At 37.0% G+C, this 142,380-nt stretch overlaps 2 protein-coding genes and 1 long non-coding RNA gene across 4 annotated transcripts; 1 reads left to right on the top strand and 2 right to left on the bottom strand.

Moving 5' to 3' along the window:
- Nucleotides 1–58,013: 58,013 nt before the first annotated feature.
- On the bottom strand, nucleotides 58,014–59,484 carry LOC131072530 (uncharacterized). The gene is made up of 5 exons (XR_009112699.2): nucleotides 59,204–59,484; nucleotides 58,679–59,101; nucleotides 58,514–58,582; nucleotides 58,357–58,422; nucleotides 58,014–58,250 (listed from the first exon to the last, which is right to left on the bottom strand). It is a non-coding gene; the product is annotated as an uncharacterized LOC131072530 (long non-coding RNA).
- A 3,572-nt stretch (nucleotides 59,485–63,056) lies between these two features.
- On the bottom strand, nucleotides 63,057–101,093 carry LOC131072556 (nucleoid-associated protein At2g24020, chloroplastic). 2 transcript variants are annotated; one of them, XM_058008735.2, is made up of 7 exons: nucleotides 100,906–101,093; nucleotides 98,958–99,112; nucleotides 86,677–86,777; nucleotides 86,523–86,562; nucleotides 70,317–70,388; nucleotides 63,595–63,651; nucleotides 63,057–63,440 (listed from the first exon to the last, which is right to left on the bottom strand). In XM_058008735.2, the coding sequence occupies exons 1-7, from the start codon at nucleotides 100,979–100,981 to the stop codon at nucleotides 63,360–63,362; spliced, it is 582 nt and encodes a 193-aa protein (XP_057864718.1). In that variant the 5' UTR covers nucleotides 100,982–101,093; the 3' UTR covers nucleotides 63,057–63,359. The 2 variants fall into 2 exon arrangements, with proteins under 2 accessions (XP_057864718.1, XP_057864719.1); XM_058008736.2 differs by having other exon boundaries at nucleotides 63,057–63,490; nucleotides 100,906–101,070.
- A 3,327-nt stretch (nucleotides 101,094–104,420) lies between these two features.
- Nucleotides 104,421–108,455, top strand: LOC131858789 (uncharacterized). Its single transcript, XM_059212239.1, has 10 exons — nucleotides 104,421–104,701; nucleotides 104,799–105,423; nucleotides 105,540–105,739; nucleotides 105,850–105,921; nucleotides 106,001–106,185; nucleotides 106,276–106,755; nucleotides 106,852–106,929; nucleotides 107,012–107,077; nucleotides 107,165–107,392; nucleotides 108,406–108,455. The coding sequence occupies exons 1-10, from the start codon at nucleotides 104,421–104,423 to the stop codon at nucleotides 108,453–108,455; spliced, it is 2,265 nt and encodes a 754-aa protein (XP_059068222.1).
- The last annotated feature ends 33,925 nt before the right edge of the window (nucleotides 108,456–142,380 follow it).

Here is a 142,380-nt window from a genome sequence, read left to right as displayed (position 1 = left end):
AACAAATATTCCATTCCTCATCATGACTCTATGCCAAGTGGTCCATATACACAACATCATTATAGACCTCCTCCATATGAGCATTTGTATGATCAATATCATCCATATATGCAGTATGCTCCTCCACCACTCGGTGCCTCAGGCATGGGATATGGTCCAAGAAGTCGGTCTCCACCTAAGAACAACTTGGAACAGCAAATTAAGGACCTACAAAAGAAAATGGAGGACATAAATACACCAAAGCCAAATTACACAATGAGAGACATATGTCCCTATCCATTTGACAAAAGCATTCTGATAACTTAATGATGAATGAATAGTACCAAACCAGTACTGAGAGGGGGAGGTGAATTAGTACAGGCAAAAACCCAACCTTAAACTGGTTTGTCAACTAACACTTATGCACTGACAGACAAACAGCAACACTAGTCCTTCAACAAAGTTCAACCGGCAAAACCCAATATAACTGAGACAAGCAAAGACCGGTTGACACTTATCTTCTCATATAATCTAACTCTTCATTCCCATTTCACCCTAATGCATGAATAGGCAATCTACCATCAAAGATGTACATATTACAGCAAGATCAACATGCATCACCACTTAATCAGAAAACAATCATAACATCACATGAAGAAAGCATCACACGTGACACACACATTTTTCACGTGGAAACCCAACTGGGAAAAACCACGGTGGGGATGAATACCCACAAGCTATTTTTGAACTCTTTAGAAGTTCGCTCTGTTAGAAGCCTTGTCCGGTTAAAGACAAATACAATAAGTTCTGTTAGGAACCGATCCTGTTAGGGATCACCCGGTTAAGGGATGGCTACAATACCCCGTTAAGGGTTAAACCCTGTTAAGGGTACCTTGTTAGAGGATTTCAAGAACTCAATAGCTAAAGGATATCAATGACTCAGTAGCTTCGAGTTACCCTGTTAAAGGATTTTCAACAAGCCGGTTAAGGCTACCCTGTTAGGCGATTTCACAATTGTTGAAGTGGTTAAAGATCAACAGGTATATCAATGACATGATAATAGCACTCAATGCCAATGCAAATCCACTTAAGCTCCTCTTCACCTTCTGCACTTACACTCTACAGATATGACTTCTCTCCTCTGGTCTGGCAAGAATCACATATCTCTTCTCTTAGATACACACACACAACTTTTGCCAACAACCTATGAAAGAATCACAACATCAACCTTATAGGACAACAGACAGGTCGGTAGCATAAACCCTAAACCCTAGACTTGTTAGATTCAAGAATTCAAACGGTTCAATCCTGACCGTTGATCATACTGTATTGAATGCAACAGTCTTGATCCAATCTCAAGACATTCTCCATCATTCGTTTTCCACCAATTTCATGGTGGCTAATAACCCATCACACATTATCACCGTTTATAGACTTCACACATTCCTAAGGTAGATAGGAACACTCTTCTTTATGCAAGATCCTTCACGCGCACAAGGCTTACATGGAAACACTATCTGTTCTTCGTTATCATGCTAACTTCATCACATAAAGATCATCGATTGAGTCACATAGGCTTGAGGTACTCCAACCGAAAATCCTGAAGTGGAAACTACCTACCAACCGGTAGTCATACAATGCTTCCATGTGCCAGTTCCCATGACTACATGTCGGTTCACCTTGACATGTCGGTTCACCTTGAACAAATATACCGCTTTACTTTGGCATATATACCAGTTCTCACATATGCCGGTCCTCTCTTCATATCACATATTGACATCAATGACAACATACAATATCATTATGTCCTCACACCGGTCCACATAATGCCAACAATCTCCCCCTTTGGCATTGATGGCAATATACAAAGATATCTCTCTACTAACTCATCTTCTCCCCAATTTCTGTAGATATCTTCTCCGCTACACTTCTTCTCCCCCTTTGACAACAATGCCAAAGTGGAGGCACAAACATCCCTGTTCCATTATGTTGCTCCCCCTGAGGAGTAGCATCCTTCAACACATTAATAAATAAAATTGACTACGCAATACTTGACTGATGTGGAACAAATACTTTTAATTTACCTCTTGAAGGGGCAGTACCCCCAATTCACCTCTTAAATACACAAATGTAGTCTTTGGGAGAGGCTTGGTGAATATGTTTGCTAACTGCTCCTTACTGGAAACATGTTCCAGTGCAATCTCTTTATTCTAAGCCTTTTCCCTCAAGAAATGATACTTAAGCTCAAAATGCTTGGTTCTAGAATGTAAAACCGGATTCTTTGAAATATTGATAGCACCTGTGTTATCACAGAATATACTTACCGGTTCAGATACAGGGATTTTGAAGCCATCTAATGCATGCTTCATCCAGATTGTCTAAGTGCAGTTCATGAAAGCTGCAACATACTCCGCTTCTGTTGTAGACTGAGAGATACAACTCTGCTTCTTACTCATCCATGAGACCAGTCTACCACCGAGAAAGAATGCACTACCGGTTGTGCTTTTCTGATCATCCACATTACCTGCCCAATCAGCATATGTGAATACTTTCAGGTTGAAATCATTGTTGTATGGGTACCACAATCCATAGTCAACTGTTCCCTCCAGATACCTAAGAATCCACTTGACTGCAACCAAGTGGGATTCTCTTAGAATTTTTTGGAACCTTGCAGTAATGCCAACTACATGTGCAATATCTGGTCTGCTATGCACCACATAATGCAACTTACCAATCATTTATCAGTATTCCTTCTCATTAACCAATGCGGAATCATCCTCTTTTGATAATTTGCAACCGGTCACCATCGGTGTACCAACCGATTTGCTATCTTCCATGCCAAAGGTCTTCAACACCTCTTTGACATATTTGGACTGACTGATAAAGATTCTATTTTTCATCTGTTGGATCTGCAGTCCAATGAAGAACTTAATCTCCCCTATGAGTGACATCTCAAACTCTTCCTTCATCTCATCAGCAAACTCATGACTCATCTTGTCATCTCCACCAAAGATAATGTCATCAACAAAAACCTCACAGATCAGGATCTGATCTCCTTCAGATTTCAAGTAGATATTGCTATCTTCACTTGTTCTGTCAAATCCAATCTTCACAAGATGGGAATGTAGACGTTCATAGCATGCTTTAGGTGCCTGCTTTGGACCATATAAGGCTTTATGTAGCCTGCACACCATATCACTGTCTTCAGATAGGGAAAACCCATTTGGTTGCTCTATATACACCTCCTCTTCAAGTACACCATTTAGGAATGCAGATTTTACATCCATTTGATATACCTTGAATCCTTTAAAAGCTACATATGCAAGAAGCATACGAACTCCTTCCAATCTGGCTACAGGAGCAAAGGTTTCTCCATAGTCTTCTCCTTCTTCTTGAGCATATCCTTTGCACACCAATCTAGCTTTGTTCCTAATCATTGTGCCATCCTCATTCAGCTTGTTTCTGAACACCCATTTGGTGTTGATGCCCTCCTAAATGGCACAAGGTTAGCAAATGATAAACAACACCAAAGACACGAAACCGTTAGTGTTAGTCAATCAAAAACTAATCTAAAAAGGCATACCAAGAGAGACACTAAAAACATGCTAATGTATCTAACAAACGAAATAAATATTATGAGGCATCTCCAACTGCCTCTTAGCATGGCCTTAGCTCCTTCTCCCTTGTTCCTCTCCTCTCCAAGTTCCAAAATAGTGTAGCTCTCAGCAGCTTTTTGCACTATGGATGCTTATGGAGGATTGAGATTGTAATATAGCTCCAAATATGAAATGAAAAGCTAATGCTATGCTATTGATGCTAAAATGATATATTTTAACCAAAATAACAAGATATTAGATTGCTTATGCTAAAATGCTCTCTTAAAATGTCTATAGCTTAAATGCATGCAAGTTTTCAGGATCTGGATTATGAAGAAATGGGCTCTATTTATAGGGAAAATGGAGCAATGGATGGTTAAGATTGAGCAATCTCAACAAGGATCAGGATTGAATGATTTCAAATCCATGTGAGGGCTTTCAACCCAATCCCAGGATGACAAGTGTCAATGTGAGATAGGTTGAGAGGGGAGGGAATAAGCATTAAATGCTTGATATGACTTTGGGAGTTAAAGTCAAGGTTGGTTGAATGAATAAACTCTTTATTCAAAGAATAAAGCTTTTATCCAATGGATAAACTCTTGTGCAAATGTGAAATGGATGAATATGGTCAAAACAATAAATGTTTGGGGGGACAAGTTTGAAATAACCATAAATGGTTATGTAAGAGCCATAAATGGTTATGTAAGAGCCATTAGTGGTCTTAGAAGACTTTGGGGGTTAATTTGTTGAACACACAAAGCATTAAATGCTTTTCAAAGACTTTTGGAGTCTTTGAGAAGTGACTCCATTTTGCTTAGGAATGTGACAATAATTAGGGGATGGATTAGGCTAATTAGGAAGGGGTTAGAAGAATCTAGAAGGGGATTAGATTTTGCAAGTGGATTTGGTGGGTGAGGGAAAATAGGATTTTATTAAAATAAAAATTCATTTATTCCAATAAATGTGTGCAAGTTGCATTTGTAGGAAAATGCAAGTGGGGTGGGGATAATGATTTAAATAAATGTTTTATTTAATTTATTTAAAAGAGGAAAAGGGGATTTAATTAAATAAATAGATTTTATTTATTTAATTGATTTGTATTTGGTTTAATGAATTAATTAAAATTAATTGAATAATTTATTTAATTAATAGAAGAATGTTTGAAGATGAATTAATTAAATATTTATTTAATTAACTGATGGCTAGTGGATTTTTAATCAAATAAATAGCGAATATTTATTTAATTAAGCTAGACAGATTTGTGTGACTGCATTTGCCCCTCTTTGAGATGGTGCGGTTTATCGCGTTGTTTCAAAGAAAGAAAAACTGGTGTGAAGAAAATGCCCCATAAAATGTTAATTTAATGGGTGGTATGCCCCCTCGAGAGATGGGCCGAAAAATTTAAAAAAATCGGGCGATCTCTCGAAAAAGAATGAGAAGTGGAGGGGAGGTAGAATAGAAGAAATTAGCAACAACGGTGAAAGAATGGAAGAAAAATAGAGGGAATACGGAGAAACAACAAGCCAATGAGTACCCTGAGGTCATGCAAGAGATACATAGTAGATGTAGTGTGGGGTTTGGATTGATGCTATACAATTGATCAAAATTGGTTGGACAATCTGGTGCAATCGGTTTAATTGCCCCGGTCAAGTCAAAGCATGACAGTTGATGTCAATTGGTCGCTTGGACATGATAAAGTCTGAGTAAGTAAATCAAAGTGACCTGATGTGACTTAGACAATTGATGTAATTGCCCGATGAAGTCAAGGTATATGAAGCAAAATACTCGTTGAGACGTAGACAATTGATGTAATTGTCCGATGTGATTGTGTTTGATTGGTTGATCAATTGATAGTGTGTGCGTGTGATGGATAGTTGTGGGGAATCATGGCAGCCCCGTTGAGACTAGGTCATTATGATAAATGCCTGATGTAGTCTAGGATTACCATAATCGATTACCTATTGAGACCCAAAGATACTTGATCAGAGTATCTGTTGATAGTCTAGGTGTGTGTGAGTCGAGGTACCTGTGCAGAGAGAGTAACTTGCTTGGCTTATTGGATGACTTAGCATAGGAAACACAATCCCTCCTATTTAGAGATGGATGGTGATGAACGTGGCTTGATTGGGTTGATTGAGAAATGATGTAGGGTATGTGATGTTGATTATCGAGATGGGGAGGGTGAGGGGGGGGGGGGGTTCGATGTTAGATAGAAGAAATGGAGAACCTATGACTCATTCCTATGGAAGAAGAGGAAAATAGAGTATGCATTATTATGACTATGTATGCATGATATGTAGCTATTATGAATGTATGGATGGGTGGAATGCAATGAAATGCAATATATATAGATGAGATGAGATGACGATCCATAGTGCTCTATTTTCATCATTGAGCTTTAAAATGTTGGAAGAGAATACAAGCATCTTGACATAATGATTCAAGATGACCTGAGTATTCCTTTCATGGATTTTAATATAGCAAGTTAATACAAACGACTTGATATAAGGGTCAAGTCGACCGGAGTATTGCTTGCAGAACAGACAAGAATTAGCATCTATTCATGCATGACTTGGATCGTCCTCCTTGATCTTAGGCTGATCATATCTTGAGACAAGTGCATACCGTACTAAGAGATAAAAACCTTTATCCAATTTGGATGAGGAGGAACTGAAGAATGAGCATTGTACCTGCAAACAAAAAGTATATACATAAAGAATAAAGAATAAGGATCCTTGGTAATGGTTCATGCTCATATGGTCGAGGTATACGCTGTAGTCAGCAAGCCGTAGTGATCTATAACTGCATTTTGCATAAGATCACGTAGCTTGGTGAACTTCCCACGTAGACACCATTAGTACATGCCCCAGAACTTCATCGAAAATAATGCACAAACGATACAAAACAATGCTGAAAGATCCCGATATAGATAAACGAATGATTGTACTCACAAATCAACCAAGTATTTGATAGCTTAACATAATTTTCTTGTCAAAGAAAACGTCACTTTTTGTCTTTGTTTTGGTAAGGAAGGATGCATCCTTGTTGAAGACAGTTTTTTGAGTGTTGATGTGGATTGTGTGGTTGATTGGTAAATGGTCATCGTGTGAGTATTTTGTCAATGCTTGTTTTGGTTCCTGCATGGATGAGTATGAACAAAGTGTTGCCATGTTTTTGTTGGATTTTCCGATGTTTTATCGATGTTTTTGGATTTTGAATTGTTTTGAATGTTTTTGGTATTTTCGCGAGTCATTTTTGGATGTTTTTGGTATTTTGATGATTGCTTGAATGAAGAACTTAATGAAGCACAAGACAATATAGAATCCACTTCCATCAATAGGTTTAAAGGCATTGCCCCCAGTTTTAGACATGACTATGAAAAAGCGGGATGCAAGATGTATGCAGTACTTTCACAATTGCAGATAAATAACAAGCCATGGTTGTGGATGGATGGATGTATGTATGAAGTAGATGTGATCGCAACAAGTCTGAAAGATAATGAAGCCATAGCCTTTACGAGTGGCACCTGTTTGCCAGGTTTTCACCATCGCACTTATCCAAGGTGCAACTGGAGTGGTTGTTCACCGTTTGGATGCATGATTTTTCTTTACTTTTTTTGAATGTTTTTGTATTTTCTTCAGGACATTTTTCTGCATGTTTTTGGTATTTTCTAGTATGCAGGGGAGCCTGATGCTCTGTATAGCTTAGGTATAAAACCGTTTTAGGTGCATGTTGTTGATTGGATCTACAAGCGGTTCTCCTTCTGATGTAGCCAACTGATATGCCCTGGACCCGAATACAGCAGTGACAACATATGGGCCCAGCCAGTTTGATTCAAACTTGCCCTGATGTTCTCTATTTGGTTGGTTGTGAGGATTCTCTCGGAGAAAAAGATCACCTACCTCAAATGTACGAGGTCTAACTCGGTGATTGTAGCTTCTGCTCATGCGCTGCTGATATGCTTTGAGATGATTGTATGCAACTTGTCGCTTCTCATCAAGTAACTCTAAGTCCTGAAGACGGGATACTCTGTAAGCGTCATCCTCTATCAGATTATGCAAGGAAACCCGTAATGATGGTATCTCGACCTCAATAGGCAAGATAGCTTCTGCACCATAGACCAATGAATAAGGAGTTGCACCTGTAGGGGTTCGAATGCTAGTTCGATATGCCCATAGTACGGGATTCAATTGAACGTGCCAACCATGACTGGCATCATTGACTGTCTTCTTGAGGATCCTTAATATGTTCTTATTTGATGCTTCGGCCTGACCATTGCCTTGTAGGTAATAGGGAGTGGAAAAGCGGTGTTGGATATGAAATTTCTCACAGAGTTCACGGACATCCTGGTTTTTGAAAGGAAGAACGTTATCTGTGACGATGGACATGGGTACACCATACCGGCAGATGATGTAGTTGAGGATGAATGAGGTGATCTGCTTGCCGGTGACTTGGGTAAGTGGAACAGCTTCGATCCACTTTGTGAAATATTCGGTGGCGGTAATAATGAATTTATGACCATTGGATGAAGATGGATGGATTTTACCCACAAGGTCAAGGCCCCATTGACAAAAAGGCCATGGTGTCGTGATTGGTTGTAGTTCCTGGGCTGGTGCATGTATCAGGTCACCATGAACTTGGCATTTCTTGCACTTCCTGACAAAGTAGTAGGAATCTTTTTCCATAGATGGCCAATAGTATCCATTGCGCAGGAGTTTCTTAGCTAGTGAGTCCCACAAATTCCTTCATGTACCTCTTCCAAAGCCTTTGTTATCTCATCTTGTTCCAGACATCGAAGGAGAGTACCATCAAGACCGCGTCGGTATAGGGTTTCGGCAATAATGGTATATCGAGCAATTTGGCGAATGAAGGTTTTACGTTGGTTATTTGATTGGTTGGGAGGAAGGGTGTGATCGCGGAGATAGGTGTAGAACTCACCGTACCATGGGGATTCGGAACCGACAAGATGACATATCATCTCGGTTTCAGGGATATCATAAGCGGGGATCCAAAGCTGTTCTACCAAGAACTCGTAGCGTGTTGAATTTTGTGGAAGATCTAAGAGAGATGCGATGGTAGCCATAGCGTCAGCAGCTCGATTCTGATCTCTTGGTATCTGCTCAAAGGTGATAGTAGTAAATGATGTCTTTAGAGTGTCCACCATTTGCTTATATGGCATGAGTTTATCATCCTTGGTCTGATATTCATCACTTGCTTGTCGAATGACCAGTTGTGAGTTGCCATATACTTGTAGTTCTTGTAATTTCCATTGTATGGCTAACCTGAGTCCTGTGATCAAGGCCTCATACTCTGCTATGTTGTTGGTGCATGGAAATGTGAGCCTATAAGACTTCAGGATGCTATCACCTTGGGGTGTGATAAACAGAATGCCTGCCCCCAAGCCATGCCTAGTGTACGAACCATCAAAGTAGAGTTTCCATGGTTGTGCTGTTGTGATCATGAATATCTCTTCATCTGGAAAATTGGAAATGAGAGGATGATCGCCCATGAGAGGTGCATCGGCCAACTGATCTGCAATAACTTGACCTTTGATAGCTTTACGGTCCACATACTCGATGTCAAATTCACTTAGAATCATCACCCATTTGGCCAAGCGACCTGTCAAAGCTACTTTGCTGAGTAAATACTTGAGTGGATCAATCTTTGCGATGAGTTGTACCTTGTGTGTCAACAGATAGTGCCTCAATTTTGTAGCTACTAAGATTACGGCTAGGCAAGCTCGCTCAATAGGGGTGTAATTGAGTTCATAGCCAACTAGTGTGCGAGAGATGTAGTATACAGCACACTCTTTGCCTTCTGCATTATGTTGTGCCAGTAGTACACTTAATGTTGTACTTGTTGCCGAGATATAGAGTAATAATGGTCTACCTGGATCTGGTGGCATCAGCAATGGTGGATTCATGAGATAGTCTTTAAGCGTCTGAAATGCTTGCTGGCATCGGGCATCCCACTGAAAGCGGATGTTCTTGTGTAGCAGATGTGTAAATGGGTGACACTTTGTGTGGGAGAAAAAGTGACACTAAGCAAGCATGCCCTAATCCCACTTTCAACCACACACTTGTGGAATACGAAAGAGCCTAGAGGTATCACACAATTGGCTACTTCTTTTTGTGGAAGAGAGAGCCACGGGCTACCTATTAGGATTTCTATTCCTTTGTTGTAATTGAAAGATGAAATGATGCAAGTTCAATCCCTAACCCCAAAGTGTAAGTATGAACTAATAACAAGATTACAGAATTGAACTTAAATGATGGAAAGCTATAAACACAAGGATAAGACAAGAATGAAAATGCATACCCGGAGTTAAAATCTGACTGAAAATGTTTGGGACAGGGGCGCGGGCGCCACTGTCCTGATTCTGCCCCTGAAACTGCTCCGGAAACTGTTGTTTTGCACTTTGGAAAAAGCTGTCAAAAATGTTGAAAATGTTGTCTGTCAGGAGGACCAGGGTGCCCAGCGCCCCTGTCCCAAGGACCAGGGCGCCCAGCGCCCCTGTCCTGGCAGGACCAGGGCGCCCCACGCCCCTGTCTTGGTCTTTTGCTCTGAAATTTGGTGGGAAGGTCGGTCTCAGTCTGCTTCTCCTGGATCTGCAACCTGCGGCGTCGTCCGAGTCCCGAAACCTGCACTTATATCTGAAAAGGTGTTTGGGCGGCTATATAGGGTTTTGCCTTAGTCAAACGCCCGCTTCGGTGATTTCCACCTCCATGAATAGCCAAGTTGTATTGTAAAATGTATTGTGTGTGCAGACCTAGTGTGTGTGCAAGGTCCTTAAATGCAAGAAAGCAAACTAGAGCAACCTAGAAAGTAAACCCTAATTGCTTGTAAATGATAATGTAAATGCTCTAAATCAAGATGCAAAGTAATCTAAAGCATGAATAAAGGATATATTGAAGCTTATGCAAAGACATGAAAACAACATGAAATCATACCCAACCCTCAAGGGAGGAGTACAAGCCAATCTTCAGTTGGTAATCTCCTATTGTTCTTCAATGTCTTCCAAGCCCTAAATGGATGAATGAAATTGATAAATGCTTGATAGAAGGATGTTGAATGTTATTGAAGTCTTCAAAGATCTACTCTTTCACTGCATAGAAGGTCCTCGAAAGCCAAAATTCTGATCCTTTCAAATGAAGAAAGAGAGCTCTTATATATGAAACCCTAGGTCTTAATTTCAACTTTTGGCCGACCTAGAGATTGAATCTCCCACCAATTTCTTGGGGTTAAGCTTTATTTTATGATTGGATCGCGCTCCTAAAATTTCGAGAAAAATGTCCAGGACCATGTTGCACTCCGGGCGCCATGGTCCTGACAACTTTTCACCAAATTTTCAGGGACGTCGGATATGATGATTTTAGAGAGAATCCCGAAGTTACAGGTGATTTCGAGATGTTTTGACCCCCGAAATCAAGCCCCCAAGTTCAAAATAGGACCTAATTAGGGTTTTTGATTAAATGATGTATTGGAAGAATAAAATGAAAGGGGCACACTTTAATGAAAAGGGCCCAATTTTATGATATAGGAGATGGTAAAATAGAACCTTAGACCTAATTAATTTAATTAATTAAGTGCTAAAGGGGAAATGTAATGCAAAATGTAAAATGCGCCAAGGCGGGTGCTAAACTAGGTGTGAAATTGTACCACCCTAGCAAGTGCGTACAATTTACGACGCTACACACTTATCAGCCAATTGTGCAATGAATCTTCGGATGGATTGAAGCCACCCTTGTAATGTCCTTAGCTGACTAATATTCTTTGGTGGTGGCATGTCCATGATTGCCTTAACCTTTGCTGGATCGACCTCAATACCTTTGCTTGAGACAATGTATCCTAGAAGTTTCCCGGAGGTTACTCCAAAGACACATTTCTTTGGGTTGAGGTGAACACGGTATTGTTCCAGTCTATCAAAGATTTTATCTAAGATGTGGAGATGCCCTTCTCTGGTGAGTGATTTTTCTAGTAAGTCATCCACATAATCTTCCATCATAGTATGCATCATGTCATGGAAGATGGTGGTCATTGCTCGTTGATAGGTCGCTCCTGCATTCTTTAGACCAAAAGGCATTACATTCCAGCAATATGTGCCCCATGGACATGTGAAGGTTGTCTTATGTTGATCTTCTAGTGCGATCTTTATCTGATTGTATCCTGAAAAGCCATCCATGAGTGAAAGCATGGCATGTCCTGCTGTCAGATCTACTATGATGTCAATATTTGGTAGGGGGAAGTCATCCTTAGGACAGGCTTTATTTAGATCCCTGAAGTCAGTACAAATATGGATGCCCCCTTTTGGTTTGCCGACAGGCACAATATTGGAGATCCATTCTGCATAATCAATTGGTCTAATGAAACCAACATCTAAGAGTTTCTTGAGTTCTGTTTTGACTAGCATTGCAATCTAAGGATGCATCTTACGAAGTTTTTGCTTGACAGGTTTTGCTCCTTCTACCATGGTAAGGTGATGCATGACTAAATCAGGATCAAGCCCAGGCATGTCCGCATATGACCATGCGAAGTTGATCTGACGCTTTTGGAAGAACTCTATAAACTTAGGTTGTTCCTTTTGAGTGAGAAGGGATGCCAGATGTATGATATGTGGATTTTCAGGAGACCCCACATTGTACTCTTTGGTTTCCTCTATGAGAATCGTTGATCGTTCTTGTTGTGTACTATTAGGGAGAATGTCAAACCCTTCATCCTCAGGCGCCTCAGAGAGGTTTTCACCATTGGATACGCTCTTTCTTTTTACTTTTGTTGGATCAAACAGTGTCACAGTGTGGTTTTCACTGAAAGATCCATGTTTTATTGTTATATTTTTGCAGCTGAAAGGTTTGGCATCCGCCCCGAAGTATGCTGCGCTATTAAGTTCGATGGCGAATCCAGCTTTGTGATCCCCGCTTGGTAGATTATCCCTTAATTCCAAAAAGTCAATGATAGCCTCATCGTTTTGGAAGAAGTCAAGACATGGGGGATTTGGTTGGTTCCATTTGATGAGTTCAAGGTGGATAATGGGCATTACTTCATCAATTAGGTTAAATGCATTAGATGTATCAGTGAGGGTTAAGACGTTATGGTGAAGGTCGTTAATGGTACTCTCCTTGTCAGAATCAGGCATAGGATGAGACGTAGGGTCTGTGGAAGATGTTTCCAGCTCAGGAACCCAAGTGGTCTTTATCTATGCTTTTCCATAAACAGGGATGTCTTTGTGTGGCGGAGGTGGTGATGGGTCTTCCTCATCGGAAGTATTAAGCTGTACTGAATCAAATTCCCATTCATGTGAGTCGGTCGCTAAATCACTTTCCAGCATCCGGTTACTATACCATACTGGGATGTCCTTTGAGTTAACTACTGCAGGTGTGATTGGTTGATGTACCTTTGTAATGATTGGTGTTGCAGGGCGGTTGATGGGGATCAAGGAATCTGGTATAGGGAGTATTGGTAACATTAACTCAGTGGCTTCTACGAGAACTACTGGTGTCATAGATGCTGCTGCGGGTTTCGATACAATTGCTACTGCTAATGGTGTTGCTAATGGGATTACTGGTTCGTTTGGTGGGATGAGTGGCATTGGTGATGGTAGTGTTGGGGTTTGGAGCCTCAGTGGGGCAGTTGGGATGGTGCTTGAGGGTGCTTTGATTATGAAAGGTGTCCACTTTGCAGTAGGTGGACAAAATGGTTTGCTGGGTTTTCCTTTGAACTTGAGTTTAGGAAAGATCTCTTTTTCAAAGCCTAGGCCTGTATTACCTTTGGGCTTGAATTCTGGTAGTAGAGGTTCATGTCGTCCTTGTTTGCAATATCCTAAAGCACTCTGACCATCATACCCCATTCTTTGCATAATGAGGAGACCTTTGCCATACTGGTCCGTAGGAAGTGTAACTCGCGATATATCAGTGGTGATGGGATCTTTATAGATCCATTCCGCCAGGTCCTCATCTTGTGTTTCTTCCTCTTGACTCTTTCCAAGAATGAAAGGCGTCAAAGCACATGCTGGTATATTTAGTGGTTGCAGGAGTACCTGCTGTGGTTTACCATGTGTTCTAGGAGAAGTGGGCATTTGTCCCACACAAAAGAGTTGACTCAAGTTGTATTCCCCAGGACCCTCCTCTGCTATCTTCATCTTAAGCTTTTCTTGCTTGGGTATAGTGGTGTTTGAATGGGCAAGAGAGGCGGGACTTATATATGATGTGGAAGAAATGGCTTCTCTATTATTAGGAACGGTAATCTCTGGTTGATGGCTGATATTATGGCAATATGCAAACGGATTTGCATCACCCAGAATTGTGATCTCTATGTCGTTATGTGGGAACTTGATACATTGGTGGTAGGTAGATGGAACAGCTTGCATGGCATGTATCCAAGGTCTTCCTAACAATAGATTATATGGCAGAGGAAGGTCCAGAACCTGACAGATGATGTGCTTTACCACAGGGCCCACTCAAATTGGTAGTACCACAGCTCCTTTGGATGAACACTCTGCATCGTCATAGGCTTTGATTGTTATCTTCTGACGAGGATCCACTGATTCTACCACATATCCCAATGCTGTGACCAACTGTAGTGTACAAATATTTAGGCCTGCTCCATTATCGATCAAGACCCGCTTGATCTTGTGTTGGTTGATAAAGCCTTCAATGTGTAGCGAAGCGTTATGAGGTTGTTGGAAGGAAGAGTTGTCACTTTCAGAAAAAGTGAGACAAGGTGATGACTTGAGACTTCCAACCATGGCTTGAAATTGGTCTGTATTTAGATTTGCAGGGACTGACGCCTCTTGGAGTGCTTGATCCAAGATAGTTTTATGAGAGGGTGATAGGCGTAAAAGCTCTAGAATGGATATAAGTGTAGGGGTTTTGTCTAATTGTTCCACAAGGTTATACTGCTTTGGGATGGAGGTGGTGCCTTGTGGAGCTGCCTTTATGGTGCCTTGTGGAGCTGCCTTTATGGTAACCTTGCCGCGACGTGTAACAACATTGCAATTTGAGATGGGATTTTTGAAGGTTATGGTTGCAACTTGTTCACTGGCATCATACAGATGATTTACAGTGTAATTATACGCAGCCTGCGTATAATCTGTGGTATCAGGGCCTCATCTGGAAGTGGAAGGACCCCTTTGATCTTGTGATGGAAGTGGATTTTTGAACATCAGATGATCATTATTGGTTGTTTTTGGGTCATGTCCTTCAATTTCAATTTCTCCTCGATCAATAAGATCCTGAATGAGATCTTTCAATCGGTGACAATTACTTGTCTTGTGCCCTCTTCCTTGATGAAATTCACAGTGTTCAGTATCTCTCCACCATGCCGGTTTGACCTGAGGCTCATAGTTTGATAGTTTAGGTAGAGTGACCAAATTTTGAGAGATGAGTTGTCGCAACACTGTTTCAATGGGTTCCCCTAAGGGAGTGTATGTTCGTTTTTGTTTTTGCTGACGAGGTCTTGGTTCATCATGAGATGTGATGCGACCTTGATTGGAAGGAATGCTTGTGTTATTCTGAGGTGGAGGATTTTGTCCTGCAAACCGAACCACAGGTTGTGCGTTTTGGATAGTCCGGGCATCCACAACCCCATCATTGACGATATTCTTGTTTTTATTCCAGAAGTTTGGTTTATCGCTATTGAAGCGTGGACGAGGACCATCTTTTGGTTCATTAAAGATTTTGATGAGTCCTTTCTTGATGAGTGCCCTTTAACTTTTCAAACCCTTGGTGATCATATCATTAAAAGAGTCTGTGTCTTTGACATCCAGGTGAAATTCCATTTCTTCGTTTAAGTTGGAAATGAATATTTCCACTAGTTCTCGTTCAGGTAACTGAAGAGAACGTCTGCTAGACATTTGATGCCATCGTTGCAGGAATATTGAGAATTGTTCACCTGGTTTTTGTTTGGTGTTGCACAGATCAGCCATAGTGATGTCGAGTTCAATGTTATGAGAGTAATGAGCTAGGAACTTCTGGATGAGTTCCTCAAATGTTCTAATGCCACCTGGTAGTCGAGAAAACCATGATGTGGTTGTTCCCCCCAAACTTTGAGGAAAAAGGCGCATTAGGTATGTGTCTTCATATGCCACTTCAAGACAAGCGGAATGAAATTCGTGGACATGATCGCAGGGATCCCCCTTTCCTCTATATTTTTCAAATTTGGGTGTTTCGAATCCTCGGGGAAAGGGTGGCATATAAAGATTCCTATCAAAAGGATAGGGACAGATGTCATTGAGGGAGAATTGGTTTGTCTTGACACCACTATGAAGCTATTGGGCGAGAGTCTCGACTTGTTGCCGCAACATCTCCATTTCATTTGGAGGAGGAGGTGGTGGGTTACCTCGAGGAATGTTATATCTGATGGGATCTCTACCTCTTTCCTCTTCATGGCGACTTTGTCTTTCTAGTGCTTGTCTTAATTGGGCAAGATCAAAGTCTGAGGGGAGTTTGGCTCCTTCTTGAGCGAGTTTTAAGAAGTGAGCATCCGCATTGCTCCTGAGTATTTTGTCAAACAATCTATTAAAGAGAGGGTTATGCTGAGCCCTTTCTATTGTTGCAGGAGTAGGAGTACTTGGGTTTTCGTCGTTCGCATTTCCTCCAAGTGCCTCTTGGAATTCATTGAGATTTTCCTCTTCTTCTTCTTCTATTTCTATTTCTCGTTGCCATGACTGTGATCGGGTTTGAGCCATTTTGTTTATGAGTTTTTGTTGAAATTGCATGAAAATGATGATGAGTTTTTGATGAAATGAGAGATTTGATGATTGGTGAATTGTGTTGCACATGGATCTCTAGCACTTTTAAGGTGGATGTAACCGAAATTCCTTCTTTGAATCACTTGCTTGTTTTGATAAGATTTGATGTGATAAGGTGTAGAGAAATCTGAGATGTGTTTACAGATTGGACTACCTAGCAATGAGAGGATTCACTCATGAACTAGTTTTAACCTGCGTAGATGTGTTTCTTAGGATGAGCTTATCCTAGATGTAGAAACAATCTAAAAAGTGATGTGATGTGTTTGATTTCAAGCAATATCTAAAAGAGAACTTGGAACAATAACCTCGTAATGTTTTGAGAGTTGGGACGGACTGATGATGAAATGATGATGTATGAGCGAGATGATGGATGAAAATGTTTTCAACTTCAATAAAAACTTTGTGTTACAAATGGGACAAATTCTACCTCTTCCCTTTCAGGTGTTGGAGGTATTTCTCGAGCTGTGTTGTAGGTGATGCAGATGTTTGGGAAGAAGTTGGGATTAATCTTTCTGTAGCGTCGTAAATTGTACGCACTTGCTAGGGTGGTACAATTTCACACCTAGTTTAGCACCCACCTTGGCGCATTTTGCATTTTGCATTGCATTTCCTCTTTAGCACTTAATTAATCAAATTAATTAGTTCTAAGGTCCTATTTCATCATCTTCCACATTATAAAGTTGGGCCCTTTCATTAAAGTGTGCCCCTTTCATTTTATTCTTCCAATACATCATTTAATCAAAAACCCTAATTAGGTCCTATTTTGAACTTGGGGGCTTGATTTCAGGGGTCAAAACATCTCGAAATCAGCTCTAACTTCGGGATTCTCTCTAAAATCATCATATCCGACGACCCTAAAAATTTGGTGAAAATTTGTCCGGACCATGGCGCCCGGAGAGGACCATGGCGACCGGAGTGCACATGGTCCCGGACATTTTTCCCAAAATTTTAGGAGCGCAATCCAATCATAAAATAAAGCTTAACCCTAAGAAATTGGTGGGAGATTCAATCTCTAGGTCGGCCAAAAGACGAAATTATGACCTAGGGTTTCATATATAAGAGCTCTCTTTCTTCATTTGAAAGGATCCGAATTTTGGGTTTGAAGGGCCTTCTACACAGTGAAAGAGCAGATCTTTGAAGACCTCAACAACATTCAACATCCATCCATCAAGCATTCATTAATTTCATTCATTCATTTAGGGCTTTGAAGACATTGAAGAGCAATAGGGGATTACCGACTGAAGATTGGCTTGTACCCCTCCCTTGGGGTTGGGTATGATTTCATGTTGTTTTCATGTCTTTGCATAAGCCTCAGTATATCACTTGTATTCATGCTTTAGATCTCTTTACATCTTGATTTGGAGCATTTACATTATCATTTACAAGCAATTAGGGTTTACTTTCTAGGTTGCTCTAGCTTGCTTACTTGCATTTTAGGATCTTGCACACACACAAGGTCTGCACACACATTACTTTTACAATACAACTTGGCTATTCATGGAGGTGGAAATCACCAAAGCGGGGGTTTGACTAAGGCAAAACCCTATATAGCCGCCCACCACACCTTTTCAGATATAAGTGTAGGTTTCAAAATTCGGACGACGCCGCAAGTTGCAGATCCGGAAGAAGCAGACCGAGACAGAACTTCACACCAAGTTTCAGAGAAAAAGACCAAGACAGGGGCGTGGGGCGCCCTGGTCCTGCCAGGACAGGGGCGCTGGGCGCCCTGGTCCCTGGTCCCTGGGAAAGGGGCGCTGGGCGCCCTAGTCCCTCTGTCAGACAGCAACTTTCAGCAACTTTCTAACAGCTTTTCAGGTTGCAAAACAGCAGTTTCAGGGGCAGAATCAGGACAGTGGCGCCCGTGCCCCCGTCTCGAACATTTTCACTCAGATTTTAATTTCGCATACACATTTACATTCTTGTCTTGTCTTTGTGTTTATAGGTTTCCATTATTTAAGTTCAATTCTGCAATCTTGTTATTAGTTCATACTTGCACTTTGGGGTTAGGGATTGAACTTGCATCATTCTATCTATCATTTGCAACAAAGGAATAGAAATCCTAATAGGTAGCCCGTGGCTCTCTCTCTTCCACAAAAAGAAGTAGCCAATTGTGTGATACCTCTAGGCTCTTTCGTATTCCACAAATGTGTGATTGAAAGTGAGATTAGGGTATGTTTGCTTAGTGTCACTTTTTCCCTCACACACTTTCCTCCTTGGTTTTTGTGATAACTCAGAGCTCTATATTGCATAAAAGCTCTGCGGTTCAATGATTCTGAATCAAATTCATCTATTTTGCCTTGAAGGTAGAGACGCATACGATGTAGAAAGACTCTATGTGAGACAAAGATTTGTCGATTGATATAGAAGAATTTCCTCCTTTTGATCAAAGCCTTTGAGCTCAATGGTCTTCTTTTCAAGTGGATATTCTGATGACACTTCTTCTTTCGCAAGATGTGAAGAATGGTCATAAAGTTTTCGACTCTTTGTTAGCACTTTGTTTTTGATGTTTGGGGTTGTTTTGACAAATGTTTGGTTGGATGAATACTTTGTTTTTGGGATTGATTTTTTGATTTGATGTTTCTTTTGACAAGAAAATAAAGCAACCACACAAACACAAGAATGTTGCCTCAAAGGCACAAATGAGTATGGGTCTAGATCAACCCAATCCTTGGACTTGTATATGACCCTTCATTTAGATGTATTTTAAGGTGTATTTTCAAAGCCTGAAGTCGGCTCAATTTGTACTAGGTCTTTAAAACGAACACACTTCAAACACTTTTATCCCTAAGGTCAAATGGCCAGTTGTGATAAATTTAGCCCACATCTTGATATTTCTTTGACTTTGGTACTACATACCTTATGAATCCCACCGTGGCAAGTAAGGATGTGATATACTAAGTCTTGCACGAGCATAACAAATAGATGATCCCTATGATGGGGGAGTCACCACTTTTATCAAGTCACAAGTGACTTTTCAAAAAGCTATGTTTCTACTCAAGGAAATATGTATGGTGAGTATCTTGGGAGCAAAACCATCTATGCTCTTGCACTAAATTATATCGCAAATATTCTCAATCAATAGAACAGGAGGGCTACTACTTAAAGGTGTTTAGTCATGTTCGATGTTTTTGGACATAAGTTCATTCTGCAGTGACTCACTTAAGAGCCTTGTAACTGGTGGTGGGGCCCATTTGTCCTTTCGGCCAGTTACACTGTAGGAACAGCTATACCCAAGGCTACAGCTTTCGCTCTCACCTGATTTCTATAGCGGCTCAAAGGATTTACCGCGCGAGGTCGTTCCCAAGAGTGATGTGTCTCTTGGCAAGCCTCTCTTAAAAAGATAAAATTTTGAGTGTTACTAACACTTTTCTCTTACACCTAGGACCACGAGAGCCAAGGGAGAGGATAGTGTGTGTTAGAGGTAGGACCACTCGACTGACTTTTGTGCACAAGCGTGCCAAACACGTAAAACACTTATTCTTTTTAATCCATCATTTGCAAATGTGATCTAACTATTTGGAGATGTTGCTCCAACAGCCATGGTGTTCTTTTTAACTTCAAAAACAATGTGTTTTGTAATCTAGAATTCGAAAATCCTGGTCAACTGAATGGAAAACACGTTTTTGCTTGAAGTAAAATTTGTTTGCAAAAATCTAAACAAGTGGATTGTTCTTTTTATTTGCCCAAAAGTGAAGTGTGGCTTGTGATTTTTAAGTTTGATGCAATAAAAGCAAATTTGTGTGTTGATTTTAAACACCAAAAGACGATTTATCCTAATCTAGAAAGCAATACAATTTTGTGTTTTTGTCAAGTTTTTAAGCACCAAAAGACAAGTTTGTGATTTTTAAGGTGTGTTTTTAACCTGCACAAAAAAAACGTGTTAGTAAAATCGATGTTCAAGGGGGGCTTCCACAAGCCTAAGAATTTCTATTTTATGTGGTTACAAGGTGATTTGGATGACACTCTGTTGCAATAGCACTAGTCTACGTTTAAACAGAAGCGCTGAAAGAAGGTGTGAGATAGAGAGGCAAAAGCGCTAGAAGTTTTCCAATAGCGTTAGAAGAACTACCAAAACGCTAAAACAGGTGCAAAAGCGCTGAAACTTTTACAATAGCGCTATTTCAAGAACAATAGCGCTAAAAGAAAAAGTGTCAATAGCGCCAGAATGTGTTCAATAGCGCTAAAGCGCAACCTGTGTGACACTTTCAACAATCAAACATGTTAGTTATAAAAAAAATGAGATGTTTTTGGTGTTTGATTCACGTTGGGTTCACCAAATGATGCCCTCCTAAATGGCACAAGGTTAGCAAATGATAAACAACACCAAAGACACGAAACCGTTAGTGTTAGTCAATCAAAAACTAATCTAAAAAGGCATACCAAGAGAGACACAAAAAACATGCTAATGTATCTAACAAACGAAACAAATATTATGAGGCATCTCCAACTGCCTCTTAGCATGGCCTTAGCTCCTTCTCCCTTGTTCCTCTCCTCTTCCTCTTAGCATGGCCTTAGCTCCTTCTCCCTTGTTCCTCTCCTCTCCAAGTTCCAAAATAGTGTAGCTCTCAGCAGCTTTTTGCACTATGGATGCTTATGGAGGATTGAGATTGTAATATAGCTCCAAATATGAAATGAAAAGCTAATGCTATGCTATTGATGCTAAAATGATATATTTTAACCAAAATAACAAGATATTAGATTGCTTATGCTAAAATGCTCTCTTAAAATGTCTATAGCTTAAATGCATGCAAGTTTTCAGGATCTGGATTATGAAGAAATGGGCTCTATTTATAGGGAAAATGGAGCAATGGATGGTTGAGATTGAGCAATCTCAACAAGGGTCACGATTGAATGATTTCAAATCCATGTGAGGGCTTTCAACCCAATCCCAAGATGACAAGTGTCAATGTGAGATAGGTTGAGAGGGGAGGGAATAAGCATTAAATGCTTGATATGACTTTGGGAGTTATAGTCAAGGTTGGTTGAATGAATAAACTCTTTATTCAAAGAATAAAGCTTTTATCCAATGGATAAACTCTTGTGCAAATATGAAATGGATGAATATGGTCAAAACAATAAATGTTTGGGGGGACAAGTTTGAAATAACCATAAATGGTTATGTAAGAGCCATAAATGGTTATGTAAGAGCCATTAGTGGTCTTAGAAGACTTTGGGGGTTAATTTGTTGAACACACAAAGCATTAAATGCTTTTCAAAGACTTTTGGAGTCTTTGAGAAGTGACTCCATTTTGCTTAGGAATGTGACAATAATTAGGGGATGGATTAGGCTAATTAGGAAGGGGTTAGAAGAATCTAGAAGGGGATTAGATTTTGCAAGTGGATTTGGTGGGTGAGGGAAAATAGGATTTTATTAAAATAAAAATTCATTTATTCCAATAAATGTGTGCAAGTTGCATTTGTAGGAAAATGCAAGTGGGGTGGGGATAATGATTTAAATAAATGTTTTATTTAATTTATTTAAAAGAGGAAAAGGGGATTTAATTAAATAAATAGATTTTATTTATTTAATTGATTTGTATTTGGTTTAATGAATTAATTAAAATTAATTGAATAATTTATTTAATTAATAGAAGAATGTTTGGAGATGAATTAATTAAATATTTATTTAATTAACTGATGGCTAGTGGATTTTTAATCAAATAAATAGCGAATATTTATTTAATTAAGCTAGACAGATTTGTGTGACTACAGGTGCCAATGACATTTTTATGCTCCGGTCTGGGTACCAAGGACCATGTACCATTTTTCTCTATCTGGTCAAGTTCCTGTTCCATTGCCTTGATGCAGTCTTCATCTTTATGAGCCTCTTTGAATGATTTAGGCTCAAATTCAAAGATCATACATGAGTTTTCTTCGATCTTTCTTCTTGTAAGGATTCTTGCATCCTTATCTCCTATGATCTGCTTAGGATCATGATTCAGCTTGACATACCGAGGAATAGTCTTGACTGGTTCTTCTTGCTTTTCCTCTTCATCCTCATCTTCATCAGTATCAACATTCACCGGTTCAGGAACACTATTACTGGTACTTGGTTGACTGACAACTGGTTCCCAGAAAGTTGCAGCTGGTTCATTTATAGCTTGCTCACTGCCAATTTCCTCCGGTTTCTTAGAGGTTTCATCAACTCTCACATTGATACTTTCCATAATTCTTTGAGTCCTATTGTTGAAACACTTGAGAGCTTTACTCTTGGTGGAATATCCTAGGAATATTCCCTCATCACATTTAGCTTCAAACTTGCCCTTATGTTCACTCCTCTTGATGTACCATTTGCTACCAAATACCCTAAAGTAGCTAACCACAGGTGTCTTACCGGTCCAATACTCATAAGGAGTTTTATCCTTAACTTTCTTGATGAGTACCCGGTTCATTGTGTAGACTGTAGTTCTTACCGCTTCTCTCCAAAAGGTGTGAGCTACCTTTCCTTGAATCAACATGGTTCTAGCTGCTTCAACCACAATCCAGTTATTCCTCTCTGCTAGGCCATTCTACTGTGGAGTCCGGGGGGCAGACAATTGCCTCTTGATGTCAAATTCTTCACAATACTTGTTGAATTCATCGAAAGTGAATTCCCCTCCTTGATTAGTTCTAAGGCACTTGATCCTTTTACCGCTTTCCTTCTCCACTAATGCTCTGAAATCTTTGAACTTCACAAAGGCTTCAAACTTGTCTTTCAAGAATGTGACCCACATCATTCTTGAGCAGTCATCAATGAGAATCATGAAGTACCTATCACCCTGCACACTTCTAGTTTTCATAGGACCACACAAATCAGTATGCACAAGATCAAGCAAGTTGTCAGCAATGAAAGATTTACCTTTAAAGGTTGAGGAAGACATTTTCCCCAATTGACACTCTCTGCACAAGGTATTATCCGATTTGCTTAGCATCGGCAACCCTCTAACTGCCTTGATCTTACTAGCCTTCACAATGTTATCAAAGTTTACATGGCAGAGCCTCCTATGCCATATCTAGCTATCATCAAATTTAGCCATAAGACACGTACTTAAATTTGCATTCAGCTGAAATAGGTTACCTTTTGTCTGCATACTGGTAGCCACAATTTCACCATTCTTTCCTTTGATTCTGCACACTCCGTTCTTGAATTCTAGAGTGAGACCACTGTCATTCAGCTGGGCAACACTCAGAAGATTGTGTCTGAGACCATCAACCCAATACACATTGTCAGCACTACTCTTTCCATTCAGAGAGATGGACCCTTTTCCTTTAACCATACATGGTGCATCATTGCCAAAACAAACCACACCACCATCATACTCTTCCAAGGATAGAAACTTGCTCAGGTCACCAGTCATATGGTGAGAGCAACCACTATCAATAATCCACTCATTGGAATTGTCAAAGTAGGAGACAAGAGCCTTCTTGTCTGACACATCTTCCTTTACAGCAACAAACACAATGTCTTCATTCTCTTCATCTTCTGATTCCTCATCTGTGACACCTTCATCAACTGCAACAAAATAGTTTCTCCGGTTTCCTCCTTTGAATTTCTTGAATCTTTCAGGTTTATCCTTGTTGTCAATATTAGGACAGTTCATAACAATATGTCCTATCTGGTTACACGAAAAACATTTCAAAGGGAGCTTACCTCTGTATTTACCAGTTCCTTTTGGAAGTTTCCTGGCAAGAAGAGCTTCAAATTCCATCAAAAACTCCTCATCATCCATTACTCTGCTCTGTCTTGGTTCACCACTAGTGCTTGCTTCTTTTCCTTTCCTAGATGGTACAGCAGAAGCTCTAAAAGTTGATTCAGTCTTTTGAACACTGCCATCAAAATTATTTAGCTCATAGGCTATCAACTTTGCTATGATGGAGTCCAAGGATACCTTAGTCTTGTCTATTGATCTCAGCTCCTGAATAGTAGCAACCCTTATTGAATAGACCGGCAATAGGGATCTCAGGACTTTGCTTACCACAATGGAATCTTCCATTTTACCACCTGCACTCTTGATATCTCCGACAACAATTTTGATTCTAATACCATACTGTTGAATGGTTTCACCTTCAACCATTCACATGTCTTCAAACTTTCCTCTAAGGCTTTCTTCCTTAGCTTGTTTTACATGCTCATCACCTCCATAGATATTTTCAAGAGCATCCCATACCTCTTTGGGATTTACCTTATCTTGGACATCGATGAACTCAATATCAGATAAACTACTGATTAGGGCTTCCATGACTTTCCCATTCTCCTGTATCTCTCTCTTTTGATCATCGGTGAGAGTACCGGTAGGGGCAACATAGGGATTCTCAACATAGCTCCAGTGTTGAGCACCCATGCTTCTGATTTATATCTTCATTCTGTCTTTCCATATACTGAAATTTTCTTTGTTAAACTTTGGACCTTCCCTCTTCATCATTACACAGGATCTTTCCCTCAAGCGGTTAAGCTTACAACACAGAGGACCTGGAGGAGGCTCTGATACCAATTGATAACTTAATGATGAACAAATAGTACCAAACCGGTACTGAGAGGAGGGGGGTGAATCAGTACAGGCAAAAACCCAACCTTAAACCAGTTTGTCAACTAACACTTATGCACTGATAGACAAACAGCAGCACCGGTCCTTCAACAGAGTTCAACCGGCAAAACCCAGTATAACTGAGACAAGCAAAGACTGGTTGACACTTATCTTCCCATATAATCTAACTCTTCATTCCCATTTCACCCTAATGCATGAACAGGCAATCTACCATCAAAGATGTACATATTACAGCAAGATCAACATGCATCACCACTTAATCAGAAAACAATCATAACATCACATGAAGAAAGCATCACACATGACACACACATTTTTCACGTGGAAACCCAACTGGGAAAAACCACGGTGGGGATGAATACCCACAAGCTATTTTTGAACTCTTTAGAAGTCCGCTCTGTTAGAAGCCTTGTCCGGTTAAAGACAGATACAATAGGTTCTATTAGGAACCGATCCTGTTAGGGATCACCCGGTTAAGGGATGGCTACAATACCCGGTTAAGGGTTAAACCCTGTTAAGGGTACCTTGTTAGAGGATTTCAAGAACTCAATAGCTAAAGGATATCAATGACTCAGTAGCTTTGAGTTACACTGTTAAAGGATTTTCAACAAGTCGGTTAAGGCTACCCTGTTAGGGGATTTCACAACTGTTGAAGTGGTTAAAGATCAATAGGTATATCAATGACCTGATAATAGCACTCAATGCCAATGCAGATCCGCTTAAGCTACTCTTCACCTTCTGCACTTACACTCTACAGTTATGACTTCTCTCCTCTGGTCTGGCAAGAATCACGTATCTCTTCTCTTAGATACACAAACACAACTTTTGCCAACAACCTCTGAAAGAATCACAACATCGACCTTATAGGACAACAGACAGGTCGGTAGCATAAACCCTAAACCCTAGACCTATTAGGTTAAGGAATTCAAATGGTTCAATCCTGACCATTGATCATACTGTATTGAATGCAACAGTCTTGATCCAATCTCAAGACATTCTCCATCATTCGTTTTCCACCGATTTCATGGCGGCTGATAACCCATCACACGCTATCACCGTTTACAGACTTCGCACATTGCTGAGGTAGATAGGAACACTCTTCTTTATGCAAGATCCTTCACGTGCACAAGGCTTACGTGGAAAAACTATTTGTTCTTCATTATCATACTAACTTCATCACATAAAGATCACCGATTGAGTCACACAGGCTTGAGGTACTCCAACTGGAAATCCTTAAGTGGAAACTACCTACCGACCGGTAGTCATACAATGCTTCCATGTGTCGGTTCCCATGACTACATGTCGGTTCACCTTGACATGTCGGTTCACCTTGAACAAATATACCGCTTTACTTTGGCATATATACCGGTTCTCACATATGTTGGTTCTCTCTTCATATCACATATTGACATCAATGACAACATACAATATCATTATGTCCTCATACCGGTTCACATAATGCCAACACATTCCAATGTCTCCATTTCCTACACACTTTGTGACACCTAGGTTTGATAAGTACAGAGGAAAAGGAGATCCTAAGGCACATATAAGACATTTTTTCACAACTTGCATTGAGGTAGCAGCAAAAGAGACATATTTGATGAGATTATTCCCACAGAGCTTAGGTGATCAAGCTATGGAATGGTTCTCTCAACTTCCACCTAGAATTAAGTCATGGGGTGATTTAGCAGAGGCTTTTATCCAACATTTCTCATACAACATAGAGACAGACATATCAGTCACCACTTTGTGCAACACCAAACAAAAGGATGGAGAATATTTTTCATCATTTTTACAAAGATGGAGAAATCTAGCCAGCAAATGCTCTTGTGAAATTCCACAAAAACAAATGGTAGAGAAGTTCACCCAGAATGTCCACAGAGAAGTTGGTTATGATCTAAGGAAAGCTTTCTTGTCCACCTTCAAGGGGACTTTAAAGGAAAAAACAAGCCAAAATTTTGGAATAAAAACAAGAACACAGTCAATGATGGTGTTGTTGATGCCAATACAGTACGACCCAAAATCATTTTTTTCTGGATCAAGCTCTACAAATAATCAAGTGAATACTCAAACAACTTCAAAACCATGAAGGAAATACACCCCATTGGGAGAACCACTTGAGTCAGCTTTCAAGAAGCTAGTGGCAAACAAAATAATAACAATTCCAGATATGCCTCCATATGAGCCAAAGGTCAAACCATATTGGTGGAATGACGATGAATACTGTGAATATCACAAGAGCAAGGGCCATAAAACAAGAAATTGTCATCGACTGGAGAACATCATACAAGATCTCATTGATAGAGGTGACATTGAGATCAAGGGACACTTATCTAACCAAGAACATGAAATGTTTAAAGAACCATTCCCAAAACATGACAAGGGAAAAGCCAAAGCCACAGATGAGCATACCAACTATACCAGAGCATCCTATAACTATGATTCGACTGTCAATCACATTTCGATGGACAATTATGTCTCTGCCATTATCATCAAGGACAAAACACCTAAAAATTCTACCCAAAGACCCAAGGTTGTCCTAAAAGGCATTGGATCTTCTTCCGAACCTACCTCTGAATGTAATGTTACAACTCATTGAGGTAAATTCACTTTACAAGGTGCTCCAACTAAAAACATCATTTCCTCATCAACCAAACCTGAGTATGACCTTGTAGAACAGTTAGGGAAGACATATGCGCTTATCTCCATCCTTAAACTTTTATGCATATCCCCCGCACATAAAGCCATTCTTGACAAAACTTTGAGAGACACCTTTGTACCCACTGATCTGAACGTGGACCAATTTCAAGCTATGGTGGGATACCTTTCCGTTCCACACTCCCTTACATCCACAGAAGTTGACGACACCTCTGTGAGCCAACCACATAATGCACCTTTACACATTGAAGCCTTCCTACACAGACATTGAATAAAATGAGTCCTGATAGATGGAGGAGTTGGTCTCAATATATGTACTTTAAACACAATAATATAATTGGGATATTATGAAAAAGTTGTGAATGCTACAAACAAAATTACCATCAAGGCATATGATGATGAAGAGTGTTCATCCAAGGGCACAATCACTTTACCTCTTAGAGTAGGGCCAGTTACAAAGGATGTGGTTTATCAAGTCCTAGACCTGGATCTCACATACAACATATTGCTAGGATGCCCATGGATTCATGAGATGAGCGCAGTCTCATCTACATACCATCAATACATTAAGTTTCCACACAATGGAGTTGAAGTGACTGTCAAAGCTGACCCAAATCCATTCATATATTGCAACAATCTGCGACCTAGATCAGAAATAACAATACCAGTCAATCGAGAAGTTATTCCTTCATCAGCATATGTGGATCCAGAATCATTGAAAGCTTCTACATCAAAACAAGCAAAGATCAAAGAAAAGTTCAAGATTAAAGACCTGGGATGTGGTGAGTATATCTTTCATGTTGATCAACTCCCACTATCTCCTAAGGTATTCAGTCGACAGGAACAATCTATAAATAATTTGCAAGGAATTGGGTGTGAATCACCTAGTGTTGTGGCTACTAAGTCTGAATACAAATCTCATCTAGTGGTGCAAGCATCTCTTGATATCAATAGTACTCCTAAGAGTGGTTCCAACAAAGAATCTATTGAGTGTATCACCAGCCCTTTTGAGAACTCACATACCCTTACCATTTCATCCACTCATTCTATTTCCATTCCTCTCCCAGACTTGGATCAACAAGAACTACAAAAGCCCTTACTCATTCGGGATCAAAAATCAAGCTTTGAAAAGAAAAATATAAAAGTCAAAAATAAAGAGAAGACCTTTAGTTCAAATCAAAATCAAAAGCTATTGGAATCCTATGAAAGAAAAAGAGAAAGAGATGATCTCCCCTAATATAAAAATAATTGGGGGCAAAAGTTCTAAAATTTCAAGTCAAAAGATATTCTTGTTGATCCTAAGTCTCCATCATGTCATGATACTTTCAATTCTTTTCGTAATCACAAGTCGTCGTCACTCATCCACTTGTTCTATACATCATTTCCCTTCTGGCGATACATCATGGACCTTTAATGAAGCTTCCTTGTGGGACTTTGTTGTCAGGGATGCCCAAACTTCTTTAGGTGACATGCGTATGGGCCTCTGTAGTCCACACGTTAGTAATTCTATCTCAGTTCCTTTATTAAGGAAGATAGTCACTTGAGCTACACATCATTCAATCAAGAAACAATGCAACTACAATCATAATGTTAAGCCTTGTCTATTTGAGGTGGGTGACTTAGTTCTCAAGGAAAATCATAAAAATCAGCAAGATAGACAGAAGAAGGGAAAGTTCAAACCAAATTGGCTTGGTCCTTACATCATCACAATAGTCTATGGATCTGGTGCCTATCGGCTCTCAACCACAGAGGGCGAACCTTTAGAGGATCCTATCAACAACATGAACCTTCACAGGTTTTACACATAGCTCTTCAAAGTATCCTACATTCAAAAACACAAAAAAAATAAAAAATAAAAAATACAAAATAATCAAAAAAATTCAAAAATACAAAAAAAATCATAAAAATAAAAAATCGTTACTTGGTGAAAACCTGGCAAACAGGTGCCTTGTGACACAAAAAAATTGAAAAAAAAAAAAAAAATTTCGTCCAACGGTGAAAACCACTTCGGTGGTGCCCTGGGCAAGTACCATGGTGAAAACCGAGTCACCGGCACCATGCGTAGAGACATTGCTCCTCCCTCCTTCAAGATTCCATTTCATCCTTCACTTTGCACACACTCACAGCCTATCCATTCATAATAAACTTACCCATTCCCATCATGGCTTGTTATTGATCTACCTAAGATTCGTTAGCCATTCATAATAAACCTTCCTTTTCACCCCTTTCCATTCATAATAAATCAACTCCTATCTATGGCTAAGGCAAATCCTACGTCTAGTGATGGGTGTGAAACTGAGAGCATCACATGTTTCGAGTACAGTTTCTTCCAGTTTTCTTCAGTCTATCCGCGCACAATCCACAATACAGCAACACTTGCATCGCCAATCCGCAATAAAGTTCCATCTTCTCCACAATAAAGTATCAATTTCATGGATTCAGTCAGTTTCAGATGAGACACAGCAGCAATGGGCTTCAACAAAATCAAATCTTTCAATAGACTCAGACAACATTATGGTTCAGTGTTATCTATCCTTTTGTGAAAGTAAACATTGTGACCACAATCAAATAAGACTTATACAAGTGACAAGAGACACTAAACTTGAGGACTACGGTGGATGTTGGTGTCGAGTCTTGGTTTTATTTTGATTTTATCTTTTGGTGACATGTCTTTTAGCTTTTCCAGGATGTCTCTGACTAGAGATTTTATCTCCAAGATGTCTTTGACTAGAAAGGCGAGGATGGGGTATCATCACCTATTTTTCTTTGTTGTCTATTAATTGTCTCTTAGTAATGCTATGACTTGTCCAAGGATATGAGGACACTATAAGTCTCATATGAACTGGGGCATTCCTTGTTTGTGATTGTCTGATCTCCATGCAAATAGGTACAATGACTTTCTGGATCAAACCTATATCTAGATTGTCATAACCTACTTGCCATAACAAAGCTCAATGATGATAATAGCACAAGAAGCTCTTTCACTTCTATATCTTCTATCTTCCATCCCCCTTTCTTGATAGACCTTCATCATCCTTCTTGAGTCTGTGTAGCCCGCTATCACATGACTGAGTATAATGACACGCCAAAAATATTTGCATTTCATGTAGTTTGCACCTACATTACCACATATTAGCATTTCATACATATAGATATCACAATTGCACCATATCCTGCACACAACACATGTTAGCATATTTTAAATTCTCATCATGTAAATAGGTATTTGCATTATCATATTCATCTGCATTTCATACATTTGCATTGGCATAACATATTAAAAACATAAAAGAACAAAAATATTGCATTTCCTCGTGTACATATTTACATCCATATCATAAGCATCACATAGGTACACATGCATATAGATGCCGCAAGGAGGAATCATCTCATATATATATCAAAATCATAAGTGTCGTGATACAATGATGTCAAAATACATATGGCTACAATCACCCAAAGGTGTCATCATACAAAAATGGTACAAAATCGATACATAGGGAGCCCTCTAAGGCTATGATGAACTCCCTCCCTCGGAGCCAACTGGCCTTGACAGAGTCTGATCCCTGGAAGGACCCGCCCCAGGATCATCTCTCCTACCCCCTCTATCTGGTGGTGGTGGAGGACCCATAACCCCACCACTAGACACCTATCTCTTGTCTCTCCCTCCAATGGTCGTCGTAGTTCGCGATAGTCTCCAGAAGCTCCTAACCCGTTGATCTGGTGGCACCAATCCATAGTACAGGTCTCTCCTAGAGGATATCTCCTCCCCTGCCCACATAACATAGGTGTATTCGGCCCCTGTGTCCTCTGTTGCTTGCCTTCCTGTCCTCAGTGTTGTCTCAGCCTCTATATAGTGCTAAATATCCTGATCCCTCTCCCGCTCAGTGTCCCTCAGCTGTCTCCTAAGTCTAGCTGTATCCCTCTCCAAATCCTGGATCTCATCTGCCTATCCTTGGTAGATCTCCCTCAAGGATAGTAGCTCATCTTCCTCCTCTCTCCCCTCACCCTATCCCTGTGGTTGCTCCTGTCCCTATCCCGGTCCCTGTACCTATCTTGGATCCTGTAATACTCATCTCAGTGCATCCCTATCTCCCTCTCAATCGTAAGGAACCAACTCCCCAACGATTGGTATCCTCAATATCCTATATACATCCTCTAAGGTGACTGTCATCTCACCCATCAGCAAATGAAAAGTGCAAGTATCTGAGTGCCATCTCTGAGCTAATGCAGTCAGCAATCCCATGTTCACCCGAAACTCAGGCACATATAGAATATATCGTAGTCCCATGACCTCAACTGTTGCTCTATCCTCGAATGTCAGCTCTGCTTGCAAACTCTGAGTCGAATGAAATATCTCCCGTGACTCCAGCATAGGTAAGTCATCTTGCAATGAAGCAAATCAACTGTGTCAATCCTAGTGGTACTCCTTGTTCATCACAAAGTGTTGCTTTTTATCCTAGTGCTTATATCTATCATATGGCACTCTATCCTAGTGGTACTCCCTGTTCATCACAAAGTGTTGCTTTTATCCTAGTGCTTATATCTATCATATGGCACTCTATCCTAGTGGTACTCCCTATTCATCACAAAGTGTTGCTTTTTATCCTAGTGGTACTCCCTATTCATCACAAAGTGTTGCTTCCTATCCTAGTGGTACTCCATGTTCATCACAAAGTGCTACTTTTATCCTATCTTTAGGGCACCTACTTGAGTGTATCCTCTTGAGTAGCTTATCCAATTGACAATGTATGTTATATCACAGAATTGTTAATTTCAGCCTAATCCAATTGAAAACGTATGTTCTATCACAGAATTGTCAATTTCTATGGTACTCCTTGTTCATCACAAAGTGCCTCGATCTATCCTATCCTAGGGCTCTGCTTGAGTGTATCCTCTTGAGTAGTTTCCTGATTGGCAATGTATGTTCTATCACAGAATTGTGGATCCTAGCCCTATCTACTATCCTAGTCTTCCCTAGAGAACCTGCTTGAGTGTATCCTCTCAGTAGCTTATCCAATCGACAGCGTATGTTTATCACAGAACTGTCTATTCGACCTTGAAGATATAAATGCGCATTCATGATGCAAATGTGCTTACATACTTCACAAACGCGTTTGTCCTGCACAAACGCGCCTACAAGACACAGACGCGCTCACATTGAACACAAACGCTACTAGAATCATAGATGCACCTGGCACAAACATAGATGTGCCTAGCCTACCCAGACGCACCTGGCACCAACGTAGATGCGCCTTAGCGTTTTTACCCCGCTTGACATTTTTTTACAACCTACCTAATGCACATTTATTGACCTACCTAACATGCATTTATGACAACAATTAATGCACCAAAGTACAAGGAAGTTTTGCGGTACTCACCGGCTCTCCTGCATCTGCTGGCCTCTAATATCAGCGAACGCGATTGAATCTTTGCACCAATGCCATCGTTGTTGACTGATCTTTGCTCTCTCTGCACTCTGATCTCTTAGATGTGTGGATGACAATGAGAATGTTTTCCCTCGTAGTCTATCTTATAGACTACCCTAGCTCTAGTCTCCCGAGTCAATCTTCTTTATCCCGTGACTCTGTCACTCTATCCTATCTAGTCAGTCTATTCTAGCCTTTCTTTCTTATCAAGAGATTGTCTGCAATCTTTTCAGACATTTTCGTCCAATCTCTCGAGGGGGCATATCATTCCCATCTTGGGGCAACTTTGTATCAGTTCATCTTATCTTCTTTGAAACAACGCGACAAGCTACATTGTCTCAAAGAGGGGCAAAATGTAGACACCTAAAATTGTCCAGTGTAATTAAATAAATATCTTTATTTATTTAATTATTTTAACCTAATTCTTCTATTAATTAAATAAATCCTTATTTATTTAATTAATTCATTTATCTTTTTCTAGCCTTATTTCTCATTTTAATAAATACTTTTATTTATTTAAATTATTCTTTTCTAAATTAAATAAATATCTTATTTATTTAATTGATCCCACTTCTTCTATTAATTAAATAAATATTTATTTAATTAATTAATTCATTAGCTTCCACCCATGACACATGTCATTCATCTCTTAATTCCTACACTACCTACCCTCTCATTATTTTCTTATTTCCTCTACCTACCCTCTAATCTTAGCCAACCATTTATATTTTACACCTCTCAATCTTATCCCTCCATTTCTTATAGTGTCTTCTATATAAGGAGATGCTTTCTTCATTATCAACCCTATCATTCTAATCACGTAATCAACCTAATCAATCCTTCAAGCCAACTACACTTTCGAATTTTCACATGTGATCAAGCCTACTTGCAACCACATTTCTGTTCTTTGTTGAGCTCTTGTGCACACATAAAATCTGGGAGCAAATATATCAAGCAAGATCAATGGAGATAGGAAGAATGGAGATCCAAACCCTATTGGACATGTGATGGTATAATCTTTGTGATTTCATGTGATTTGCATTGTCTTAGGTAATCTTCATATGTTATGGTGGATCTTTGTTGTTGCTAGGCTAGGGTTACGTGGTTGAATCTATTTGAGTCTTTCAATATTGTTGTCTCCACTTTCACCATAAACACCAGGTTTGGCAAGAAACCTACTTTCTGTAAGCAAGCTAAATGATGTTGGAGTCCAAGTAACATTTGTGTCTGGTGGTTGTAAGATGACTAGAGGGTCTATTAGTTTGGCTAAGGGTAAACGCATTGGTACATTGTACAGGTTAAATGTTGAACATGTGTGTTGTAATATAGTCACTGAGAAATCTGATAGAACTACCGAGTTGACATAAGATGTAAATTCTATAGAAGCTAAACTTCCTACAGAAAAGGCAATGCTCTGGCATTATAGGCTTGGTCACATTGGTGAAAAAGGTTTGAAAACTTTAAAGAGTAAAAATCTGGTAGGACTTACTGATTGTAATCTTGAGTTTGATTTTTGTGAACATTGCATATATGGAAAACAACCGTGTTCAATTTTATTCAAGTCCTCATAAAGCTTCTAACATTCTAGACTGTGCATTTTGAAGTGTTTGGTCCAGTGGATGTACCTTCTTTGTCTAAATCAAAGTACTATGTATCCTTTGTTGATGATTATTCAAGAAGGACATTTGTTTATTTTATGAATAGTAAGTCAGAAGTGTTCAGTCGATTTAAGGAATTTAAAAACTTGGTTGAAAACCAGGCTGGAAGAAGAATAAAATGTTTAAGAACTGATAATGGTGGTGAGTATTGCAATACAGATTTTGACAAGTACTGTGTAGACCATGGAATCAAAACACATAGAACTACGCCTTATACTCCACAACAAAATGGAGTTGTTGAAAGGTTGAATCGGTCTCTGATGGAGAAAGCAAGAAGTATGTTAAGTAGTGTTGGACTGGAACAAATTTTTTGGGCAGAAGCAGTTGCTACAGCATGTTACATGTTGAACCGGTCACCTACAACAGCGTTAGTAGACAAGACACCTATGGAAGCATAGTCTAGTAAGAAACCTTCTCTAAGACACATTCATGTGTTTGGTTCAGAGGCATATGCACATGTGCCTGATGTTAAAAGATCTAAATTGGATAACAAAGCAGTCAAATGTATTTAAATTGGATATGGAGTTGGAGTTAAAGGATACAAGCTTTGGAATCCTAAGATTGGAAAGGTTGTGTACAGCAGAAGTGTCATCTTCCGAGAGCTGAAACCTATGTCTATAGATAAACCAACAGAGAAGGAAAAAGAGAAGGATGTGATTGAATTTCCACTAGGAGAAGAAGTGAAAACTCCAGATGTACCTAAAGATGAGAATGAAGAGAGTTCAAGTAGCTTTGAAAGTTTAGAAGAAGAACAAAATGAAGTCTCACCACAAGTGTTAAGAAGATCCACATGAGAGAGGCGACAACCTGATAGGTTTACCCCAGATAGGTATAATTTTTCAATGTTGAATGTAAATTGTGCCTATGCTTTACTTGTTGATACTAATGGGCCTAGGACTATAAAAGAAGCCATGTATATGTCAGATTCAGATTCTTGGTTGGAAGATATGAATGATGAAATGAAATCATTGGACAAGAATGGAACATGAAATCTGGTATCCTTGCCTAAAGGCAGAAAGCCGGTTGGTTGTAAATGGATTTTCAAAAGGAAGTATGGTCTAGATGGTAGCATTGACAAGTACAAGGCCAGATTGGTTGCGAAGGGGTATTCTCAAAAGGAAGGTATTGACTATGGAGAAATCTTCTCTCTTGTAGCTAAGTTGACATCTATTAGATTTATTTTGTCACTTGCAGCTGCATATGATTGGGAAATCGAGAAAATGGGTGTGAAAACAACATTTCTTCATGGGGACCTTGAAGAAGAAATCTATATGTCCCAGCCTGAGCATTTTGTGAAAAAGGGTAAAGAACATTTGGTATGTAAACTAAAGAAGTCTCTCTATGGTTTGAAACAGTCTCCCAAAATGTGGTATCAAAAATATGATACGTTTGTGTTGTCTTTGGGATTTGTGAGATCGAAAGACGATGATTGTGTGTACTAAAAGGTTGAAGATGATAAGATACTTATTATTGCTTTGTATGTTGACGACATGTTGTTCTTTGGAAATAACAAGAGTATGATCTCAAACTTGAAGTCCCAATTATCCTTGAAGTTCGAAATGAAAGATTTGGGGTCAGCAAACTACATTCTGGGAATGGAAATCAAGAGGGACAGGTCTAAGAGAAAACTCTGGCTCAGCCAGAGAAAGTATATCACTAGTGTTCTTGATAAGTTTAATATGTCTGACTGTAAACAATGGGTTGTTCCTATTTTTCAAGGAACCAAATTGTCTGTGTATGACAGTCTGAAATCTCCAGAAGAGATAGATGACATGAAGAGCATACCTTATGCAAGTGCTCTTGGTAGCTTGATGTATGCAATGGTTTGTACAAGGCCAGACATTGCCCAACCAGTGGGAGTATTAAGCAGATTTATGTCAAACCCAGGAAGACCGCATTGGGATGTTGTAAAGAGAGTTTTCAAATATCTGAAGGGTACTTCAGACTTTGCATTATGCTATCATGGTAATCTGAATGATTCAAAGAGAACTCTCAGCATTTGTGGTTATGCAGATTCTGATTGGGCAGGGGACATTGACAACAGAAGATCCACCAATGGATACATTTTTGTTCTGAATGGTGGAGCAATAAGTTGGATGAGCAAGAGACAATCTATAGTCGTTGTGTCCACTACAGAGGTAGAATACCTGGCAACCACACATGCTTGTAAAGAAGTTGTTTGGCTCAGGCGTTTGAGTATAGATATTGGTTTTGATGCAGGGTAGGTTAAAGTGTGAAGTGACAATCAGAGTGCTATATGTTTAACGAATAATCCTACATACCATGCCAGGACTAAACACATAGATGTGCAATTCCATTTTGTGCGTGACATGGTAGAAGATGGAAAGGTTAATCTAAACAAGGTAGACACTCAGAAAAATGTTGCAGACGCATTAACTAAACCGGTGATCACTCACAAGTTCAGGTGGTGTTCTAACTCGATGGGTCTCAGTACCCATCCCTCTCTATAATGTTTGGAAAAGTGCTCAAGTGGTCCAGTGAATGCCTCGTCAAGTGGGAGTTTGTTGGAAATGTACCTCTAATTCACTTGACCCTTGTTCATACTTATTGGTATAACTTTTGCCAATGAACTTGACATATCGGAGCTCGGAGTAGTAGGTTTGAAGTCATCCCCATGACTCGACGAAGTCATCTTCGGTCATCGGGAGTGCTATCAGCTATCAAATAGACTTGCTTGGTGCTATTTCGATACTCGATGAATCCTCCTTGGGTCATCGGAGCGCTATCAAATGGACAAAAGGATAAAAGTCATGCAGTTTAGATCCAGATTCAACGGTCATCGCTTTACCACTATGGAAAGATGTGCATATGTTATTTCCTGCGACTTGGAGACCATGGTGGGGCCTGGCAAAAAGAGAAACTCAAATGGTTTAAAAAGTGAGCAAATTTGGGATGATCAGATGATTGTCGCTATACTGCTATGGCAAGATGCACAAGGTTTATCCTATGCGACTTGGCGACCAAGGTGGGGCCCGACAAAGGAGAGCTTCATTCCAGGCGGTTAGTAAGGTCATGTTGAGGTGGCAGGGTAGGGACCCCAGAGAAAATCAAAGGGTGCCATGTGGCGGAGCGCAGAAAGAGAGATCGAGCAGATCGGATGATCGAGATAGATGATAGTTTATCTTGTCGATGACCTGATGGAATCGCCTTCGGCAATCGGATCTGTCATCGGCCATCAGAGATGTATTTTTGAAGTTACGGCAATACCCAATGGAGTTGACTCGTCTGGACCGGTGTATTTGAATACGAACCGGTTCGATTCCTGGATGCATGTGGGATAATTGTTTTCTCACGAATGCAGACCGACGCAGACAAATAGATGTCTAACCGATTGGTGCAAACTGACAGTTGAACGGTCGACGTGAAAATGTATATGAAGCCAAGAGGAAACTCGAACAAGGTTTTTGTTCTGATGATAAGTTGTATACTATGGTGTGTAGACGAAGTGATCAGAGTGAACATTTGTGTTGTGATAACAGACTTTACTGTAAAGATTCTTTGTTGAGAATAAAGTGCTCTTGTTGTCAATGGTGGGTTTTTTCCCTTAAGGGTTTCCCACGTAAATTCATGGCGTTTATCTCTGTGTGTGTTTGAATTCTGACATTGTCTCTATTTTGTATATGTTAATCTTAGTATTCTGTAAATTTTTAAAACACACTAGTCTTGTTTCCCCTGCAAATTGACATTAGGGAAGCATTTTTTCGCACTGTGCTTTCCTTACACTAAGTCCTCGAAGGAGAGGGGGCAAGGCAAATGCCCCTTAGAGGATCCATCCCTAGGTGCAACACAAACATAAGAATATCTAGCTGGAGAAGTCAATCATCAAATAGTTGCATTAAGAGCTTGGTGGGAGTTGAGTATGAGTCAAAGGAGTGAAGCTCTTAAAAACTTGTTTTGTTACTACTAAGATTATTTAATCATTTTTCTAATTATAAAGTTGACAAGACTTTGTAATCCGACTTGAGACTTTGGAGTAATGACTTAGTGACACATCGACCTAGGGAACATGAAAATTTTAAAATTTTGCAAGGTCAAAAACGTGGACAACACTTGTTATGACGAAGGCATTCTCTATATGAAGTGAACCACCTACTTTTTAAAATCAGTGGTTCAAAATATGAGAAGGATGCAAGACTATAGAATTAATCTCAAACATACATTTAAATTAATTTAAAAAATAAATCTTTTATGGTAAAAATTTTTAAAATATATATTTTAATATTACTAATTAGAAAAAGAATATTCATAAAGGAAAAATCTATATTTTATTATTATCTTCTTTATTATCTTGCTTTTTAAGTTTCTAAAAAGAAAAAGAAAGAATTAGCTTTATTCTAATTCTTCTTCTTCTTTTAAGGATTAATTTAACTATAAATTTTATTTTAAATATTATATTTTTATGAAATTACAAATAATAATTTAAAATTATTAAAATTAGTTCTATAATGATTAATATTTTAATAAGATAAATAAAATTTATATTAGCTCTGCACTGATGGAGTGAAAAAATGCAAGAGTATGCAAAAATTTGAAACACAAAATATATTGTGAAAAACATAGATTGGAATTTTCGAAGATTTTCAAAATTTGCCATGGTGACAAATTTGATCCCACTCAGATCAAATCAAACTCAACCATCAAATCAAACTCAACTAGGTAGATATTTGGCAAAAGGGTAGAATCATAGCATACAGAGAAGAGGTTATTGACAAAATGGAAGATCCGTCAATAAGAATTTGTTTGTCCGTGAATTAAGGGAATTCGTTTCAAAATTTGAGAAGAAAACATTAGGAGATAGCAGAGTGATTGGCAGGGGAAAAGGATTTTCAAAAAGGGCATTCAATCAAGGATCCCTCGGGTAGATATTTGGCAAAAGGATAGAATCATAGCATACAGAGAAGAGGTTATCGACAAAATGGAAGATCCATCAATAAGAATTTGTTTGTCCGTGAATTAGGGGAATTCATTTCAAAATTTGAGAAGAAAACATTAGGAGATAGCAGAGTGATTGGCAGGGGAAAAGGATTTCCAAAAAGGGCATTCAATCAAGGATCCCTCAAAAACAAGCAGGGAAATAAGAAGTAGGGCAATTGGGGAGAATGGGAAACAATCAAAGGAAAAGGATGTTCTCCCTAGACAAAAACAATTTCAGAACTATGGTTATCCCTGTGAAAACCTTAAGACCAGTTTGGGGACATCTTGGAGATTTTGGTTTATTTCAAAAATGGACGGAAGGACATAGATAGTGGGAGGATATTGCAGAAAGGTGGTCAACACGATTAAAAGGTTGGATAAGCATTTGAACCCTACATAATGGTTTTTTCTTGATAGATTGCATAGATAAATGTCTAAAAAATAAATCCTATTCAAAATACCTATTTTCTTCGAGGGATTCTACTTTTATTGGATAGATTGGGAGCCCAATTTTGCTCCAAGAAAATATAAAACCTAAAATATTACCGAAATGGATAAAATTAAAAAATCTATCCTCTGAATACTAGAGTTCAAAGGGTTTAGCAAATATCGGAGATTCCCTAGGTTCATTCATAGGGATAAAACAAGATTTCTTCTGTGGAAAACTAGATGTGGAGGCCAAAATCCTAGCTGATTTGGACAACATTTGAGCTAAAATACTTAGACAATTTGGGGATCATCACAAAGAAAGGAAAATAGAAACAAAGAATAAAAGTAGATTCGAATGATAAGGGAAGAAGATGCATCCTTGGGCATGGGTTTCATGCTAGTTTCTCAAAGGATTTTGATGTTGATAACAAAATAAGGATGAATATTCCTTCTCCCAATCCATGGGATAGTACTAAGGTAGAAGAGAAGAATCCACAATTTAATTCAATAAATATAGATTTTGAGGAAGGGGAATGGTAGAAATAGATCCAATGATTCCAAATCCTAGGAATGAGATGATTTTCAATGGCCCAAAGAAATATCAATTAGAACTAAATTAAGATGTTGAAAAATTGAGTGAAGAAGAATTAAAAATCCTTAAAGATGAAGTTGAATCCATCCAAAAATAGATAGAGAGAAGATCTGCCACTAAGCATAGTGAGCTTAGCCAACAAACCTCAAATAATGGAGATATTATCCCTATGCATAAAGAAAAGCAATAAAAGATAGAAGGAATGAATATTGAGGGCATAGTTGGAAGCATACAAAATGTTGGAGAGGATGATATGAACTCAATAGGCTTGGAAATAGAAGCAGTCAATGAGTTCCCTGGCATCACTCAAACTATTGATCAGTATGATGAGGAGACTATTAAATAAAAACAAAAAGTGATAAGGCAAATCTTAGAACTAGATGACTTGAAAGAGGCGGGGCGGGAAGCTTTGTTTGGGAATGAAGAAATTCCAACGATGCTAAAAGAAATGGAGGATGATAGAAAAGGTGGAATCCTTCAAAACATGGCCAATAAAGGCAAATGAGATTGTGGAATGACATCAAGGAAAATAAAGGGGAGGAAATCTCTATCAAAATTGAGATCCAAAGATGGAGATGCAAAGGATCAAGCCAAAATTACATCACTTTTGAAACCAGGGAAGGGCAATACCCTTCTCCAAGGGTCATGGTGCTCCTAACTTGAAATGATAGGTGTTTAAATGTCCCTAACAAGTAGCGTGTGGTTAGGAACTAGATTCATGCATCAAAAGTAGATATAATTTTATTGCAAGAGATAAAACTAACCAATGAAGAGATGAACTTGTTTCTCAAAAAACTTGGTGTGATAGATGAAAATGGGATCAGGTAGACTAGGATCTAATCCCACTCTCATTCATACATTGGAATATGAAAGAGCCTAAGGAAGTGATTCACTTTAACTACCTCTTGTGAAAGAACGTCAAGGAATATTTTTATGGTTTCTATTTCTTTTGTTGATATGAAAGGGAATGAGTCAAATACCAAGTAATAACAAACTAACATAATAGGATGTATGAAATCAACTAAGTAAACTATAAGAACAAACTAATACATGAATGAAACTAAGATACGGAAAGAAGATTTGAGAGGGGAATTTTGATGTGTACCTAATACTAAAATTTGAGCCTGATTGAGTCGAACCAAGATGCTAGGTGCTCTGGTCCCTATCACTATATTGAGTTGGAAACTAGGGATCTGCAAATTGAAGTGCTCTGGAGTTGAAATGCCAAATATTGCAACTGACTGAGGACCAGGGCATTGGGAACTTTGGTCTAGGACCAGAGCATTGGGCACTCCAGTCCTAGAGGTCTGAGACCAAATTCTGCAAATGGACTTGTGTCTACTTGCTAAGACTTCCTAGAAATTTCCCTCTGTGATGGAAACCTACAAATGTACTTGCAAGATGGAAATGGTTTATGGGTAGCTATATAGGATTTTCCTTTATTCAAACCCCTTTTTTGGTGATTTCCACCTCCACAAATAGCCAATAAAGTATTGAAAAAAGTGTGTGCCCTAGAATCTCATGTGTTTGTAAGACATGGGGGCTTCACTTAGTGAACCTGGGTTATAGCACGTGTGTTCATGGCATACTAAATAATCCCCTTGTTTTCAAAAAATATTTCCCTAAACTCCTTTTTTGTCACCCCCTCCCAATACACAGCTCAAATTAAAAGCCCCCTATTTTCACCAAATATTGTATTTTTTCATAGCCAGAATTAAAAACCCCCTTTATTTTCACTAATAGGCAATATATCGCACCTTCATTTTTTGGATATTAAACCCCCCAATATGAATGCACATGATATAATATTGCCTATCCAGTGAAGCCCTCGTGTTGTAAGATTCCTATGAGCTAAAATGCAAAACTAGAGTTCTACCCTATGTTTGGAGTAAAAACCCTAAATGAACATAATGTAAATGCTTTAAATCACAAATGCAATATGGATCTAGAGCAATAATGTAAATCTGAAAATGAGTGATATGTAGAACTGAAAACCCAAATAGAGATATGAAAATAACATGAAGCCATACCAAACCCTAAGGGAGAGGTACAAGCCAATCAATAGTCAGTGATCTCCTTATTATTCTTCAATATCTCCTAAGCTTCCATGGATGATGAAAAAGGTTGATAAAGACTTGATTGATGATGAATTTGTTGATTGTAGACATCACATAAAACCTACACTTTCACTTCATAAGAGGCTCCTTCAATTGCTTAATTTGTTGGATCCTTCAAATGAGGAAAGGTTATATATATGAAACCCTAACTTTAATTTTAATCATAGGCCAACCTATAATTGATAAAATTTCACACAAAGAAGGATTTGAACATTATAATACTGCCAAATTAAGCTCCCAAAATTTGGGGAGAAAAAGTTGGGAACGATGTGGTGGTCACTATGGTTCGATCGACTTTTTTCCAAATTTTTGGGGAAGAAAAATATCATGATTACAAAGCTAAGTCTATCTCGGTGCATCAATCCAGGGTGTTTAGATGTGTGAAAATTTGTTTTAAATATCAAAATTAGGACATTATCAAGATTAATTGAAATGAAATAAAAAGGGGCACACTTAGGGTTAAGGGCCCTGAATTGATGAGAGGACTTTATATTTAATTAAATTCTTAAAAGAACGTTGAAAATGCAAAATGAAATGAGGCACACTAAGGCGGGTGCTAACCTGAGCGTGAAATTGTACAACCCTAATTAAGGGTGTACAATTTACAACACTACACTTGGTAACTAGAAAGCAGTTTGGGTTCAACTAAAAAGGAGCTTCTAGGGGTATCGCTATTCTTCGGAGGCCAAGAGGAATCTCATTTGACAAATTGGCAGGTGGGAAAAATTGGATTGGAGGAAGCATAAAGAGTCTATCTTTGAACCTAAATTTTATTATGTTAAATGTGTATGGACCTGTCTCCAACATTTCAAAGAGGGAAGTCAGGGGGATTAGACCTCTTTCTTTCTACCTATCCTCATTTGCATAAGTGTATTGGAGGATATTTTAATGCTATTCATTGCTCGACTGATAAAAAAGGAGATGTTTAGAGAATCGGTCAATCACAAGTGGATTTTAAGGATTGGATCAATAGGAATAATTTCTTAGAATTTGAATTGGGTTTGGGGGTGTTTACTTAGAATAATAGATGAATGGTTTTTAGTAACATTGCTGAAAAACTATATAGAATTTTCTTTCAAGGGGACCTCTCCTGCTTCCCCTTTGGTCTCAAGGCCTCTATTTTGCCTTGCTCTAGGTTAGATCACTTTCCATTTTAATTCAATATTATAGGAGATAAGAAACCAACATGTTACCCCTTCAAGTTTGAAAATATGTGGATGAGAGACAAAATTTTCTTTAAGTTTTTGGAGGGTTGATGGTCAAAAGAATAGTTCTCTAGCTCCAAATTTGTCTGTTTTGTAGCAAAGTTCAAGGCAATCAAGCAAAAACTTCTTAAAAGGAACTGAGATAACTTCAAGGATATATTTGCATCAAAAAAGGAGTTAGGAGAGGAAATGGAAACACTAAATCGTTAGGTTATGGAGATAGGAATGGATTAGGAAAGATATCTCAAGGAGAAGGAATTATTATCAAAATTTGAGGATATCTTGGGTGAGGAAACCTTTTGGAGGCATAAATCTAGAGAGACTTGGCTAGCGGAAGGGGAAAAAAACTCTAAATTCTTCCATAATTCAACTAAGTGGAGAAGAGATGTCAACAAAATTAGTTGTTTGAAGAAAGAAGACGGGGCTACCATAGATATTCTAGAGGGGATCATCAATTATTATGTTCACTTCTTCACACAAATCCTAAATAACTGGGAAGGTTCTAACTTGATGAATCAACAACTCTTCATCAACCACATTCTCAACCTAGTGACAAAGGAGCATAATTGTATGCTAATAGGAAAATTCACTAAAGATGAAATCAAGGTAGCATTAGATCAACTACATCAGGATAAGGCTCTGAGTTTGGATGGTTTCCCTACTATACTTTTTTAAAAGTGATGGCATATCCTAGGAGAAGAGTTAACTAAGGCCATTGAGGTTGTTGGAAATTAGGGGAGGTTTCTGAGAGAGATCAATAATACTTTTATTTCTCTCATTCCCAAGAAGGAGATGGAAACAAGCTTAGATGACTTCAAAACCATTTCTCTATTCAATACTATTTATAAAATCTTGTCTAAGACAATGGAGAACAAATTAAAGCTCATACTAACTCACATCATCTCTGAGGAGCAAACAAGGTTTCTTCCAAGCATATCAATATTGGATGGAGTCATTATTGCACAAGAGGCAATTCATTACATTCAAAGAAACAAACAAGAATGCTCATCAAGTTGGACATTAAGAAGGCGTATGATAAAGTGGATTGGAGGTTCTTATGAAAATGCTTCGAGGCCTTTGGATTTAGTAAACTGTGGGTTAATTGGATATTCTATTGCATCCCAAGTCCTAGGTTTTTCATCCTTATCAATGGTTCTCCTAAAGTTTATTTTGGGAGTTCAAAGGGGATAAGGCAAGGGGATCCCCTATCCCCTTTCCTTTTTATTATCATGGTTGAGGGGATAGCTCTAAAGAATGCTCAAGAGAGAGGGCTAATTAAAGGAATAAAAATTACTAGTGGCTTACTAGCAGTTAATCATCAGTAATTTGCTAATGACACTATGCTATTCAGAGAGGGGAAGAAAAAGGAAGCATTGCAGTTCAAGAAGGTTTTGAGGCAATATTCTTTAGCATCGGGTCGAGAGATCAGTCAAACCAAATCAGAGGTCTTTTTTTTCTCAATGGAACCTAGGAAAGAGGCTAAGATTCTGCAGTCTCTTAGATTCAAAGGAGGCTACAAACTTCCATGTCTATACCTACGTTTGCCATTGAATAAAGTACTTAGATCCATTAAACTATGGGATCCATTAAAAGAAAAGATGGAAAGAATATTTTCCTCATGAAAAGGAAAATGGCTCTCTTGGGTTGGGAGACTTACTATGTTGAGAATAGTAATCTCCTCCCTTCCCATTTACCTACTTTCTTGCCTTTCACTTTTAGTAGGGATGAAATCTAAACTGGTGCATCTCATGAGAATTTTTTTTTGGCAAGGTAGTGAAGAGAAGAAGTTCATAATGGGTAAAAGCACAATGTTGCACGTCACACTTTTATAAAGGAAGTGGCCAACACAACTAAAAATGTTTCACTTCGACCGCATAAAAGTGGCATTTCTCAATTGAATTTCAAAATGATGTAAACTAATCAAATATAAAAATATTAATGAAATTTGTGTTTGTTATTTTTTAAAAAAAATTGACATTTGTTTTATACATTTAAAGACAAATTTTTCAATGTTGAAAAAACAGGGGTTCTAGTTGGCGTCAACAAATAAAATGAAAATGAACTTATTTTTTGCTGATTTTGATTTTCCAAATAGAGGACATATGTATGCAGTGTTAAAAATAAATTTAAATTTTGATTTATATTTTTCTTGTAATAATATTTTTAAGTCCAACATAGCTGAATTTGGTAGTTTTCATTCGGCGTCATCTTTTGTCTACTAAATTTATGATTATCAAAAAAATTATACCCTTTTGGAGAAGATTCTCTCATCTGGTGAAAAATATATTTTTAATTTTTTTAATATCATTTAATTTTTTTTTTTTAATTTCTAATCAGCTTCTTTTTTAACTTAAAAAACCTACTCACAATGTTTAATTAATTAAAAATATTAAAATTAATCAAAATACTAAAAAAATTATATGACTAGATTCATGACTTCGAGCTCTACAAAAAGGGTATTTTTTTATATTTTCCCTGAAGAAAAATTGAGAAGTAAAAAGTTTCATAAATATAGACAAAATAGGTGATTTGGCTGCCACCTAAGTGAGTTCGGTCGGACTGAGTTCGACTAAACTATCTTGAAGTGTTTTGAAAATTTCTAAGCTCAAGCACTCACAAAAATTGTGATAATGTAGCCAATAATCCGACCGAACTAAGTTCGGCCAAACTCAGTTCGACCGAACTCTTGGTGTCATTTGCCCTAATGATTTTACAGAACAAGATTTGCAGGCCTAAGGAGTTTGATGGGGTCGGCCTGAGGAATCAATTATGACAGAACAAGGCACTTGGAGCCAAATTAGCTTGGAGAATGTATAAGGAACCCCACCTAAAATGGGTTAGAATTCTGCAACATAAATAATTACAAAATAATGATGCATGTGAGATATTTATAACTCCAAACCCACCCAAGGGTTTCAAGGTATGGAAATTCTTACTCAACTACAAATTAATTGTTTTGAAACAGATATCTTGGGATATATTGGATGGTAGATCTGCCTTATTCTGGGAAGACTCATGGATGGGTTTCCCTACCATGGATGACTTAATGGATACCAGCGGGATTAAGAATTATTTCAAACAACATTGGGGCTCACTACGAGGGATTATGTGGAACTTTTAGAGAAACATCCTTCTTATGGATGGAAATGGAGAAATATGGATGGTGTACCCATACCTGTTAAGGACTTGGACTGATTAAAATAGATTTTGATGGATAAAAGAGTGAATTTCAAGTATGGACATGAAAAAATAATTTGAACGGGCTCCAAAACAAGATAGTATGATGCCAAGGAGGGTTATAGGAGCATCATTCAATATTTGGACTTGATAAAGATAGAACTTCCTTTGGAACTATGTTGGAGAAAACTTTGTTTACCAAAGGCCAGAGTGTTCTCTTGGGCTACTCTTCAAGGGAGAATCTTAACTATTGAATGGTACAGGAAAATGGGATTTAAAGGTCCTTCTAGGTATGTGCTATGCAAGAATATTGATGAAGCAATGGATCATATTTTTCTTAGTTGCCCTTATTCATAAGCATGTTGATAGTGGCTTTGTGCTCGTTTAGGATGGATCATTTCCCTTACTAATGATATACTATTTTTTTTCAAAATTTGGCCGCAAGGTACAGGGCACAATATTTTTGGAAACCTTTGGATATATGCAGTCCATCAATCTTTTTATGGGAATTGTAGAAAGAACGAAATAGAAGGAACTTTCAAGACAACGATATGGCAAGAGAGAGATTACTAAATAAGGTGGAAATAGCTATTGTGGAGATAGATAATAGTAGAAATACATTTCATTTGGAAAAAAAGGCATCAAATTCACTAAATAGGATAATGATATGAAGAAGGTTTAGAGTGGCTTGAAGATACCTCCTTTCTTCGGAATTGGAGGGGACTCTAGTAGGAAGGCATGAGAAGCTTGCACTTGGTCTACCCTTCAATTTGGATGGTTTAAATTAAATTTTGATGGAGCCTCTCATGGCAATCCAGGGGTTTCTAGAGCTGGATGGATTATTCATTAATGGGATGGCTCAATTGTCACTAGTTTCTCTTCCCCTATGCAAGATGATACTAATAACATAATAAAATTCAATGCATTGATAGAAGGACTTCTAATTTGCAAGGACTTGGAAATTGATAAGATTGAGATTGAGGGAGACTATGTAGTTGTTGTGAATGTGTTTAGGTCTAGAACTACTCCTAATTGGAGATTGGAATCTTTATTGGAGAGGACATTGGAAATTCTAGAATTTTTTTTATGATTATAGCATCAACCACGTACACGGAGAAGAGAGCAAAATTGTTGATAAATTGGTCAATATAGTGGTTTCATGGTCTTATTTTCTGAAAATTGGGACCTATTGATTAATTATACTCATTTTGGATGTAGGGAAAGATCAATAATGACTAGTTGTTGTGGAAACTAATTCATGAGTTACTCCATTTCGAAGAGTGATTGTCTGGCATCTAGAATATGATTTCAACATTGGGGATGAAAACCTTTATTCCTCTAAGTCAGCGCAGGAGAAAGTGATGATTAGTTGGGTTGATGAGTTGGACACTCTACCAAGATCATAGATATAGAGTGAATTCGAACATCCTTGCCTTCTTTTTGGCTATTTTTTTATGGATGGGGGAGAAGAAGCCCATGGCCAAGGAGTTATGTAAAAGGGTCTTCAAGAATAATTTTTTGGGTGGCATTGATTGAGTGCTCCACAATGTGGATAAAAATTTGACAATTCCCTACTTAAACAATTATTTCCACATCATATTCTCTGGGGAATGTGGGCAATGGGCCAACATCCCTCACGGGGATCTGCGACATGGTTTAACAACCTCTTGTGGATTATATAAGTCTAGTGGTTGTATTAGGCATTGGCAGGTCGATCTTTTAGTGCAACAGGAACACTAGCTTGTAACTAGTGGTATTAGTGCTTGGTCACAGGTTTGAATCACGCAGACCGCAACAAGTGACGCTGGGAGGGGGATTGTTGGCAGTGGGCCAACATTGTCACGAGGATTCGCGACATGGTTTAACAACCTCATATGGATTCTATAAGTCTAGTGGTTGTATCAATAATTAACACGTCGATCTTTTGGTGCAACGACAACCCTAGCTTGTAACAGGGAATCGATCCCAAGATTCTCAATACTCATAGAGGGTGACATGCTTCTGCATATCAAAAAACCCATTGTTCAAATGACTCTAGACTTCCTCAAAAGACTCATGGATTTTACTTTGAATGGTTTATTGGTTGATATCATTGGTGATGTGGTGGATGAAGAGGCTGACTAAGTTGTGGAACTCAAACTAGCCAAATGAATAACACTCTATCAATCACAACTTATTTTAATTTTCATATTTGCAAAACTAATATTTAGGCACAACCTTTGTAATCAAAATTATTATTTACAAGTATATGTAGTCTTAACATATTATTCAAGTTACATGGTGATTCCATAATAACTTTGTTATGTAGACCATACACATTCATTTACCAATCAACACATGCAAGGGTGAAATGGAACCTCAAAAAGGTAAGAGTTGTGTGTAGGACCCTTTGTTTTCCTTGATGCTTCTTTTGATTTCGATGAAATCACACCATTTATTCTTGATATGGTGGTGGACAAAAGTTGTTTCTAAAATGGATAACTCTATACTTAACAAAGTTTTGGGCCCTAGATCAAACATTTATGCAAATAGGACGTTGGATAGTTAAATGTTAGTCACTAAAAACTAATGTTGATCATTCAACTTAAAAAAAATTAATAATAGTTTAAAAAATGTATTCAGCTAGTATCCATTTTATAATATTTGAAAATTGCTCAAATATCTCCCTCTCTCCCTCCCTCTCTATTTCTATCTCAATATCTCGCACACACTCCCCATTTCTCCATCTCTCTCTCTCCCCTCTATCTTCCAAGATCTCTCTCTCTCTCTCTCTCTCTCTCTCTCTCTCTCTCTCTCTCTCTCTCTCTCTCTCTCTCTCTCTCTCTCACACACACACACACACACACACATTTTGTTTCTCCTTCTTTGTCTCTATCTTTGTTTCTATTCATCTTTCCCCCTCTCTCTCTTTATACCTCTATATTATTCCTCCTCTCTATTTATACCTCTATATTATTACTTTCCATTGGGTAAGTGCACCAAGATGGTGAACAAAAAGGGGGGTATAAGTGGCCACTTTTTTTCTGAAAACAGGTAAACTTGAACTTCAAAGAGCTATTTGAAGGTCGTGCACTCAAAACTAGGCGTTGAAAAAATAATAAGAATTGTAGTACTCTGAATCTAGTTTCTAAACTATTAATTTTTTTTAAAATTGGATAATATTAAGAGGGTCAAACCTTTCACGCACGAAAAACTATTCCTGATTTTTTTAGAAAAATATAACATAGCTGTTTTCATGCGCTGCACAAAATATATAGTTAGATTTAGTATATTGCAAAACCCTTTAGTAGGATGATAGGTAAGAGTGAGATCTAGAAGTTGTGTATTTTTTTGTAATTTTTTGTTGAGTATTTTATTTTTTATGATTTTTGGAAATGACTGCATCCTGAAAATTTGGTACATGTTCGTGCGTTGGGCATAACTTGCATCAAAATAATCAAAAATGCAAAAAACAAAAATTAAAAGTGTATGGAATCTAGTGTAGAACAATAATATATAATTTATTTTGAATTTGGTCAAGTATATCAAAAGTTATTAAAAAAATGGTAGACATATGTATGTGAGGACTGTCAAGGCACTGATAAAGAAAATTAAAGTTTACTATGCTAATGTTGTCCAAAAATTAAAAAATTTATATGGTCATAAAACTAAGAAGATGTGTGAGATTATGGTGGTAATTTTAGAGATACCCACTTCATCATTTGTAAACCTGATGACGATGAAGTCAAGAAATCATGGTGGAGGATGAATAAATGTGTAAAGGAACAAAAAAAGGGGGAAAATGGGCTTGCAAGACTTAGGGTCATTTTCCAACCCTCTTACCAAGCCAAAACCCGCACGGGTTTTGAAGAATCAAAAGTACTATTCGCAGTTCTTCATAACCCAGAACGAAGAACTAAAAACATTTATTTTGGTTTCACAAAACCCGTACAGGTTATGAAGACATAATAATGTATGCTTGTAAACTTAGCATTTACTACACATGTTTTAGACATACCTAGATAATATGTGTTTATGTATGTATATATGCATATCTATAGTTATATATACATATATTTATATAGATATATGTATATATGTTTGTATACATGCATGTACCTCTTCTTTTCCTCTCTCTCTCTCGTCTTATTTCTCCCATCATTGTCTTTGTCTATTCTGAGCCCTAATTATCTTCCTTGAGTTCTATCTCGTCTCTCTCCCCCTCACACTTCTCTATTTTTTGATTCTCTCACCCTTTTCTCCTTCTTGTTCTCTCTCTACCTCATCTCTCTCTCTCTCTCTCTCTCTCTCTCTCTCTCTCTCTCTCTCACACACACACACACACACACATTATCCTATCCTATTCTCACCATCTCCCCCTTCTCTCTCTTTCTCTCCCCCTCCCTCTCCCTCTCCCCCCTCTCCCCCTTCTCTCTCTTTCTCTCCCTTCCCTCTCCCTCTCCCCCTCTCCCTCCCCCTTTCGTTATCTTAAATCTCTCTTTCTCTCCCTCCCTCTCTCCTATACTCTCTCTCTCCCTCCCTCTCCCTCTCTTTATCCTATTCTCCCCATCTCCGCCCTCCCTCTCCCTTCCTCTCTCCCTCTCCCCCTCTCCTTTTCCCAATCTCCCTCTCTCTCCCTCTCCCCCTCTCCTTTCCCCAATCTCCCTCTCTCCCTCCCCCTCTCCTTCTCTCCCTCTCTCCCTCTTATTTTCCCAATCTCCCTCTCTCTCCCTCTCTCTCTCCCCCTCTCCTTTTCCCAATCTCCCTCTCTCTCCCCTCCCTCCCTCTCTCCCTCTCCCTCCCTCTCTCCCTCTCCCCCTCTCCCCATCTCCTTTTCCCAATCTCCCTCTCTCTCCCTCTCCCCCTCTCCTTTTCCCAATCTCCCTCTCTCCCTCCCCCTCTCCTTCTCTCCCTCTCTCCCTCTCCTTTTCCCAATCTCCCTCTCTCTCTCTCCCTCCCCCTCTCCTTCTCTCCTTCTCTCTCTCTCCCCCTATCCTTTTCCAAATCTCTCTTTTTCCCAATGTCCCTCTCTCTCCCTCTCCCTCCCCCTCTCCTTTTCCCAATCTTTCTCTCTCTCTCTCCCTCTCTCCCTCCCCCTCTCCTTCTCTCCCTCTCTCCCTCTCCCCCTCTCATTTTCCCAATCTCCCTCTCTCTCCCTCTCCCCCTCTCCTTTCCCTAATCTCCCTCTCTCTCTCCCCCTCTCCTTTTCCCAATCTCCCTCTCTCTCCCTCTCCCCCTCTCCTTTCCCCAATCTCCCTCTCTCCCTCCCCCTCTCCTTCTCTCCCTCTCCTTTTCCCAATCTCCCTCTCTCTCCCTCTCCCTCTCCCTTACTCTCTCCCTCCCCCTCTCCTTCTCTCCCTCCCTCTCCCTCCCTCTCTTCATCTCCCCCTCTCCTTTTCCCAATCTCGCTTTCTCTCCCTCTCCCCCTCTCCTTTCCCCAATCTCCCTTTTCCCAATCTCCCTCTCTCTCCCTCTCCCCCTCTCCTTTCCCCAATCTCCCTCTCTCCCTCCCCCTCTCCTTCTCTCCCTATCCCTATCTCTCTCTCCCTCCCTCTCTCCCTCTCCCCCTCTCCTTTTCCTAGTTCTACATCGCCCGTACGGGTAGAACTAAGGCCAAAACTTCTAGTTCTACATAACCCGTACGGGTTATGAGAAATTGTGAACGTTAACATATAGGGTTTCCATAACCCGTACGGGTTATGGGAAAATATTTATATATTTTAGTCCCAACGGCCTAAAAAATAGCATTGCAAGTTGTTTGAAGGCCCCACTGCTTTTGCACATGATTTTCTGGGATAGTAACAATCAGGTTTTCATATTCTTTTGTCACTTTTGCTTTGGAATGATTGATTTTTAAGTTATTTTATAATTGTTACTTTAGATAATAACAAAATCATGATCATTTGTTGTTTTTTTGCTTTGATTATGATTTATTTGTCTTGTATTTTGGTTTTTTTGAAGTTATTTTATTATTATTACTTTAGATTATAACAAAATGATGATCATTTGTTGTTTTTTTGCGATTTGATTGTGGATTGTCATCATGATGTTATGTGTAGGACAATGGGAAAGAATAAGAGAGGAACAAATGAACAAAGAGAGGAAACAACGGAAAGACAAAGGGAGCGTATGAAGAGATTACATGAAGGTACGTCATCTAATGCACCTAATGAAAGTGATGAACATTCAACAATTGAAATTGATATGATTAATGCACCAAATCAAAATGATCAACATACACCAATTCAATTACATATGATGAATGCACCTAATGAATGCAATGAACATAGCCCATTTGAAAATGATTCGGTAAATGCACATGTTAATGAAATTGAAGAAGATTTACCATTTGAATTTGATGTGATCAATGCACATAATGCACCTAATGAAAACGAAGAGCATGCACCAATCTTAACACCTCTTAGAATAATTCGTAGAAAACCAAAGTTCCTAATAGATATTGATGAAAATATTGTGAAGCCAATGCATGATAAAATTTCTGAAAGAACTTGTAGAAGAATGGTTAGAAGAATTTGGAATAACTATTTTGAAAACTTAAATCAAAGTGGAAGATGCCAATTAGTTGTTGAAATGATTAAAAATTTGAAATTTAGAGAGACAATGAAAATTTTGGGGTTAAGAACATCCGAAAATAATAGTGAAAGAACCATTGTGAGAAATCTTTTTGATGCATACCAAGCCATTGGTTCAAAATCACGCACTAAAGATGCTAATGTTACTCGTCGTGTCCTCACATCAACCATAATGGGCAAGGAAATGAAAAAATCTCATTTAATAAGCAAAACAAGTAAGTCATTAAGGATAAGTAGAACCACATTACACTATGCCTTAGAGAGGCAAGAGAAAATTGAAGATCCTAACAATAATTCTCTTTGGGCATTCTCCGGTAGACTCCCACGCAAGGACAAGGTTGTTGTTGATGCACTAAGAACGTTAATTGAGAGATTTTGGCATGACAACACAAGGGTTTCACCCAACCAAAGAGATGTTGTTAGAAGGCGAATTGGAATTAGTAATCGTGAGCCACATCCAAAACACTATTTAGATACAACTCAAACACAATTTTATGAAAGGTTTCTTCAAAGCTTTCCTCAGATTAAAATTAGTCAAAGATTTTTTGAGATGACAAAACCATTTTATGTTAAGATTAATCATGCACATACTACATGTTGTTGTAGGGTCCATGTTGAATTTTCCATGCATTATGATATTTATCACTATATCTTTTGTACTTTGCACACTAACGATGTTTTGCAAGAATGTGGTCTACAAGCACCTCCTAAGTCACCGAGAGAATTTATTTCAAGTGTGCTATGTAGACGAGATGACGGGTGCATTTATTATAAGATGATGTGTTTGAGAGGTTTTTGTCCTGCATGAGGTGGTTTGCAACAGTTGCATAGATGCCTACATCTAGATAGCACACATGAAATTGGTAAGGAACTAGTTTCTATTGGAAAATATAAGTCAGTAACATATGGTGTTAAAGATGGAAAAGAATTAAAGAGGTGTGAGTTAGTGAAAAGGGATATATGCGTAGCTGATTTTATGAAGATGTTTCAAGAGAAACTAGTATATGAGTACATAGGTCACACACATAGAGCTAGATGGTTAGATGAGCAATTCAAGTTGTGTAAGGACACTTTCCCCCTCGGCACTATTGTCTCTATCATTGATTTTGCTGAGAATTATACACTAAAGCCGCCAAATGAAGTACAATCTATGTATTACCACTGTACACAAGTTACAATTTTTGTACACATAGCATTCATGCATGCACATGATAGCACCGAGGAGGATAGAAAGGTTATAAGAGAATATCACTTCTATATCAGCGATGATCGTACACATTCCTCAGAGTTTGTGCAAGGATGCTTTACAGTCTTCTATGATAGTTTAAGGGAAAGAGATAAGATACAACTAACACTTAATATGGTCGGACAATTGCACCGCACAATTCAAGAATGCAAGGATGTTCTACTGGTTGACTAGGATGCATGTGACAAGTGGTGTGCAACATTTTTGGAATTTCATTGAGGCAAGGCATGGAAAGGGAGAGCATGATGGTGCGAGAGCATGTGTGAAAAGAGCTCTTACCAAAGAGGAATTGAAGTACGAAGGTGGTGCAATGTTAATAGATGCAAAAACAATTGTGCAATGGTGTAGCTCTACGATGGGACCAGGTAATGCAGATAAGTCTATGGTTTCTAGATATTTTTGGTTAATAAGTAATCTAACATTGAAAACTATCTAGATTGTTGTACACTTACTGGATCAAGTGACATGCATTCATTTAGAAGTTCAAATGCAACATCACTAGTTATTTATACTAGACATATTGCATACTTTTTCTCTTCGTGTATGCATTTTTTGTGGGATGAATGTGAATCAAAAGAGTGGGTTGACCAATGGTCTTGTAGACCTTTGCAAACCCTACATACATATCAACTTCCTAGAGCACTACAAATGAACCGGATTGAAGCATCAGTGGATTTTGACCATGTATCAAACATAGTAAATTTTGACCATGTAGGCAGAGATAACATAACCCCATAGGTTCAAACGGATCATCCATAAGTGTCAAGGTCTCCGAGTTAGGCTACGTCAAAGTTTGACCCCTTTTTTCGCTTTGGGTGCTCAAGGGAAAACATTGCTACGAGGTGGCTCGTAATGATTGAACGCCTTGGGGAGTGAGACAAGGGCACACCTAGCGTAAACCCAACCACCCGGATGCGCTCACGTTGACGGTTCGTTCCCACGACAAGCAGAACGAAAGATGCACTATTTTGCCACCTCTCACTGACGATTTTTTATGCGACAGAAAAAATCTCACCACAAGGAAACGTAATGGAGTTGCCCGAAACCAAGATAGGATTTTGTAGGCAGCGATAACATGACCCCATAGGTTCAAATGGATCGTCCATAAGTGCCACGGTCTCCAAGTTAGGCTACGTCAAAGTTTGATCATTTTTTTCGCTTTAGGCGCTCAAGGGAAAACGTCGCTACGAGGTGGCTTGTAACGATCGGACGCCTTGGGGAGTGAGACAAGGGCACACCTAGCGTAAACCTGGACATGCTCGCGCTGACGATTCGTTCCCACGACAAGCAGAACGAAAGATGCACTATTTTGCCACCTCTCACTGACGGTTTTTGATGCGACAAAAAAAATCTCACCACAAGAAAACGAAATGGAGTTGCCTGAAACCGAGATAGGATTTTGTAGGCAGCGATAACATGACCCTATAGGTTCAAACGGATCATCCATAAGTGTCACGGTCTCCGAGTTAGGCTAAGTCAAAGTTTGACCATTTTTTCCGCTTTGGGCGCTCAAGGGAAAACGTCGCTACGAGGTGGCTCGTAATGATCGAACGCCTTGGGGAGAAAGACAAGGGCACACCTAGCGTAAAATCGGCCACCCAAACTTGCTCGCGCTTACGGTTCATTCCCACGACAAGCAGAACGAAAGATGCACTATTTTTGCCACCTCTCACTGACGGTTTTTTATGCGACAGAAAAAATCTCACCACAAGAAAATGAAATGGAGTTGCCCGAAACCGAGATAGGATTTTGTAGGCAGCGATAACATGACCCCATAGGTTCAAACGGATCGTCCATAAGTTCCACGGTCTCCAAGTTATGCTATGTCAAAGTTTGATCATTTTTTCCGCTTTGAGCGCTCAAGAGAAAATGTCGCTATGAGGTGGCTCGTAACGATTGGACGCCTTGGGGAGAGAGACAAGGGCACACCTAGCGTAAACCCAGCCACCCGGACGCGCTCGCTCTAACGGTTCGTTCCCACGACAAGAAGAATGAAAGATGCACTATTTTGCCACCTCTCACTAACAGCTTTTGACAGTTTTTGATGCAACAGAAAAAAATCTCACCATAAGAAAACAGAATTGAGTTGCCCGAAACGGAGATAGGATTTTGTAGGCAGCGATAACATGACCCCATAGGTTCAAACAAATCATCCATAAGTGCCACGGTCTCTGAGTTAGGCTACGTCAAAGTTTGGCCATTTTTTCCGCTTTGAGTGCTCAAGGGAAAACGTCGCTACGAGGTGGCTCGTAATGATCGGACGCCTTGGGGAGCGAGACAAGGGCACACCTAGTGTTAACCCCGCCACCCGGACACGCTCGCGCTAACGGTTTGTTCCCACGACAAGCAGAACGAAAGATGCACTATTTTGCCACCTCTCACTGATAGCTTTTGACAGTTTTTGATGCAACGGAAAAAATCTCACCATAAGAAAACAAAATTGAGTTGCCCGAAATGGAGATAGGATTTTGTAGGCAGCGATAACACGACCCCATAGGTTCAAACGGATCATCCATAAGTGCCACAGTCTCCGAGTTAGGCTACGTCAAAGTTTGACCGTTTTTTCTACTTTGAGCGCTCAAGGGAAAACGTCACTACGAGGTGGCTCATAACAATTGGACGGCTTGGGGAGCGAGACAAGGGAACACCTAGCGTAAACCCAGCCACCTGAACGCGCTCACGCTGACGGTTCATTCCCACGACAAGCAGAACTTCACTAAGTGATGAAATGATGAAATGATGAACTTCACTAAGTGCTTCAACTCTTCTTTTATAGGTGATGAAATGATGAACTTCACTCCATAAGCATGAAATGATGAACTTAAGCATGAAATGTCTTAATTGGTTCTTGAAATGATGAACTTCGCTCCATAAGCACGAGTTTATGAAATAATAACTTCACTCCAATCTCTTCACGCACGAAGGACTCAAAGCAAATTCACTCAATCAAAATACAGAATATCAACATTACCGGTATCAGTACTTGGTTATACACAATATGAGCAATAAATACTTTAAAAGTATACGCCATATGAGTTACAAGTAATGAACAAATTGGATCACATTTCAATAGCAAATAACTAAGTTTCAGGAATATCATGTTTTGTATATCAATGAACAAATTGGATCGAATATCAAGTTTCATATATATCAAAATGAACAATAATCATGTACATATATCAAAAAATGGCATAGATGCCAAATCAATAATAGTTACAAAAATGTGGCATGTGCCATGTCTGTCAAAGTCGATATATACATATACAAATGTCGAATATATAAAAAATTGGCCCTTCAATGACCACAAATATAACTATATGTCTCTATCTATATCTATGACTGTGGCGGATCATCAAAATCGAGCCTCTTCGAAGCAGTACGTGGCTGCAAAAGGACAATTCAAATGTCTAATCAGATATATTTTCTCAATATAACATCAAAATAACTAAATACTGAACTCTAAATTGTTTGAAGTTGAAATGTTGATTACCTCATCTTTGTCTTCTACAATTCGGTGAGGCTGAGGATCTGTGGGATGTCCTACAGGAGGCTATAACTGGTAAAACAACATTAATACATGTTAATGACGTACATGTCAAATAACACATAATAACTAAAAATTAATAGACTAAAAAACTAAAGCATACCGGAGCCTCAGATGGATGTGTTGTGGTCGTAGAAGGCAAAGTCACAGATGAATCAGTTACGACCATTTCCTATATCCATGGTAAGTGATCCAAAAGGAGTTAACTAGACGGTTTCAACTCCGTTTGTGCACTTAGTGAAAAGGAGTTGATCTAAGACAGACATACCTTTTGCCTTGGTCGTGTTGGATCCCATAATATACGTGTAGGACTTCTACTGAAATGGAATGGTAGAATAACATTAGGAAGTTTGCAAGGGGCCTATAATAGTTTAAAGACAATCATACAAGTTAATAACCCAAAGTTGTTGAGAAACTAGATAAAACAAATATTTTTAACATATGTAGAAAAAATGCACACCGAAGCCTCGTATAGTTCTCCTGTAACCTTAGGAGGCCTTGTCGAATCTAATGCAGCTATTACCATTTCCTGTATGAAAAATGATAACATATGATATTGACATAAAAGGATTTAGTTATTTTGAACAAGCAAGAATGCAATCCAAAGTGAATATGAAGATATCACCTCTTCCCTCTGTTGAACCTCATCGACATCAGGTGCATTCATTAATTCCGTAAACCCCATATGTTTCTATAGATAGAACAAATAAATTAAGTGCATTTATCAATATCTACATATACATGTTTAATCATAATAAATTTCAACAATTGAATTTAAATTGTAGTGAATTACCTTTTGTCGTTTGGGTGTCCGAGAGGATATTTTTTTCTGCCTCAAAGTGCTAGAGGATGGCTTTCTCAAACGAGATGTCCTCGAGGCAGGTGGGGTAAACTAATGGAAAAAAATTAACATAACGGAAAAGAGCATGTATTTAATATATCACTTAAGTAAAAAATATATAAATCTAAATGGTGTTGCATAGCTATCTTGGCCAAAGTCAATGGCTGAAAGCATGATATCATCAACTTGGGACATCTCAGCCACTGATAAGCCCTACAAAATATCAAGTAATGATACATATAATTAACAAAATATATTTTGAATCCAATCTATTATTATATTTTTAACAAATTTACAAATCTTTACCTCTGGTGGCAAAACTACTCGTGACCGTGGAATCGACCGAATAGTATGTGGTGTACTCCTACCACCTGTTGCACCCTGTTATGCATTTTATTTATATGTCACTTTAAATTGTTCTAAAAATAAAAATTCATTTCTTTTTATAAGATTTAGTCACTTAATTGATAACATGTCATAAACAGAATTAAACGCACTTGTGTCTGATAGAGAGGGTACAACATATTGAGCAGTTCGTCGGTGAGGGCCACATCCTCTGCAGTGGAAGCATGGCATCTACTCCCGCAACATGTACACGAATGAGATGTCCCACCATCCTCGTCCACGTCAGTGTCTACACCAGAACATACACCCTGGCAGGTGGGGCACATATGCTGAATGGGTTGGCTCGTGCCAAATGATGCATGAGGTGCCGCTGAGGAAGGAGGTGTCGTTGATGAAGGAGGTATTGTAGGTGCTGGTACATCCTCTGCTCCAACCAGCTATGTCCCATGCTGAACAATGACATCAGTCAATGATGCAGCTGCTTGAAGAGTCTGTAATTCCATAGACTCCTTCAAAGATATAGGGATAGTGACATGAACCATGGGTTTAGGAGTTGTACGTCTCCTATGTTGTGGATCTACCACCCTATGGGCCCCAGGTCTATCCTGCGCAGAGCCTTTCCCTCTACCCTGAAATTGTCAGAGCAGCATTTTCAAGATTTTAAGGGTTTTCTTGTTGCTCTTGTGCAATGTTAACAGGGTTTTCTTGTGTTGCTTGTGTAGGAGGAGGTCTCTGTTGTCTATTTCATTTTTGGGGATTGCTTGAAGAATCTGACATCAAATTAATAAAAACAAAACTTAAATCAATTAAAAAAGCCTAATTTAATTAAAATGCAAAGAAAAATAATCAAACAAATCAAATCTTACCTGTTTGACGGGGTGCCATTGTTGAAAATTGCTTTTGATGATGGGAAAATAAAAAATTGTTGCAAACTCGTGTGGGTTCAATGCTTTTTTTGGCTTCTCCTTGCTGTTGTTCCATGGGTTTTGGCATTGAAAATGGCCAAACCCGTGGCCGAAACAAAAGAAATATGTTTCTCAAACTTTAAATTTTTTTATTTTAAAAAAATGTTGAAACCCGTACGGGTTTTGAGAAACTTTTGGTTTTTTTAATTGTTTTTTCTCTAGGCTTGGTGTTACCAAGACTAGCATGTTTTTGAAATTTTAGAACCCGTACGAGTTATGAAATTGTTTTTTTTTTGGCATGTGGCCACTTTTCTGTTCACCATCTTGGTGCACTTACCCCATTGTCATGTGTGTGTGTGTGTACACACACATTCTATTTCTCCTTCTCTATCTCTATCTTTGTTTCTATCCATCTTTCCCCCTCTCTCTCTTTATACCTCTATATTATTACTTGACATTGTCGTGTGTGTGTGTGTGTGTGTGTGTGTGTGTGTGTGTGTGTGTGAGAGAGAGAGAGAGAGAGAGTTTTCTACTTCTCCCTCATTGTCTCTATCTTCTTTTCTATCTATATTTCCCCTCTTTCTCTCTCTTCATACCTCTATATTATTACTTGTCTTTGTCACTTTGCTTCTCTCCCACTATTCCCCCTCTCTTCTTCTTCTCCTTCCTTCATATATATATATCCTCTCTTATTAACTCTATTTCTCCTCCCTATATCTCTATCTCTCTATCTTCTCTCTATCTCTCGCTCCTTTCTTTCTCTTTCTATCCATACCTCTATCTCCCTATTACTCTCCATCTCTCCCTTTATCTATATCACTCCCTCTCCCTCCATCTCTCCACTCTATATATCTCTCTCCCAATGTCCCTCACACTCCTCACTCTTAACTCTTTTCATCCATATATGCATCTACCTCTATCTCCCTATCTCTTTCCTTATCCCATTCCATCTCTCTATATCACCTTCTATCTATATAACTCCCTCTCCCATATATATATATATATATATATATATATATATATAGAGAGAGAGAGAGAGAGAGAGAGAGAGAGAGAGAGATCTCCCTCTCGTCCCCTTCTCTCAATCCCTCTCTACCTATCTCTCCCTATCTCCCCCTGCTTCTCTCTCTCCTTCCTCTTCTCTACATATCTCTCTTCCTCTTTCCCCTCTCTACCTATCTCTCCCTCCATCTCCCCCTCTCTCCATCTATTCTCTGTCTTCCAGCTCACTCCCACCCAATCCTCCCCCTTCTCTCTCTCTAGACCTCTCTATCTGCATCTTTTTGCCTCTTTATCTCTATCTCTCTTTCTTTCTTCTACCTATCTCATTATCTCTTCATATCTCTCTACCCCTATATCTACCTTTCATCACCTCAATACATCTCTCTACCAATTGATCTCATGTACAACACAAATGTACATAAAAAATAGACCATAATTTCCCTGCTTAACCTTCCGTCCACACCTCTTTGGTGTACCCATTGCACACCAAGTTGTGACTGCTAGTACATAATTTAGTTGGCAATCAAATGCTTTTTCTAATTTCCAGGTTACAATTTACTTCATTCAGTTGCTACTTGTGCGCAGCAGCCTTAGGGGCCAAGAGGACATGGTCCAACTATCGAGGAGACAAATAAAAAGAGTCTTTGCGACTCCACAAAAACTTTTTAATTTTTGATATGTTTAATTCCTGCGAACTTAAAAATCAAAACTAGCATCACTACACACCAAAACGACACATCTCCTGAAACACAAGCCGGGAACAGGATATAGATTGATCTCCTTTAAATTGCCCTCTTCAAACCTGCAATCTGTACTCTCAATGCAAGAGGTATGGAGTAGAATGAAAATGGAAATAAATATATTGCACCTTTGACTGTCCTTGTGGAAGCTTTTTTTTAATATAATAATATAAGAGATTGAATTTGCTGGTATTATAATTCTTGTTTTAAACAATGTAAGAGTCGACTGCCTTATTCTGTTGTCATATTAACTTTTTTTAGTCACTTCAGGGGAAAATCTACTAAATCATACATAGAATAAAGAACAGCATTACATTCAAATGAAATTGATAAGTTAAGCAATACCAATCAAGGAAATAAAACATATTACTGCGAGGTAAACACCGCACTGTGACTTAAAAAGTGAGCAACATAATACTAGAGCAATGCACGTATGCAGCAGAGTCTCTATCTTTGCCATTCAAATTATTTAATGGTTCGGCAAAGAAAGGAGAGCCACGTCCCCTGCTCCAACACCATTTCGAGAGTCATTTGAATGGATGTAAACCAAAGATGCAAAAAAGCGGGCCTTGTGCATGGTAATTGTCAAGTCCTTTGCAAAGAGCCGTTGAAAAGCCCTATCCGCTCGTGTGCAACATTCCTGGATCAGCTCACCGAGAAAGTTCGTTACGAGTATGAAATATTTTATATGTATATAATTATTTTCCATCATAAGGGTACTTCGAAGAATAAGATTTTCTGTGACTCGTACAGGGAATTTATATCAACGAAAATTCAGTCTGTAAAATATGAGATGCCCAAGTTGCACCAATGTTGAAGAAAGTCCAGTTGACATATTCAAGCATTGTAAGAAATTAGCCAAATTTTCTTTGTTAAAAGGTAACATCCGATAATATTTTGACTTCATTTGTGCTAATAAAACACTGGATATTTTATTATTAAAACAGATACAAAGAATGAATTCTTCCTCCTCGTCGCCTATGAGAATAAAAAGCATCCCCACATTGAATTGCCGCTGTGCTAATAAAGAACTAGAAGCAATGTTTTCATCCTCCATCATATACAAAATTGAGTCTAACCGGTCTCCAAAGATATTAACTATGAGTCTAGAACAGATTAGCTTGGCCCATCCCCAATTCCAAGCCCAGGGGGCATACCAAGGCTCTGCGCAAGATTTTTCATTCTTTCTTTCATGGCCTGACACAAACAGGAAATCAGCCATCAGCCATCAGCCATCAGCCAGTGAACTTCACAAAAAGGAAGACTTGAGAAAATTAAGACGCTTATTAAGGAATTGTATTATAAAAGAACTTTGAACATTGAAATACTAAAAAATGATAGTCATCATCACCTGAACACTCTTTTGATGTGCATCCTTGTATGCTTCTGTAACCAAATCAGAAAGTTTCTGCAAAAATCACGCACTTCTACTCAAAATAAAAACTGAGCTTAAAAAATCATAGTACTTGCTACAACAAGTTTATCTATGAAATTTTTTATTATTATTATTCACTCAGTAAGTCGAAGTTCATTAACAAAATTGCATCTTTCAGCAACCCTACATTGCCAATTTAAGCATTAATTCAATGAAACTAATAATATACTACCTAGCATGGTGACCCCTTCTTAGAAGGGAAGAAAATAAAATTAGAGGTACTTGGATAGGACAGTGCAGTTCCTTGCATGCTTAATGGTGTAATCGTTCTAATCTATTTATTTGCGATTTTAAAAATAAAATCTTAGAAAAGGATACTTGCCATTCTCGAGATACTCGGGAGTACTTTTCCTCCACGAATTTAGTTTGTATTTTTTATGGTATCGAGTGTGGACCCACAATATGTAAATACGATATACATATTACAAACATTTTGGCTTGAATGAACAATTAGTGCCATATACATTGCAATAAATTTGAAAATGGCTAAATAAACTTAAAGCCATCCCTGATTGGAATACCCTGGCATACATCATGCAACCCATGTAATAATGAGCTCATATAATCATTATTTCCATTATAAGTTCTATAATTGTATGATAAATTTTGACTTCGTCACAACATGAGTAGTCATCATCCAACATCGGCCTAACTCCATGGAGATCATCCTGTGATCTTCATCTCGTATGTCTCTTCATTTTTGAGAGTTGATTAGTCCCTTTTGCATTGAGAGTTGATGCAACAGTTCTATTTTTGGCAGCTCTCAATATACCATGCTTCATATTAAGATTATCATTATCTAACTTCTTTATGGAATCGATGAACTATTATTGCACTTGCTCTTTAAATTTTCTAACTTCTTTTGGTTTACTTATGTTAATTTTAGGTAAATTTCATTCATTCGAATTTTGAAAATTCAAATATTAATTGTATCTATTACTTTAACCATCATCTCCAAAATATGAAAAACAATTTGCCATCCCCAAAATCTAGGGAAATTTTTTAGTCCCAAAAATCTTTAAAAAAATTGGAGTAAAGTTGTCATCCCCAAAACCCAGAGAAGCACAGTAAAACAGTAAATTTGTAGTGATTTTGTCTCAACTCTTAGTAGGTTGTGAGTTCTTCTTCCTCAAGCAGCTCGTGGGCAGTGGGAGGACGGTAGCATATGAGGAATACTCACGTTTTTATAAGGTTAACATTTAAATTAAGAAAAAAATTACTATGTTAAAATTTAAATATATTTTAAAATTAAAATCTAACCTAAAATATATAGTAATAATTTAAAAAATTATAATTATTAAAATTTAAATATATTTTGAAATTAAAATCTAACCTAAAATATATAGTAATAATTTAAAAAATTATAATTATTAAAATTTAAATATATTTTGAAATTAAAATCTAACCTAAAATATATAGTAATAATTTAAAAAATTATAATTATCAAAATTTAAATATATTTTGAAATTAAAATCTAACCTAAAATATATAGTAATAATTTAAAAAATTATAATTATTAATAAATACATTTAATTTAAAAACTAAAAGATAAATATAAATATAAAACTAATACAAATGAACTTTTTTTGAAAATAAAACTAGCACGTAGTATTTATTTGAAACATGCAATAGAGTTGTTTTTTGTTCACTTTGCACACACCTCAAGAGTCGACAAATGAGAGGAACTAACAGCTTTGGGACTAATGGTGTCAGGTTCTAAGACATAGCTCGAGCAATCTCTAACTGAATGAAACTCTATCAAACAGAACCTGCCTAACAAAACCATTGATTCCTCTTTGCCACTTGGACATAGATCTCAAACAAATCCCTCAACCGTTAAACACATTAAATGACTCGAACAAACAAGATTCTTTTATGTCAAGGACACATATACACATATTGGGAACTTTTCGTCATTTTAAAACTAGAGGACTGGGAACACGTCCTGTAGAACATAGTTCTCAACTGAGAAGACTAGAGAACACTCCTTTATCCACTGAATTAGGTACAATTGGTTAGAAGCAAAAACAACAAAGGTGTTGGTGCATGTGCATTCCAAATTGCACCTCATCTCACACAAACAAGCAAGTCGGGTGTGAGGGGGCAATGTTTTCCGAAGTCTCCAATCTTGATCAATGATGAGCACAAGTATGCTACACAAGAACACATAGTGCAACTAGTGGGAGTGGCACTAGCATTACTTGTAGTTCTAATGAATAAACAATGTAGATCCACTCAATTAAAGTGCAATCAGTTAGGAACTAGAAAAAAAAAAAAGAGTTATGTGCATTGAAATTGCACTTCAGCTCACACAAGTGAGTACAAGGAGGGTGCAATGAGGCATTGGGATGATGAGGGGCACAGGGTGCTACACAAGAATGCATAGTTCCACTAGCGGGAGTGACAATGGCAGTACTTGTGGTAGCTTCTAATGAACCAATTAATGATGTTGATGACCTTGACGAAGAGCAAATTGCTGCATTTTTAACACACATAAGCCGTTTTGATTTATCTTAACATTTGAAATTAAATTATCAATTAGCAGTTGTGTTCTAATACTAATTTTGTATACTTTGTGCAAACTCTGACCATTTTCATATTTAAAATATATTTTATGTAGTGTCCCCTTTTGGGATTACCCTAATTTTTTGCCCTAGAATCACAAGTTAGTAAAATAATAAAACTTAACATAGTTAGAATCATATTTTTATCAATAAAACGTATTCATCAAGATAAAACCTGCAATCATGTTAGACAAGTATTGAAAGTATAATTCATAGAGCAACCATTTCAACTAGGTTTAGATAGCATATATTCATAACTATTTCAATTTTATGTGAACTACACAATATCTATAATGCATAATTGGAGTTAAACCATAATAGGGCTTGGATGAGAAACATGATAAGGCACCCGAAGCTGTCCACATGCTAAGCCCAAGAGCGGATATACCATCCCTCTTCGCCCCATGTGGCAGTCCGCCATCCATATGAGGTGGTGTGCTTAGTGGGTAAACTTGTACCTGCCCTCCCTATCCATGCTACCTTATCCACCCTTCTATGATTAAGACCCCTTTAATCCCATTCGGCAATCAACCATGGTAGAGGTTGATGGGGAAACCACAATAGGGTGTCCTGCGCATCCCTCCCTTCTAAGCCCAAGGGCAGGATACACCTTTGCCCCCCCTGGCCCACATGTGGCAGACACATCAGTCATCCACCATGGGGTAGTGTACTTAGAAGAGGACCTCGTCACAGTTTCCCCTCCTCGTATTCCCCTATTAACCCCCTCATGATTGATTGCAGCAATTTAAGAATCAGATATTCAATATTATTTCTCATATCCAATGTAGGGGAGGTTATGTATCAAGTATAATATTGCATTGCATATTATTATCTATGTCTATATGAGAATAATTAATCATAAGAGTACTATTATGCTGCATACCACAAATGGAGTAAGATTACTATTGCCTGCAGTAAACAATAATTTCATATCTGATCTGTTTGCCTGATTGCTGATATATATATTAGGAGTTGATCTGCTCTTATGAGTGTTGATGCTGATTGAACTACTTTCCTTGATGCAGATGTAATTAGCCTTGATGTCCTGTCCTCATCGTGGCTTTCCTCCTTTTATATCTTAATGTCTTCCTGAAGAGTGACGACCTTTGGAAGGTTTCTGCCCGTCCAGAAATGGTCATGCCTCTTCGAATGTGAATGATGCCCTCTCATCATCAATCGCTGCCATGGATTATCCTTAATCGCATTTCTTAATGATCCCTTCAATTTTTAATAATAAAATCAATTATTGCTGCAGAAGTGTGGGTCGCTGTCTAACACATAATTGAACTTTGCCGTCACGTGATTTCCTTTGCTTGTTACCATCCTTGCTGTCTGATTTCTTATTCCTTGTATAGAAAATAGTGAAGTCTTAGAGTAAAACGATTTTCTAGGGCATCAATATCTTTCTTATGGCAGGGGCATGACATTTTGTGCAATCAGACTAAACCCACCATACACAACCCTTGAAGCCAAACCTGAACCAGCAATCTAGGCTTTGGGGTTTTTGTGATGTGAGGTGCAAATGATCATTAGGAATCTCCTCAAGTTGGTCCTTTTCATGATATCCCCTGTGCATTTTGTGTGGTCTAGTTTAGTCTATGAAGAATCATGAAAACCTTGATTTCCACGAGGAACTGGCAATCGTGAAGAACTGAAGCTCCACAAAGCTTTCTATTCCATCAAGTCATCAAACACCAAACAGCATGGAGAAAGTAAAGTCCTTTGTCTGTCAAGGTATTAAAATAGTGAAGCCCTTTAACTCCACAAGGCAGTGTTTAATTCAATACTTTACCTTTTGGGTGCCAAGTGATGAAGATGAGTTGAATGGAATTTCCAAATTTCACATACAACATTGAACATCAAAGGATGCCTGTTTTTTGGACACAGTTTGGTGGTTTGTATTTTCTCATGACTAAGTACTCTTCCATTAATTTATTTTATTTAAGGAACTGACTATCATGAAGAACTAAAATTCCAACAAAGCTTTCTGTCTGAACCTCAAACACCAAAGAACTTAGAATATAAAAATAATGAAGTCCTTGGCCCATTAAAGCAATTTAAATAGTGAATCCCTTAAAATCCAAAAGGAAATATGCTCAAGTCAACACTCTGGTTCTTTCAGGATATTGCAAGTTACCATTGATTTTTTCAGTCCCAGACAGAGAAGATGAGATGATTCAATACCCGATTTATTCATTCCTTTGTGGGCTGGAAGAATCAAAGGATGCCCACTCTTCAGATATGGTTTGATGATGGTTTCCTCCCATACTAGACCTTTCTAATTTTGGTTTACTACCACTCTACAGGTTTCTGGGCAGGTAATCATGAGAAAAGTAGTGATTTACATTTTTTCGTAAGTAACTATTCCATTATTTGTTTTATTAATGTAAAAATGTCCCCTTAAGCTAAAAAAGGCCAAAAGAAATGCAAAAAACACATTTTCCAAGAAAAATGACAACTTCTGAGTGCATCTATAACAAATGAACAAGAGTTGATAAGTCCTAATAATATGATGAAGCAAAGAAAACATAGGAGAAGAATTGTAGAAGTAATGAGATTGATGCCCAGATATAGATGGTAATCAAAATTTGCTAAAGCTGTGTGAATTGGGAACCATCCAAAGATTTGGGACCAAGAAACTGGTGTTAAGGATGTAAATACTGCTGTCTGACTGAAGTCTCCCAAGTTGTGGTATGCACAACCATGAGTTAACTAAATCATGAATTCAGTGCGCATGAAAGAAGCAAAACTGTATGAAAAAGACAATTAAATGTTGGTCATAAAGAAGGATAAACGAACTCATAGCTTCAATATAAAAAACTTAGTGTACAAAATCCATTCACGAAACACTTGCAAATGACAATGTAAAGGAGGGTTTCAATGACCTTGCCATAGATGTAAAAGAACCTAAGCCCAATTTATTATCTGAAATTTGATCTTTGAAGATCCACTTTTGCGTTAACCAATTGAATTTTCTATTATTGAATAATAGACACAAATATGGTTCTTCTCAATATACCTGTGGTTCTAATTTCAAAATATTAATAGAATATTATGTCACTATTCACAAGACTTCAGTGCATTAAAGAAGACCAAATTATTAAGCCAAGAATCATAACTGACACAAAAAAATTGAAAGGATAAGTAAACAGATAATTCAATTTTCAATATTTAATTTTTAAATCAATCATCATAATAAATGAATGACTCGATTTCAAAGTAAGGCTCCTAGATTTTACACTCTTTTATTAAAAATTCAAATTCTTTCTCTCAAACACATAGGCTACCCAACCCTAGAGCTGGATGCTACACGTCCACATCTTCCAAAATACCTATTCCCTGAAACCCATGAAACCTTATTGCAAACATAATAATCAACAACCAAAATCCCCAAATCATCTTATAATATGGTTATTTACTTATTTATAAGTTGTCTGTTTAAAAAATATAAGATTAAGTTACATTCAAATAAAATCATCATAATAAATCAATGACTCGATTTCAAACTAAGGCTCCTAGATTTTACACTTTTTTATTGAAAATTCAAATTCTTTCTCTCAAACATACAGGCTACCCAACCCTAGAGTTGGACGCTACACGTCCACATCTTCCAAAATACCTATTCCCTGAAACCCATGAAACCTTATTGCCAACATAATTATCAACAACCAAAATCCCAAAATCATCTTATAATATGGTTATTTATTAGTTGTCTGTTTAAAAAATATAAGATTAAGTTACATTCCAATAAAATCATCATAATAAATCAATGACTCGATTTCAAAGTAAGGCTCCTAGATTTTACACTTTTTTATTGAAAATTCAAATTCTTTCTCTCAAACATACAGGCTACCCAACCCTAGAGTTGGATGCTACACGTCCACATCTTCCAAAATACCTATTCCCTGAAACCCATGAAACCTTATTGCCAACATAAATATCAACAACCAAAATCCCAAAATCATCTTATAATATGGTTATTTATTAATTGTCTGTTTAAAAAATATAAGATTAAGTTACATTCCAATAAAGTCATTCCCTTGTGATCTTTTACCGGTCATGAAAAACTCTTACCTCAGCTCCCAACTCCATTGCAGCTTCTGTAATCTCTGTGCGTACAGGTTGTTGATTACCAGAAAGAGTGACCTGGCAATATGTCAAACCAGAAAATATATAAGTTTTGAGACTCCTGGAATCTGAATTGCATTCATCTCACTCAAATATAATTGAAGAATTGAAATGAAAAGTGAAAACAAACTGCAAGGAAATATGAAATGTGCTGTAAATTTAATATTTTTCAATTTTGGCACCCATTTTGATTTAACAGTTATACTTAATTATGGATAAACATAGTCATCCATGTAACAACCTGCTTCTTTCTAAAGTAAAGACTAAATAATATATTCTACTCTAATTTAGTTCTAACATATTCACTATGCTTTTACATATAACTTGCACAACTCTGATCAACTACAAAGCCTTAAGCAAAAGAAATTGTACAAGGGAATGAAAATTTCCAAAACAATACTATCTCATATTTTTCAACTTTAGGTTGCTCCAAAAAGCTAGCAGTAGTTAAAAAGGCAAAGACATATCAATCTTGCTTTTGTGCACATCAAAATCAAATGCATTTCTGAATTTAAGATCCTATATGAGCCTCTAACACCTTCAAAGGCCTAAATGAGAATTCATCATAGGTAAAGTAATTGTCATCACTGGTTCTACATGGAAATTCATTCAACCTTATTCTATAGCAATCATTACTACAAATCTTGCAGCCCTTATTGTGATAAATGAAACAGATAAGGTTTCCAGGTTGTAAATCATGAATCCTTTCACAAGGGATGGAGAACAAAATTTAACTCAAGAAAGACAGTAGCAAAGACACTAGCACTTATTTTTAAAGTTAAAAAGAGCTCTAATACAAGGAACTGCATTGAATTGATTTCTTATGAGCTCCCCACACTTTGGCCATGCCAAAAGCAAACTTGGGGAACCACAACCCAAAATTATTTTTACTTGTAATGAAAAACACACAAATAAGAAACATAAAACAACATATGATAATTTGTCCTAACCTTTAAAGTAGCTATACTAACTACACCAACATAAAATGTAAAACAAAACAACTTTTCTAAAATAGATGAAAAAACCTCAATAGTGTGTGCTCATAGAATGATACAAGGAGAGGGGAGGGAGGGAGGAGAACAAACTAACACCTTTCACTACTCAAAGGGTTCCCCATTACCAATTGAGCCTATTGCATTCTTAAAGTAAAGAGCTCTAATACAAAAAACTGCATTGAATTAATTTCTATAATCTTTCAGAGATTTGTTGTTCAAGCTTGACAATGAGAGTTCACTTGAATGAATGTAAAAGTGCTAGATGACCTAGTAACATCTCTGACCATGAAAGCTATACATAAATTATGCCTCTATATTTAAACTGCCTAGCCAAATTCACTGCTGACTGATGAAGTTAGGTTCTACTGCCCAGGTTCCAAAACCTGGACTGGGACTTTGTCAGGTCTCAATCTCATGCGATTCATGGAGCCAAACGGCCTAAGCCCAACTCAGACTAGGTGCCCTAGTCAAACCCAATATGGGCGCCCCACACTTTAACCATACCAAAAGAAAACTTGGGGAACCACAACCCAAATTTATTTTTAATTGTAATGAAAATCACACAAACAAGAAACATAAAACAACATATGATAATTTGTCCTAACTCTAATAATAGCTACACTAACATAAAATGCAACACAAAACAACTTTTCTAATATAGATGGAAAAACCCAACAGTGTGTGCTCATAAAATGATACAAGGAGACAGAAGGGAGGAGAATAATCTAACACCTATCACTACTCAAGGGGTTCACCTAATATAAGAAACTGCATTGAATTAATTTCTATAACCTTTCAGGAATTTGTTTTATGTAAAGTGTTAGATGACCTGGTAGCATCTCTCAACATGGAAGCTGTCCAAAAATTATGCCTCTATATTTAAACTGCCTTGCCAAATTCACTGCTAACTGATGAAGTCAGGTTCTACTGCCCAGGGTCCTCAACCTGGACTAGGACTTTGCCAGGTCCCAATCTCACACCATACATGGAACCAAACAGCCTAGACTCAACTCAAACTAGGTACCCTAGTCAAACCCAATATGGGTGCCCGCACTTCGGCCATACAAAAAGCAAACTTAGGGAACCACAACCCAAATTTATTTTTAATGGTAATGAAAAACACACAAACAAGAAACATAAAACAACTTATGATAATTTGTCCTAACCCTAAAAGAAGCTACACTAACATAAAATGTAAAACAAAACAACTTTTCTAATATAGATGGAAAAACCCCACCAGTGTGTGTTCATAGAATGATACAAGGAAAGGAGAGGGAGGAGAACAAACTCACACCTATCAATACTTAAAGGGTTGACCATAACCAATAGGAACTATTGCAGTTTGTTCATGTACCCCCTATTTATCAAGATTAGGTTTCTACAATAATCTATTTTTATAATTGAACAGTAAAATTTAGAACTCATCTAATTGCAATCCTCAAAATGGGAAAGATATGCTATAGGAAATAAATAAATCAAAACTACTAGGAATAATATTTTTTGCTTCATATGAAATGAAAGCAAATATAACATATCCTAGCATACATAAATCAATGTAACACCTATCAGATTCATCATAAGCAGCAGGGCCAACAACAGTTTGTTGGCATATTCCACTATTAATTTATATAAGGTTTCTAGGCTAATCTATTTTTATAATTGAACAATAAATATTTAAAAACCAAACTAACTGCAATGCTCAAAATAGAAAAGCTAATAAATCTAAACAAATAGGAACAAAAATTTTGCTTGAAATTAAATGAAAGCAAATATAATATATCCTAGCATACAAAGAGTAATGTCCCCTTTTTATCTGCAGCACTGAATGAGTTTTCTGTAAGTTGTTAGATAGGATTGAGTTTTCAATTACAAATGTTTGTGTTTAAAATAAGGCCACTGAGTCTTCACTTAGGGAGTGACTATGTCTTTATTTCTTTCAAATGAGCAGCGGCTGGGGCTTTCAGTTAGGAAACTTGAATAGTGGAGTAGGGCACTGAGTTACTTCCACAGTTGTTGATTAACTCCCCAGTTAACCTGCCTGTTGTCTGCCTTAATTGAAGGAATGATTTGTTAGTTAGATGGCCACAAATGAGAGAGTTCTTTATCAGTTAACTGCCACCATTTGAGGAAGTGATTGCCACTGATTGAGAAATGTAGTAGGTAGTGGGTTATAAGAGGCATGAGGGAAAACAGAAAGGACACCTTTTTGGAAATTATAACAAAAACGCTACAACAGATTTGACGCTTGGGACAAAAAACCTCAGCTATATCCACTATTTGCTTGTTCTCTAGGAATGATACCTCTCATGCAACAGCAGTTTGTAGTGCAGGACATCATCAAGACTATGAGAGCACCATCAGCACCATTAAAGTGTCAGACATGCTCGTTACAAAGTATCATCAAGTGCTTCAAGGAGACAGATCTGCATACTGGGTTCACCCCAGTAAGTGTACCAGTGTAGTAAATTGTAACTGCTATTGTATTGTGTGTCTAAATTATAAAATTATGAAACAGAAGATATTTGTTGCTGAAGCAGTTTCTGTGTTTGGCTTTCTCATTTCTTTTGTATGCAAACAAGTAAAGGTCATTCACATAAAGCAATATTTCTCCTTCCAATCAGGGATTCTCCTGGTTACTCCACTAAAGTACAAGCTCCTACCTCAACCCAAGCAAGCAAACCCCTGGCTAATGGGCAAATCAAGAAGGGGTAGGGTGCAGAATCCAGGGGGCCAAGAGATGCACTTCAAAGAGTTTTCTAGATGCCTGGCTACAAAAAATTATACCCAAGGACCAATGAAGAGGTTGAAAGGGAGAGGGATGCTATTATCTTCATCAAGAAACCTAGGAACTAAATTCACATTGAAGGGCCAAAGGAATAATGATAGGATAAATTGAGAGTCAAATCCAGTAGCATATAGTTGCAAATAATCAGTATTCTAGAAAATATAAGGGAATGAATCATAATATAGGCCGTGAGTGGGACGAACTAGCCATTTATGACCATTAGGAAAGCCAAACGATCATCTTGACTGGTCACCTATAACATTGCACAGCCACGCTCCAAATTTACAGGTGTCTACCAAAGGGTCAAAAATTAGAAAATGAGGATTTGGGCTGGTCTAAGGTGTAATGGCGTGTTGCACTTGTACATTTTGGTGCACCAAAACTGTTAGATCAAATCCTCTAAAAAAAGTCAATCAACTAAAGTCCTAGCTCGTTATGATCACCAAGTTCGTAATGTGAGCAAAGTTAAAACATACAGAGACTAGAATAAAGACAATGAAAAATATGCATTTAACTCACTGATAAGGATAACATCAACCAAGGTGGAGTAGTGGGAAATTTCTAGATAGAGATCAAGGTAAGGACCTCCTTCAATGTGTATTATCAAACAAAGCAAGTGGGAGATAGCAGGAAGCAATGAAAACATCCCAAAGTGGAGGCAAACCCTCTGAACCTAGAACCACATATATCTAGAATGCAAATCAAAGGACAACCACAAAACCCTATAATGAAAGCTATTGTAGAAGAGACAAGCTTCCCCACCTGAACCACGGCAATGCCCAAATCTATGAATTTCCTATTAGGAGGTAGAGGCCCATACATAACCTATGACTAGAAGGAGAGCCCACTCAAGGCTTGTGTGCATCTTAGTAAGAAAGATGATACCTTGCGAAGCAATAGTATTCTAAAAAAGTACTTGGAGAAGAGAACCATCATAATTCAACAAGCAATGGATATAACATCTCCACAAATTGAGTTCCAAGAACATCATTAAACATATAGTCCAAGCCATGATCACTCCTCAACCAAGGAATCATTAATAATAGCCTTGAGGTCTCTAGTAATAGCCCACTTGTTCCCCTTTCTAGCAGCAACAACCAAAATGCAAGCTTTTTGAAGCGTCTTACAAACTTTCAAAAATGAATCACTCAAAGTTTTTAAATTTATATCTTTTAGCCATGTAATGAGCAGACAAGAAGACAATCTTATGGCAAATGAGCTGGTGGAGATGATTGAGGAGGATGTTATTCACATTTATCATGACTACTAAACCATAAATAAACTTTATCGACAATTGTGCAAGTCTTGTAAAGGTCTATTAGATGATGGCAACTTATATATACACATATTAGAGTAAGGGCACTGACAAATAGGTGCCCAATTTTCATAGGCTAATTATACCATATATTATTATTTTAACTATTGACCAAACACTCAATAAAAATGATCTTATATGACTCCGTATTATGTAAAGAACTATAATAAGCCTATGTTCATATGCTATCCATTTGTCACAAATCCCCTTTCATCTTCAATAATCATGACAAGCATACCCAGAGATATTAAACCTATAAAGGTAAGATGATGAGAATAGAGAAGACCTTCCAAACTACTGTTCTTCATCCTCATTGAAGAATGATGAATTCCTATTTTCTTATCAACTGAAAAATTAAAAAACTAAAAATATTTTTATTGAAGTGAAAGGAAAAAACAATGACAGTATTCTGCGTACCTTAGTTGCATAGTCTTAGATATCAATCAACTATAGTAAATAGAAGTAAAGGTTACAATCCAAACTAAGATTTGAAGACAATCCTGAACCATGTGATAACCTATTTGAATAATAATCCCATTACTTTTGCAGAATCTTGTTTGATATCATATTGCATTGAATGAACTAGTTGTAAACAACACAAATAAAAAGGAAAATAAGTTTTTCTTCCACTTTTTAAACTCAAACAAGCAAATTTACATCCAATTCCCCTTTATATTATTTCACAATTTCGAGCTTGGATGTTAACTAGCGCTAATTATTTTTCTCCTAACAATTACCTCTTCTACCATAACTGATTAACAAAAATATTTAATTATAAACTTCACACTACATGTCATTTTTTTTTCCATGGAACAAATAGGAATTATATTATTTTGATAGATAAAGTTATAAACAATATTGATTTTGTTTTTGGCACAAAAAGAGATGTCTTAGCATTTTAATTTGCACTTTTCAATACAAAACAAAATGGAACAGCACGTAAAGATAAACCTTTCTTCAAATTAAAAGGGAAGCTCCCTATGAACAAAACTAAACCCTAGAATCCTAAGGAAACGACCTCTAGCTTTTAGAGATTTGTACAAGTTAAATCCTAAGGTTCCAAACACATAATGCAGACAAGCTAAAGAAATTGCCCATCTTTTTGTTCTTAGGCAAAGGCACAAAGCTTATCAAAACTTCTACACGAGATTTTTATATAATTTCGTGAAAGTAAAACCTACAATAGCTAGCAAATCCTCACTTTCTAGCTAAAAAAAGTGACTCAAAAGCACAACACATGAATTTAATTGAAAACACCAAACATGACTTAGCAAACTGATTAAATAAAATCTATGTACAAAGCATCAATAATTCCTTCAATGAACCCTGCAATACAAAACCTGCACTTTTCCAAAAAGACTTTAATTTGACAAATGAACAAACATGCGATTACACAAGACAAATTTTAAGTTTAAACATTACTCTCAGCAGAAGATAGGCATAAATTTACCATTTAAAATCTAATAAGTGCAAATGGCACTTGTTTATCAGTCCTTACAAAATTTTGTATGGAAACTAAATTAAAAGCTCAATAAAGCTCCTATATTATCAATTGTTTGCTTGCACACAAAGAAAACTTAATATACAATTCTGTCCACAAATCCAATATCTGAATTTAGTATTTACAAATCTTCCAATAGATTTCTGATAAGCATAGTGATCATCCCAGAATAGACCTTGTAGAAGGTCTTCTAAAAATAGCTACTCTAAAACCCCTTCCATATATCCTCCAACAGCAACAGTAATGGCAGCATACTGGGCCCTCTAGAATCTGTTACGCAATCATATACCTTACCTTCGTACGTTATCCATGAAAACTCCTAAACATCAAACTAGCTAACACTCTCAATCACTGTAGTATCAACGTCCAATTATTTTGCCCTTGCTTGCACATGGACTTGCCCTAATCAGTTTCCTTGATTTTAGAGTATTCTGTCACCAAAGTCATGTTGGAATATGTTTTACATATATGTTTATTACTTCATAATGTAATATGCTAATAATATATTCCAGATATTATTAACATTACTAACTTATGTCTCAGATAGTTATAGTTGGTTGGTAAGGTATGCCTGGCCTAGTTGGTTATTTACCAACCATATTATTGTATATAATCATGCATTTTTTTATTCCAGATAGCTCATTGCTTCCCAAAAACTATTATGGTATCAGAGCTTGACTAGAAACATGTACCTGTACAAAAAGTGAAGGTTAAAGAACATGTGCTTGCTGGTGCTGCACATAAGCTGTTTGGAGGTGTTGATGCTATACAGAAGTCATTTGAAGTGCCAATGTGAAAGAATCATGTGAGAAATAAAAGCGCCTGGGAGCAAAACAAGCAAACACAACAAAAAGCAGCATTGTAGAAGGTTTGTCTGGTCATAGAAAAGGAAAATATCTGAGAAGCATCCAATATTCTCCCAGATATGTGAAAGAAAAGTCACTCAAAATGGATGCTTCAAAAGAAATGTTTTAGGGCCAGGCACAAGAAAAGTTGACAAAGAAGATTCACAAGTGACATCCCATGACTGTGAAAACACCACTGTAGCATCTTCCAATTAGTTGCCTACTGCACTGTATGATTGAAAATCAAAGAATTTAACAAACTGAAGATCTGAACATGAAGCTCTATTTCTCTAGACATATTCATGATTGCAAGCAATAATAAAATCAGATTGTAATGAAAGACAAAGAAAGACCAAATTCAGAAGACAGAAAGAAATTTTAAGCAACATTAAAAGACCAGCAAGTGAAGAAGACATGCATGTGGAAGCATGATCCGAAGTTTGATGTGAAAATTTTGAAATTCTTACTCTGCTCAAAAGAGATACAGCTGGAATTTGTGGAAGGAAAGGTGCATCCTTATTTTTTGTCTTGGGTTTTTGCTAAAACCTAGATTTCCTTTTACAGAAGCATTTAACTTTTAGAATAGAAAGAATTTAAAAGGATAGAGTATAAACAAACATTACAATAATTTTTATTAATTATTTTCTTCCTCTAAGTTAAACTATTAAAGTGAAAATTATATAGATCCATCAAATTTAAAACTATATTATTATTTTATTGCACTTTAAAATTTTAAATGTTGGAGCAAAGTTGAAAAAGTTTAAAATTTTAAAGCCATTTTAAGTTTTGTAAACACAAACAAAACCAAACTAGCAGTGCTCAATATTAATAATGCCTCTAATTTGCATTTAAAAGTAATGCCATCATGTTGAATTATTATATCTAAAGCCTGAAAAACTGCAACAATGCTGTATGTGGCATCAACCCTGTTAAATGTCGAGAAGATGAAGGGTTAATTGGGAGTGATAAGGACCCCAAAAACTCTGAATAATGGCTATCAATGCTCCAAAAGTTATGCTTCTGACACTCAAATTTTGAGAGAAGACAATTACATTGTGTGGAAAATGAAATGTCCAAATACAGCTTCACTTTGAAGATCTTTGGAACAAGGTTTCCAAAAAACTCACTAGACCTACACAAGCTGGTTCTAAACAAAACAAAATTGATAAGACCAATCAAAAGGCCTAACTCGTAATTTGATTCAATGTTTCTATTGAGGTTCAACCTCATGTTCAAACAGCCATTGCTGAAAAGAGCTTGGAATCACCTCAAGACAGTTTATGAAACCAAATATTGGTATCAAGTTGTTCATTTCCTAATATATGATGTGGTGAGAAATTGAGACTTTTTTCAAAAAAAATTGCAGAGATTAGGACATCACTGCAAGTGTCAGGGGAAGAAGTGTCAGATAACTCTCTTGTAACCATTTTCCTGAGAGTACTAGCCCCTTTGTTTCACATGTTTGTCACGTCTCAATGTGGCTGGCAAAAAGCCATTATTTGAGGAATTGGTAAATTCGCTTCAACGTGATGAGACTATTCATGGTGAGACCTCATCCTCCCAAGACAATCAAGCCCTTGCATCAAAGCAAGAGAAAAAGCAACATGAATGTTGGAGTGGTCCACCAAGCTCATCCAAATCAAACCTCTATTTTTTAGCTAAAATTGTCTATGTTTCATTGAGACATGTGCCTCTCAATTGGAAGACATCTTTCCATGCCCTTGAAACTTTTTCACTTTTTTCTCTCTCGTCCAAACTCTGATCCTTGCCTCATCAAATGCATTAAAAAACTCCCTCTATTAGTCCTACAAGGACACTAGCTAGAGACAACAAAATCAACATTTATGATCATGACAAGGGTTTAAGTATAGCTCACACAACAAGAAATTTTAAAATATGATTGAACGGATGACTCGATATGAAAAATTTTGTATGGGTACAACAAGATTTATTAATCTCAGAAAACTTTTTTTCCCTTTTGTCACAAGTCACCCTCAGGTCATTGAAAAGGGGCACAATTTTGAGAAGAAAATCACCAGCTGATACTGAAACAAGTGGAAAGGTAAAATTAATTATGAATCATAGCCTCTTTGCGAAGACAAATGCAGCCTATTGTTTTATCTAACATTTGTTAGACGCTATAAATCTTTAAAGGTACTCTGCAAATATAGAGAAAATGGGCAGATTTTGTGGTTAGTGCTGTTATATCTAAACCATGAAATTATGAAGGTTTTAGTTCTATTTGTGATCTAAGCATCTTTATACACAGTCACTATAAATCTTATGCCAAATAAGATATCCACAAGTATCCACCTTTGACGATTGAAGGGATAAGAAAATTTATTAAGGTTAAGGATCAGTTTAGCCCTAGCCCTAAGTAGAACGAGTTCAGTAGAAATATAAGGAGCCTATGATCAGGATTAACTCAGTCACCATATTCTACTTCATGTCTGAAACACAAGTTGAGGGAAGAAAATATTCAAAAGAATGAAGAGCCAAAATGCACAAAACACTGGTCTAGAAAGTTTGAAAAAAAGAATTAGGTATCTTTAATTACTCAAAATATATAACCATAAAATATTTTCTAATACATATATTCTTTCGAGTAGCACATGGGATCCACCTATTAACACTAATTTCATACCAGTGATGCCTATTTGATGGCCATAACTCGTTTATCAATAATGATAACAATTTGATACCCATATTGATCACAGTCAAACTTGAGTTAATAATTAATATTTATGCATTATCTATGCCAGCTGGTGTCTTTAAGTTTTAGCAGAGATACTACTAAATACCAAAAGATATTTCAGCATTATGGCTAACCTATTAATGCAAATGCTTTAATTCTAAAGGAGTCCCTGAGAATTCGATACTCATAATTGATTCAAGTAATAGTACCTATAAATTTGACCATAATTAATATCTCCACAAATTTTTCACAAGCACAAATGAATAAAATGATTCATAAAAGAGTCAGTTTGACTTCATGGTAACAGGGAAGAACAGATTTTGAAACAGAGTAAGCTACTCAGATGCTAGAGAATGTTCAAGATGACATGGGGTACATCTCAGGGAAGCCTTTAGCAGAAGACAAAACCAAGAAAGAAAAATGTTTCTGGCTTCTGGGTAAAACTGCCAATTTCCAACAGGCAACCATTCCGTAACCGTTGGGACAGTTTCGTCAATAAAAGCAGCTGTTTCATAGAAAAAAAGCAGTGATTGTTAAATGGCAGTTTCATAATTGCCCCCTGATGACAAGCAGCACTTTAGCTATGCAACAGAAAAGAGCTTGTAGCATTCTGATTTCCTCAATTGTTCAAGTTCCTTCAACTCTTAGTCTTCTGTTCTTCACTATAAGTGTAAAGTATTAATGATTTACCATTTTGAGGATTGCGAAGCCACACAATTGGATTTAGAAGGGAATTTGAAAAAATTTCAAGTTCCAAATAGATGGTGCTTAGGCAAAGAAAAGAGCAGTGAAATGTTTGAGAGAGATGCTAAAGATCTTAGAGATTGGATTAAGTGAGGTTCAGATCTAAGTTGACGAATTGGGTACAAGAACAGGAATGGGTACGTGGGTACGAAGCGCCAGTATGGCATAAATTATTTGGGGGGTTGGGTACGTTTTCGGTACGTTCATACAAAAATAATATATGTATGTATGTATGTATATGTATAAATAAATATATATGCATACATACCTTATATATACACACATATATATGCATATACATATAATAGAATTAATTTTAGAATGTCATATACCAATATATACGCTAGACAAAACCATTACAAATCTCAAATTTTGAAGCATAACATACTAATTTAAATTCAGTTTTCAATATCAAAAAGATCAAACTAGAATCTCATGATAGATAAGTTCTGAATTCGCTAATCAGCACTATAGGTCTTAACAATAACAAAAAGATCAAACTAGAATCGCTAAACATTTCAGAAACATTTTGGCATCTAAAAACGCATACCCTGGATGTACCCACAGGAGATTCGTGTCAGAATCTGATTCCGGTACGTTTCGTACCCGGAATCGCCCGAAAAACCCCAAGATTCAGCAACTTAGGTTCAGACTATTAGAACGCCCAAGAGGCTTAAGATTTGTATTACAAGTGGAGTTGTCCATTTTAAGTGAGTTGTAACTCATATTTTGCTGGAGTTTTCTCCCATACGTGCATTTCTTCAAGGTAAATCCTTGTCTTTGATTTGTGGTTATGTTTTCTCTCATTTCCTTAAATGTTCTGAGTTTAAATATTGCTTAGAGAATTCCAGTCTTATGTTCTTCAATTAGATATGTATGCCGGTGACTAGTTTATGATATTTCTTGTCATGTCCCTCTTCCTGGGCCGACTTTGATACAAGCAATTTGGGCTCTCAGAAAGTGTTTATTAACACTGATAAAATTCAAAATTATAAAAAAATAAAATTAATATATACCAATTAAATAAAATTTAAAATTCAAACTTATAGTTTGGCACCCAGGTGATAGGTCGCAGGCTCTCCCTGCAGGCCAGTATTACTAAGAATAAGATTTATCAGGGCAGACAGTCTGGAAAAATTGATGTTTGCTAATATATCAATATGCAATGTGGGACAAAACCCCTAGAGAGCAACCATCCTGAGGTAGAACAAAATCCATATCCTCAGTCCTCTTTGCTATCCCATTCCATTCTTTGAGAAAATTGCTGATAATAAGTTGAAATTGTCCTACTTTCAGGACAGCGAAAAGGCTGAGACAGCTAGAGGTCTGCTCCAGCCATTGCTCATCACCAAGTGTAAGAAAGATTGGGGTAGGCAATCAGACAGTCAGACCTGCAACTGGATCGACTTGCTGTTGCCCACCATTCAGAAGCATTTGAAGGCCCTACTCAGAGTTATACCAGGAGATGCTGTCATTTGAAAGGGAACAAACAGATATTCCCACACCCAAGCAGAGACCATTAAACCCTAGATCTGCCCTAGCTGGTGGCACCAATAGCAGGCAGCCAGTAAACTTCAGATCCACCCTAGCTGGAAACATTTGTAGGCAGGCAGCCAATTACAACCAGCACCATTCATACCAGGAGCAGCAATCAGATTAAGTGGACTATCATCAGCCAACAACTGTAGCACATTGGTTAATGAGCCACCTCAAACCAGTGCACTTCAAACCAGGGACAGTATAGTTTAAACCAGCCACATAGGGACTCAGCGCCTACAACAGCCTTGCCTATCCGGCGGTTGATCTACAGCTGTGTAGTCAGATGTTCATACTGAAACCCACTTGTTCCTTAATGTTCAATGATGCCAATAATGATTTTCCATTATCAGGTGTACAAACATCTGACTGTTACAATTTGAATAAACTCAAAGTTATTTCTATTATCACTGCATATTCCTTGTTTTATTTGTCTGTTAAGTAAATCAGAGCTTAGGATTGAGTTAGAACCCGCTTAGCACTCGCCAGCTAATATTACATTTCCATCCTAGTTTTTACAGGTCAACAAAGATGCAAGGGCAAGGGAAAAATATCTCACGATAAATGCAGGATATTTACGTAATCTTTTAATATGCTAACTTTTGATTTTGATTAATCCTGTCTGAATTTATTCATCAAACAACACACTTTCTCATGGCCTCTTTTGAATATGCCAATGACTCGCTTACTATATCCATCAAACACAGTGGCATGAGTTGATCCATAACTTTACTTTGAAAATCCTTTCCACAAAGGAAGCTTCAATTTTTCAGTTTCTAGTAATCCGAACCTCCCTTCAAACCATTAACAAAAAGATACAGGCAGATTGGGCATTGCAGAGTAAATCCGATTAAACATGATGCAAAGATATTATTCTGTGTTTTGTTTTTTTTCTTTCCAATAATCAAGACAAACTTAACCATGCTTTTAGTTGGATCTTCACTAATGGGTAGCACATGGATATTTGTGAAGCATTGAACAGCATGCTTCGAACCTATGTCACTGGGTTTGGCGATTTGCAACCAAAATGCTTGAAATTCGCTACATTAATTATTAATACTACAGAAAATAAATGTTGAAATTCACTTAAAAATCACCCCTCTTTGATATTGGCCGCATACACTTGATTCATGACAAGCTCATTAACATGATAATCATGATTAATGACATAATAAAAGCCTGAAATGGAAAAATTGTTTTTAATAAATAACAGGTGTTAACCATGTTACCATAGTTAATAAATGCATAGATCCCATTTTATGACCTAAACTATCAGATTCCCCTGGCTTGTTCATAGCAGATAATGTACTTGGGGATACCAATCACAAATTCAGTGGAACTTTTACACTCAAAATAGCTTTTAGGTTTTACTTTTACAATTATTTATTAATAATTATTAATTTTCAATGTGTCCCAGATATGCATCCCCTACAAATTTGGACCCCTCCCCTATAATGGATATGTAGGAAATGTCCAACCCCCTCTCTTGTCCCCAAATGTTAAAAAATTCACAGGATATTTCAAGTACTACAAAATTTCAATTACGTGATGCCCAAACATTCCCCAACCATTTTGAGACAGCTAGATGTTCCCTATGGCCCAACACACAAAACACAAATTTTTTAAGAGGAGATCCATGGACTAGGTGGGAGATGGGAGGGGGGAGCGCAAAAGGGGGCCCTACATCCATTCATACATAAAAACCTACAATTGGAACACTAATAACTAAAATCAAAAAATAAACTCATTTTGTCATTTTTCAACTTGTGAAGAGGGAAACAAAGAAGGAAAACAATTGTGAAGAAAACATCATTAGCTTAAAAGAAATAAAATTATGAAAATAGAGTACATCTCGAAGGTTTGTATGGTCTCAAAAGCTTTAATTTGGGCTTGGTGGCAGGGGATCCACCCCTTGACCCCGCCATGTATCACAACAAGGAGCACGCCAAGGATGCTAGCCCCCAAACCAAACCCCCTACGAGAGGCATTGCCCCTTGGACCCACTAGGGGCATTGCTCCCAAACCCCGACGAGGAGCACTACCACTCAACCCTACTTACAAATCTGTATATTCAATCAAGAGGAATAGATGCATCTTGATGTTCAAAGAAGCTGGTGGGGCCATGCATAGTGCCTTGCAGCTTTAGGATCAACAAACTCTTAGTATTGTCAAACTCCAACCACAAGTTGGGAGGTTGATCACAAGATCCTACTTGATTTGGAGTCATAGGGTGGATTGGTTGGGATTCCATTAAATGAGGCAGCCCCTCATAAGGGCAATGACTCAAAATCAAACTCTAGTTTCATTGTACAGTTAACAGATGTTGATAAGGGGCGGCTGCATATTTTCTATGTTTCTGTCATTTTGAAGTTGCAACTTGCAGCCTTCAAGCATTTTGTTGTAATTTGTATATGATATATATATGCACATTAACAACGAAAGGAATTAAACTTTTTTAATTTGTTTGTTGGTTCTCATGTGAAATCTCAATTTGACTCCAATGTTGTGTATTGAGGTTCTATAATGTATCTGATCAATGCTTTATCAATGTTACCATATGAATATTTGAAATTTTATATATTTATAGATTTTCCCTAATTTTTAATAGCCATCACTTGTCCCCAAAAAATGGCCTCCCAGAATATTTGTCTCGGAAAAGCATCCCCTCATCCCCTATCCTTTTGATAAATTTATTATGGTTTATAAATGTGGCATCTTTTTATATAGATTTTAAATCTATTTAGCAATGTTTGTCTGTTTTTAAAATTGTGTGGATTTATTTCTTATATTAAATAAAGTTTCAAATTTATATTAATCAAATGTAATCTTTAAAAGAAATTCTGGATTCTATTTATATTGAATTTAATCCAAAGTTTATCTTTGTCAAACTCAAACATGAACAAAAACCTTGTGACATAGCTTCGAACCATTGTTTTTAAAAATTTGCTCCACGTACACCTATTTGTCACTTTTTTCTAGAAATAATTTCAAATGAGAATATGATCAAAAATGTAAGTCTAGGAAGATTTTACTTTCATATCAGATGTGCTTAGCACCAAATAGTCTATCCCTCAGTTTAGAATTCTAATCCACATACACACCCAAATGAGATACATGGTAGAACGTTCAAATGTTTGTGACGTATCCTAAATTTCCACAATACAGAAGTCCATTTCAATTAAACCAATATATTTCCACACAATCACTGCTCACAGCTACCAAGCTATTGTTTCTCCCAAGGATAACTTAATTGCTCACAAAACACTTGCTTGAAGAAACAGCTTTGCAGGCTATGCCCTGCATAGATTAAAACACAATCAAATTATACTAGGTATCGAAATGGCAGTATATAGCATCAATAAATCCCTGCCTAACATCATCTTTTGTGGATGCCGTAAGTACCAAGCATTTCCTCTAAAATTTCATTTATGGGATCCTACCAGATAACCAGTTTCAGTTCAAGCAAAAGCTCTAGATTTTACTAAGCCAATTCCTGATAGAACAAACAATGCTAGGGAGAGTAACAATTATGTCAATCACACCTGAATCAAATGGCAAACAACAATGTAAGTAGAAAATATTCATGTAGCTAAAATCCAGCCTCTGGTGACATTTTATTTATCAAGCAGCCTACACGATACAAAGTACCTCTTTATCACTATACTTCAAATTATAAATAAAACAGTCTTGCATCAATATGCAAATGAACATAATAACCCATTTACAGCTATCATACCTTTATTAACTCGCCTTCACAGTAGCCATCAAATTCAGCACTGCACACATTAAAAGATACATTGCAAGCTGCCTCAGTATGGCTTGATATACCTAAGTTTCAACCAAAAAAGAAATAGTATGTTTTAATAATGCAGAAACTCAATAGCACATACGCAGCAAGCTCCTTCTGTACACGAACTGCCTCTACTTGAACAACCATCTGAGCTTTTTTCACAGTTTCATAAAGACCTTGCACATTTCCAAATAAGCCTGCCTGAATAGTAGAGCATAGATTCAAGAATAAAGACAATGTTAACAAATTCATTCACAAAAGAAAAAGACAAACTCACAAATAGTTTTCTTAATTATTAGCAAGCATTGCAGAAATTGAGTACTTTTTTCCAGACCTTTAATTTCACAACAGATAGATTATAAAGGACAGAAAAAAAGTTAAAGAATGAACGATCTTCTATTTTCAGCAATTATAGTGTTGGACCTGCTAAACAAAGACACAGATCCCTTTCTTTTTTGTTCTGAAACAGTTCTAACTAGGCCAAAATCAATTACTTTGTAGCAGAGTTAAGACAATAAAAAATACTTTTAGTTGCTTTGCTTTTAACTATTCAGACCTCTGGAAATTTATGGTATGGCAAGAAATAAGAGTCCAATCTCTATATAGTATACCTTACATCCAGGGCTGCACATAAATGAAATCTCTAGGGTAGGATGAAATTAAAAGAATATACCAATGCTACTGTCACAATTTTCAAATTTCCTTGTGGAAAAATTAAGAATTTATCTAATTTAAATCATTGATCAGGAAAACATGAACTAAGAAATGTACTTGAAAGTTGGAGAAAAGTAAAGTGTAAATGGCTTTCAGAGTAGAGTTGTTTGTGTGTTTTCAGAGTTTATAAAGTAATTTTATTACCTTTTTTATTTATTTTATGTTACTTTTGATAATTTATTGTAATTAAACCCTACAATTAATCATGCATCTCTTAAAACATGCTAATACTGCATTTATTGACCTTATCCAGGGAGTAACTAGTATCAAACTGATAACCAAAGACTATAACATGATAGTAATCATAAGCCATACAAATGGCAACTTTGCTCATAAGAAATCATACATGATTGCACTCTCAAGTATGATGAACTTGTGGAATCGTGAAGATAAATACAAAAAGAAAATGCAACATAAGCTAGGAACCAAAAGAAACAACTCAAAGCAAGCACGGCACACAAGAATAATAGACACAAGTGCTGTATTGGCGCTCTTAGGGTACGAGAATCATTTTGAATATAATGAATGAAATAAGATACTAAAAATGATTTTGTCATGTGTATATACAGACATTTAAGTCACTCGAAATAGAGAGAAGCTGACAAGGCTCAATATAGATTATAAAATAAGAAGGGAGATAAACCCCCCTTAATGGCTGTGAGGCTGCTGTTTTCACCTCACTCTGCATCATCCCTCTTGTAAACAGGTTCCTAAAGTCCATCTGCACGTAAATCTTAAGGAATATATCCTTTGCAAAAGCTTTTTTGAAAACATTGGTGAGCTGTTCGGCAAAGGAAACATGCTGGAAACCCACGTAACCATCCTAAAATAATGCTTGGTATGGTGCGTATGAATCTCTATACATTTTGTCCACTGTTGATAAACAGGATTGTAGATCAAATGAATGGTACCCAAGATATCACGATGAGTGATTGCGAGGTCTGACTGAGGAAAACCAAACAGCAAAATGATAGTCCAGCCATGCGGTTATACACACCCTCCTTCATACTATAGTATTCAGCCTCAGCAGTAGATATGGAGATAAAAGCTTGCTTCTTCATCCTCAAATAGATAAGGTTGGACCCATGAGAACTAATGTAATCATAGGTGCTCTTCTGGCTAACAAAATCGCCTACACAGTCAGCATCACAGAATCCTGAAAGAAGAGGTGGGTTGCCTACTGTATAAGGAATCTTGTACTGAGGCATACCCTTGAAATATTGATGGATATACTTATAGCTGCCTAAAGATGACAAGCATGAGATGTGAAAAAACTCAAAACTACAGTGAAAACAAAGGAAATGTCCGGTCAAGTATGTGTGAGGTAGTAAGGCTCCCCACCAAATACCCATAGATGGTGGGATTTACGAGAGCTGATCTAAGTGTTAAAGAAGTTTGAAGCTGAACACCCATATGTAAGGCCATGTCAGCAGAAATCTTTTTGGGAAAAAATTGGCAAACCAAAAGATTAAATTTTTTCAAAAAATCAGGAAAAAATCAGAATTTTAGAAAATGCAGAAAAATGCAAGAAAAAGAGAGAAAAACCCAGTGAACCACGGGGACACGTCCCCCCCATTTTTGGGCGCGTCCCCCCGTCAGAGACGTCTCGGGGACGCGGGGACGGGGACGCGACGTCCCCCGCCATCCCGCCACCGCCACCCAAACTCCGCCGGGACGGGGAGACGTCCCCGACGCGGAGACGTCTGGGCGTCTCCGTGGGAGACGCCTGGGCATCTCCCTGTCCCTCAAGAGACGTCCAGGCGTCTCTCGAGGGACAGGGGGACGCCCAGGCGTCTCCCGCGTTCCCACGGGATTAAAAGCGCATTTTTCATTTTTTTTTTAAGTTTTTATGACATGTGCTTTTGGGGGGGGGTTAAGGGGTAACCCTAATTGGACGTGGGCCCCACCCTACCCCCCAAAACAACACAAAAACATGTTTAGTTTGGATTTCACTCTCATTATGCAAAACTGATTTTTTTTCCAGCAGCTTGAAGAGGAGGAACAGCTTGAAGAAGATTGATTGAAGGGGTGAGAAAAGTGACTACAAGCGTGATAGGAGCTAGAAGAAGCAAGAAGAAGAGGAAGAAGAAGATTCTTCTACATTTTGGAGAGATTTTTCAAGCACAAGGTAGGGTTTTTCAACTTCTTCTTGTTTTTTTTTTGTTTTACTTTCTGATTTTCATTGTTCTATGTCATTTTTGGTTTTTTAAATTTTTTTTCCCTATTCATCTTAAGACTCAAAATGAGATTTGATGTTGAATCTTGAGGGCAAAATGATTCATCATTTTGCCCTCAAGATTCAACATCAAATCTCATTTTGAGATGAATAGGAAAAAAATTTAAAAATATATTGTTAAACAAGGCTGATTTTATTTTTATTTTTATTTTTATTTTGTGAAATGCAGTGTCAATTTGAAAATTTCACAATGAGCTCCCAAGGCACGAGTGAAGATAACATGGAAATCCATTCTCATAGTGAGAATGATTCAGAATTTGAACTTGAAAATGAGGGGGGTGACCATGGGGCTGATCCTGAAGCCCAATCTAGTTCTATGGCAAGTGCAGCAGCTAGTACAGGTTGCCCTTCAGAGTTGTTGGCACCATATGCTAGGGGTCATTTTGATCCTAAGTCTCCTCTAAAACAGTTTGCTTCACAAATATCAGTACAAGGCACTGCATCACATTCAAGTGGGGGAACAAGGAAGTGGAAGTGCAATATTTGTGACAGAGAATGGTTCGGTAGCATTAGCAGGGTGAATGCACACTTTCTATTTTGGAGAGGAAAAGGCGTGAAACATTGTAAGTTTTTGGAGGAACCCAAAAATATACATTACAGAATTGAGTTTAACAGGCTTTGGGGGGTTCCAGATGACACAAATATTTCAATGCCTACTACTTTGTCTGCTAGGGCATCACTTCACGACAACCAGAATGTGTCAGTGCCACATACTTATCATGCTTCGCAGGCGGGAGGAATGATGTTTGGATCTCCATCTACTTCCACTTCTACTACTGCCAGGGCTGGGAACCGTAAGTTGCATACACCACAGAGCAACCCAATTGCTGATATGTTTAATGTGCAGCTGAGAGATGAGATAGATGAATCCATTGGCAATTTCTTCTTTGCCAATGGCATTCCATTTCATGTTTCACGGTCTCCTTATTATAGGAAGATGATAGATATGGTGGCCAAGGGAGGACCATCTTATGTGCCACCAGGGGAGACGAAAATGAGGACCTCGATCTTGGATAAAAGCTATTCCAAGATCAATATTTTGATGGAGAAGATGAAGGCATGTTGGGTGGCATCGGGGTGCAGCATAGTTATGGATGGGTGGACGAACATTAGCCATCGTCCACTCATCAACGTCATGGTCACATGTGCAGAGGGCCCATACTTCCTTAGAGCAGTTGATTGTACAGGGCATCGTAAAGATGCTGATTTCCAGTTTCAGGTCCTCAGGGAGGCTATTGAGGAGGTTGGGCCACAAAATGTGGTCCAAGTAGTGACAGATGCAGCCTATGTGTGTAGAGCAGCAGGGAGACTCGTTGAGGCAGCCTATAGACACATTTGGTGGACCCCATGTTGTGTGCATGCCATGAACAATGCACTCAAGGACATGGGGAAGATTGACTGGATTAGAGGAGTGGTCACCGATGCGAGAGATGTGCAGATGTTTATCTGCAACCACCACATTTCACATGCACTCTTCAGGACCTTCGCGAAGAAGGAGTTCTTGAAACCAGTTGAGACTAGATATGCATCCTATTTCATTCTCTTGGAGAGAATGATTGAGTTGCAAGAGGCATTGCAACTCATGGTTATGACTAATGAGTGGAATAGGTGGGCTGAGGCCAAGACAGAGCAGGGTAGAAGGGTGAAGGAGATAGTGAAGAGTGATGTGTTTTGGACTGATACGAAATACATTGTCTCCATCATTTCTCCAGTATTCCAGGTGATCAGATATGGGGATGGGGATGCACCTAACCTTGGAGAGGTGTATGAGTGCATTGACTCTATGCTTGGCCAGATGAGGGCTGCTGTGCGAGTGAAGGACCCCTCTCTAGCATTCTACAATGAGCAAATCCGGCCTATCATTCAGAGTAGATGGGACAAGTTGAACACTCCTTTGCATATGGCTGCCTTTGCCTTGAATCCTAAGTGGTACAAGGCTAGACCGGGTAGAACGACACCGATTGAGGATGATGAGGTGAAGGCAGGTTTCTTTAGGTGCATAGAGAAGATGTTTGATTCCAGAGATGCCGGCACAATGCGCACTGAGTGGGGAAGATTTGCCACTCTTAGAGGTTATTCAGATGCAGCAAAGATGGATATAGACATTATGGCACAGGAGGACCCACTTTTGTGGTGGAAATGTCATGGCCCGAAATCTTTGACCACCACTCTAGCCATCCGTCTGCTATTCCAGGTTTCTAGTTCTTCAGCTGCTGAGAGGAACTGGTCTACATATAGCTTCATCCACTCTCTTAAGAGGAACAGACTTACCTCTAAGAGAGCAGAGAAGCTTGTGGCTGTACACAGTGCTTTGCGTCTCATTGACCGCAAGACACTTATGTACAAGGAGAGTCCAGCGGCACGATGGGATGTAGAGCCAGAGGAGCCTTCACAGATTGATGAGGATGATCCTACCACTTCAGATGCAAGGCTAGTTGGTGTGAGCTTGAGGGACCTTGATCCTCAGGAGTCCAGCAGTTCCAATGAGGAGGAGTTTGCAAATGATTAGAGGCCTCCATTAGCTACAGTTTGAGTTTTCACTTTTCAGTTTTGTCATTTTGTATTTGACTCGTCTCTTTTGTAATGCTATTGCTACACGTATTTGTATTTGGCTACTCATTGTAATGATGAATCATGTAATCATCTTTATTATTATAGACTTTGCAATGGCATCAGATATTCATATTTTTCGTTTTCCTTTTTCGATATTCATATGATAGAAATGAGAAATCTCCAATTTGACAATTTCATTTGTCAAATTTTATTTACTTTTAGTTTTAGCATATTAGCAATTAGTTACGTATCACTAATCTAAGTAATCTTGGTATTTCCTATAGTTTCATTTGAAATCTAATTCTTATACTGTTATACATCTTTTCAAAACTAGTTTTTCAAGTACTATATGTATATATATGAGCACCACCACCCCGCCACCCCCCCGCCGCCGTCCCCCCGCCGTCCCCAAATTTAGGCCCTTGGTCCCCCCGTCCCCGAGACGCGTCCCCCTCGTCCCCCCGTCCCCCCGTCCCGAACGCCCGTGAAACACTGGTCAAAAACCTGCTGTTTTTTAGATGTAAAGTCATTTTGATAGCATAAAGATATAGAGAACAAATTAATATGTTAGTTTTCCATCTCCTCGCAACTTTATATCCTGTAAAATGCATGAAAATATGCAACATCAATATCCAACAGTAACACTACATGGAACAAAAGCAACAGATAATGGTGGTATTTTTATGATAGCAAATAAACAAGCACAAACATTTAAAGCTTGCTAGCAAGTTGTTCTCATAGATAAATGATCTAAAATATTAACAAGTATTTTCCAAGGAATCACAAAACTATGCCCAAGCCATAGAGGCCATTCCCTTAACCAAAATACAGAGATGTCCAACCAACCACCAGACAGATAGTGGAAGTTTAGGATACCCTTGAGATGTCCCAAGCCTAGGGGCCTATTCTTTGGATTTTTATGACTTGTGAATCTTTTAGACTTGATAATGTTAAGAGTTTGGTTATTTATCTTTCCTTGGCAATTAGATATATCATTGTACTCATAATCAGAAACTTTAAGAATACTGAAAAACATAGTTTCACTGAGTTCTAGAATGTGGGGACAGGTTTTGTGGATGGTGAGACCAAGAGCCTACAATTGGGGTGGGTGAGAGGGGCTGGCAACACAAATATACATGTAAAAGCAGAGCAGGATTCTAAAGGCACCACCCCTCACAGGGTCTGGGGGCCAAAAGAGGGTGCGCTTGAGGGTTGGAACCCTTGCCACCAAGCCCAAATTAATGTCTTCAAGACCACATGGGATTTCATGGTGCACGACATTTTTTCATAATTTTATCACTATGTTTTCAACTTTTTCTCCAACAACAAGTCTCACTGTGTTGACCAAATCTTCAATCTTCAAAGAACTAAAAGTAAAGCTCGAGATTTTGACTCACTTGATGATAAAGACTATGCAATTGTAAGAAATATTTGAACAACTTCCAAAGTTAAGATAAGAGAGTGTGCATCCCAATAAATAGAAACAATAACAGTTGTTTTAATGATCTGTATTGCCTCTAATACCATGTAAGCAACATTGGAAAGTGATAGACAAACCCAATAACAGTTGTTTTAATGATCTATATTGCCTCTATAACATGTAAGAAACGTTGGAAAGTGATAGACAAACCCTAAATGATTGGAATAATCAAGCAAATCAACCCTGCTCATATTTGTGAAGAAAACCCAGGCAAACTGCTTTTTTATAGAAAAGCTTAACTGAACAAGGAAAAACCATGAAAAACCCATTAAAAATATCATTTAAATTTTTATTAGTTGTGACTTTATCAATTAAACTGTGATTTTTCAGGAAAAAGATACTGTTAAAAAATCATTTCTAGCAACTTAATGTAAAACATCAATTTTTTTAGGGTGAAAATTGCCAAAACAGTCAGTCCAGGATTAGTCGCAATTTTTTTAATTATTTCTACTTCTATGGATAAGGAAGTGACAGGTGGAATGCAATCCTAAAGACCAAACCATTGAAGAAGCAAGGCATGCTTCTGCTGAGATGAAAATTCCGGTTGTAATATGAAAGATTTTCATTCCTGTGAAGTCCAATAGGCGTCACATTTCAAAGGAACCATGCAGTTTGTTTTTGAGCTCGCAAATGAGAGGGTGTAACTCCCCTATGATGATCATGCCATCAACATACAACACAATTACAAGAATATGGCAATCATGATAACAGAAGTAGCGAGTCCAGTCCTCCTCACATCAAACAAAGCCTGCAGAGATAAAAAAAAATTTATGGAATATTTGTAACATGCTCTAGTGGCTTGTCTAAGCCCCAAACAAAGACCTCTTGAATCTCAAACAAGTGTAACATCACCAGCCTACCAAAAACCTAGTGGTTGCTCATGAAAATCTCCTCTTATGGGTCCTTGTGAAGAAAATCACTCCTTACTTCTGATGAATTTCCAGTTAAGGATAAAGCAAGGAAGACCAGAGAACAGTACAAATGGTGTCCATCTTGGCAATAAGAGCAAAAGTCTCATTGAAGTCAATTGCTTCATTAAGAGAGAAGTGTGTCTTGTGCATTTCAATCGCCCCATGCTCATCAAATTTGGTCTTAGAGACCCATTTGCAACCCAAAATGTTACCCTTATTAAGCCACAAAACAAGATCCCAAGCATCATTCTGCATAAGGGCATCATACTCTTGCCAAATTGCCTTCCCCCAATGGCCATGTCCACAAGCCTAATGATAAGAAATGGAATCAAAATGATGAGCTATGAGAACATGATGTGTCTTTGATTGAGTCGTGTTATGTGTCTTAATAAGATCCTAATGAGTGGAATCAACATTCTCAAATGTAGCAGTAAATTGCTTAAGCATTTTGGTTGGAGTAGGAATGGAGGATTCAGGAAAGGTTTTAATACTAGGAATGAGTCCACAATATCCTCAACTTGGACAAACATCAAAAGATCCCCCTGGGTAGGGTACTAATCAGCAAAAGTTTCTTTAATTGAAACTGAATGAGGAATAATAGTCATCTCATGAATGAAAGACGTTGGAATATAGAGCTGACAGATGAATGAACTCTCTACTCTTATTAATTGATGCATGGATCCTGTAAAGGGGCAACAAATCAGACAGTTGTGCAAAATATATCTGAGGAAGGCCTTTACAAAAAACCAATTTCCTCTCAATAACAGTACCGTGAGCACCAAGGTTGAAAATCCTGTATACTTTGGACCCCTCTCTAGAGATGACTACAATGCATCTATAGGTTCTAGTTTGTGGAAAATTTCATATGGGATGTGGGCCCAAAGCAAAGAATCAAATGAGAAATAGATGGTTTCTCACACACCATATGTTCAAAAAGAGTGCATTCTTAACCACACAAGTTGGAGTGTGGTTGATGATAAGTGTGGTAGAGACAACAACTTCCCCCCAAAACTTCAAATCCATTTGTGTATTGTGCAGCACACAAATAGCCATACCCGAGAGGACAGGATCTTCCTCTCAGCTACCCCTCTCTGTTGTGGAGTGTAGCATACCATGTGCTAGCAGGTTATGCCATGGTAGGTTAAGAATCAGTCAAACTCTCTATTGATGCACTCTCTCCCCCTATTTGATCTAAGACATTTTATATTTTCTACATTTTGTCATTTTGTAGTTGTTGCCTTTCAGCCTTTTATTGTATATGCACATTGACAATGGAAACTCAATGAAAAACAGCAAAATTCTGTTAAATTGTATGTCAAAATGTGAATTCTCAATCAGCTCTAATATTATGTGATAGAGATATATAATCAATATGATGAATACTTCATTATATGAATAGTGAAATTTCCCTATATTTATATAGACATCCCATACTGTCTCGCACCCACCAAAAAAAAGGCCTCTCTTCCTTTCCCATTTCCAAAACATGTCCCTGATTTTCCTGTAGTGCCCATCCAGACACACCATGGAACATATGTAAGAATAGAAGAGCTTGAATGAATATAGCTCTAAAGAATAATGAAATATGAAACAACCTTAAACGGTGCAAAAAACTTGAACAATATATCAAGCCATTAATCTTAGACCACACAAAAATGCTAAGATAAAAGTCAATAATCAAATGAAAGAACCAACAAACATTTGTGGGCTTTTTTCTATTAGCATTTGTAGTCAAAGTTTTACATGTCTCTCTTATGATTGTCAATAAATTAAGGATAAAAAGTAAGTAAACCTCCACCTTATATAGAATATAATACTCAAATTAAAGCAGCAATACTTAGATAATAGATATCTATGGGCCTCTTTCCTTTAGAATTTGTAGCCAAAATTTTAAACTTCTAGTGTTTGTCAATCAGTCAATGATTTATAGAGTGTAAACCTTCTAGTCTTCTGGACTTCAGGCATAAAGAGGAGGAGAAAGAGAACTCTCCAGTTAAATCTTGTGCACATCACTAGTGACTAGACGATTAAGAAATTCTGCCCAGCATATACTTAATTTTTCTGCATTTCTTTTCTGTTATATAAAATAATGTTGAATTCCTATAAGTGTATCCTCACACTCACTGCTAACTACATTAGTATTGCAAGCTGAATACCTCATGGCTAGAAACTGCAGTAACATGCAAAAGTAGACCAATTAAATGGATCAAACTGTTAAGGTATAATGTGAAGACATTTTGTGTAGGCTAAAATATGCCTCCATTTGAGATACCCATTGTTCTAATTTCCTTGCACTCATTTCTCCATCAATGCACTGAATATTGATATTTGACTCAGCCTTGAAGAAACCACCATATGGTAACTCTCCTTGACCTTTATCAGTTCTAACAGGTTCTTCTTTTTCCTCTTCTTCCTCTTTTGTGATACCCAGTTTCTCAGTTAAGTCAAGCATAATACTTTCTGGTCTATCTTTTCAAATGAGTGGGAAATACCAACATCATTTTCCAACCTCCTAAACTATGCCTCATCGTCATACACTTCTCTATCCATATCTCTTGTCATCTATCTTGCTGTGCTATTCCACTCTTTTGTGCCAATTTCCAGCTCAAAAGGGACCAAATTCTCACTTCCACTTGACTTTTTAGAGTGTGAAACAAGTCAAAAGTCTTGTTATATCAGTCACACACTTGCAGGGATAACAAATACCCTACTCTGATACCACTTGACCTATCAAATATTGGAGACACATTACTGGCAACCACCAACTAAAAATATTTGCTTGTCAACTCCACCCAATACCTTCTTAATACTTAAACTAGTTTTGAATTGCCTATCAGTTTAGTTTAATATGTTCAATACTGCAAAAATACATGGAACGCAAGATAAAATATCATACAAGTGCAAAACAGAACCAAAAAAGAGATTGAACATGCAACTACACCAGGAGAAACCCTCAAAAGAGAAGAAAACACCAGAAGAGCAAGATTCTTCTCCTCGTGCCGCTATTATCCAGTCAATTAAAAGTGTTTACAATGTCACTAGGATGAATTGGAACCTATAAAATGAGTTCAATGAGCTCCAAACACCTGAAAATGGTTTCTGCACCATGGAACCCTGTTCTTCCTCTTGCAATAGTCAAAACTTGATCCATATGAAGGCAGAATAAAGCCAACCCTTGCACAATGAATTAAAAGTGTTCTTGTGCCTTTCCCATGTCCATTATTAGCAACAAAAGTAAGATCTAAAATTGGAATGTGAATTGAAAAGGAGTAACCCTTCAACTTCCACTCTTTGTCCAATTTGGATCGAAAATGCCACAAGCCCACAGCGGACGATGTCTAAACTCCAGCTAAGAACCTGCAGTTTCAACACCATTCATTTTTCTCTTGATTTTGACATCTGATCACCATCTTCCTGACCTCTTTGTGATGCTCCCAATCATCCCAAGGCTACCTTTAACCTAAGTACAAACATCATGGTATCAAAAAATGTCCTATGGAGGAAACGCACACAACCATAGTCCTTAGACAACCTCTCAAATGGAAAAGGAATGAACTGAGCCCAGATCATGCAACTTTGATCCATTTTTTTGGATCAGACACAGCAATACTGCAGCCAAATGGAGAAAATTTCCCTGCCTACTAGTAACTTCAAATTCAACAATCTTGTTAAAATTCAAGTAAATAAAGTACAATAAGCTCTGTGTCATACGGTAATAAATATTCAGGCTCCCTTTTATGGGCACACCTAACTACACAATCAGTTGGAATCTGCAAATCCAAGTTGAATGACTCCTATGTGTGACTGTAGAAAATTGTTTTCAAAAACCATTACATTTATTTCATACTTTATTGTCAGTAGTGTAACACATTTTTGGCAAAACTATTTGAACCTGGAAAATTGATCAATAACAATCACTTCCAAAATTGCCACTAACTTTCCTCATTTCTTGCGTCTGCATTTTTTCTATTTGCAAACAGAAAAACTCATATATTATATTATTTTAGAAACACATTATAAGGACAGCGACAAGACAAAAAACCAGAGAACTTCTTATCACACAACAAATCATGGCCAAAAAAACAAAATTATCATAACTTTCTCGCAATTGATACTATCTTAGATATTATTATATTATATTTCACTTAGCAGTTCAAAGAGAGTTGATTTCTTTGGTTTTGGGCTATATTCAATATTTTTCTTATAATTTTTTATGCACACGGAGTTTATTCCCTCTTGGGAAGTCAAAAAATATCAAATATGTCCTCTTGCTTGTCAAATTTTTCATGTAATGCATCTTATATCTCCAAATTGTGCTATTTATTTTAGCAAAGAACATCGGTAGTTTAAAATGATAATCTTTGAATTGTCACATATGGACTGAACCCACGTTATCAAAGGATCAAAGAAAAATAAATCCATGAAAATGCAACACCAAAATCTCCTTGATATAGATACTTTACTATTACACCTGATTTAATACATACCTTCTTGGCTGCCTCATCAGGATTCTCATTACTTTCCTTTTTTCCGCCAAATAAACTTTTCACACGAAGTGCACCCCTCCGACACCGGAATTGCTGACCATGCCTCAACCCAAATTGTATAACATGAGAATTCGTGCGATAGTTGTCACGAATGCCTGCAAAAATTCAATAGAAAACAATATGATGATTTATTTGAGAATACTAGTGCTTAAGACAAAGTCTCAATCTCATCCACTTCATACCAAGTTACTGCAGAAAGGTCCATCTTGTGGTTATATCTAGGTATAGATTAGAGAAATAGGATAATATTTGGACAGACCACCATTGACAATAAAAATCTCAAGTCCTCATTAGAAAAATCAAAGTATAAAACAATTTTAGAACAAACAACCATAAGATATGGCAAGAGCATTGTAGGTATTTAAGCAACTGCTTAACGTTATTAATCGCTGCATCATATAAGAATCAACTTCTCCAAATGAGACATCCTCCATAAAATTATCTCCTGCAAGGACTTCTGTAATATCCCCGCTTTGAAATAGAATTTAATAATAAATGATAATAATAAAATTAAAATATTAATAAAAAAAATTAAAATATAAAATAATATAATTAAATATGGTTAATTACAAATTAATTAAGTTAATGAAAAGTCAAAAGACATGAAAGGAAAAGTAGCGACTCCCTCAACGATGAGATATAAAAGGGAGAAGAGAACCTCATTTGATTTACATGTTCTGATTGACAGCATTAACTATATATAAATATATATATAAATGCACTTGTGTATTATATGTGATGATTGCAGGGCTTAAAAGTCAAGAAGTTGTTGGAAAGATAATTATTACAAGTAATTCCCTTAACCCTAATCTCCTGAATTTGCGTTTGTAGCATTTAATTTGAGGCAATTAGAGTAGGGGATATTACTAGTTCAATCAATCCTTCACTTGACTGAGTTAAGCTTTGCAAGTCCCCAAAAGAGATTTAAAGAAGATCCAGAGAAACGAGAAAAATAATAAGAAATATATAGTCAAATGACATGAGCTCAAGTGGTAAATCATTGGGGCTTTTATTGTGGAAACCTGTCAAATCCTCAGTAAGCCATGTTACGTGCTTAAAATCTAGAAATGTTGAATGTTGAATTGGATAAATTGCAAAATGTAATTTTGGGTTTGGCATGCCCCCAACATACGATACCGGTGCAAGTCCTGGGTGATATAGAAGATAGAGGTAACCCCAGTTTGCAGCATATAAGTCGAAGGGCACCCCACAAGGGGATATCTAACCGTTAAAATAAAGGAGGAATCTATGTAATAGTATGACAGTTTTATCAATGAATCATTTTCACCTTCAACTAATGGCTGGTGAGCTACGATTTTGCTACACATTCACTAAACCCAACCAGTTCTCGTACTCTCACAGACATTGACTTTCTTCAACCAAAACGAAAGAAATTATATTAATATCAACAAGTGACCTAAATAGAATAATGGGACTATGCATCCAAGCATGATAGATAAGTGTTAGGGTGAAAAGAACAATACATGAATTAAAAATTATCATCCAGCAGCTTCACTAATTTCGTTATCATCCTTGCTCAATCTACCAGGGTGCTTCAGGCACAATAAATCACAAAAAAATCCCAACTATTATTTTCAAAGTAAACCCCAATTTCCCAATTATTCCCATTTGTTGGCATCAAAAAAGGCATGGAGATTTGAACAAACGAACACGGAATGCCAATGAACGGTTGATGCACAACAAATTACAGCAAGCCAATACTCTCTAAAGGGAATTTAATCAAAAAAATATCGGTTCGGCAAATTTACAAAATATCCAGTTCATGTCATTTCGGAAAAGATATTTCTTGCGCGAATTAATAAAAACATATTTTGAAAAAATCTTCTCATGTCATTGAAATTAATGTGTTAAAATTTCAGTAGCTTACAATGGGAAGAAGTGTGGTCCGGTGCATTAAGCTTGGTGAGAGTTCCTATTCCTGTACAGCTCGACATACAAGCCATTTCAAGCGCCGCAAATCAACACGCTCTCCACCAGAATAATAAAAATGGATTGCAGACTGCTCCACATCAAGATAGGATTGTCGGCTCGTTAAACTTAATTTCGGCGCATTTCATTTCATTTCGGATTTAATCAAATCGCATTATTAATTTATTTTTTTTCGTGTCTGACAATGCTTAGTGCCAATTTTTTTATTATTATTTAATTACATGGTGAGAGTACGGTGAACGTTTAGTGCCAAATTTCAACCTATTCACTACTATGTGGCCCATATCCAACCACACATTACTATTTTACTATTGATCATGTCGTCTAAAAAGCTTTCCTCTAAAAAAAAATAAAAATAAACAATTTATTAAATTATGACAATACAATTACAACAAACAAATTAGATCAAAAAAAGGAAAATCTTGTAGCATAAATGATTAGAATGTTGTTCACAACTTCAGATTTAAATTAAAAAAAAAGAAGCAGCAATAATAAATTAGTCATGAATGAATGAGATACAAAGTTTTCTACTAATCTTGTTTTGTTTTTTTTAATAATTTGATTAAGAATTTCAATCATCTTTATATAAATATGAAGGTTGATTAAATTAGACATGAAGCATCAAGTTCCTCCAAATAGTGTGGTTAGTTTAGAGTAGATAAAAGTAGAGATCAAAATAGAGGGGGAGAGGAATAAAAGTATAGATCAAGATAGAGGGGGGAGAGGAAGAGATAAAAGGCAATGGCTACGCAACGGACAAAATGGCCCGCTGCCATGCCTTCTCCATCCGATCCCCCCCATGCCATGCCATGCCATCACGCCCTTCGATGGTCGTCCAATCAAATGCAACGGTCCCATCAACCCATACATCACACTGATCTCCCTGCCATTAATCCTGAACGCCCGGTTTTACGCGCTCTTCCTGCCATTAATCCTCAACACCATGTTTACCTACTCTTTCGTTAATGCACTACGCGTGTAAATTCCCCCCTCCAAATGGACTCGGAGCGGCAAAAAAATCCCCCATTCTTCCACAGATTTTGGCAAACAAGCAACAATGGAGACTCGGACAACCAGAAGATAGAGTCGATTGATGAAAAATGGTTCCTTAGTTCAAAAACATATTATCCCAGTCATCGTAAACCACGGTAGGTGTGTAATTTTAGACTACATTTTACGTTGCCAATGTTTGCAATTCTGTAAATATGAAAAACTAAGCTATTTTCCATTTTAAAGGCTAGCTCCAATGTTTAAATCTAAATGGCTGAGTGTTTTTTCTGCTAATTCGTCAAATATGAAATAAGCTATTGAAAATGGAGATTTAATCTGAATGGCTGAGTGTTTTTTTTGCTAATTCGTTAAATATGAAATAAGCTATTGAAAATGGAGATTCAGAATTGACACAGGTTCTTGGTTTCATAGATTTTTCATTATTGTTAAATATATATCTTATATAATAATTTTTGTATTTTTATTATTTGACTTTTGTTTACACTTATTTTTTTAATGATTAATTATTGTTTAAACTTATGTTAATGAATTTTAAATTACTAATCAATTATATTTTTAAATATTTGTAGGCAATTAAAAGTTATTTCCAAATCAGACCTGGTGAAGTAAGGCCATCTCTACATATTGCACACCAAAAATCAGGTAAGTTTGTCCATAGTAGCTTTCTTCTTCAATCTTTAAAATGCATTATCTTTCATGTAATAACCCCATTTTCTATGAATTTTTAAAAAAAAATGTTAATTTTTTTATAAGGAGTTCAATGGTTTGGTTAATTTTTTAGTTTGATGTCTTATAAATTGTATGTTTTTAATTTGTCATTTAATCCAACTTACTCTTGTCTTCGAAGTGTCATATCATAACTTGATCAAAACATGTATTCATCACGTATTCATTGGCCTCCATATCTAAGATATAGACATCATAACATGTTATGTTTGCATCCTTATAGACTTCCATTATTATTCTTTTTGCAAAATAGGCAGAAACCTCCATAAACATTTATCTCCTAGGTCAAACCATCACATATATATCACCACATTTAATCAAAACCATTTACATGTAGACATGATCAAACATTATCCTTCATCTTGGATAGTCAAATTTTATCCAAAAATAACTAAAAAAATGAAAAAATGAAAAACCTAAAATAAAATAAGAAAAGTAGAGTCCATAGGCACGTGCTACTCATTACTAAACCACACAAAAGGAAAAAAAATGAAACAAAATATCTTACATCTGCTTGTAACAAAATATCAAACAAACCTTTGAACCTTTGAACCACAATATATGAAATTCTATATTATCGAGAATTTAATGATATTTCTATAATTTCAATATTAGTAAATTATGTAGAATTTCATATATTGTGGTTCAAAGGTTCAAAGGTTTGTTTGATATTTTGTTACAAGCGGATGTAAGATATTCAACATTAATAATAATTTTTCATTTTTCATTTAATCCAACTTACTCTTGTTTTTGAAATGTCATATCATAACTTGTTCACATCATTATAGACATCCATATCGTAGGTTTGATCACAATTCATATTGTTGCCATCTGTTTGTCCTATCAAAAGGGCATCATGTATTCATTGGCATCCATATCTTAGGATATAGACAGCATAACATCTTATGTTTGCATCCTTATACACTTCAATTATTATTCTTTGTGCAAATTAGGTTGAAACCGCCATAAACATTTATCTCCTAGGTTTAGACCCATCATAGTATGCATCTTAGGTCAAACCATCGTTTATATATGTGTGTGTGTGTGTGTGTGTGTGTGTGTGTGTGTGTGTGTGTGTCATAACTTCTTATCATATCATATACATCCAACATCCCCCATTACACACAGATTAATAACATTACATTTACATCCACAACATAACCTCATATCCTACCATCATTATATCCCACAAAACAATATATACATAATATCAACACATTTGATCAAAACCATTTACATGGAGACATTAAACATCACCCTTCATCTTTGATAGTCAAATTTTATTCAAAAATTTAAAATTAAAAAAAAAAAGTGTTAAACCTAAAAGAAAATAAGAAAAGTAGAGTCCATATGTACATGCCACTCATTACTAAATTACACAAAAAGAAAACTATGAAACAAAATATCTTACATCCACTTGTAACAAAATGTCAAACATACCTTTGAACCAAAATATATATGAAATTTTATATTATCGAGGATTTAATGATATTTCTATAATTTCAATATTAGTAAATTATTTTTTATGGTTTCTATTTCTATGATTTTTGCAACATGTCATTGAATTTCATTCTAATATTATTTTGAAACTCAAAAGAAAGTGTGAACACTAAGGCAAAGAGAATTGTGTTATGGAGTGATTAGAAAAATTAATATAATTGTTCCAACACATTTGAATAAGATAGAGGGTCACTAACTATCTTAATATTATTCAGAATGGGTAAAAACAAAAACAACAAATGGAAATCACTTATCGAACTAGGTGTCCAAGATATTCCAAACCAGGGAAATCATTTCTCAAGTGATGACCTTGAATGGACACCTATTGGAGTTGGTGGTCAAATGGACTTATGTGCTGCAATCCCTCTTGAAAGGCTCCCTCACTTTGTCAAAGGAGAAGGTTTGTTGGATATCACAGAGACAAACTTTGTACGCAAGAAGCATAGAGAGTCAAATTCAAATAATCCTACTGATCACACTACCAAGACATATTCAAGGTTTGCCTTTATTTAGTATAATAATTGAACATGTCACAATTTATATTTTTCATTTATTATGTCAATTAATATATATTTTTTGGAAATTTATAAACAGTTATTGGTGTGCTTTTGGCCCCGGGGACAATAGAGAAAAAATTAGAAAAAAGAAAAGGATAAGGAAGTTCATCCAAAAAAGGGGTTGTCAGGCTCATTTTCTTGTCGGGGTTATGTATGGTAGACCAGATGTTGCTATTATTACATACAATGAATTTACCCATTGTGATGCTAATGGTGAATTTTGTCATGGAAAGGATGATCCTTCTAGTGGTCCAAGAAGCAATTTTGCACCAAGATTATCAAATGAGTGTAAATCGTATATTGAAACCTTATTACTAATGGGTGTGGGGATTGGCACAATATGTGAGCAACACTACTTAGATCATGGTTTGACTAAATTGATGAAGAAGAGGGACACATGTTTGTTGAGAAAAGATGTGTTGAATGCATGGAAAAGAGTACGCTCCCTTCGATCTCAAAAAAATGAAGATGATGCAAAAAGTGTAAGCTTGTGGCTTGTAGAGGGGAAAGATAATTTTTTCTACTATAAAAGACCAAAAAATGTGGAAAATATTCCATTTATCATGGGCATTCAAACACCATGGATGCGAGAAATGATGGTGAAACATTCACATAACTCAATCATTGCAATGGATTCCACATTCTCAACAAATAAATATGGTGTAAGTAAAATAATGTTGCCCATATTTATGTATCTTAAATTAATCTTTGATACTTCTTTTATATGTATTTCTTCATAGATATCTTTTATTTATTGATATAGTTTATTCATGTGCAGTATGAGTTATATACATTGCTTGTATTCGATGAACAAGAGGTCAGCATACCTATTGCATGGGCCATATCCTCAAGAAATAAAGTTGAGGATATAAATGAATGGCTTACAGAGGTTTATAAAAGAGGAAAACAGAGTAAAGAAGATTGGCATGTCAATGCATTCATGACAGATGATGCTAGTGCTGAGATTGAGGCAATCAGGTTTTTATTGACTTAAATTTTTTTTTTAATTTAAAATAACTTCAACCCATTTTAATTACTTAATATTTAGTTTGAATGTTACTTATGAACTTTTATAATGTAACTTGTAGATTATCCTTTAATTGTCAGATACTTTTATGTATTTGGCATGTGCGAAGGGCATGGTTGAAGAATGTGTATAGGTAAGTCAATCTTTAATTAAAATATGTCGAATATTACATAGTGCAAAATCATATCTAAGTGATTTTTTTTATAATTTAGGTATGTCAACAATAAGGATATTGCAACAAGTATGTTCAATAGATTGGGTGAAATAATGTACACAAAGAGTGATGATGAAGGCATTATTACTCAGTCGATAAAAAAATTCATGGAAGATTTCAAAGAAGAAAAAAAAATTATTGATTACTTTCAAAAAACTTGGTGTCATGATGAGAGGCGTATTGGTAAGTTCACCAAATTATTCATTATGGTTTCTATGTATTTACATCATTTTAGTTGATTTTTATTTGACATGATTATATTTGTTTGTTTAGCAATGTGGGCCAAAAACTTTCGAAGCTTTCCTCATGCAAATCAAGAAACTAATGCTTCCATAGAATCGTACCACTTCCATATCAAGAGTCACCATTTAAGTGATCGTGCTAAGAAATGTACAAGGAGAATGGACTGGCTTATCTATGTACTTCTTCATAGGGTAGAGCCCTTCTATAAAAATAAAAGATATTTGCAGCTATCTGGGTTTCTAACAAACTTCAAAAAGGAACGATATTACATAACTGCATTAGAAAGATTAAAAAAAATACCAAATGCAGATTGTCATCCATATGATCTTCTCCATAACACATATAAGATGAGAAGCCAAACTGATCCAACCAAATGGTATTTTGTAAGAAAATTTGGACCTGATTTTTATGTGTGTGATTGTGAGTGGGCGAAAAGAGGAAACACATGCAAACATGTGTTGAAGATTTTAGATCTTCTAAGGAGAAACAAAACAAATGAGCAAGATCAAGGTATTGGTAAGGTCCATTTGAGATATAAGTTTAATATTCATATTTTTAATGATTATTATATTTTTTCTCAAAACTAACTAGATTAATCTTATTAAGTTACAGAAGGTGTCACTCTATTGGTTGATGATGACCACGATGTTAGAGGGAGTCTTATTCATGAAAATATCACTACAGGTAATGTTGATATTGTCTTTACAATTAAATATTAAATAATTTTATGGTTATCAAAATTAAGTAATTCTTATTTCAAATGCAGATAGTTGTGTTCAATTAGAAGATCAAGATGTGTTTGGAGTTGTCATTGGTGAAGACCAAAGAATGGGTAAAATTCTAAATCATCATTTTATAATCAAATATTTAAATTCTTTTAATTATTTTTTTACTTAATCACATTTTTTTTATAATACAGATGATTGGAATTCATTTGATGCTTCCTCTGATAAATTTCAAAATTTTGTTCATTATTTGAATTCATTACTCCAAAATTTACCAACAAGAGCAAATGAAAGAAATATTTTCAGTGAATGTGTTGAGAGATTTAGAAAAGATATTGATGCATCTCTTTCTTCCAAATTTACACCAAACCCTAGGTCAGAGAACATGCCTATCAAACAAATGCCACCATGGTTTAGTCCAAGTAAAATGCACAAACGTCATTCTATTCATCAAAGACATAATGTCATTTCTCAAGACTTGAACAAAAGAGTGGAGTGTGAAAATTTCCAATTCCCCTCTATAGGATGTAGAAAGAAGAAGAAAAAGAAGGTCACTAATCGCTCAAGCATAGCGATACAAGAAGAAAGTCTTATTATCATAACAACAAAGTGAGTACATTTATTATAAAGTATTTTGGTAATTTACATAGCAATGTCTTATTTTTATTTCATATATTAAACATATGTTATTGTAGGTTTGGATGATCAAGCAAATACTCGATGACATCGATTACCTTTTTCCATTGATCTAAACCAAACAATAACAGATGAAATAGACCATATAGATGGTAATTTTTTAACTATTAAATGTATTTATTAATTCTATAAAAAAATACTCAATTCATATGTCTAATAACTTTTATGTCCTTATTCAAACAAACTAGATAAAATCTGTGGAGATCAACCATCAATGGCCAATGTTATCCCCACTTAGACATTTCGACAAGCCAATCCAGGTATTAAATAATATAATATTCTTCATATTAATTACATAATGTGGCTTTACAGTTGAACATTTTATCTAAGTTGATGTGCATGTTTTTGCAGTTTTAAATGAACAACAAATACATGAAGAACATATGTTGCCCTTTCCTACGGATCTTAACCAAACAACAACAATGATGCAATGCAAACTAGAGATGGTAAGAAAATTGAAAATTAAATTTCAATCAAATTTTGGATCTTTAACTTCTAAATTAATTTTATTTAAGTTGACATGTTAAATATGCATGTTATTGCAGCTTTAAATGATCGGGAAAAAAATGATGAATTGAACTTCAATCAATAATGACTCTTTTACTTGTAAAACCATTATGAATTGAACTTCAATCAATAATGAGTCTTTTACTTGTAAAAACATTATGAATTGAACTTCAATCAATAATGATTCTTTTACTTGTAAATTAATTTTATAACTAGCTCATTATATGTGCAGGTATTGATGATACTACAATGGAGGATCGTGGTCAATATTTTCCTGGATAACCATTATGGTGTATGATACTTTATTGTAATGGATTATTTATTGAGTGTGTAACTCTATTTAGAAATTGGATCTTGGATGGAGTGGCTTGTTTTTTCAAGATAGAGACATTATTTGCATACTATATTGTTTGACTTTATTTGCATACTATATTTTTTACTCTATTTTTGAGGATTAATGGCAGGAAGAGCGTGTAAAACTGGGCATTCAGGATTAATGGCAGGGAGATCCGTGTGATGTACGGGTTGATGGGACCGCTGCGTTTGATTGGACGACCATCGACGGGCATGATGGCATGGCATGGCATGGGGGGGATCGGATGGAGAAGGCATGGCAGTGAGCCATTTTGTCCGCTGCATAGCCATTGCCGAGATAAAAGGGGGAGGGATAGAAATAGATAGAGAGATATATAGAGGTAGAGGGAGGGATAAAAATAGAGAGATAGATGTGTTTGAGTTCAAAGAGGGTTCAACTCGCATTCAATCCAACAACTTTCATGTTATTACAAGCCTAAAACCACAAATATAAAGATTCATTTTTCTAACAAATATAATTTTAAGTGAAGTATAGATTTTATTGAAGTCTTGGATTGCATTTTACTCTTTGCTTTACATTTTTCTATTAAAAAAATTATAGATTTTTATTTTAACTTTTAATATAATATGATCAAAAAGTTTTTAAATGACCAATGATTTCATAGGATTGTCCATAGTCATATAAATCCAAGTATGTCAATAAAATTAAAGAGATGGTCATCAATTTTTTGAACATTCAATTTCTACATAAAATGCATAATATAGAACATACAATTGATAATAATACTCTAAGCATAAATATTAAAGAAGACTAATGAATTAAAATTGATGAATAATTTAAGGTTAAAAATATAAAAATGTGTGCATCTTAATTATACTTGACGAAATATTATTTTGTGAAGAGTAGTGATTTGCCTAATTTAAATATTTAATGTGATCTAAGTAATTTAAATATTTATTGTGTTGTGTTTAAATTTTGGAGATAATGGATTTTGAATTTTAAAAGATGAAGTTAAAGACATTAATTTGGAGGATAAGATTGAGGTTGTCCAATTATAAACTTCTAATTTTGAATAATATCTTAATAATGTTATCTTATGTCTAGATTATTGTTGGTTGAAATTTTGTAAACTATGTGAGTTTACAAAATTGTGGTTTCAACCACAGTGTGTGGGATTGAATCTCTCCTAATTTCTAAGGGAAGGCTCCCCCTTTAACTTACTACTCTATCTTTCTCAAATAAGATACAACTTTCAATTACTAATCTAAACTTGGGTGGTTTATCATCCTATCCTCTTTTTCATAATAGTTGTTATTCTTTCCTCTTTCTTCAAGAAAGAATTTACAATACGAGAATACGAGTACGAGGAAAATATTACAAGAATATTCCTTTAGATTTAGGGTTATTCTTTGTTAGTCGACTTTGTATGTTGCCCTAAAATTGCATGTTATAAGCGGTTGGAATGCATAAGGAATTGTAATGGTGTTGTACTGTTTTACTGGATAATAAGAAAAGATTGGACGGTCGTGTTCTGTGGATGTAGCCCATCTTGGGTGAACCAGGTTAAATCTTTGTGTTTATTTGTGTTGTGTATATTTTCTTCATCTTTGGTGTATCTGAATCTGCATATAATTGTTAATTTGTATTTGCTATGAATCTGTCAAAACCCTAACAAATAGAATATTTGGTGAATCCCTATTTTTTAAGGAAATGATTGCCCTCTAACAAGGATGCCTTGGGTTTGTAGTTTGAATAAAAAAAATATTTAAAAATACTCTAGACCTTTTTCCTAGGGCCTATAAGAGTCTCTCTTCATGGAATGAAGAAATGGTCAATTTTCGCCTTTCTAATCAAGATCGTGAAACTTTTGGCATTTATAGGGACCATTTCAATTGATATGATTCAAAAAGATGGCATCAATTCTTGCAAACCTTGATGTAAATATTGGAATTGGATTCAAGATATCATGTTCTAAAATTATAAATCATGATAAAGATATCATTGGAATCCTCCTCTCAACTATTTGTATTTGGCAATGTAGATTTCACACCATTTGGTTACAAGTTACACAACCAAAGTTGGCTCATTTTTATTAGTGTATTATTTTCTAAGGCCTTCCCATTGGCTCTAGGTTATTCAATTTGGGAGTCTTTAATGATTGGAGTAATACCCCTTATGTTGTTACCCAAGTTCCTCTATTTATCTATACTTCAAAGGGTTTCTTACCTTCTCCAGTGACATGGTGATTGCAGCCTCTCTACTTGAGGCAATTGAGAGAATCACTCTTAGAAGTTTCTCCCCAAATTGTGAGAAGGGATTGTGGTTAGTGGACCTATTCACAACTTGATTTTCAATATTTTACTCTTTGTTGCCTACAAGAGTAAATTTTAGTTAGCATACTAGAGGAGCCTCTAGCTGTTTGGATTCCAACAAATACCCTTGATTGACTCTTACCATTTTGCATGTTCATGTAATTGAAAAAATATATAAAGAAAATGATATTGATGGGTTGGACCCTCTCGTGAAGATTCCAAACATCACTAATGGGTAAAAGCACAAAATTGTGTCGTGTTTCAAGCCAACTTATCGCCACAAGTGAATTTAAGTAATTCTAACTAAAAATTAATTTTAGTCAAACATATGGTCTATAGAGATTCATTATAGCTATCTTATATATGGGCCACAACTTTTCCAATTGGAATTGTCTACTAAATGTATATTTTATACCACTTTGGGTCTAATTACTCCCCAAAAAAATTCTTTTTGAAAAACTCGATGTTTCAACAACTCCTACTCTTATAAATAATTTTTTTTTTGAAATGTAAAAATACCCTTTTATAGATCTATAAGTGAATTTTCCAAAATATATATCTTTTAATATTTTAATTAGTTTTTTATATTTTATGTTTTACTTTTATTGAAAGTAGGTCATTAGCACTAAAATATAAGGTTGATTATCTTGTAAAGGAAAAATACTAAAATTTATTTAAAAATTTTGAAAAAAATAAATGCACTGGAGAAAAGAGTCTATGTCAAGATGATACAATTCTCGTCTAGTTTGGATAAATAATTAAGAAAAAAGGTGATGCCAAATTAAAAGAGTTATATTTCAGTACACGTAACTTTTAAAATTTATTGAAAAATATATATACATTAAAAAAAGTTAAAAATATATTTTTGCACTAAAGTTTCAAGTTAACAATATACACAAAAAATTGGAGAAAAAAAGGTAAAATTTACTATATAACATGTGATGCCTCGTGTAACTTCAATTTCAATATTTTATCAGCAACTAAATTATAGTGTTTACTTTACAAGAAAGTATATTAAAATAATTTTTAAATTTTTTTAAAATTACAATTATAAAATACACAAAAAAATATACATTTTATTAGTTGACATCATTTCAAAATTCAAAACATATATTTCACTTTCTATTGATTAAAAAGTTGCATCAACACAACCATTTCCTTTATAAAAGTGTGACATAGGTTTGTGTTTTTACCCTAATAATGGTGAACTCCGTTGTGGATACTTTGGACCCCACTAATATATAGATGATTGGGATCCTCCTCCTCTCTCCATTGTTACTAGGTAAAAATACGGATATGTGTCAAACCTACATCTATTTCGTGTGATCCGGTCGGAACAATTTTGATCGGACCAATGTGCTAGTCACGTGGCGGTCGCATGGCAAAGGGGTTCTGCTCGAAACCTGTTTGTTATATAAGCTACAAAAAAAGGTTTTCCCCCTCATTTTGCACTGATTGGCTTAGAGTTTAGCAGCTGAGGAGAAGAAGGGACAAAGTAATTCGACTTTTCTTCACAATTTTGTATAGTTTTTTAATGCTTAATAATATATTAGTTTTACAAATTTTTAATGCTTAATAATATATTAGTTTTCAAATTATTTAATGGTTAAAATTTTTTAATGGTTAATTATTTATAAATGTTGTACACATATACAATTAGATGTTTAAATGTTATCACACGACTCCTTAGCACATACAAGGACCTCTTAAGACACCTAGGGCCCCTTCAGACAATTAGGATCCCTTAAGACAACTAGGATAACTTAGTACATATTTTGATCTCTTAAGACACTTAGGAGAACATAGTACATCCTAGGACCTTTTAAGACATCATACAACCCATTTTTACATCCTAGGGCCTTTTAAGACTTGAATGACCCCTTAATACATCCTAGGACATCCTTTGACTCCTTTTAGCATCCTAGCATGTACAACATAAGACCCCATACAACACCATAAGACCCCTTATGATTGTAATGACCCCTTATGACCGCTAATGACTCCTTAAGACCCCTTAGGACCCCTATTGACCCCATATGACCCCATAGCATCATATAGTGTCATAAGGAGTCATATGGTGTCATTAGAGGTCATATGGCATCCTAAGGGGCCACACATGTGTGGCCCCTTAGGACCCCATATGACCCCTTAAGATACCATATGACCCCATAGGATCATATAGTCTCCTAAGGGGTCATATGAGGTCCTAAGGGGCCACACATGTGTTCTAACATGTGTGATCCCCCAGGACCCCTTATGAACCCTTTGAAAGTTCTAGTGGGTAGAACATATCACTTAGGACACTATATGAGCCCATAGGGTCATATTGTGTCCTAAGGGGTCATATAGGGTCCTAAGGGGCCACACACGTGTTAGAATATACATGTGTGACCCCTTAGGACCCCATATCACCCCTTTTAAAGTCCTACTAGATACAACATACCCCTTGGGACACCATATAGGATCATATAGTGTCCTAAGGGGTCATATGGGGTCCTAAGGGACCACACATGTTTAGAACATATGTGTGATCCCTTAGGACCTCATATCACTCATTTTTAAAGTCCTTGTAGGTACAACATACCGCTTAAGACACCATATGACCCCATAGGGTCATATAGTATCCTAAGGGGTCACAGGGGTCCTAAGGGGCCACACATGTGTGACCCCTTAGGACCCCATAACACCCATTTTGCAGTCCTAGTAGGTACAACATACCCCTTAGGACACCATATGACCTCATAGGATCATATGGTGTCCTAAGGGATCATATGGGGTCCTAAGGGGCCACAAATGTGTTACCCCTTAGGACCCCATATGAACCCTTTAAAGTTCAAGTAGGTACACCATATCACTTAGGACATCATATGACCCCATAGGTTCATATAGTGTCCTATGGAGTCATATGGGGTCCTGAGGGGCCACGCGTGTGTTAGAACATGTGTGTGACCCCTTAGGATCCCATATCACCCCTTTTGCAGTCCTAGTAGGTACAACATACTCCTTAGGACACCATATGACCCCATAGGATCATATAGTGTCCTAAGGGGTCATACGCGGTCCTAAGGGGCCACACATGTGTGACCCCTTAGGACCCCATATGAACCCTTTTAAAAGTCCTACTAGGTACAAACTATCACTTAGGAAAGTGTCCTAAGGGGTCATGTGGGGTCTTAACATACCCCTTAGTATACCATATGACCCCATAGGACCATATAGTGTCCTAAGGGGTCATATGGGGTCCTAAGGGGCCACACATGTGTTAGAACACATATGGGGTCCTAAGGGACCACACATGTGTTAGAACACATATGTGACCCCTTAGGACCCCATAGGATTATATAGTGTCGTAAGGGGTCATATGGGGTCACATATGTGTTCTAACACATGTGTGGCCCCTTAGGACCCCATATAACCCATTTTAAAGTCCTATTAGGTTTAACATACCCCTTAGGACCCCATATGATCCCACACGATCATATAGTGTCCTAAGGGGTCATATGGGGTCCTAAGGGGTCACACATGTTAGAACACAGGTGTGACCCCTTAGGACCCCATATCACCCCTTTTAAAGTCCTTGTAGGTACAACATATCGCTTAGGACATCATATGACCTCATAGGGTCATATAGTGTCATATGGGGTCCTAAGGGGCCACACATGTGTGACCCACTAGGACCCCATATAAACCCTTTTAAAGTCCTAGTAGGTACAAAATACCCCCTATGACCCGATAGGATCATATAGTGTTCTAAGGAGTCATATGGGATCCTCAGGGGCCACAAATGTGTGACCCTTTAGGACCCCATATCACCCCTTTCAAAGTCTTAGTAGGTACAACATACCCCTTAAGATACCACATGGCCCCATAGGATCATATAGTGTCCTAAGGGGTCATATGTGGTCCTAAGGGGCCACACATGTGTGACTCCTTATGACCCCATATCACCCTTTTTAAAGTCCTAGTAGGTACAACATACCCCTTAGGACCCCATATGACCCCATACGATCTTATAGTGTCCTAAGGGGTCACACATGTGTGGCCCCTTAGGACCACATATCACCCCTTTTAAAGTCCTAGTAGGTACAACATACCCCTTAGGATACCATATGACCCCAAAGGATCATATAGTGTCATAAGGGGTCATATGAGATCCTAAGGGTCCACACATGTGTTAGAATGCATGTGTGACCCCTTAGGACCCCATTTAACCCCTTTTAAAGTCATTGTAGGTACAACATACCACTTAGGACACCATATGACCCCACAAGGTCGTATAGTGTCCTAAGAGATTATATGGGGTCCTAAGGGGCCACACATGTGTTAGAACACATGTGTGACCCTTTAGGACCCCATATCGCCCCTTTTAAAGTCCTAGTAGGTACAACATACCGCTTAGGACACCATATGACCCCATAGGGTCATATAGTATCCTAAGGGGTCATATAGGGTCCTAACATGCCACATGTGTGACCCCTTAGGACCCTAACCCCTTAGGACCCCATAACACCCATTTTAAAGTCCTAGTAGGTACAACATATCACTTAGGACACCATATGACCCCATAGGGTCATGTAGTATCCTAAGGGGTCATATGGGATCCTAAGGGGCCACACATGTGTTAGAACACATGTGACCCCTTAGGACCCCATATCACTCATTTTTAAAGTCCTTGTAGGTACAACATACCGCTTAAGACACCATATGACTCCATAGGGTCATATAGTATCCTAAGAGGTCATAGGGGTCCTAAGGGGGCCACACATGTGTGACCCCTTAGGACCCCATAACACCCATTTTGCAGTCCTAATAGGTACAACATACCCCTTAGGACACCATATGACCTCATAGGATCATATGGTGTCCGAAGGGATCATATGGGGTCCTAAGGGGCCACAAATGTGTTACCCCGTAGGACCCCATATGAACCCTTTAAAGTTCAAGTAGGTACACCATATCACTTAGGACACCATATGACCCCATAGGGTCATATAGTGTCCTATGGAGTCGTATGGGGTCCTAAGGGGCCACACGTGTGTTAGAACACATGTGTGACCCCTTAGGATCCCATATCACCCCTTTTGCAGTCCTAGTAGGTACAACATACTCCTTAGGACACCATATGACCCCATAGGATCATATAGTGTCCTAAGGGGTCATACGAGGTCCTAAGGGGCCACACATGTGTGACCCCTGAGGACCCCGTATGAACCCTTTTAAAGTCCTAGTAGGTACAATATATCACTTAGGACACCATTAGTGTCCTAAGGGGTCATGTGGGGTCTTAACATACCCCTTAGTATACCGTATGACCCCATAGGACCATATAGTGTCCTAAGGGGCCACACATGTGTTAGAACACATATGTGACCCCTTAGGACCCCATAGGATTATATAGTGTCGTAAGGGGTCATATGGGGTCCTAAGGGGAACATTGTGTGGCCCCTTAGGACCCCATATAACCCATTTTAAAGTCCTATTAGGTATAACATACCCCTTAGGACCCCATATGATCCCACATGATCATATAGTGTCCTAAGGGGTCATATGGGGTCCTAAGGGGTCACACATGTTAGAACACATGTGTGACCCCTTAGGACCCCATATCACCCCTTTTAAAGTCCTTGTAGGTACAACATACCGCTTAGGACATCATATGACCTCATAGGGTCATATAGTGTCATATGGGGTCCTAAGGGGCCACACATGTGTTAGAACATGTGTGACCCACTAAGACCCCATATAAACCCTTTTAAAGTCCTAGTAGGTACAAAATACCCCATATGACCCGATAGGATCATATAGTGTTCTAAGGAGTCATATGGGATCCTCAGGGGCCACAAATGTGTGACCCTTTAGGACCCCATATCACCCCTTTCAAAGTCCTAGTAGGTACAACATACCCCTTAAGATACCATATGGCCCCATAGGATCATATAGTGTCCTAAGGGGTCATATGTGGTCCTAAGGGGCCACACATGTGTGGCTCCTTTTGATCCCATATCACCCTTTTTAAAGTCCTAGTAGGTACAACATACCCCTTAGGACCCCATATGACCCCATACGATCTTATAGTGTCCTAAGGGGTCATATGGGGTCCTAAGGGGTCACACATGTGTGGCCCCTTAGGATCACATATCACCCCTTTTAAAGTCCTAGTAGGTACAACATACCCCTTAGGATACCATATGATCCCATAGGATCATATAGTGTCATAAGGGGTCATATGAGATCCTAAGGGTCCACACATGTGTTAGAACGCATGTGTGACCCCTTAGGACCCCATATAACCCCTTTTAAAGTCATTGTAGGTACAACATACCGCTTAGGACACCATATGACCCCATAGGGTCATATAGTGTCCTAAGAGATTATATGGGGTCCTAAGGGGCCACACATGTGTTAGAACACATGTGTGACCCTTTAGGACCCCATATCACCCCTTTTAAAGTCCTAGTAGGTACAACATACCACTTAGGACACCATATGACCCCATAGGGTCATATAGTATCCTAAGGGGTCATATAGGGTCCTAACATGCCACATGTGTTAGAACACGTGTGATCCCTTATGACCCCATAACACCCATTTTAAAGTCCTACTAGGTACAACATATCACTTAGGACACCATATGACCCCATAGGGTCATGTAGTATCCTAAGGGGTCATATGGGATCCTAAGGGGCCACACATGTGATCCTAAGGGGCCACACATGTTAGAACACGTGTGACCCCTTAGGACCCCATATTAGGCCCCCTTAGGACCCCATATCACTCATTTTTAAAGTCCTTGTAGGTACAAAATACCGCTTAAGACACCATATGACCCCATAGGGTCATATAGTATCCTAAGGGGTCATAGGGGTCCTAAGGGGCCACACATGTGTGACCCCTTAGGACCCCATAACACCCATTTTGCAGTCCTAGTAGGTATAACATACCCCTTAGGACACCATATGACCTCATAGGATCATATGGTGTCCTAAGGGATCATATGGGGTCCTAAGGGGCCACAAATGTGCTACCCCATAGGACCCCATATGAACCCTTTAAAGTTCAAGTAGGTACACCATATCACTTAGGGCACCATATGACCCCATAGGGTCATATAGTGTCTTATGGAGTCATATGGGGTCCTAAGGGGCCATTGTTAGAACACATGTGTGACCCCTTAGGATCCCGTATCACCCCTTTTGCAGTCCTAGTAGGTACAAAATACTCCTTAGGACACCATATGACCCTATAGGATCATATAGTGTCCTAAGGGGTCATACGAGGTCCTAAGGGGCCACACATGTGTGATCCCTTAGGATCCCATATGAACCCTTTTAAAGTCCTAGTAGGTACAAAATATCACTTAGGACACCATTAGTGTCCTAAGGGGTCATGTGGGGTCTTAACATACCCCTTAGTATACCATATGACCCCATAGGACCATATAGTGTCCTAAGGGGTCATATGGGGTCCTAAGGGGCCACACATGTGTTATAACACATATGTGACCCCTTAGGACCCCATAGGATTATATAGTGCCATAAGGGGTCATATGGGGTCCTAAGGGGAACACTGTGTGGCCCCTTAGGACCCCATATAACCCATTTTAAAGCCCTATTAGGTATAACATACCCCTTAGGACCCCATATGATCCCACATGATCATATAGTGTCCTAAGGGGTCACACATGTTAGAACACATGTGTGACTCCTGAGGACCCCATATCACCCCTTTTAAAGTCCTTGTAGGTACAACATACCGCTTAGGATATCATATGACCTCATAGGGTCATATAGTGTCATATGGGGTCCTAAGGGGCCACACATGTGTTAGAACACATGTGTGACCCACTAGGACCCCATATAAACCCTTTTAAAGTCCTAGTAGGTACAAAATACCCCATATGACCCGATAGGATCATATAGTGTTTCAAGGAGTCATATGGGATCCTTAGGGGCCACAAATGTGTGACCCTTTAGGACCCCATATCACCCCTTTCAAAGTCCTAGTAGGTACAACATACCCCTTAAGATACCATATGGCCCCATAGGATCATATAGTGTCCTAAGGGGTCATATGTGGTCCTAAGGGGCCACACATGTGTGGCTCCTTATGACCCCATATCACCCTTTTTAAAGTCCTAGTAGGTACAACATACCCCTTAGGACCCCATATGACCCCATACGATCTTATAGTGTCCTAAGGGGTCATATGGGGTCCTAAGGGGTCACACATGTGCGGCCCCTTAGGACCACATATTACCCCTTTTAAAGTCCTAGTAGGTACAACAAACCCCTTAGGATACCATATGACCCCATAGGATCATATAGTGTCATAAGGGGTCATATGAGATCCTAAGGGTCCACACATGTGTTAGAACGCATGTGTGACCCCTTAGGACCCCATATAACCCCTTTTAAAGTCATTGTAGGTACAACATACCGCTTAGGACACCATATGACCCCACAGGGTCATATAGTGTCCTAAGAGATTATATGGGGTCCTAAGGGGCCACACATGTGTTAGAACACATGTGTGACCCTTTAGGACCCCATATCACCCCTTTTAAAGTCCTAGTAGGTACAACATACCGCTTAGGACACCATATGACCCCATAGGGTCATATAGTATCCTAAGGGGTCATATAGGGTCCTAACATGCCACATGTGTTAGAACACGTGTGACCCCTTAGGACCCCATAACACCCATTTTAAAGTCCTACTAGGTACAACATATCACTTAGGACACCATATGACCCCATAGTGTCATGTAGTATCCTAAGGGGTCATATGGGATCCTAAGGGGCCACACATGTGTTAGAACACGTGTGACCCCTTAGGACCCCATATTACCCCTTTTAAATGATAACTCAATGATGAGCGAATAGTACCAAACCGGTATTGAGAGGGGGGGGTGAATCAGTACAGGCAAAAATACAGTCCTAAACCGGTTTGATAGGAGACACTTCAAATGACTGGCAGACAGAGAGACCGGTTTGAAACAAAGTGCAACCAGTAAAGCTAAGAATGTCTGAGACAAGCATTAACCGGTTACTCACTTAGCTTTTGCATAAACAGGTAATCTATCATCAGGTCATAATAACAGCTAGTTCAACATGTTTTATTGACAGGCATAAAACACAGAACCATCATATGCTTGACAAACAATAGCAAAGTATCACACATGAAACACATATTTTTCATGTGGAAACCCAACTGGGAAAAACCACGGTGGGGATGAATACCCACAAGCTATTTTTGAACTCTTTAGAAGTCCGCTCTGTTAGGAGCCTCGTCCGGTTAGAGACATTACAAAAGGTTCTGCTAGGAACCGATCCTGTTAGAGATCACCCAGTTAAGGGATGGCTACAATACTTGGTTAAGGGTTAAACCTTGTTAAAGGATTTCAAGAACTCAATAGCTAAAGGATTTTGAACTCAGTAGCTTTGAATTAACTTGTTAAATGATTTTTAGCAAGCCGGTTAAGGCTACCCTGTTAAGGGATTTTCCAACTGTTGAGGTGGTTAGAGATTAACAGGTATTACAATGATCTGGTAACAACACTCAATGCCAATGCAGATCCACTTAAGCTCCTCTTCACCTTTTGCACTTACACTCTGCAGGTATCACTTCTCTCCTTTTGGTCTGGCAAGAATCACGTATCCCTTCTCTTGGATACACACACAACTTTTGCCAACAACCTCAGAAAGAGACACAAAATTGACCTTATAGGAAAACAGATAGGTCAGTAGCATAAACCCTAAACCCTAAACCTGTTAGGTTAAGGAATTCAAACGGTTCAATCCTGACCGTTGAGAACACTCCATTAATTGCAACAGTCTTGATCCAATCTCAAGACATTCTCCATCGTCCATTTTCACCGATTTCATGGTGGCTGATAACCCATCACACGTTATCACCATTTTATAGACTTCGCACATTTCTGAGGTAGATAGGAACAATCACCTTCATGCAAGATTCTTCACGTGCACAAGGCTTACGTGGTAGCACAATCTAGTCTTTGTTATCATGCTAACTCATCACACAAAGTCACTGGTTGAGCCACACAAGCTTGAAGCACTTCAGCTAGAAACCTTGAAGTTGAGACTACCAACCGGTAGTCATACAACGCTTCCATGTGTTGGTTCCCATAACCGTATGTTGGTTCACCTTGAACAAACACACCGCTTCACTTTGGCACAAATGCCGGTTCATAGTGTTATACCGATTCTCACATATGTCAGTTCACACCTCTTCAACATATTGACATCAAAGACAACATACAATATCATTATGTCCACATACCGGTTCACATAATGCCAACAATCTCCCCCTTTGACATTGATGGCAATATACAAAGATATCTCTCCGCTTCACATCTTCTCCCCCACTTTCTGCAGATATCTTCTCCGCTTCACATCTTCTCCCCCTTTGACAATAATGCTAAAGTGGAGGCACAAGCTTCCCTGTTCCATTATGCTGCTCCCCCTGAGGAGTAGCATCCTTCAACACATCAATCCTAAAGAAAGATTTGACTATGCAATACATGACTGATGTGGAGCATATACCTTTAGTTCACCTCCTGAAGGGGCAATACCCCTAATTCACCTCTTAAGTATATAAATGTAGTCTTTGGGAGAGGCTTGGTGAATATGTCTGCTAATTGCTCCTTATTGGAAACATGTTCCAGTGCAATCTCTTTGTTTTGAACCTTTTCCCTTAAGAAATGATACTTAAGCTCAAAGTGCTTGGCTCTAGAATGTAAAACTGGATTCTTGGAGATATTAATTGCACTAGTATTGTCACAAAATATACTTACTGGTTCAGATACTGGAACTTTGAAGCCATTCAATACATGCTTCATCCAAATTGTCTGAGTGCAATTCATGAAAGCTGCAACATACTCTGCTTCCATTGTAGACTGAGAGATACAACTCTTCTTTTTACTCATCCATGAGACTAGTCTACCATCGAGGAAGGATGCACCACCGGTTGTGCTCTTCCGGTTATCTACATTACCAGCCCAATCAACATCTGTGAACACTTTTAGGTTAAAATCATTATTGTATGGATACCATAACCCATAGTCAATAGTTCCCTTCAGATATCTAAGAATCCGCTTGACTGCAACCAAGTGGAATTCTCTTGGACTTTTCTAGAACCTTGCAGTAATACCAACTGTATGTGCAATATCCGGTCTGCTATGCACTACATAATGCAACTTACCAATCATTGATCAATATTCCTTCTCATCAACCAATGCAGAGTCATCCTCTTTGGATAGTTTACAACCGGTCACCATCGGTGTACCAACCGGTTTGCTATCTTCCATGCCAAAAGTCTTCAACACTTCTTTGACATATTTGGACTGAGTGATAAAGATTCCATCCTTCATCTGCTGGATCTGTAGTCCAATGAAGAACTTAATCTCCCCTATGAGTGACATTTCAAACTCTTTCTTCATCTCATCTGCAAATTCATGAATCATCTTGTCATCTCCACCAAAGATAATGTCATCAACAAATACCTCACAGATCAGGATCTGATCTCCTTCAGACTTCAAGTAGATATTGCTATCTTCACTTGTTCTTTCAAATCCAATCTTCACAAGATGGGAATGCAGACGTTCATACCATGCCCTAGGTGCTTGCTTTAGTCCATATAGGGCTTTATGTAGCCTACATACCATGTCATTGTCTTCAGATAGGGCAAACCCATTTGGTTGCTCAATATACACCTCCTCTTCAAGTACACTATTTAGGAATGTAGATTTTACATCCATTTGATATACTTTGAAACCTTTAAAAGATGCATATGCAAGAAGCATACATACCCCTTCCAATCTGGCTACAGGAGCAAAGGTTTCTCCATAGTCTTCTCCTTCTTCTTGAGCATATCCTTTGCATACCAATCTGGCTTTGTTTCTAATCACTGTGCCATCCTCATTCAGCTTATTTCTGAAGACCCATTTGGTACCAATGACATTTTTGTGCTCCGGTCTGGGTACCAAGGACCATGTACCATTTTTCTCTATTCGGTCAAGTTCCTCTTCCATTGCCTTGATCCAGTCTTCATCCTTATGTGCCTCTTTGAATGTTTTAGGCTCGAATTCAGAGATCATACATGAGTTTTCTCTGACTTTTCTTCTTTGTAAGGATTCCTGCATCCTTATCTCCTATGATCTGATTAGGATCATGATTTAGCTTGACATACCAAGGAATGGTCTTGATGGATTCCTCTTTCTTTTCTTCTTCATCCTCATCTCTATCAGTATCAACATCTGCATTTGCCGGTGTAGGAACATTGTTACTGGTACTCAGTTGGCTATCAACCGGTTCCCAGAAGGTTGCAACCGGTTCATTTACCACTTGCTCACTGTCGGTTTCCTCAGTTTTCTCAGAGGTTTCATCAACTCTTACATTGATGCTTTCCATAATTCTCTGAGTCCTATTGTTGAAACACTTGAGAGCTTTGCTCTTGGTGGAATATCCTAGGAATATTCCCTCATCACATTTCGCATCAAATTTGCTCTGGTGTTCACTCCTCTTGATGTAACATTTGCTACCAAACACTCTAAAGTAGCTAACCACAAGTGTCTTACCGGTCCAATATTCATAAGGAGTTTTATCCTTACCTTTCTTGATGAGTACTCGGTTCATTGTGTAGACTGCAGTGCTCACCGCTTCTCTCCAAAAGGTGTGAGCTACCTTTCCTTGAATCAACATGGTTCTGGCTGCTTCAACCACAGTCCGGTTATTCCTCTCTGCTAGGCCATTTTGTTGTGGAGTCCGGGAGGCAGACAATTGCCTCTTGATGCCATGTTCTTCATAGTACTTGTTGAATTCACCGGAAGTGAATTCCCCTCCTTGATTAGTTCTTAGACACTTGATCCTTTTACCACTTTCCTTCTCCACTAAGGCTCTGAAAGCTTTGAACTTTACAAAGGCTTCAGACTTGTCTTTCAAGAATGTGACCTACATCATTCTTGAGCAATCATTAGTGAGAATCATGAAGTACCTATCACCCTGCACACTTCTAGTTTTCATAGGACCACACAAATCAGTATGCACAAGATCAAGCAAGTTGTCAGTAGTGAAAGATTTACCTTTAAAGGTTGAGGAAGACATTTTCCCCAATTGACACTCTCTACACAAGGTATTATCCAGTTTGCGTAGCACCGACAACCCTCTAACTGCCTTGATCTTACTAGCTTTCACAATGTTATCAAAGTTTACATGGCAGAGTCTCCTATGCCATATCCAACTATCATCAAATTTAGCCGTAAGACATGTACTTATATTTGCATTTAGATGAAATAGGTTACCTTTGGTCTGCATGCCGGTGGCCACCAATTCACCATTCTTTCCTTTGATTCTGCAAACTCCATTCTTGAATTCCAGAGTGAGGTCACTATCATTCAGCTGGGCAACACTCAAAAGGTTGTGTCTAAGACCAATAACCCAATACACATTGTCAGCACTACTCTTTCCATTCAGAGAGATGGACCCTCTGCCTTTGACCATGCATGGTGCATCATTGCCAAAGCGAACCACACCACCATCATACTCCTCCAAGGATAGAAACTTTCTCCGGTCACCAGTCATATGGTGAGAACAGCCACTATCAATGATCCACTCATTGGAATTATCAAACTGGGAGACAAGAGCCTTCTTGTCTGACACATCTTCCTTGACAGCAACAAACACAATATCTTCATTTTCTTCATCCTCTGATTCTTCATCCGTGACACCTTCATCAACTGCCACAAAACAGTTTCTCCGGTTTCTTCCTTTGAATTTCTTGAACCTTTCTGGTTTGTCCTTGTTGTTGCCATTAGGACAGTTTATAGCAATATGTCCTATCTGGTTACAAGAGAAGCATTTCAAAGGTAGCTTACCTTTGTATTTTCCAGTTCCTTTTGGAAGTTTCTTGGAAATGAGAGCTTCAAATGCCATCAAAATCTCCTCATCATCCATTTCTCTGCCCTGTCTTGGTTCACCACTAGTGCTAGCTTCTTTTCTTTTTCTGGATGGTACAACAGAAGCTTTAAAAGCTGATTTAGTCTTTTGAACATTGTAATCAAAACTATTTAGCTCATAGGTTGTCAACTTTGCTATGATGGAGTCCAGGGATACCTTAGTCTTGTCTATTGATCTCAGCTCCTGAATAGCAGCAACCCTTATTGCATAGACCGACAATAGGGATCTCAGGACTTTGCTTACCACAATGGAATCTTCTATTTTACCACCTGCACTCTTGATATCTCCAACAACAGTTTTGATTCTTATTCCATACTATTGAATGGTCTCACCTGCAACCATCCGCATATCTTCAAACTTCCCTCTAAGGCTTTCTTCCTTAGCCTGTTTTACATGTTCATCACCGCCATAGATATTTTCAAGAGTATCCCATACCTCTTTGGGATTTACCTTATCCTGAACATCAATGAAATCAATGTCAGATAAACTACTGATTAGGGCTTCCATGACTTGCCCATTCTCCTGCATCTCTCTCTTGTGGTCATCGGTAAGGGTATCGGTAGGAGCAACATAGATAGTCTCAACATAGCTCCAGTGTTGAGCACCCATGCTTCTGATGAATATCTTCACTCTGTCTTTCCATATACTGAAATTTTCTCTGTTAAACTTTGGACCTTCCCTCTTCATCATTAGACTGAGATCTTTACCTCAAGCGATTAAGCTTATAACACAGAGGACTTGGAGGACGCTCTGATACCAATTGATAACTCAATGATGAGCGAATAGTACCAAACCAGTACTGAGAGGGGGGGGGGTGAATCAGTACATGCAAAAATACAGTCCTAAACCAGTTTGACAGTAGACACTTCAAATGACTGGCAGACAGAGACACCAGTTTGAAACAAAGTGCAAACGGTAAAGCTAAGAATGTCTGAGACAAGCATTAACTGGTTACTCACTTAGCTTTTCACTCAACTCAAGACTACACTACCATTACACCCTTATGCATAAACAAGTAATCTATCATTGGGTCATAATAACAGCTAGTTCAACATGTTTTATTGACAACCATAAAACATAGAACCATCATATGCTTGACAAACAATAGCAAAGCATCACACATGACACACATATTTTTCACGTGGAAACCCAATTGGGAAAAACCACGATGGGGATGAATACCCACAAGCTATTTTTGAACTCTTTAGAAGTCCACTCTATTAGGAGCCTCGTCCGGTTAGAGACATTACAAAAGGTTCTGCTAGGAACCGATCCTGTTAGAGATCACCCGGTTAAGGGATGACTACAATACTCAGTTAAGGGTTAAACCTTGTCAAAGGTTACCTTGTTAGAGGATTTCAAGAACTCAATAGCTAAAGGATTTCAAACTCAGTAGCTTTGAATTACCCTGTTAAAGGATTTTCAGCAAGCCGGTTAAGGCTACCCTGTTAAGGGATTTTCCAACTGTTGAGGTGGTTAGAGATCAACAGGTATTACAAAGATCTGGTAACAACACTCAATGCTAATATAGATCCACTTAAGCTCCTCTTCACCTTCTGCACTTACACTCTGCAGGTATCACTTCTCTCCTTTTGGTTTGGCAAGAATCACGTATCCCTTCTCTTGGATACACACACACAACTTTTGCCAACAACCTCAGAAAGAGACACAACATCGACCTTATAGGAAAACAGATAGGTCGGTAGCATAAACCCTAAACCCTAAACCTGTTAGGTTAAGGAATTCAAACGGTTCAATCCTGACCGTTGAGAACACTCCATTAATTACAACAGTCTTGATCCAATCTCAAGACATTCTCCATCGTCCATTTTCACCGATTTCATGGCGACTGATAACCTATCACACGTTATCACCATTTTACAGACTTCGCACATTCCCGAGGTAGATAGGAACAATCACCTTCATGCAAGATCCTTCACGCGCACAAGGCTTACGTGGCAGCATGATCTAGTCTTTGTTATCATGCTAACTCATCACACAAAGTTACCGGTTGAGCCACACAGGCTTGAAGCACTTCAGCCGGAAACCCTGAAGTTGAGAATACCAACCGGTAGTCATACAACGCTTCTATGTGCTGGTTCCCATAACCGTATGTCGGTTCACCTTGAACAAACACACCTCTTCACTTTGGCACAAATGCTGGTTCACAGTGTTATACCGGTTCTCACATATGCCGGTTCACACCTCTTCAACATATTGACATCAATGACAACATACAATATCATTATGTCCACATACCAATTCACATAATGCCAACATTAAAGTCCTAGTAGGTACAACACACCCCTTAGGATACCATATGACCCCATAGGATCATATAGTGTCCTAAGGGATCAAATGGGCTCCTAATGGACCACACATGTGTTCTAACACATGTTCGACCCCTTAAGACCCCATATCACCCCTTTTAAAGTCCTAGTAGGTACAACATACCCCTTAGGACATCATATGACCCCCTAGTGTCATATGAGGTCTAAAGGGGTCATATGGGGTCCTAAGGGGCCACACATGTGTGACCCCTTAGGACCCCATATCACCCCTTTTAAAGTCACAGTACGTACAACATACCCCCTAATACATCCTACACGTTATTAAGACATGAATGACCCCTTAAGACACCCTAGGACATCTTTAGACCCCTTTTAACATCCTAGCATGTATAACATAAGACCCCATGTACGACACCATAAGATCCCATACGACATATAAATAGGACAAAATATGACATAATACGTACTAATGTGACGTAAAACCCCTTAACACCCCTTAAGATCACCTATTATGACATAAAACCCCTTAAGACCCCTTAAGATCGCATATTGTGACATAATAAGTCCTAATGTGACATAAAACCCTTTAAGACCCCATAATAAGTCCTAATGTTGACTAAGATTAAATGGTAGGTAAAGAAAATAATAAAATATTGGATATTTATTTAATCGAGAAAAAATAATTTAATATAACTTATTTGAAAAATGAAGGGTTGGGATGAAGATGTGAAAGTGTAAATTGTCGACTAAGATTAAATGGCAAGTAAAGAAAATAATTAGATGTTGGATATTTATTTAATCGAGAAAAAATAATTTAATATAACATGAAAAATAATTTAATTTAATATCTACCCAAATCTTAAAAAAAAATGGAAATCTTCGCGACTTTATATCAAAAATGTCATTTTTATTTGCAAAAACAATTGATTTAATTAAAAATCAATCATATTATTTTGCACTCATTTATTTTTGATATTTTAAAACAAAAAAAATCATTATTTATCTGGGATTGAAGGGGTGTGGTCGCTCAAATGATCGGTCGTGTCAGCCTTAAGGGTTCCGACCAGAATGTCCTAAGTGGCATCCTAAGTGGCAGCCGCATCACCAAATTTGTCACATTTATGAAACTTCTGACTTTTGCAACAATTTTCTACAAGCAAACTCAATTTTTAAAAAAAAACAAAAAATACCTTTTTGGAGAGATCGAAGTCAAGAATCTACTCATATAATTTTTATGATGTTTTGATTAGATTTAATATATATTATTTCAAAAATACTATTGTTGTCACAAAGTATTGCATCCGTGATGCTAAACTTGATGCTCAACAATCCTGTGAAACATGGGAATTCTTCTAGGCTTGTGGGTATGCCTATCATGAAAGTAGACCTCCAGATTATTGGTTGGCTTCCTGTATGATGAATCTCCTGCAAATAACTTTTGGTCAAGAAAAAGGATAGAAGGAATATTGAAATTAAACTCATCCTACGAGGTGATACACCAAATATTCTTTTTGAGACTTGCAACTGTTTAACTCACAAAACCTTTAACAAATAACCCTGAATACTTCACAACTCAACTGAACATGTGAATAAATAAATATTTCATAGAAAGGGCCTGATTAGAAAGCTTGTTTGAAGGAAAATAAACTATCTTCACAACTACAAACCCATCAAAATCAGATTACACAATCTATAACCTGAATTAACCATTTATCCTCCTAAAATAATACTGCTTGAAAAGAGACAACATTAAAGGATTCGAAGAATTAATCACAGAAAAATCATCAATATCTTTCATTCAACACCAAACAAGAAGTATCAAGAAGGAAATCTGCTACTATTTTATTGAAAAATGAAGGAGCTACTACTGCTACAAACTTAGAAATATGAGCTACAATGCCATCCTTGAGCATGAAAGGGCCTAAAATTGTCCACAATCATGTTGAGAAAAGAAAGAACTAGAAAATAATGAAGAGGAGAGAAGAATACATAGAAGACAAGCTACTAAGAATAGCGGGCTAAAGATAGCTGAACCATGAGCTAAAAATTTGCATGAGGAAACCCTTGGGCGAATTTTCCCAAAATAGCATGTGCAAAGCACATGCAAAAGTCTGTCAAAAACACTCTCTAATGATGAAAAATAGCTCCTCAACTGAAATTGCATGCAACTGGTACTTTGACTACCAATCTGCCAAATATAGTCCACTGAAAAAATACTTTTCCCTCTAAAAACTGCATGTAACCCTGAGCCAAATATAGTTGAAAAAGAAAACATTCCCCTTGAAAAACTGCATGTTGTACGTGCGACCAAAAATATCTCTCCTTCTAAATTTTGCATGAAACTATATTACCTTTTCTTTTAATCCTTAAAATATTTTTATTCTAACACATAATTAAAATCATTCATTTTAATTAAATGCTAAAATAAAAATATTTACTTCTCTTTTCCTTTATAATAATTTTATTTTAATACTTATTGAAATAATCTATTAAATTTATTTCAATAAATAATAAAATAAAATATTAAATTAAATTTTTTTCTTTTTATTATATAATCTAAGTTAATTAAGGATTTCTTGAATAAAATAAAACCTTTAATTAAGTTATATTATATTATAAAATAAAACAAAAGTAAAGTTTAAAAAAAAAAAAAGCTTTAGGCCTTTATAGCCTAGGTCAAAGGCTATAAGTCTTGATCACGACCTTCACAAAACATGCACAATTTGTTTTATAAAAAACAAATAGAAGAAAAGCCCACGAGAGAAGAAACTAGGGCATGCACAAAAATAGAACCTCGAACCCTAGTTATCATTCTTCTCATTCTTTGGGAGAAAATCTTTGTGGTCATCATGCATTCATTTTTTGCTATCTTCAAACTGGAACTTGTGGGTTTTGACATTGAACGTCTCTGCCACTTTTGGAACTCGAGCTGAGACTACAAACAACTTGGCTTTCAAGGGCTTCTCTCTACATGAGCTCTTTACGGTGTGTAACTCAATTCTTTTTTGCGCTCTCTATTATATCTCTATTATGATTCGAGGGTTTGCCCATATTACCGAATTTTCTTTTATCATTGAATTTCACACATATAACAATGACTACTTTATAGTTTTGATTTCTCTGGCAACTATGAGTTGGAACTTGAACTCTAGGGTTTGTTCCTTTGAACCTCATGGCTTTCTACACTTCTTTTTCTATTATGTGGTTGTTGGTTTTGAATAAACCTCATCACCAAAACACCATTTGGTTTGATAGGACTGTAAAATTGCTTTTTCAATCAACATGGTGTTTGATAACCATCATTGTTGCCTTGTCTCTCTAGGATGACTATGCTTTCATTTATCATGTAGGTGATAATTTGCTCTGCAATATATTTGTATATGTTTCTTTAGGTTTACAATAGAAAAAAATGAGAAGAAGTTATCTTCGAATTGGAAATTGTGCACTGTATATTTCTGCAATCTATACTTCTAAGATTCTTCATGTTTCAGCTTTTTGGCTCTGAATATGATTGCTATTATCATTTGCTCTGACAGTAATAATGCTTATTCATTGTCTTGAGGCCATTGAATACTGCTATTACTATTATTTTGGTAATGAATGAGAATTTTTATTGCTTTCTTCTTTTCATTCATAGCTTAGCTACAAAAGATGTCTTTTTTCTGCATTCATTGTCTTAAAACCCTACTAGGACTGTGGTTTAAAATGTTGCCTTACTTCTCTATGATAGAAGATCTTACATCAAACTTCCTTACTTCTATTGATTGTTAAAGAGTTCAAGACCCTAATAGATAGCTCTGTGGTTTTAATGTGGCTCTGTGTAGGCGATCATTGTGCCTTTTGGAAAATTTGCTAAATTGCCAAATCTTGGTCTGACAAGTAAGCCCTTGTCACTGTTATTATCTCTATTATTGTCTCTTTATCCTTGAGGTATAGTTGTTGTGATAAAAGCTTGTCATTGCGCTGCAATCTTTACCCTCTGTGATAAGTTGTTCATTGTTGTGGACATGGGAATAAGAATGATACCAAGGCTATGTTATTTTAGATTGATGTGAGGTTGTTTATCCTTTGTGACTAAGATAACATCATCTTTGCTTCAACAATGATTCATCTTTATGCTACTAAAGACTATTAAGATTTGTATTATCTGTGATTCTTGCTACCTGCAATGCTTTGATTGCTATCATTACTGTATATATGCATGCTTCATGTAGGCTGTTATATCTGGTTATATATTGACTCAAGAACATTAGTCAGTATCTCTATATATCATAATGCACCCATTCAAATAATCCCTAACACTACTCATTTGTATATAACTGAACTTTATATATTAATTATCATATTGTAGCTTTATGATTGACATTTGCTTTGAATGTTATTTTGAGGGAACCGTGACTTAATTTGAAGATCACTGTGTTTGAATGCTTTGATACCTTGTTATGACTATCCTTGGATCACAAACACTCTTCATTTGTACTTGTTGTGGATGCATGGTAGTTGGGATGCCCATGTACATTGCTCTTTATCAGCTTATTATTGTCAAAAGCCTGCACCTTACTAGTCTTTTGAGACCTTGGTCTGTGCTTTAATGTTTGTATGAAGTATTGTGCCTCTTATAACTACTCTAAACATCATTATCAGACCTTGAATATGATCAACAAACTACTGAACTGTCCTTAATGCTGCTAACAACTTCACTATTCTTAATGATGTCCATTAACGTCTATGAATGACTACAACAAATGTGCTGCTCATTGATGAATGCATAGATGCATTGAATGTGGATCTTTTGGTCTACATGCTCACAATTTGTAACATGAATGTATGAATTGCTTTTACTTGCTATCGCTGATCTACAACTTGACCAAGATCATTGTCCTAAACCTGTAACAAGACTATCCTTTCATTGTTCATGTAGTCCTGAGAGTTTTGGACTGCAACTAATATGCTTAGATGATTGTCCAAACATGGTGTTCTTGGGTTGTGACAATGCATTCAGTGCAAATTGAATGTGCTACTCTCAGTGTCACCCTTCATGCATACTTGGTGACTGTATTCTTGACCTCCTAGGCTGTGTTTGAACTTGTTACTATTGCTTTGATTCTTGTCATTTGCTTCTCTTATACATCTCTTGTAATATTGCTTCAAACCCTCAACTACTTACTTCAATACTCATCTACCTTGTGCTATATGGTGATTGCTTTTGTCATTATATTTGATAGTGATTGATGGCTTTTGCTATATCTCATAATTATAATGCCATTTCATTGTTGCTTTGAACTTAATTATCATGTTGTTTGATAACTATTGTCATTTCATTCATTTGTTCAGATATTGTGACTGCTGCTACTATTGATGACAACAATAATTGTTTAATGTCTATCAATAATTATTGAGACTCTATTAGGGTTGTCTGGCTTTTTAATATGCCAACATGGTTCCATTGGTCATAGGCACGTCATTCATAATAGTGATCTTGAAAGTTTCACTGTTGTGGATGATGGGTCCCTATTCAATGAGGCTATATTGACATATTAGCATGTTGGTCTCAACCCTTGTGGGAACCTCATTTAACCCCACATGCCTGAATGATAAAACATATACTATACTATTGATCCCTGTATCTACACATGAAACAAACACGTTAAATAAAACATGGTATATGTTGTTATCTTATGGAACTCTCTTTCTGCATTGACTTGATATAGCATTGTGGACATATTGGGAATAATAACATGTATGTAGGAGTAAGATAAGTAACCCTGAGCTCTAACAACAACTCTCTCTCTCTCTCTCTCTCTCTAGGTTGTTTCTTGGAGTGGACAACAGAGCACTTAATCACATGATCGAGCAACAAACCTTCAGAAGGAACTTGCCAACCTTTTCAGGCAATGACAGGTTCCTTACCTTTCTCTCACATACCTCTTCTTACTTTCTCTATGTTTACTATTCTATGGTCATGCAAATATCTTTCAGCTATTCCCACGACTTGTGTGGGATCTCATGAATAGTATATCATAAATAAATATGTATTTCATGCAAATGTTGTATTTGTATCTCGTTTTGGTTTAAACAATTGCATATCTGAAAATGAAGATTTTGTATGGCATACATGTCTATTTATGAATACAATAAAAAATAAAAATAAAATTGTGTACCTTTTCAAACTGCAATGTGTAAGGCCTGCTACAGGCCACCAAATGTAGTTGTAGAAAATTTTAGGTAACAACTACAAGTAGGTATTTTAATGTTCAGTAAAAGGCTGGTTTGAAAAACAAAAGAATGTTTTTTTTTTTTTGATTAACATAAATTTAATAGACAAAGTTTGTTGGGAGAAAAAAATTGTAAAATTCAGGTATATTCGACTTAAAAATGTTATAACAAAGAAAATATACATCGATTTTTTTTTTTATGGAATGTATATGTATGTCATCTATTAGGGATATCAAAATTAGAAAATAAGTTGATTTATATTTTGTTTTTTGGTGGGAACTAAACCCCCCGATTTTCAACATTTTTCAGCAATAAAAAAATTGACTTTAAAACTAAAAAAAACATATCAATTCTTGTCAATTTAAATAAATAAAATAATATATACTTAAACTTCATCAAATTTTACACATTTCATTAGTTTACATCATTTTCAAATTCAAAATACAAATGCCACTTTTATGGCGTTGAAATTGAATAGTTATTGTGTGTTAACCTTTTCCTTTATAAAAGTGTGACATATGTTTGTACTTTTACCCTAACTTCTTTTGCCACTTAACAATTATGTTTATGTTTTAGACTATTACTCCATATAATTTTTAAAGATATGACCATTTCTACCTATTTTTTTAATATATGTTAACATTATTTTTTAAATAATAATATAAACACTTATTCATAAAAAAAGAGAGCATAATATTAGAAAGTTATTCTAAAAATAATAGTCCACAGTGCATAATCTCTTTTAAGCTCTTTGAATTTGTAAAGATGGTGCATGGAATTTGTTAACTTAACTGCAGTCAAACAGTTTGTTATAAATTTTATAGGTTTGTTTAAAATTGATTCATTAATAATCACGGTCAAAGGTGCATCCTATATGTTGCATAGATGTTTCCCTTAGGAAAGTGTGAATGCCTAAGTGTGTGCATATTTTTCCAAAGTAGTTAGTTTATTTAATTGATTATAGATAAATACTTGGAACATTATAAGAGTATAGTTAGGTCTATATTGTGACTAGAGTAAATGGTTACCTTATATTTTTAGATATTAAAGGACCTCAAAGATATTGTTTTGATTAGAAAAAGAGGGATAGGCCCATACCATTACATAACCACCCAATCGACACACATGGAGGAACTCACAAGCAGTGAGACTATCAAAACACAACACCAAAAAATGGATAGACCCTTTTTTGCAATGAAGCTCTTACAGAGTAGTAGCCAATAGGACCAAGGGACTCGCCCTAATAAAATTGCAAGATCAGAACAAAGGGGTTTAGGAAAGAAACCCAAACCATCTTCCTACGCCAAATACTTTCACTGAAAGCGATGCATCAAAGGGAATGGAAAACTAAAAAATGGGTTTTGGAAGGCATCCCACAACCTTTTTCTAGTAGAAAACCTTGCCACCCACAATATGTGAACAACCTCAATATGTCCACAGATGATAGTGATACTAGAAGCACCCCTAAGGTTTTGTAAGACATCCCTAAACCTTTGCTTGGTAACAAAACCTATCAACATGAAGGTGTGAACCACCTCAATAGGCCCAATATTGATAATGGCATAAGAAAATAGAGGTCCATGGAGAGAATCCCACAAAAAACCACCACCCACAACAAGTGCATGGGACAAACATAAGATTTCTCTATCAGAAAGAAACACCAGCGACAAAGAGGTAAAAGAGGCAGAAGCAAGAATCCATACATAAAGAAGAAATCTCCAAGAGGAGTCAAATATCACCATAGGAGTAGGAAAGAAGGGAGCAGAACCCTTGAAGATATTGTTGATTATATTTATTGATTGGTAAATTTTATTTAGCCTTTTGGGTATTATGATAGTATAGATTATGAAAATATTTGTGGTAACCCTACAAAAGTAATATCAACACTAAGGACCAATTAATAATCAAACTTAATTTTACTAACTAAACAAAGATGTCTTGACTATTATCACATATTTCAAGTGTGATAATAATTTAAGTCTTTGGTTTTGAATATATTATTTAATTGATATCATAATAACCCATCTTGGAAAATTGTCTTGCTAGATGTTATATATATCTTGATTAGATATTATTTTTATCTATTAAAGAGTTGAATGATTATCAAAGAAGTTGGATAATCTGGTAATAGTTTTGTTTCTACCAACACTATTGTATAAAGATACTAGGAGAATGGAAGTAATTGATTTACTCTTATCTTTATTTTTTAAAGAATGTTCTCGTTAAATGTTCATACTTAGTTATATCCATTATTAGGAAATAATATATAAACCTTAGATCCTATAGAGTATAGGAGTGTTTGGTTAGATTTATATATATTGATGATCAAAGTTATTTAATCATTATCAAATTATAGCATGATAATGAATATCTTGTTTTAATTTCTCAAATGTAATAGTAAGAAGTTGGTTAATCCTTTATATAATTTGCTAATGTTTGTTTATATTATTGTCTCAAGATATAGTTTTCAAGGATATCTTCAAAATTAATGAGACTGAAATAGTTTTCTTGATGAATATTGTAGTATAAACTTATGATTGTACTGGGTAAGATGTTGGTTATCCATTAACATCACATGTGAACATTAAATGTTGACTTGTGGTTTATTGTTTATGTTATACTTCATGAAACATTGTGTGATTGAAATATGCTTTGTCTTCTTTAAGATATGCATGGCATATTTTTGCATGCCTATTATTTAATTTTTGGATTTAGTTTTAGTAAATGTTGGATAGGTGCCAAATATGGAGCTATAGGGAACCCAAAATGATGCTTTGGCCAAAGGTTATTGAATATTTATAAATGATATCTATTTGATCATTTATTATCTTTCTCTTTGCCATATCATGATATTATTTTTGATAAGTTAAAACAGGTTTTGAGGGGACCCGAAACCCCTTACAAGAGGATTTTACGGGGATCGAGAACCCACAAAAAGAATATTGATGCAATTAGAAAAGGCATAGACAAACAACAACAAACCAACAGTCCACCTCAAGAAAATAATCATCAAAGATCTGGCTGAAACACCAATGAGGCTAGAGCCATCAAACAAGAGACCTCAGATATGCATAGACAATGGGTTTTTCAGGCTCTCAAAACTTACCCATGGGTTTTACAAGGCTCCCATAACTCTATATCATGATATCATTACATTAGCATTTAGAATATATATACCATGCTGCACTAGATTCCATCACTCTAGCCAATTTTAGATTGCAAAGCATACTTGTGTAGGGCTAGGTATTCTTCATTAGAAGGATTGCAATGAAGTGTGGTGCCTCAAGGTTAGGTGGTAAAACACTTTAATGAGGTTCTCACTTGTGGTGTTCTCATGTGGAGGTCACAAGTTAGGAGAACCTATCAAGATTGATTAAGCTATGTACTTTGTGTACTTATTGTACTTGACCTTATTATCTTCATGTAAGGAAACTAGTTTCTTTATATTGTGCCCAGTTTTTATGCTTATGTACCTAATTCTTTTTATCATAAACTAATAACATGTCTCTATTCCCATATTTTCTTCAAGCCGGTTCAATGTTTTGATTAATTATGTGTATTTTGTTATTTTATTATTGTGAGGATCCTTACAAGATTGAATATGCATACCATTGATTGAAAGAGCATAGATTATGCCATACTTTATTCTAGTGATGCAAGAAGGTTTATACATAGAGGAATTTGTAATTCTATAATGGTCACAGGTATAATATAATACCGATTAGTAAACAATTGAATAGTTAAGCTATTGTATAGTTACATTGGAATATTCACTCCTTGAAACATTGTTCCTACAAATGTACCAAGGGACCCCCCTTACATCACAAAACTTGTTGAATGCATAAAATAGTACACATATTTTTTAATATCTTTCTTTAAATAACAAATCCATATGAGTCTCATAAAGGTAAAGCTTCAAGTAGAATTCTCGAGCTCTCAGTCCTAAACTCTTGAATCAAAAACATCAAATTATTCTTGACAACAATCCATATTGAGCTCCATACAAATAGGGCTCCATCATATTGTCTTTGACCCCCACAAGTATGATAATTCTTGATTATGGTCTTGTGAAATCTTTGGGCAACCATCCATACTAAGATCTACACCAAACCCCTTACCCATCTCCAAAAATCAACCCCCACAATACATGCATTCTTAAAAACTTGTTAGCATAAAAAAAGAAATCAAAAGGAAGGCAAGAAAAAAAAGTTAAAAATGCTTCTCATGTCGATCACCATTTCAAAGAGAGAAGCTATTTTGAAATGATGAAAATTCCTCCATCCTCTAGTGCCTCCAACCTCCAAATGTGAAGGCTCAAAGTATGAATTTGTTGTTAGGGCCAAAATAAGAATCATTAATAAAAGCTTCATGATCTAGTAAATCCCCATCCTCAATGTAAGCTAAGATACTTTCATCTGGTTGATCTTTGAGTTTTCCTTCAATAAGATTACTAGCTTGAATTCTACAAAACCTTATTGTGTGACCTTTTTTCTTACAATAAAAAATATTTATTTTCTAGATTTTATTTTTACTTGATCGTTTATTACATTTCTTTGTGAATTTAGTGCTTTCTCTTGTAGAGGATCACCTTCTGTATCTTCTTTCATCCTCTTTTCTTATACAAAAGAGTTGAAATCACATTTTTTAAAGTTTGTTAAGTTATTTGATTGAGTGTAAAAATTATGGTATTGTATTTTGAAGGAAAGCTATTTAACAAGATAGCTTTAGAATCATCATCATCTACTGGAGCCTTAACTTCTGCTATCTACCTAATGAGAGACCTCAAATTACATATATGATTTGACATTGTGATTCCATATTCCATTTTGGACCTAAATAATTAAAGTTTTAGGGAGAATTTCACATTGATTGCCTTTGCTCCAAACAATTTATTAAGATTATACCAAATTTCTACCGATGATTTATCTAAATCTATATGATGTAATTCAGAGATAGAAAGAGAAAGAGCAATAATAGCCTTAGCTTTATCATCTCTACTATTCCAATCCAATAATTTAGCTGCATTTGTAGACACTTTTTCCTTTTTACTCACTATTCTCCATAAATTCTTATTCATTGATTACATTTGAATTTTCATTCTCCAAATATGAAAATTGAATCTAGAATACTTGTCTAATAGAATCTCCATTAAAAAATCTAAATCCAACTTTAATAAGGAAATCCTTATATTTATGGATCCAAATTTTAAAATTGCAAAGTATATGTTTCAAACAAATCAGATTTGCTCACCTTGCATCCATATTTGTCTTGCCTATTTTTCTCTTTGCATAGCCTTTCTGACAACAAACCCTCCAAGAGACTTGTATCGCAAAGACTCATTTTGTGCAATTACACATAAACTTTTGTTGCCACGATTCGCTTTTTGAGATCTTGAATAGTATACCAGAATAAGACTCGAGTGAACCAATTTTAACCAAAAATCTACACATTATCTATTTTCTATGATCGGAAAATTTTATTTGCTACAATTTCCTTTTGAAACTGATTATAACCTCTTTCACTCCTCAAAACCTTAATCCATTTTATATACCTTCTATTGTAATTACTTAAAACCCATGTTTACTCTTTAGTTCTCTTAGCCTATGGATCAAGCAAGTCTAATTTAAATCCCAACCAAAGACTTCAAAGGCTCTATATATACAGTTTGGTTTAAAATCTAAAGTAAGAAAAAAATTAATACTGACTTGGATTCATATATTTTATTCAAATGACACTATAATTATTGTGAAGTGATTAATTCCCAATAGTTTCCAACACCATATCCTTGCGTTGTTTCAAATGTGGAATGAATTCTTTTGTCTCCACTTGCCAAGCATTCAAGATTTTCTACTTGTAGCTTTCCACAAGTCACATACATTTACACTATAGTCTCTAATACGTTTGTGACGACCATGCTCAACAGATATTCACGACTTCTTCACACCTTTCTACACATCCAAAGCAACCACTTACTACAATTTCCAATGCAAGTAATGGGGATTCAACGCAAATTAGTTGAAATCTTCACATAGCATGCCCATCCTTCAACGCTTCATCCACACATGAAAAATTTCTAAATTTCAGATGCCTCTCATCCTACGCCCAGAAAATCACTGCTATGATACCAAACGTAAGAGCATAAATAATACCATATTTTATTCCAGCAATGCAAGAAGATTTATACATAGAGGAAGTTTTAGTTCTATAATGTTCACATGTATAACATAATATGGACCAGTAAACAATGAAATAGTTAAGCTATTGTATAGTTACACCAAAATTGATCATATTGATCTAATATATTTTGCATTCATTATTGTAAATTTATGTTAGATTTCTTTTTTCCTTGTAGAAGGTTATTTAGTTTTTGTAGGCGATCTTGGGAACTTGAGTATTTGAGCAACTCTAACAATAAGATATATGAGCTAATTGACTTATCTCTGCGTAAATAAGTGATTATAATGAAGTGGGTCTATAGGACGAAGAAAAATACCAAAAAATAAATAGAAAGACATAAAGCATGGCTAGTTATTAAGGGATACAAATATCAGCTTGGAATAGATTATGATAAGAATTATACTCTATTTTCAATGATAGAAATCAAGTAGGAAATCTTAGAAGTAGTAGCCCAACACAAGTGGAAGGTGTATCAAATAAACATGAAGTTTGCCTTCCAAAATGGAGTGCTGAGAGAAGAGCTCAATGTTGAACAACCACCTAGATATGAAATTATTGTTGGGGAATTGAGAAATTCTCAAGTCTACAAACAAATATTCATCCATCGATAGCTTTTTCAACCATTACATAACAATGGCTTTATAAATTACCTTCCAAACAACTAACCTCCATAACCACCTAACAAACTTAAAACTAATCTTATTTTATTATATATTAACCTATGTTATGCACTATTTTCATTTTGGAGATTATAATCTCAACTACTCAATTAAATGTGCCAGATGTCCCTATAATGTTTATGTCCTCCATATCCGAAGTCTATCTCTCACATTGAAAACAATTTTAAAGTATATATTTCATCGATTCAATTGGATTTCATATTGATTTCTTCAACCTCACAAATTTTGTGGGTAAATGCAAAATATATTATTTTATATTGTCCACCATATATTATTAGTTTCTATAAATTGTTTGAGTCTTTATTTTGCTTTTACTCCTTTTCAGAGTCCAACTCCAAAGAGATATTAGATGTAAGTTGTTGTGTGTTTGAAGCAAGTTATAAAGTTTGAATGTAAGAGCTGCTCAGTCATATGTAATGTTTATGCTGACGAATATAAATTAGTGTTTGTTTTATTTTGTATCTGCTCCATTGTTTCCCCCGTCTGGTTTAGAGCCTTGTTGGTCATTTTCATTGGGAGTAGAGGATTGGTTGGTCACTATTGCAAGATGTTTCCTACAAGGATTGAGGGCTTCCACTAGAAACCCATGTTAGAAGACTTTGAAGCTGTAGTTATAGTTCTAGAAGTCAACTAATATTTTCTAAGAATAATCGATGAAGATGAGAAACCACCAAAGGTTATTTTAAATATTTGTGAGAGTTGAGATTGGTGCAGCTGCTTGTCATTCAGAAGAAGGATTGTTGTTTTTAATCCAAAGTTGGTATCTTGCAGCCTACAAGGAGAAAACAACAGTTGATATAGTCTAAGCTGCTAGTATTTGAGAGAAGACACTGAGCAAATAAAACCAGCTAAAGAAAGAGAGAAAAGAAAGGTGAAGAAAGAAGACTGAAAAAGTAGAAAGAGTAATGTTTTTGTTCTCAAGCTTTTGCCAAGCCATGGTTAAAAAGAAAGGAATCCCCATGAAATGTGGATCGCTAAACTAAAGACCAAAAGGATTTGAGTCCAGTAGTTTGGACTATTGTAGCAGTGAAAGGAGCTAAAGGATATACATAACATCTCTGTGAAGTCACCACACAGTGACAGTTGATAAGATCATGGGCAGTCTGTAAAGTTTTGAAGACACTTTTAAGATTGGTAAACACTACCAAGGTTTGCAACTATTTTTCTTATTGGTGAATGTAAGATTTTTTGGCGAAAGGTCGTAACCTCGAAACACCCTCAGTAGAAGGTGTCATTGTATGTTTTTTGTTTTGTCTGTATTTCTCTTTTTGATGTTGGTCTTCTAGAATGTACAAGGTTGAGGAGGTTGCATGGGTATATGTCTAGGTTGAGAGTGAAACATTGTGGAGATGATAATTTTTAGAGTCTGTAGAAAAAAACAAGCAAGAGTTGTTATTATTAGAGATGAGAAGATGAGTGGAGGATACTAGGTGTGTGAAGTGGAAAGAATAGTGTTGTCAATAGATGAAGAGGAAATTTGGTTGAATGTTACAACATTCTCATGTTTGAGGCCAATAGATACCACTAGGATCCTTGAGCACCTGTAGCATGACTCTATGGGAGTTGTTGAAAAAAAAGTGTTTTACACCTGAACCTGTGATGGATTGGTTACCAAAAGGCCAGAGCTCATGGTTAGAGAATCCCAACAACATCATGGGATTTCTTAAGTTTGATCTCTAGAATTTGAAGACTTAGATGTCGAAGAAGTGAAAGAAGTGAAGAAAGAAATTGAAAATGGTAGTTGAGATTAAGGGGGAGTGTTGGAGATTATAATTTCAACTACTAAATTAAATGTACCAGCTATTCCTATCATGTTTGTGTCCTCCATATCTGAAGTCTATCTCTCATATTGAAGAAAATTTTGAAGCAACTCTTTCATGTATTTGACTAGATTTCATATTTATTTCTTCAGCCTATGTCCCATCTGTAGCATCACACATTTTGTGGATAGCACAAAATATGTTATTTTATGTTTTACACCGCATTTTATTAGTTTTCTATAAATTGTTTGAATCTTTATTTTGCTCTTAATCTTTTTCAAAGTCTAGCTCCAAAGAACCGTTAGATGTAAGTTGTTGCATGTCAGAAGCAAGCTATTAAGTTTGAATGTAAGAACTAAAGCTAAAGCTAATTAGATATAATATTTATGTTAATGAATATAAATTATAATATTTATTTTATTTTGTATACACTCCCTTATTTCCTTCATTTTTATGTGCTAACATAAGAATATTTTAAATTGA

The sequence above is a fragment of the Cryptomeria japonica genome, chromosome 10, assembly GCF_030272615.1.
Source record: "Cryptomeria japonica chromosome 10, Sugi_1.0, whole genome shotgun sequence".
NCBI classification, from domain to species: Eukaryota; Viridiplantae; Streptophyta; class Pinopsida; order Cupressales; family Cupressaceae; genus Cryptomeria; species Cryptomeria japonica.
This window is presented reverse-complemented; position numbering and strand designations above follow the sequence as displayed.

What these genes read in the sequence shown, in the direction of transcription:
- LOC131858789 (XM_059212239.1), top strand. Translation starts at nt 104,421, where the DNA reads ATGGGTAAAAACAAAAACAACAAATGGAAATCACTTATCGAACTAGGT. An exon ending in AACAAATGAGCAAGATCAAG is followed by an intron (nt 106,756 to 106,851) that starts GTATTGGTAAGG and finishes AATCTTATTAAG; the next exon opens with TTACAGAAGGTGTCACTCTA. An exon ending in TGGTGAAGACCAAAGAATGG is followed by an intron (nt 107,078 to 107,164) that starts GTAAAATTCTAA and finishes TTTATAATACAG; the next exon opens with ATGATTGGAATTCATTTGAT.
- LOC131072556 (XM_058008735.2), bottom strand. Translation starts at nt 100,981, where the DNA reads ATGGCTTGTATGTCGAGCTGTACAGGAATAGGAACTCTCACCAAGCTT. An exon ending in GGACCACACTTCTTCCCATT is followed by an intron (nt 99,113 to 100,905) that starts GTAAGCTACTGA and finishes GAATTTTTGCAG; the next exon opens with GCATTCGTGACAACTATCGC. An exon ending in GTGAAGGCGAGTTAATAAAG is followed by an intron (nt 70,389 to 86,522) that starts GTATGATAGCTG and finishes ACATATTGCCAG; the next exon opens with GTCACTCTTTCTGGTAATCA.